This window comes from Lagopus muta, chromosome 1, assembly GCF_023343835.1.
Source record: "Lagopus muta isolate bLagMut1 chromosome 1, bLagMut1 primary, whole genome shotgun sequence".
NCBI lineage: Eukaryota > Metazoa > Chordata > Aves > Galliformes > Phasianidae > Lagopus > Lagopus muta.
Genome location: NC_064433.1, coordinates 170,479,238 through 170,587,730, shown reverse-complemented (window position 1 = coordinate 170,587,730; position 108,493 = coordinate 170,479,238). Strand labels below are relative to the sequence as shown.

The following is a 108,493-nucleotide window of genomic DNA, read 5'->3' as shown; positions in this document are numbered from 1 at the left end:
CAAATTCTAGTGTACTGTATTAGCTGTAATAAGGACAGGTTGAAAGGGAAATATCAGGGAACCCTGATGCAGGCCCTGGTACCAGAGGACACTAGAAGTAAGAGGTATCTGGGAATGTAGGGCTCGAGGCAATGCGAGGAATAGGTACTGGCTGAGCCCGACTGATTGCATAGACGGTTCCAGTTAAATTGCACCAAGCTTTTGAAATCAATCAATAAGTATGATTAAAGATACCATCCTGCTGACATTTTCGCCAAAATTCTTTTCCTTGTAAAACATGACAGAAAAGCTAATGTTGTTTGTGTAGACATCAGAAAGCCACAATGGAATTACAGCTCCGCAGTACAAATTCATCAAGGCATGTGTGTGAGGGCTGTGAGGGAGAAGGAGGATGTAACGTAACTCCCTGAATTCCTCTCTTTACCACTTTGGTCCAAAACATCTTAAAATATCGCTGCTTCCCCAGTGCCATCTCCTTTCTCCTTGAGGAGGCTTCTTGACAGATGAGTGGCAGAGGAGATACTGTTATTTATAAATCATTGTAAACATTTATGAAGTGCCAATCACACATCAAAACTCAGCATGCCTGGAGATTTTACATCCACAATGATGTTTATTTTTAAGTTAGCCACTTAAAGCATCAATCTGTATAAAGATGATGAGGAAAGTAACATAATTACATGAAATACATCACAGTGATAGCACAGTTGCATATTTAGGTCTAAAAACTATTGGTGAAGCCCGCACCTTAGCCCACTCCATTGAATCCTGCACTTTCACCCTTGCAAGCAGCTGCTGTCCCACGCTGCCTCATACGGATGAGGATGGCCTTCCTCAGCCTGCACGTCACACAGACCCTTTTTCAAAGTAAATAAATAAAATAAAATATCCTTCAGTTTCCACTCCTCTGCCCTGCTTGTCTTAAATATTGCTAAGATGCATTAGCTCATGTTGGCCATTGAGTAAAGCCAGATACATGGCCAGTTATGATGGCTTGGCTGTGGTGTGGGGTAGAACTCTCTGAGACATGATTTCTTCCTTGATCATGAATCTGAGGGCTTTCATACTTGAGTTCCAATTGGTGGTGCCAATTTTAACCGCACCATTTGGAGAACAGTCTAATTAAATGGTCAAGTGAGTATACAGATTTCTAGACTTCGATATGCTACAGGTGATACTATGGGGAACAGAATTGTTTTTCAGGTTATGCTGTCTTATTACAACGTCTGAATATGTGCATGCATTACCTGTCATCTGCTAACCTACTAATGAGGAGAGGGGCTCACATATCACACCTCTTTCCCCTTTCTCCACACATTCATTAAGACCCTTCCCTAAAGTCCAAATCTTTGTCAGTATGGCTTTCAAATCCTGTGCTCTTGTGTACAGGATTCATTTCTGCTGGTGTGACCACCTGTCAGTCCCTGCACCACTTAGGATCTGCTAATTCCTAACGCTGTTATCCCTGATGACAGCCTGGTTTCCTATCCTACCCCTTGTAAGAGAAAATGCCCTATTCCGGCCTACACACAATACAACTTTCCTTCTCAGATCCCATCCTGTAAAACATGGACCAGCTTTCTTTACTCATGAACCAAAACCTGATCTGAGAATGTTCTCCTTTCTTTGGTCTGCATTTTGTCTTTCTGTGCTGGATAGCTCTGTAAACAAAATTGTGAGTAAAAGGATATGTAGAAAATAGTAGACTGGATGTAGCTATGAAAAGGAAAGGATAGGATCTAATTTTTATTTTCATTTTTTTTCAGCAGAGGCGCTCTATAAAATGCATAGAATAACATGAATTTTCCACTTGGAAGGGACTGCAAGTTCCTAAGAGCTGTAAATATATCTGTTCTGTGTATGCGCTGTTGCAGGGCTCCAGTGAAGTACTGGCACTGTCCACTACCCACCAAGAAATAACTACTATAACAGCAGTGTCATGAACTGTGCAAGGGAGATACCTCAACCCTCCCAGTGTGTTCTGGCATGGGCAGCATCGTGGTTTTACTGTGTGAGTTACATTTTCCTCGTGGGCTCTCTCTAGGCAAAGACAAAGCAGACACTTGCCTCTGGCAGCAGATTCTTGGGAACAGCAAAATAGCTGTGGTTGTGCTGCCTGCTTCTTCTGTGCCAGAGCCCTGGAAAGCAAGGGCTGTTCTGTAACTGGGAATGTAGCCTGGTGTGCACTGCTGTGAAAAGGAAGGATGCTACTTTAAGTAGCAGCAATCACTATTCCTAACTGGGTACATGAACAAAACCAAACCCTGCTAGGATGTTCACTCCACAACTTTTGTTCCCCTTCCCCACATGAGACTGGATCAACCCCATCCTTGCATGCTTGGATTTAGTTTAATGTTGCTTGCGATGTCTAGGAGCTTGGAGTTTGCTCAGTTTACCCTCTTATTTACAGGTTGTTTGGGTATCTTGCTATCCAGACATAGCTCTGAGCAGCTTGAGCACATCTGCACCAGCTTTTACAATAGACAACTTGAACAATCAGTGAGTCCTCTGCCACACATCTTTTTCAGCACAGGCAGAATAAAGCATTTGTTTCATACAGGCATGTTTCATGCTGCTCACATCAATTTTCTGCATGTTTGTAGCATAAGATACAAGTTCTCAGAAGAAAAATGGTTGGAAAAAACAGCTGCTATCTTATGCAACACGTTGGTCAATACGGAATCACAGAGACTGTGCTGGGCAGCTGGTTTCTTTGTCCACTCACAGCAAATTAGAGTTTCTCTTATCTCACGACTCTTTGCTTCAGACTCTAGAAGTAAAGCTATAAATTCAGAGAATCATAGAAGCAGAAGATGGAGGCAGCAGAGAGGTATGGAGATGCATGACTAAAGGGAGAGATGGGGAAAAGGGTATCTTCAGTAGAGTGAGCATGTAACAAGAAGCACCTGAGAAAACAGTATAACAGTAGTACAGAAATGCTAGGAGACACTGGGTTGAGCATGCTGAGTGTTTCAAGTACTGCCACTACGATATGGATTCTGTCACTTTTGGGGTGAGACAACTAGTAAGATCCAAAATTTATTGTTTTATCTTCATGGCATTTTTCATCCAGGTTAAAAAAAGGTGTCAAGAGGCAAATGAGCACAGTGATAGTGAAGAACGAATATTAACTTTCAGTTGCCAAACAAAAATATCTCAGAAAAGCGTTTAAAATGGTTGCAACTAAACTTACTACCATTTTTAGAACTAGGAAGAATGATTTCTCCAGCCAGTGTTGTAACTGAGCTAAAGATATTTGTTCCTGTGTGTATGTAAGTACCTGCTGAAACAGCTGCATAAGAATGAAGTCATATTATCTACGATTAAAGATTTCAGGGGCAAATTCTACCCTGATCTACAAGAACATAAATTTGAAGTAACTCCAGTGAAAGTCGTCATCATCTTATTATATCAAAGCACCATATATTCTCTCATTTTTTTCTTTTTTTCCTTCTTTTTTTTTTTTTTAAATAAATCCTGACTTTAGACCACCAAAGTTTTTAATGAATTTAGATCCAGCTATCTGTCTTGCTATTTGTGCTGAATTTGTTCTCTGCTGCAGAGAGTACAACTCTGAGATGCTTAGAAAAATGTGATCATTGGGATACCTTTTTATTCCAAAAGATGTGGCTAGACCCAACTAGCTGACAGTACTTGGAAGTACAGGATCATCCTGTCGGCAGATTTCTTCTTCCTCCTCAAAACTATGAGATCAGATGGACAGAGACAACCTACTTTTGCATCTGTTGTACTTTCTGAATAACAATATTGATGACTGACTAGACCTTAGAAGTTAAACTACAGAAGGGTTTTGTTTCCATTCTGTTTCCATTTAGCCAGCACTGGCTGAAATGTGTCACTTCCCTGCAATTTGTCTGTCCTGGCTGAAATATTTATGTGTCTCAGTCTCTGCTGGTTCAAGAACCAGTGTTATTCCTTGCCTTTTCTTCACCTTCTGAACTTTATGCCTGACGTTAGGAAGGATCGGATGAATTTCAGCCATTCTAGCTGATTCCATTCTTTATCCTATTAGTCTGAACAATTTTCTTGTTGAAAATTTGCTTGGATGAAAAGAAACAGCATGTAAAGATTCACAAACATTCAGAGGCAGAGTGAACCACTGTCCATACACATCCAGAAGTTCTAGAATTTTGGTTTCAAAGCCAATAGCAGTGGTTGATCTAGAGCAATTCTTCTGGAAAATGTGAAGATTTTGAAGCCTTTGGTGATGGAAAATTCATTACAAACCTTGCTGTTGTACAACTGTTCCATGGTTAGGTTTATCCTTCCTGTAAAGTAAAATGGCTACCACAAAATCACAGAATTTATCTTGGAGACAGATGCTCAAGACCTCGTTAGAGGTTAGTCAGAGTCTCCATTTTCTCACGTGTCTGCCAACATTCCTTGTTTCTGTACGTCAGCTTACTTTCAAGCATGTAGACACATGCGTCGTTTTCTAGCACTAGGCTCACAAGCAGGTATTGGAATAAATTCCCTATCGATGGGCAGGATTCCTCTCACTGACAAGCATATTAGCTAACTATCATCTGGGCCTTCCTTGAAGATGAAGTGGTCCTGAAGTCCTCACCTGCCCTATCTGCAATCTGACTGTATTGTCCTGAATTTTTTTCTCTTCCCTTTTTACCAGTGCCATGATTTATGTCATTGGCAAAATTCTCAGAAACAACTTCATAGTTTGTTCTGGGTCACTGTTAAAACCATAGTTAAATACTGTAAGGTCAAGGAATGATCTCTTTGGGCCCTCATTAAAAACCCATCAGCTTGATAAAATTTTCCCCATTTACGATGACATTTTCAGATGTAGGAACTAGCCAGTTTTTAATCAGTTTAGAATAACACAAATTCAATACAGCTTACATTAATTTCCTAATTAAAATGTCAGGTAGTATGAAGCTGAATACCTCTAAAAAGTCTGTAATATCAGACCCACTTCCTTTACCAGCCAAACTTTTAATTCAGTTTTAATTTCAGCAGATATTTTTTGTTGACTGGTGTTAACCCACATAGTCCTCCCTTAATTCTTTATTGACTTAGACCTGTATGGTCTGTCCACTGTTCTACCTGAAATTGTTTTTAGCTCTGAGAGGCTGCTAATTACACCATTCATGCTATATATCTTCCTTTATACGCTGACATTGTATTTGCTGTCTTCTGATTTAATGTTAGCAGCCTTCCAAAATCCGCTGAAACAACGTGCACGGGTCAGAGAGCTCCTCAGCACACACCTTTAAAATTCCTGAGATCAAGGTATCAGGACCTGATGATTTCACAATGTCTTAAGTCGTACTTTGCCTTTTAACATCATCTTCAATACTGTTAAAATAGAAAATATGTTTCTAGCTTGTAGCATAGATAATGTATCATTGCACTTTTTTTCCAGATACTTTTTGAAGAGTCTGCTTCATTGCTCACAGTTCTATCATTTCCACCTAGCAATGTAATTTCCACCAGTGATACGAATTGTTGCTTAAAGTACTCTAATTTATGGGATGCTTAGCTCCTTTCTTACTTTTAATTCTAATAGCCATGGATGTCTTTTCTTTTGTTCCTCCTTGTTTGGTTTTTAATATCTACTTCTTTTTTGCCTCCTGTGTTTTATAGAAAGCATTTGCATTCATACCCCTTCTGAGTCTGTCTGTTCTCTTTTAACTAGAACTGCCTCCATTCTCAGCTGGACGGTAGTTTTCAAAGCATCTTTTAGAATGTTTTAAGCAGTTCCTAATTATTATTCCATTTTCTATTTATGTTCTTTCTTTTCAGCTGATTTAGCTTTTAACTGCTTTCAGATTTGTTCCAGACTGGCTTTTTGCTTTTTATTTTGTTTGTGTCTTTGTTAAATTACAAAGTACATGTATAGCTGCCTGGACTGTCTTACGGTTACACATCACAAATACAACCAAGTCATGACACCTTGCACTTCAGCAATTTCTTTAGCTTAACGACAGATTTCTCTAATAATCAAGACTAAGTCTAATCATACTCTTTTCATGTTAGATGCAAAGATTCTGGGGCTAGAAATGTCATCTTTAGTTAGCAGAACTTTTGAAAGAAATTACTGACCTTAGAGTATATCCTTCCCCCCCTGGAATTACATTTAAAAGTGAGGCTGTAGAGGCATTTTTAATGCATTGCATTTAGCCACATTTTGAATGAAGATTAGTTATGAGGACTGTCAACATGTTTTGAAAGATATTTTAAGAGTGTGATCAGCATAACCTACCAATTCCTGTTCTTGTTTTTTTTTGTTTTTTGTTTTGTTTGTTTTTGTTTTTTGTTTTGTTTTCATTTGAAACTCATCTGAACCAGTTCTACCTACATAGCTTTGCTACAAAATAGATGCGAAATACTTTTGTCTTTATAATTGTAAAAGAAAGACATATGGAAATATTACCTCAGTAGCCTGTGAACTTCCTGATAGGTCTCACCGTATTCTATCTTCATAAACCAGCATTGTGGAGCAGTGATCCCTAAAAAGTCCTTGCGTGTTGTGTTTACTTAGAAGGTAAGGTTATTTGGATCCTCAGAAGCTCATGTGGTTTCTTAATACTCTTGCTGTAGAAACGGAAAAACAAGAGTCAAGTCAACAGGTTGGTGACATTCTTCTCTTTTTTCCTGTCTTCCTTTTTCATGGACTTACTACCTCATTAAAAAATGTCTCAAAATAGAAAGGATAATCTCTGTACAGACATGCTACATTTTCTATGAAAGACCATCTTGGAATTGTTATTTGGAACTCTCCTCACTGAATTGTGTCCTCAGATTTCCCTCTCCAGATGAAAACATGAAAAGATGTTCACAATTAATGTTGATGGCAAACATCTCCTTAATAATGTTTTATTTTAAAACACTCCCACATTTTAAACAAAGATAGAATATATGCCTTCCAGAGGGGAAGAAGACATCTCTACAAACTAGACTATTTGAAACTCAAAATATAATGAGAGGAAAAAAAAAAAACTTAGTGATATTTGACAGACAAAAACACTGCACTGATAAGCACAGCTTATTTGTTCAGTGTTGGTATTAAAGCAGGATACAGTGAATAGAAGGAAAAATGCCATTTGTGTTAGCAAGCCCACTGTATTTTAATTAAAAACTTGATTTATATGGATCAGACCTATCTGTATTTTCACTATCTGGCAGAAGTAAAAAAAAAACAAAACTCATAAACTTACAGTTGCTTCAGGCAACGGGGTCAAGCAATGCACCATTTTACAACGTAGTTGCTTTAAAACAAGCCGAGGACTGACTGAATATTTTGGCTAGAGGCTTCAAGAAGAAAACTGTTGAGCTGCAACCCGCCCCTTGAAAATACATCAACAGCAATTCAGCTGGAGATCACAAAATTATTTCTAATTCCATAGGACCAGTAGCAAAGGTCTGTTTTGAGGTCTATGCCTCTCAAAGGGAAATGCATTTGATAATTTATACTCTGATTTAAAGTTGACTGCTGTTTATGGGAACTATCACCATTCTCCAATAAGTTATAGATTAAGCAGTTATTAAGTAAAGATTGCAAGACTAAGCATGTGATAAATTCAATTCTCTGGGAATCACCTGGCACCAAATAGCAAGCCTCATATTTAATCAAGTTATCAGAGAAGCTGAGCTATATGAAAAATCTGTTTTACTGAATATCATTTCAGCTGATATTTGTTAGACATCCAAAATATACGAATCATAATGAATGTTTTACACTTACAAAGGTTTTTTAACCCACTCATTTCCTAAGACAAAATACTTTGAGATAGCTCATTAGTCTCACTGCTGTAAGACTTCTGATGTTACTATCGAATAAACGGTTCTCCTATGTAGAAAAAGAGATCAGCATTTAAAGATGCTCCACTGAAAGAAACTTCCACGTATATCACTGTATGAAGGCGGGACAAAAGGTATCTATATGTCAATTTGTGGAATAGTTAGTTATTCTCTGGAATCTTACTGCTTTTGTATCACACTGGTGCACAGAGGTGTGTACAATGTTGCCTTTTTATGTTTTTTCATCTTTTTCCATCTCCCACTCTGCATTCTAGAACATTTTCTCACTCCTTCCACAGGGACTTTTGCTCAAATGTGTGTAAAATGAAGATTTCTCTTTTGTTTGTTTTGTGGCTTTTGAAGTTTTACTTCCCTCCCTCCCAAGACTTAAAGGCACCATGTTCTACAAACTATCACATTTAGATGCAGTGAAACCCCATGTTACTGCACACTAATGCAATAATGAGAAATGTAATTAAAGTCACTACTATAATAACATCTTATCGGAATGCACAATGAAGATAAACTCGCGTATTCCAGAGACAGAGGGCTTATTGCATAGGAAGCAGTGTGTTCTGATGGATTCTTTGATCTACAACCAGTATCTTTGTTAGCTGCAAGGGTGGGGAAGGGCTTGGTGTATATTGCTACATTTTCCTTCAGCTGCCAAGGGAAGAATAATTAAAAATAAGGGGGGACTTCAGGATCAAAGAAATGGAAAAAGTTAGGCTGCCTAGCGAGCAGGCTGAGGGGAAAAGTTTTTTAAAAGTCCTTCATTAGTAAATATTTAGAGAGAACAGATGCTGAATAAACACCTAATTTAGCTGGACAACTGCTTTATGAAGAAAATCAAAAGGTTTAAAAATAAAAAAGGTTGGTGGCGAGTATGTAAACTGTATAGAAATACCACAACTATGCACAGGGTATCAGGTTTTTCTCATAAAGGACAAGAAATTACCCTCATTCATCTCTCCACATTTTGTATTCAAATAAGACTGAATGGCAGCTCACGGCCTCAGAGACATTTCAGAAGTCATTCCTGGGAATGGGGTGAGATGGTGTCAGCATGCGTGGCACTGCCTATCTCCAATGGGTAGAGTCAACTAGCTCCAGTCTTTCCCAAAGGAGCCACTAATCAGCTGGGGGAAATAAAGAAGAATAGGACTGACTTCTTTTCCTCTGCTTAAGGCTTGCCAAAGCTAGAGTTTATTCAAAAAGCTTAAACACTCAGTGCATGGTTCCATGTTTGCAGAGTCCAAGTGGAAATGACTCAGCATGAAAAAAAAAAAAAAGAAAAAAGCAGGCTGCCCTGTTGTAATTCACATAATTAAAATATTCTGCCTAAATGCATGACATCTCCCCCCACACACATCAAAGGCTTGTGTTTCCTCAGACTCTCCATTTACATTTGGGGAAGGCAGCGTTCTTAAGAGCTCTTAAGAGAAAGTAAATGTGGTGCGGCCTGGGCATCTTTGCCTGGGTGTGGATAACAAATCACAGCTCTGTGTGAAAACATAAGGTCTCAGGCAAACGCCTCGTGCTTAATAGGGCTACAGCAGTGCCACAACTCTGTTACCCTTTGCTGTGCTAATGGCTGCATGGCTAAGTCAGTTTGCATGTTAGCCTGCGTGGACACGGGCCTGCCATAGGGCATCTAATGATCTACATCACCATCAGCCCAGCTGTGTAGGAAAGCTAAGTTGCAAGTGTTGAGGAATCACCATGGGAATTTATATGCTAGCTGGAAGTGAGTGAGTTTTGTTGCATTTGGCATTTCTGTTATGGATGGGTCAAAGGCCTGCTGTGCTACTGTTGGTATTTGAGTAGCGATGGGATAAAATGAAGTGTTTCTGCGCCAGCATGTGTGAGGTATTCACTGTCTTGCCTAGCAGCCTCTCAGCCTTCATTCTAGGAGAATAAAGACTTGGAGATCCTGGTAGCGGAAGAGCAACAGCTGTGAGTTTTGGACCAGAAATGAGAGTTACAGATCCACTGAAAGCAATGCAGAGCCAGAAGTACTTCATATTTGGATTGTTTGAACTGAGTGACAGCTGTGGGGCAGGTGTGGATTTGTGGGGTTTTGCTGGAGAGAGAGGTGGGTAGGGAAGGTGAAAGGAAGGCACTTAGTGCTCTTCCTGCCCTCATATCAGGTCCGAGAGGCCAAACCATATAAATAAAGAGAACAGGTCAAAAGGTAGCAGCCTTGGGAAAGGAGCTGGATGCTGCCCTCCCCTTCAATAGTTAGCTGGGCTTAGTCTGGAGTGGCACCAGGCCAGGGATGCTGGGGCACAAAAGAAGTGAGGGCAGGGGCCAGGCTGTGTTGGAGATACCCCTGCAACGAGGTGTCAGGTGAGATCTTTGCCTTAGGAGACTGTGTTCTGGCTCACTGACAATATCAGGAGACTGATACTGTGGAGTGGAGTCAGCCACCCCGTGAGCTGGAATCTGCCACCCAGCCCTTGGCTGATGCCATTCCTCACTTCAGGTTGCCTCAGTGTTATTTGGTAGTTCCAATGGACTGGCATCATGTCCCTGGGGTATCGCATTGTGTGTCTTGCTAAGGCAAGACCTAACAGCGTGTATTACTGACTGATAAAAACTGCCCCACAGTGGTTCTTCAGGGCATGTAGAAATGAGATCATGTTTGGGAAAAATTTTCCCAATCAACTTGTTTGCTTTTTTCTTGAACCTTCTAATCTAGTTTTCTCTAGCAGAAATAACTGAATGGTCTGTTGCTTACAAAACAGTGGTTTCCCAATTAATTATGCCTTAATGAAGAGTTTGGGAATGGGGCTCATCTCTACAACAGGAATGTATGATCCGCTTCTGGTAAAGTTTTGATGGCAACTAACATAATTTTTCCTGCATGCCCTAGCCCTTCTGATGAGAGCTGTTGACTGTGGTCACAGATAGGGCAATTTCGCCATTTGGATGTGATGCTTGAGGCCATGATTTAGTGGAGGGTTGTAAGAGTTAGGGTAGTATGATTAGTTTGTAGTTGGACTTGATGATCTTGAAGGTCTTTTCCAACCTAAGCAATTTGGATTCTATGATTCACAGCTTGAGGTAGGTGGCTGGGCTCTTCGCAATGAAGATGACAGGGTGCTCCCATAATGGAGTTAGTGTGATGTGTGTGCAGTTCCATGATGGTCTTTAGCTGATCAAAACAGGGCTGCTATCAGCAGGGACCGTCCTACCTTCCCTGGCTATGCCTTCCCTTGTGCAGGCATTTATAACTGGGTCTGAATGTGGGGAGGTTGATGGATAACAGGAACAGCTGAAAACACAGCACTCTTCAGATGCATTAGTGTTCAGCTGGATAACATGCTGATGTATGTGTGGTTGTTCAGTAGTGACATGAGGGAAGACATGAGGATGTACAAGAAGATCAAGATCACACCTTTTAGACTAGGGCAGTCTTACAGTGATGTGTTTGTACTGATGGTAGAGAAGTTATGTACGCTTTTATATGGCAATTTCTGTTTCCATTTTTATATCGGGGGAGCAAAGCCATTTGGAATCAGCTGCTAGAAATCAACATAAAGAGGTGTGTTGTAAAAGGCATTTGACAAGAGGGCTTCACAAAGGACTTGCAGCTCTCTTTTGGAGAGTGAGTACCACGCTATCTAAGGAGGAAAGCAGGAAGTGAGGGCTGTGTTAGCACAGTAATATAATGATTGTAGCAAAATGAAGCAGAGGGGCTCTGGGTCCTCCTTAGCTTAAAGTTTTAAACCGTGGTACTTCGTTCTTAAAACACTATGAAAAGCTATGGGAAGCTATAGCATCAGGCCCCTGAACTCTTGTTGAAATTGGGCTGCTGTCCAGCAAAGGGTTCAAGACTCTTGAGGACACAGACTAATTGGAGAAGTACACAGCTCCTTTTTTACAGAGGGACGTGTCTGAGAATGGGAATTCTTGGTTCTCGTCCATGTGCTGGGAACTGCTTCACAACTCTTGCCTGTCAAGTCATTGAATAAAATGAATCTGCGGCACTGGAAACAAGACCCAGGACTCCTTCCCAAGAGGATATTTAAACTTTTCATTGGAAAAGATTTAAACTTTTCATTGGACATATTTTGTCAGCAATGATTTTATTACTCAGTGGCTATTAATCATATGCCTTACTGTGGCATTCATATTTCACGTCATTAGCCTTTTACTTTCTGGCAAAAATGCAGTAGATCTGTAAGACTGACTGTTCCCTGCTGTTGAAAAATCCATGGCATCATAAAACTTGAGAAGCCTTACACTAATACAATCAATCTGCTAAATGATGTCTGTATCTGAAGTGTAGTGTGCATGCATAATGCTTCACAACAGAAACCAAAATAGTCGTGGCAGTACCTGTTCTGGCATTTGGAGACTTTCATGCAGGTGAAGATCTGTACACTCTGATTTAGTGGCAATTAGCAAACACAGTGCTGTGTTGTCACATAATGTTTTGATGTCAGGTTTGTGTCTTATTAAAATAATGGTTACATCTTCCATTTTTTTCCCTGTTATTTATTTATTTGTTGGCTATGAAAGATAATGCTTGCCACTGACTTTACATCCAGTGAATGTTTCCTATAAGCATTTTTGCTGTGCAAAGCAAAGCCCTCAGAACTGTGAGCCAGTTTATTTAGTTCTTAACTGTCTTACTGTCTGCAGAGGTAACAACCACCATAGGTGCATTGCTCATCTTGATCTGATCTCTTCCTTGAGAATGAAGAATTCATTTATACTGGATATGGTCTTACCTGGAAGGACTGTATGGGATTAAACTGTAAGTGAATATAAATGCAGATCAAATTATGGGCAAAACGTTTACAGGTCCGCAGCAGAACATGGAATATTATATGAAAAAAAGAAGCTTTTGCAGAGCTAGGAATGTGTGGTTCCTGAGAAACTTTTTGGTTCCTTGTGCATTACTGTCTAGGTACAGCTGAGAATGCCAATCTGCGTGCTTGCTAACTTTTCCTAAATCTGAGGTTATCGGATTGACTGAGATAGCTTTATGAATGATCACTCTGCAAATGTTTTCCCAAAACATCTTGCTTGATGGAAAAAATAAAAGCTCTTGCTCATTGCTCATTCAAGTACAACTTTAGTATGCATTAGATTTGCACTTAGTAGCAGAAGTATTCTCCCCAAAGTAATCACCACATAATAATATGTCCTTAAAGTGGGGAATATAATTGATTGATGTTGACTGTACACCTACAGCGCTATATGCACAATGCTTATATTAATAGAGAAGAAAGGAGCTAAACCCCCAGGATTTTTAGTGCAGCCTGCTGAAAGGGTAAACAGGGTCAATGAAATCACTTCACATCCCCCTGTGAATGCTTGATATTCACTGTGAGGAGCTTTTATTCCAACATATTAAAATCTTTTGCCCTCACAATGGAAAATTTAGTAGTTGGGTGGTTTTTTTTGGAGTGTAAATAAATTATCATGCCCATCTTCCAGATTAGGGATAGATGGATGTACTGTATAATCTTACATAAATCACAAGTTGCCAGGAATAGAAAGAATGCTTCATTATTTTAGAACCCAGAGAAATCAGTACATGTAAAATTAGATTCCTTTAAACCTGCAGGTCTGTTCAAGCCACTCCTGAAACAATTCCTTCATAGGGAGGGCGATGCAGCAAGATCAACCTTCTCTCATTATGTTATCTGAAACTCCTTCAGAATTGGAGGTGCAACATCCATGATTTTGGGGAATGGAGTGGTCCTTGTACTGGATTTTTCTTCCTTCCAGTCTTTCCAGTTTTCTGAATGTAAGACACAGCCATGTTCACTCTCCTTTGAATAGCTCTTCAGGTGTAACTCATTCCTAGGATACCTGAGCAGTGACCCTGTATTTGGGATTTTATCATGATCCTCTTCACTTATCTAGAGAAGGCAGTATACAGGATATGAAGTTAGCTCTTCCTTGGTTAGCATGAAGCTTAGAATGGCACTGGTGAAAGACATCACACACAGGCAAAATGCTGGGTTACATCTCCATTCTGCATTATTTGTGTAGGGTCTGACAGGTCATAATATTGCCTATTTTTTGTTTACCACTAGAGAATAGAATAGAATAGAATAGAATAGAATAGAATAGAATAGAATAGAATAGAATAGAATAGAATGGTTATAGTAAGTAATGGCTAGTAAAACAGTAAGCAATGGCTATAGCAAGTAATAGCAAAGCCTATAGATGAGTGGCTGTAATATGTAGTCTAGCTGTATATACTAATTCTGGTAAACAATTTCCCAGTAATTGATTCCTTCGATAAATTAAATGAAAACGTCCATATTTTTTTGCCATGGGATCGCTTGCCCTACATGCAGGTAGGGGTGTGGATAAAGGAATTTCAGATGTATCATAGAAGTTCAGGAAATACATGAATAGATGAATAGTGCACACTGAAGTTACTTAAATCTAATATATTCCTGTGTAGTCAACCATTCCTTCTGTAGCTTCTTGCAAATACTTGAATGAAATCACTTGCTGTCTCCCTTATGAGAGTAACTGGTACTTTTTGTAGTCCCATTGCAGCACTTCTGCTGAAAACTGGTGATTTTTAATTCTGTTCCTATTCTTATGAAGCATTTTATTGAGAAAATAAATCATTGAGAGCAATAGAATTAGACAGAATGTTTTTTTTTTTTTTTTTTCTGAGACCAGAATTTTATTGTTTGATTAAAAAACAGTAAAGTCTGTCCGGGCCTCATCTGTTCTTCAGCTTTCATTATCACGAAAGCTTCTACCAGGCAGAATCTAGCCAGACTTGTAAAACTACCAAAGGAAGAGCTGACACAGTGGATTAGCACTTCCAAAACTTATGACTTGGCTTAAAGATTGGAAGATGGCCATGGATATGGTGTTGGTTTCTTGTTTTTTTTGGCAACAAGATAGAAAAGTTATCAGCAGTTCTGTTGTTGAGACCTCAAATGGCATCAGACACAGTCAACCAAAAAGAGTTGGAAATTCCTTGTGGTTTTGACCTAGTTCCTGGTTTGACAGCAGATGATTTAGAGTATGCAGCAGGATAGCTCATGACAGTCCGTGCAACTGAGTTTGCAATGTGGCTACAGGATGAAGCCTGTCCTTGACATAATTGAATGACTTCCACGGCTAAACCTCTCACTGCTTAACAAAGATAGGAAGATAAAGATTTGTCCCACATGTGGAAGGCTGCTTTCCAGAGACCATGCAAAGTGGATTTGCCAAAACTGTTTGCAGAACTGAATGACTCTTCATCATTCTGTGGTTCAAACGGCTCTTCTGATCTCCAGTCCAAAAGCTGACACTCAGTATTTCTCTTTGTTTTGTAGCGGGATCCTTATACGGATTCAGAAATACCCAGATGAAACATTAGAACATGGCAAAAAACAGATGGGAATTCCAGAGTTAATGTCACCTCATTCTTAAAGAATATTGCATAGAACACGCCAGCAGCAAATGCTTGGATTTAATCTAGATTTTGAAGCTCACTCTACTAAAACAATAAACTATTGATAGTTCAAAGGAGGGCAGTGATCTCAATAGCAGAACATGAAGACACAAGGAAAGCAGAGCCTGGCTGGTGGAACCATGGACCTAAGAGGGACTTAAGGCCGAGCAGGTAAGAAGGACCACCTGTGGCTAAGCCATTTCTGGAAGATGTTTGTCCGGTCTGCTGCTGTTTCTTAATTCTGAACAAACACATGGAAAGAGGATGTGAGCTTGAGGAAGTTGTTTGTACAATTTGCTGCTTGTATGGCAGTGCTGGGAAGTGTGGCAGAGTGCATGTAGATGAAGATAACCACTGGCAGCCTGTTAGAGAGATGATGACTGAGTTACTGTTCAGTGATGGTAAAACGTGTCCTTGGAAAAGGTATGAGCGAGGAGGGCCTGATGCAATACCTGGCAGCTGCAAGGAGTCCCAGGAGGAGCACCCCCAATTAGTGGCTTTCTTCATGGGCAGTTTGAAGGGTTCCCTGTGGGCCTGCTGTAGGAGTGCTTACACTGCAGTTGGCAACATACTGTACTACTGCAAACCCTGTGCTGCTGCAGCTTGGCTGCTCCCATTTGCCTGAAGTACGTCAAATTATTTCTAATGACTGCCATCATGCATTCACAGAACTTCTGTGCTGACCAGGCTGCTGATTTGAAATGGTCTGACTGCTTCTTTCTTCTAAAATTGGTGTCCCATGTTTGCCAGCTATGGAGTGCTCCTACCAGTGGATTACATCCAGCATGAGTTCACCTCCTTCTGCAGAAAGGGAGACGTGGAACATATTGCTTTTGCAAAATAAGGTTTATCCATGGCACTAATGAATTTGCACATACTAAGGCTGCATGTGTATTATGTATCTAGTATAAGAATCTGGCAGATAGACAACTTACAAATTGATTGACTGTTACCTGCAAAAGTGTGCTGGTACCTGGAAGACTTCTCCAAAAAAGAGGGAACTGGAAAAAATGTTCTTTGTTTTCTTTAGGCCAGGGAAATACCTATTTAAGCAGTTAGAACAGTTGAACAGGTTTGTGAAATGGATGGATCTATGAAAATCTTAACAATTATCCAGGAAAATGGAGGCTAGTTAGCTCTTTCTCTACTGACAGATCTTTCAAATGAAATCATATTTAACCCACTCCTCCCAGCTATGATCTCACAACTATCATTTAAGCACAGTCATATAAAAATACCAGCTCTTTCTCCAGCAAGAAACAAAAGGTTTGTCTGTAGCTTCTCCCCTGAGTCTTGGTGACCCTGTGGGCTACTGTGGTTGAGACTCCCTTATGTGCTGTTGGCTAACGCAACAGGCACGACATAGCAGCCTCCAATTCCTAACCTCTGAATCCCTATCCCGAAGAGGTAGATAACTTATGGTTCAGTTGGCAGGGTGCAGTCTTCGACAGTGCTTGAACACTACTTTAATTCATGCCCCTTGAGCTATAACAGACGTGCCACTGCATCCCTAAGAAACGTACATGGATCATAAATAAGGTTAGATGCTATTTTGAGTAATAAACATTGAGATACAGAAACTTCATTGCAGCATCCTAGCTTTGCCTGTCTCTTCATTTAGACTATTTTTAGCTTGCAGTCAGCATGATGGCTGTGAACCTAAAGAACACTTGGACAATAGGTACATAAATAATTATGGATAGGTCTCCAGAGTCATGAACAGTGGCGGAGGGATTCAAGTTATGTACTGGCTGGGACTATCCAGTGCCTTCTAGTTACTGCTATGTATGTTTATACATATGAATACAACTTCACTCTCTGTGGTGAAACACTTACCTGGACTTCTCTGCGTTACTGGTGGTTGAAAGGTCTGCACAGGAGCTCTGAGAGTTGTAAACTGATACACTGCTATTGACACGGAATGAACTGGAGCTGTCTTTTGCACTTGGCTGCTTATGCTTCACAGTAGAGATTTCTGATTACTTTATATGGCTGAAAACTGCTCACAGCTGCGTTACTATTCATTTCAGAGTTACCCTGCTTTGTGATAATGCTGGAGAGTTACCAAATCTAGTTAATCATAGAATCATAGAACGTCTTGGGTTGGAAAGGACCTCAAGGATCATCAAGTTCCAACCTCCCTGCCATAGGCAGGGTTGCCAACTGCTGTATCAAGTAGTTAATCAGGTTGCCCAGGCCCCCATCCATCCTGGCCTTGAACACCTCCAGGAATGGGGCATCCATAGTCTCTGTGGGCAGGCTGTCTCAGTGTCTCACCGTCTTCACAGTGAAAAACTTTCCTCTGACATCTAATGTAAATCTTCCCTCCTTTAGTTAAAACTCTTGCCCTATCACTCGTGTAAAAAGTTCATTTCCCTCCTGTTTATGATCATAGCCACGGAATCCTTAAAGTTGGATGGGACCTTTAAAAGTCATCATAATCTGCCTTTAAGTATTGGAAGGCTACAATGAGGTCTCCTCACAGCCCTGTCTTCTTCAGACTGAATAAGCCCAGCTCCCTCAGCCTAGAGAGGTGCTCCAGCCCTCTGTGCATCTTCATGGCCCTCCTCTGGATCCTCTCCAAAAGCTCAACATGTCTCTTGTGATGGGGGCTCCAGACCTGGACACAGTACTCCACATGGGGCCTCACAAAGGCAGAGTAGAGAGGGATGATTCCTTCCCTCTCCCCACTGGCTGCCCCTATTCTCATGTAGCCAAGGATATTGTTGGCCTTCTGTGCTGCAAGCACACACTGCTGGCTCATGTTAAGTTTTTCATCTACCAGGATACCTAAGTCCTTCTCAGCAGGGCTACTCTCAAGTAATTCTTCTTCCAGTCTGTATACATATACGAGATTATTGTGATTCAAGTGTAAAACCTTGCACTTCGCTTGGTTGATCATAGAATCATACAATGGCCTGGGTTGAAAAGGACCACAATGATCATCTCGTTTCAACCCCCCTGCTATGTGCGGGGCTGTCAATCACCAGACCAGGCTGCCCAGAGCCACATCCAGCCTGGCCTTGAATGCCTCCAGGGATGGGGCATCCACAGCCTCCTTGGGCAACCTGTTCCAGTGCGTCACCACCCTCTGTGTGAAAAACTTTCTCTTAATATCTGTCTTAAACTTCCCCTACGGAGAGGAACGAAGAAAAGCTAGGCATAGTCCTTGTTTGGACAAGAGGCTTTGTGATCAGGGAAGCAATCTACTTACAATTCAGCTCCCTGTAGAATCTCTGCAGTTAAGTAGGACTACATCTAACTTGAATCAATCAGTGTTTTGCCTGCTAGAGCCTCCCATTCTGTGTTGTGGAACTGCATAAAACTGAGTGTTGGCTTTGGAATACATAAAGAGACAGCACCAGGACTCACCTGCTGGAAGTTTGTGCCTTCAGCTCCTGTCTCCTGTCTCAGCTTGAAAGAGGAAAGAAAAAAATTAAATTTGCATTTCCTACTGTCGGAAAGTGGCTCAGTCCATAGATGAGAAGTCATTCTATGAGCTTGTGGTGAGTTCATGACTGTCAAAAGGGGAAGTCCTCCTTTTGCTGCTTTTTAATGCATGCTTGTTGGAGCATTCAGTGAGTAATTTAAAATCACTGAAAGGACAGAAAATTATCTCAGAAGAAAAGAAAAAACAAAAATGGAAAATGGCATCCTGCCATTGTATTAAGCAGAACTGGTGAAGAAACTCCAAGCAGCCTGAGAACAGGTGTAGAGGGAATGCTCCTTGTTATGGTTGTGTGCAATTAAACTAGCACAGCTGCTTCTGAAATGGTACTTAGGAGCATCCTCTGCCACTTCTGGGATTGCTGTGCAACAATTCCAACTATGTTATGCTGGAAAGAACACAAAGGAGAGTAGTACTTTGAAGAAATCTATCCTGGATTTTGATGCAAAAAAGTAAATACCCCAAAGAGAAGGGCTGGCATCTAAGTTTCCTCACCCTCAGCTAAGTGCTATGATAAATGAGGTATTTAGAGAACATCTCATGGGACAGGTGGGTTTGATCTCCTTCCAGTATGGGAGTTTGCTCTTGGTCTCCCATTTCTTGGGTACCGGTCTGAATTGTAAGCAGACTCCTGCTCTGTTGAGGGAAAGCTCAGACCTGTTTTTCTGAAAGGTTTCTATTCTGGACCGTGCAGTGAGCAGCTCTCTGCCTGCTGAAGGGGCTGATGTCACACAGCGCTGACTGAAGCCAACAGACTGGTCTGGGACAAGTAGTACTTCACACGGGTAAAAGGTGCCTCGTTCAGGATTCTGGATTCCAATAAGCACAAGGTCAGGGACCCAGGAACCTGATGGTTAACATCTGAAGTCACGTACTGGATCCGGTCCAAAAGCTGTCATCTGATGTGATCTTCATGGGAAGATCAAGATACATGATTCCAAACTTCCCATTGGCTCAGATGATAGTTGCATACAGATATTGGAAGTACACTAAGCTGAGTCATCAGTTAGTATCTAAAAATGTACAGATTTCACAAGAAAAGCTCCTCCTTTTAAGGTAAAAGCTTGGAGATGATCAGGCTATGGATGACTTAGTACATGTATTTCATGCAAAGACACAGCATCTCTGACTGCTCCAGATTTTTATAAGACATCATTAACTTCTAAAGGATCTGAATTCTGACAGTTTCAAACAAATTAATTATGTTCCCTTCAGTTTGCCTCTGACATTTCTATATAATTCTTTGGTTTGTGTAAAATGTTTTGGTGTCAGAGACTACTGCTTGCTTGGGCATCAGAACTGTTAGATGCTGTAATTTGGGTCTCTTCCACATAGTCATCTCATGTAAGTAATTCATAGCCACTGTGTGCCTCAAAACATCTTCTTATCCTTTATATTTGCTTAATAGTTTTCAGTCTGTACTTGCCAGCGTGCTTCTTTTTCTCTCCGTTCAGTAAATACATGGATTAAGTTACTAACACATTGTTATGTACTGATGTGGGTCTCAAGACACAAATGCACTTAAGACTTCTGACCCAAATCTGGAATTTATCGGTGTTCAGAATCTTTGCTCTGCACTGGATGGATCTGGATAAGCCATGATGTGTAGAATCTTTTGAAGTTCCTCATACACACTATATTTCACTGTGGACAAGCTCCTTTGCACTTTAGTTTTCATAGCATAAAGTCACTTTCTGCTAATCCTTGTTCTCCTTGTTGGGTTCTATAAAGTAAGCACACCTTTGCCTCCAGACTATGATGTTTATGTACGGCTGCCCAACATAGTTAGAAGAACGCTGGTGACTGAGTAAAAGCCTCAAGCCAAGCACGAGCTTAACCTTCTGTTAGAGCCTGTGCCTGATGGAGCCCTGCTCACCTGTGAGCCTATGCTTCTTTCATAATCTGCAAATACAAGAAGAAGTTGAAGATGCTACCCAGGAGACTTCTGAGCACTAAGTATGACAGCCCCGTTGCACTACTGAGTGCTGCTCTCTATAGAGATATTGCCTCATCTATATCACTGAACAGTGCACATACCCCCTTGAAATGACTTTCAGAATGGTTTGGGAATCCTTTCACCATTTCTTAAAATGTGGGCTTGGATTCTCTTAAACATCCCTTTGAGTGTGTTGAACATTTCACCAAGAGGGAATAAGAACCATCTGCCTGTCTTGCTGTGACCTTAGGCTGATGAAGGAGAGTGCACTGCCCCTCTTTTATCCTTGTCTCATGAACACGCTATCCAAGCTTCCAATTTATAAACAAGTCAATCAATCCAGATGCCTTTGCCATACAAGTTATAATTCTCAAATCAGTCCAAACTACTAGAAATACGACTACATGAAAAGCTTTCCTAAAGCAAACATTTCCTCTCACAGCACATAAAACACAATGTGGGAAAATGTCAGAAAGGCTACTTCTGTTTCCTGCGTTCTTCATACCTGGATTTCTAATTCGGAAAAGCCATCTTTTACTGAAGTTTGGTTTGTATAGTCTCCTGCATCTTTGTTAAAGATTCCATTGCTCCTTAATGCTGTTCAGAACTGGAGCAGACTGCAGTGACCAGGGCTGGAAGAATAACTGATACTGGCAGCCAGTTAAGGACTGGCACACAAAGATGAGATATAATTTGCCAAAGGATTTTGTGAAGGTTAAATAACAACAGAGAAACACTTAGAAAGGGATCCTGGGTTCCAGCCCAGACTCTGAATATTGCTGTATCCTATCCACAGTCCCAACTTGCTTTAAACCGTGAAGTTTCTGTCCTAACCTTATTCTTGTGGAGGACTTGGCTTAGTGAACCCCTTCAGCTTCCCCTTCCCTCATTAGCAACGTTTCTTTTTCTGTCCTTAATTGATCTGTCTTCTTAGCCATTCCCTTGATCTTGTATTTTTTTGCTGAGTCCAATGCTGTTCCACCCCATTCCTCATGCAGTCTCAGTGCTCTGTCTCCCATTTCACTCACTGCCCTCCAATCTCAGTCCCAGATCAGCCTCCTTTTCAGCTTCTCCCCATGCTCTTTTTGTCCCAGTTTACTCTTTTTTTTTTTCATCCCAGTTCAACTTTATCCTCTCTGCAAGGGAATGTGTCAGGCTACACCTACACAAGTAACCTAAATTGTGCCAGGTGTCCCACAGCTGCCTACGTCTGTCACATGCTCTTAAAATATTTTTCAGGCCCACTTTGGCAATGAGTGGAGGTTCAGGACTACCTCCAACAGAGCGTGGATATGGCAAACCTGCTCTGAAAGACAGCTGAGAAGGACACAGATGTTTGGCTGTGACCTGCGCCATGCCTACAGACCTCAGAGACACTGAACAGATTCTGGACCATTTAGACATGAAGTGACCTTTATCCAGGGCTCAAATTTTCTGAGAAAATCCCCATTCATCCCAGAAGAGAAATTTCTGCCAACAAGTCCCATTGTCCAATCCCCAGAAGCTCAAAAATGGTAAATCCAGCCTTACCTCTGCACCTCTGAGGTGGAAGATTAAGTTTTTTTTTGTTGGAATGACCTATGCACAGCTGTTAAAGGAGACAGCTCAATAGTGAGACTTACTGGAGAGTCTTATCTGCAAGGTTTTAAAAGATCTTTGTAGAAAATTAAAAAATAATATATATATATATATAAACTCATAAGCAGCACCCCTCTTTCCAAGCTTTGACATCCAATACAGAAGAATTTCTTGAAGAAGAGGTCACCAGATTTTTACAGATCATGCAGAGAACAACGCATGACCTAAGTCTCATCGTTTGAAAAAGATGAACTATGTTGGTTAGATTTAAAATAAATTCCATTTTAAGGTAAGGCACGAGGAACATTTTAGGAATCTGCATTTGAGGGTGGGCTAGCAAGCTTAATTAATCACAGCCAGAGTTACAATTATCCAGGTTTGATCAGGGCAATCTCTCTCACCAAAACTGGGAAGCTGGTTCTTTACTTAAGTAGTGTCAGCAGTCAATCATGTGATTGGTTTTGCAGAAATGAGAGATATATGTGAAATCAACAGGAGAACGAAATCTGCAAAATCAAAGATATTTCTGAGAATTTATTCCAGCAGTTTATTATACAGAAAACTGAGGTAACCCTTACAGAAGCAAAACTCAACATTGCAGTATAGCACTGCAGAAGGAACAAGAAAAATCATCAGTTGAAAAGTATGTGAAAGCACAGATCATATACCCTTCATTCTTTAAATCTGTTTATATCTGTATTTGGCTTCATTTGTTGGCAGTCCACAACTGTTCTGACAACACTAAAGCTGCGTACTGTAATAAGGTGTGGCTTTATAAGAAAGACTCAAGGTCCTTCCACTCTCCTCTGATCACATTCAAAGAGTGAGAACTTCATATTGGCATGGCTAATGCACAGCCCCCCAAGTGTGGACTGGGTCTCATTTCTGCATTAGTTTTCCATACCCTTTTTACTACAGACTCAGTGATGCCAAGGACTACTAGCCTTGAGCACACAGTATTAATTACTATGTATGAACAAAACATTTATCAGGGACAACATTTTGAAATGAAATGTGCTTTCTCTTGGAACTTCTGCAGCCTGGAGGCGATCTGCAGTTTGATCTCAAACGAACTGTTTGAGCTTCAGACAGCTTTAGAACATTTGGAATGTCAAGAGACTACTGAAAGTTCTTAGAACAGCCTTATGAACATTGCTTTTATAAATCAGTAAAACGCACTGTTTCCCATAACACTGAATCTAAACACACATTAGTGTGAATCAATTTTGATCATTCAAGTTGTAAGATGGCCATATATTTCCAGGTATTATAGAGAAAAGTGGTTGTGGCCATTCACAGCCCAATACTGCACCTTGTAGAAAAGAGTGCCTCCTTTAATTTGTATAAATGTTACTAGTGTAAATTCTGAATGTACAATGAGACAAAGGCAGATATATTTATGTGAGTTTACATGACATGGTCATGCAACTATTTCATACAAGGAAGACCCAACAACCAGACAAGAAAATGTTCTTTGGAAATGCTTTCTCTTTACAAAACATTGTACAAATTCCTTGTTGAGAATCTTACAAAACACACACATGCTGCAAAAATGAAACATACAGCAGGAGCAATAAAGAATTACCTCAGCTTTCAACACCATTTCACTTGATTGAAACTGTTCTCATGTTCCATTAAGTATAATAATACATTTGAAAAATGTAAATAACCTAATTACATTTTCTTGTTTCAAGCTGCCAGGCACCAGTCATATATCGCAGTCGTATAAAAAGAAGATCCCTGCCCATCTGCAGCCAGCTCCAAAAGGGAACTAACTTAGAACCTGTGATTAATGAAGAAGAAAATCAGAAGGACATTGTTAGAAAAAATGAGGAATAGCAAAGCATACTTTTACTAGTCGTGAAGCTCTGCATTCTCAGCACGTTCAGCCTTAGTACACAGACTTTAATTTTAATTAAGGAATCTTACAAATACTGTAAAAATATGTATTGAAATGTATTGCCTTACAGCCATTACATTATACTATAAGCAGGGAGATACAGTTTGGAAGCAGCACAGTAGTTCAGCATATGCCACAGGATACACAGACTGCTTTGCAGTAGGGCTTTGTTCAAGTGAATAGGAACCTGAACACCAACAGTTAAGTAAAGGATTTCTGAGTGACTTTGTACAAGATGATCATCTCCTGCTCTTTTAAAGCAATATGAACGTGCCAATGTCCAGGCAATGTAAGGAATGCACATCATAACTCCTCTTCCATCTCTGCTAACATTTATAGTAGATGCAATACACCTGAAATTGCACTGAAAGAAAACATTCTCTTTTAACAGTGAAGTTGGCTTAGGATGTTCTCTGCTTGCCTGCATCCTTTATCACCATCACAACTCATCACTCTTTTTGATGTTCAGGGTTGTGCCGAGGAGAAAAGATTCAGGTTAAAAAACAAAAAAACATCAGAGCAAAAGAAAGGAAGGAAATGTATTTGATAGGAGGAAAGCAAGGAAGTGGAAACAAGCAGTACCTCTTGGTACATATATGGAGCTATTCCTCCTAGCACCCCAATAAGAGAAACCTCTGTACATATCTGAAAGAGTCAAACCAAATCTTAACAGAGGGTGCTCTAAAGAAGGTCTTGATAGGTAGGATGAGAATTTTGGAAGAAAAGATACAGAAGAACAGAGCTGAATAAATCAAAAATGACAGTTAGGCTTTCTGCATAGCATTTTACAAGAGCAACATTTTTATTATCACATTATAGCAAGAGGATGTGCTGAAGTAGTGCTTCACCACTACTTCGGTAGCCCTAGCAGTATAATTACCTACTTTGTCTCCAGTGAGAGTTTCTCTCCCTTGCCCTCTGTTCACCTGTTCTTCCTGTGTCTGTATTACCCTGCCATGACAGAATCTGCAAGGATTCTGAATTTGTATGGAAAGAAGGCTGCGTGCTATCAGAATTGGATAAAATATGATTCACTTTGAGCAAATCCTCAGCTATTTTATTCTGGATTGATACTTAAGGAATCTTAACAAAAAAGAAAGTGCTTCCTTACCTTCAATTTCAGTCCAGTTGACAGCAACTTCTGCTATAGGTATTCTCAAGTGCTGAGCTATATAAAGGAGTTCCACATCAAACGCCCTGCAATAGAACAGCAAATAGCAAATTCAGTGATATTTATTTCCAGGAGGAATATGGTGGCACTGTAAATTTAAAAGAGGTTGGTATTCAGTTACAAAATTGATACCAATTCTCTACAGATCCAATGCACATGAAAGGAAAACCAATTTCCTGACTGAATGACTAAGAAAACAGTCAACATACAGATAACAACACTTCACTGCACTCTGTTTCTGAAGGTGTATTTCATGCTGTGTCCACACCACTGCTCACTTTCCATTCTGTCACAATCATGATTTAGAACATTTTGAAGACCAAGGAGTCGAACTGGCAATGTCAATCTGCAATAGCAAATGGTCACAGAGCCCAGTGACCATTTACTGTGCACCTCCAAAACCCTCTTGAGACTGGTCTTTTTCTTTGCTGGCATGATTCTCTGCAGGCTGTGCAACAGAATGAATTTGGGAGGAGATCCTACCCTAATTCAGTTGCCCTCCACCCAGTTTGTCCAAAACATGCTTTAATCCTCTTTGTTCTCTGCATAGAAAATTGTGCATTTCTTTCTTGCAAGTGAATGCTTAGGTAGGACCTCTGAATCAAGGCTTCTGGTGTTGTTTGAATTCAAAGTATTAGTAACCTCATTTGACACTACAGCTGTGGGACAGAAAGATGCAAGCAAGCAAAAAGGCATATTGAAGGTGTTGGCCAGCCACATTCAGGCATCACTTCCTTGTACTATTAATGAATGCAACAATAGGAGTGACTTTAAAATATGTTCTCAGGTGTGACACATGTGTATGTTCCATTGAAGTACAGACCGCAGCACGCTGCCTGAAGCTGAGGTCATTCTCACACACACATCAACCTGGACTTGCACTGTACGTGTGTGTGAAGGAACCACTGACACAGCACAGCAGCAAAACATGCAGAGGTGGTATAAACAGAAGTTATCAACAGAGACTACAGTTATTCTGTTGAGAGGATTTAGAAACGGTCTGTAAATCTGATTTGGATTAGAATACAGGCCTTTTAATTGCCATGAAAACAGTTACAGGAATAAATTGATGTTTTTTCCCCCTGTCAACTTAATCTGAGCCAAGCAGCCTTGACACTTTACTGTTGTTTTTTTTTAAATTAGGGTTGAATATTATTTTATTAATTATACCATGGTCTCTTACTGAAATCGTATTATTTGGCATTTTGCTGACATTTTACATTTGTAAGCCAAAAAAAAACATGTATTCACCTCTGGATGTTTATGAGTCATGTGTATTAACAGTAAATCTAATTTTGTAATATTTACTACTTAACTGACTAAAAAACTTAAGAGACAGAATAATTGTCTGATGAATTACACCATATGAACTGTTCTAAAAATATTACTCCATAAAGTATTAGCCCAGCAAACGAATGGTGATTTGCAACAATTCCTATGGACAACCAATTACCCGAATGTCAGCAATATACATCAGAGCACAGCAACATTAAATAGTTTGGAGAACTACTGTGCTCAAAGTAAAAGACTAAAAGGATGGGAATTAATCAGGTTGAACACTAACATTGTTACATGTGGTTGCCATTAGTGCAGCAGTGAACGTATCCTGAAATATACAAAATGCCTTTCAAGGCTGGAAGGAGAACGACTTCTGTCGTACACTGCCTGTGCACAGTTCTTCCTCTGCTCCCCACGACCTTTTCATAGAATCAGGGAATCACAAGGTTGGAAACGACCTGCAAGATCATCTAGTCCAACCACCCTCCCATCACCAACGCTACCACGACTCCACCACCTCCCTGGGCAGCCATTCCAGTGCCTGATCACTCTGAGAGAAATTGTTCTTCCTTATGTCTAACCTAAACCTCCTCTGGTACAACTTGCGGCCATTTCCTCAGGTCCTGTTTGCTGCCTGGGAGAAGAGGCCTCACCAGTGCTGAGTACAGATGCATGCTACAATAATTAATGAGGGAATATAGCTTGCAGTATATTCCATACGTGATAATATGACCCTCACACTGCAGAGCACCAAATCCAGGTGGTACAAAGTTTTAGGACGTAAGTGTGGGTATTTTAGCTGGAGCCAACTCCAGAGATCAAAGCAATGCCAGCGGATGAGTTGGTGAATGCAATACATGTGTTTTGACATGAAGCAGCACGTCAGCCATTTGCAATTAGTTACAGCGTGACAGAAGCACTGCTAGGAATTGCAGGGTATTATTCACATCATATACTTCAGAGGATCCTGCTGCAGAGAGTGGAACTAAGAGCCTCTGGGCAGGGGAACACAGAGCACCTGAGTGTGGCTCTAGCTTGAATAAGTTCCTAGAAAAGCTTAACACTGCCTTGATCACATAGGAACTTCAGCCTCTAATTTAAGTACCTCAAGTTAGACACCCAAAAATATATGGTGTGAAGCTTGCCTACCTATTTCTAATAGTGGCTCCATTATGTGTTAATTAACACAAACATGAAGTATAAAATACTGGACAACTTTTCCGTGTGGCTCTACTTACACTAAATGCTTTTGTCTAAGTTGCTGGCTTAAACTTGACGTAACACAAAGCTGCTGGGTGCCCAACTGAAATTAAAACCCTTTTAAACTGAACTTGTTTCAGCCTGTAAAGTACTATGAGGGCTGCTCCAAAAGTAATGCCTTCTGGTTTATTATGTCATCCCACAATTTCAGAGGTGGATGGTGGTGGTATAGCAGTAGAAATTGAACCTTTCCACCAATAATCACATTACATTTTGTTGCTGTGTAACAGACAGAAGCAGAGGGGTAGTCTGGCTTCTGAAGTGGAAGTGTGCCTGAAGCAAAGGTGCTTTGAATTCCTCCATGTGGAAAACATGGCACCCATTTGACATTCAGGGACACTTGCTGAGCTCCCATGGAGACAAAACAGTGGATGTGAGCACAGTGAGGCAGTGGGTGGTGTGCTTCAGCAGGTCACATGCAGGCTCTTGTTCACTGCAGGTGAAAATGCATTGCTAACGGGGTGACTATGTTGAAAAAAATAGTGTTTTGTAGCTGAGAATTTTCTCTATCAAACAGCATTCTTGTACTCTTTCTATCTGTTACAGCTTCCATGAAAATAAATGAGACATGACTTTTGGAGCAACTGACATATCTTGAGAATTTAATAGCTATTTTGAAATTGCCATTAGGCTCTTTTTCGCTTGTCTAATATTAAATATATCAAATATCCAACATTTGGCCTTCTGTTATATCATTATGACTGGAATTTATAACTTTTCTTTGATAACATGTTGTTCTAGTGAACTCTTAACAGGGCAGATGTAACTTTCAGTGGCCAAAGAATGAAATACGGTGACAAGCTCCAGCTGTAACAAGGCTTTTGAAAGCCCACGTGCACCTGCCAGGATCAGAATATTTTAATTCTACAAGACAAAACAGAGATAGTTTTAACAGCAAAATATTTTTGTGTTGATTTTGGAGATGAGAAGGCTCTGAGAAGACCTCATTGTGGCCTTCCAGTACTTGAAGGGAGCATATAAACAGGAGGGGGAACGAGGCTGGATAGTGATAGGGGGAATGGTTTTAAACTGAGACACGGGAGGTTTAGATTAGATTAGGAGGAAGTTTTTCACTCAGAGGGTGGTGACGCACTGGAACAGGCTGCCCAAGGAGGCTGTGGATGCCCCATCCCTGGAGGCATTCAAGGCCAGGCTGGATGTGGCTCTGGGCAGCCTGGTCTGCTGGTTGGTGACCCTGCACATAGCAGGGGGTTGAAACTGGATGAGCATTGTGGTCCTTTTCAACCCAGGTCATTCTGTGATTCTATGATTAGACATTCATAAACAATTCTACTTGTCCTGCACAAAAACAGGAAAAAACAATTCATTCCACTGCTTGTGTTGGCCTATGATGCCCAAAGCAGTGGAAAAATATCCCTGTAACAAATATTTATATGTTTTTCTAAGCAATACTTACTTATTTTCCTGTAATTTTTAGAGATTCACATTTACAACTTAGTGACAGAAGAAACAATCATGGGATGTCTTTTATGCTGAACGTGTGAGTTTTAAATGTGAAAAAAGTGGCTTGTTCAGTGCACAAGGCAATTTTTATAGACTAAAATAATTCAATTTGTTCTATCAATTTTACTCTACAAACATTTTAAGCTAACCAATCTATCTAACCAGTGATCTGCTAAGTTGCTTAATATCATTACAAATTGCTGCTTTACAAACTGTCAATCAAGCCAGGGCATGAACTACGCTCTGAATTTCCACTCATTTTATCAATATGCCAGGTAGAAAAGTAACTGCTGCCACGTCTAGTTCTTCTGGGTGAGGAAACGAATATTCTGTCTGGAACAATTGTTATGATTTTTCTGTAGTCAGAAGAAAAAGAAAAAAAATCAATGATCAAATTTTGCACAGAAAAATTCTGTCAGTTAGGCAATCTAATTTTCCAGTTTTCTTCCTGTGCATTACAATTTCACATAAAAATTACACTTCTCCAGCACAGACTGGATGCAGAAATGGAGCTTCTTTTGGGGTCTGAAAGTGAGTAATTCCAACTGTCATCATTTTGTTTTGAAAATACCTCTTTTAATTTTCTTTTAAGTCTTAATTTAAAAAACGTGCTCCATCCATTTCTGAAAAATAGATTAGTGCTGTAATCAGATTCAGAACCTAAAACACGAAGCATATGCTCTCTGTTCAAAAGGTTGCTCTTATTTCAAACTAATGTCAAAGCTTTGCTATGTAGAAAGTAAATTTCAAGAATGTTTGGGTTTTGTTCGTGTATATACAGCCAGCTCTCTGAGGAACAGTTACACCAAAAAGTAAATAAGAACATTAACGGGAAAAGAAAAACTTGCTTAGGATCTGAGCGTGACTTTTTAGTATCAAAAACATAAACAATATCCAGTATCTATTAATTTTATGCTTTCTAAACTTCAGCATAATAAGATATTCTGGGAAGTCTCTCAGCCTCTCTTGAAAAACTGTTGTATGATTCTCATCCCCCTAAAGATAAAAACATTATCTTTCTCTGTATATTTCAGTTTGCTTTTAAGATTTCATAAAAATAAGCATCTATAAATCAAACTGCACAGCAAGATGATAACTGTGATTTCAGTTTTCCAGGGTTTGCAACATTAAAGAGATGATATTCAAGTCAGTGTTGGCTGGAAGAGAAGCATGATAAAACAAAAAAAAACCCTGCACTTCTGAGCAACTACTGCTTTATTTCTACTACAGCTGAAATTGAGTTATTTCCCTCTCTTTAAACTAATATTAGAAACTGCCAAAACCAGACAGAGGATCATACAGAGGAAGATCTTGATGCTGTGTCCCATTGCTCCCCATTCCCACTTCCGTCTACAGAAAGTGAATATGGAAACGCAAGGCTGCATGGTATAGATGGTGTTAATGAAATATTAAAAACACCTTAAGTATTTAATTGTGGTCTTTCTGATAATAATACAAGTATGGAAACTTACTTAACAGTCTTTTGTTCTCTCTGACCTAGCAGCTGGATAGCTATGTTGCTTACATGGACATATCTATTGCCAGAACATGAGACGTTCAGCTTCCAAGAATGCAACTGTGCTCCTAACACTGCTTAAGTGAGGTATGTTATCATCCTGCTGAGAGACACACAGACAAAACCTGTATTATTTACTGGGTAAGTACTGCTCTGCATTTGATAACATCCAGCACTTCAGTGCAGCCTCCAACTACTCAGCGCTAATTTAACACTTGTGCTGTCTGCTGTACAGACATTGTTGGATTCATTTAGCAAAAGGGAAGAACTGTCTTGGCTTTTTGTCTATTAAGACCACTGACATTGCCTATATGGACCAGAAACTGAGCTGCCTTAGATACAAGTTTGGGTTAGTAGTCCAAATGGCTTTTACTGAATGGTTTTATCCTTCGGATGCAATTAAGGCACAAGCCTCTGACACAGTTTGTTCCTACATATTACTACACTGAGCAGAATGTACCCTGCTGAACTTCAGCCACCTACAGTAGAGATAACTCCTGTACAAGTTGTCCAGGGTCTTTCTGTAGTTGATGGCAGGAAATGAGACTTGTTGGCCATGCTTCACTTGGCATACTTTAGAGCCCTGCATTAGGATGAAATTAATTACATCCTGAAATTATCCCTTCTTCTGTCACCCAAGAAAACAAGCAGAAACACTCCAGATGTTATGGAAGGAAATCTTTGCATGTGCATATTTATATTCTGAATAAAAAGCTTATGAATTCAGGGCAGGGATTATTAGACAACTGATTTTATAGGCATTTTATATTAACATCAAGAGTAAATGTATGTTGGTGTTTAGTCTAAATATTATCATAGAATGCCTTGGATTGGAAGGGACCTCAAGGATCATCCAGTTCCAAACCCCCTGCCACAGGCAGGGCCACCAACTTCCAGATCTGGTACTAGGCCAGGCTGCCCAGGGACCCATCCAACCTGGTCTTGAACACACTGTTTCATAGTGGTTGCAATGCTGAAATTACTTTACTAAAATCATGCTAATCAAGAAAGAAAAGCAACAACAACAAAGAAAATTTACCAGCGTTCTACGTGGAGGGTTGAGAATGTCCGCAATGCAGCTTCTCTGGTTAGAAGTTTAAATCCACACTGTGTATCCCTGATCTTTTTGACACAGAGAAACCACACAAGGAAATGGAAGCCATACATAAGGAGAGTTCGAAAGTAAGAGCGCTGTGAACACAAGGGAAGAAGTTAGATGGTTTCCTTTAGATGATGAGCGCAGTGTTTAAACAGAGCTGGCTCTCAGGACAAGAGCCCTGTTTCAAGACAGCTTTCAAAGTTCGTAAACTATTTTCTTTAGTGCAGGAAACAAACCAGAACTTTTCAGTTGTTACAATGAAACAAAATTATAGCAGAAAAGGAGAGACTTGCCAGTCAAGTCCATGATTAGGATACACACAGACTTTTAACATCTCTATGTTCTTGCTGCTGTTTTCCCTAATCCATGGCAGCTTTTTTGGACAGTACCATATTACATGCAGCAGAAGCCCAAACCTGGATTTCAACTCAAGATTGCGAGTCTGTGATTCTCCCAGTCTACTCTTTGGTTACATTTGTGCTCTTGACATCATGTCATGTGGATATATTTGCCAGTGGAATCCAGAGGCTGATTCTGTGTTTGCAGAATCACTGCCAGTCTTGTATTTGAGGCAACTCCTAAACAACTGCAGCTCAGATCCATCACTTCTGAACTCAATCCTGAATTTGGTGAATTAAGTTGAATTTAAGATGATTGTATCTAAGACCATGAGCTAAATACCATGCAAAAAAGGAGACAGCAATTTAACTGTTAAACATCTCCGGGTGATAAGAGATGCCTTGAAAGCAAATAATTTCAAACCTTGATTGCAAAATGAGATGATGTTCAGCTTACTATGTAACAGCTTATGGCTTAAGGAAATTAACACCTCTAAAAAAGTGCTCTAGCCCCAGGTTAATGGGGGATCTGGTGTGGATTCTTCATTATTCCGGTGAAGGTGAGCTACTGCGTGACAGGGAACACAAGGCTACTTGTGCATGACTGTCATTCATTAACACCATGTACCATCAAAAGTAAGAAACAGGGAGAAACTGAAAGCAAAGAAGGAATACTCTCATCTGCAAACTGTATTTCTGCAGTTTGCACCCAGTCACTTAGTGAGATCCTTCAAAGATGGTAAGAAATATGAATGCACTGAAGAAAACGTAGGTATACTCTGTGTTTCCACACAGCATGAAGGATTTTTGTGGGCTACAGTTTATCAGCTACATGGCCTACACCCAGCCCTATGGAGACAGTGTTGTTACAAAAGCCCCAGGACTCATTGGCTGCACAGTTAACAAGTACCAGCAAATGGTACTCAGTCACACCAGCACATGAATTCAATGTCAAAGATTTATCCCTATTTCTGAACATTATGTGAGCTTTCTTTTTGTTTGTTTGAGGATATTAACATATACCCACAAGTATTTATAACAACTCTTCCCAGAGAGCTGTTCAAATACCATCTGATAAACCAGAAAAAAAAACCCTGAATGTCTACCAGAGGCTGAGCATTACCAACACAGCTTCCTTTGGTCTTCCGTAACTATTTGATAATTCACATATATATATATATGAGAACATTTTCAACATCATTCAACATATTTAACATCAGTATTAAAAAAAGCTCATTCTTGAGAACATTCAAAATGATGAACACATCCAACGATGCTGGAAAAATTAGTCCAGCAACATGTCTGTTGCAATACAAGTTCAATGCCTGCATTTTGTCAACTACTGACTGCCAAGACATCAGAAAACCAGATGCAAGATAAGACCGTGCCTATGCAGCACTGTTTATTCCACAAGAGCCACGGACTGAACAGTACCCATCTGTGTGTTCAAAACTCAAAAATTTCACTATGAGTAATACAGAAAAATTACAGTACTTTCCCACTGATTAAGACACCCTTCAAACAGCTTAGTGCTAATTATCCTAACTCATTTTGAGCAGATCTCAAGATCTGTAGATCAATAAGATCCTGCACTGGAAGAGAATCAATAAAAATGAGCTCATCAGTCGCCCTGCACTCCAGCACCAGTACTGGCAGAAGATGTACATTCACACAGAGACTACTCCCATAGAAGCTTTAACTCATCAGTCACAAAACGTTGCCTTCTACAGACCTGCCTCTAAAACTTCAGCTCCTAATAACAGCAAACTTAAATGGTCTCTAGCTATTAATTGTCAGGAATTTAAATTCTGCTTCTAAGATGCTCTCAACTAGGAAACTGAAATCCTTCAACTGGAACACTAACTGAAACCAGTTCCAAATTGGTGGTGCCTGACACGCAGAACACATCCTTTGTAATGTGATGGAGCACAAGATCTGCTCACAGCATTTATTTTTAAGCTCCCACTCTCTTACAGATGTTTATTTAACTGTAAAATCTGTATAACAGAATCAAATAAAGGCAATATTTTGAGTAACAGTATACAGGAGGAACGGGAAACAAACCTTTGCTATTGAGTCCTTTTCCAGATGAGCTCTAGAACCACAGGAAATAGCCATCTGGTTCTGCACAAGAATACACAGTAAAGACTTATTAGTTAAACTATCATTTTCCGAGTCACTGGAATCTCCTGACTCTACATGAAACCTTTAAGAGTGATAAGGACTGTACAATAAAAACTTCAAAGCCATACACTTTTCTGCTTTCTGTAGCTACACTTTATCTACTGTTGGTTTCCAAGGTTAAAATAAATCTCCTCTACAGTTAACAGATGATCTAAAGGCTAATACACTTTGTATATGGTGCATACAAGTTGCTGCAGTTTATTCATACCTATCAACTATAAACAATTTAGTTTACACTGTTCCTCTCAAGTACAAATACAATAAAAGTGCAAGGTACTGCACCTGGGTGGGGGCAATCCCAAGCACAGACACAATTTGGGTGGAGAATGGCTTGAGAGCAGCCCTGAGGAGAAGGATCCGGGAGTACTGGTTGATGAAAGACTCAACATGAGCCAACAGTGTGATCTTGCTGCCCAGAAGATTGATCATATTCTGGGTTACACCAAGAGAAGCATGACCAGTAGGTCGAGGGAGGTGATTCTGTCCCTCTACTCCACTCATGTGAGACCCCAGCTGGAGTACTGCATCCAGCTCTGGGGCTGCCAGCACAAGAAGGACATGGAGCTGTTGGAGTGGGTCTAGAGGGCTGGAGCACCTCTTATGAGGACAGGCTAAGAGCTGGGGCTCTTCAGCCTAGAGAAGAGAAGGCACCGAGGAAATCTTATAGTGGCTTTCCAGTACCTGAAGGGAACCTACAGGAAAGCTGGGGAGGGACTTTAAATAAGAGCATGTAGCAACAGGACAAGGGGAAATAGTTTTAAACTGGAAGAGGGCAGATTGAAACTAGATATTAGGAAGAAATTATTTATTGTGAGGATGGTGAGACACTGGCACAGTTCCCCAGCAAGGCTGTGGATGCCCCCTCCCTGGAAGCATTCAAAGGCCAGGCTGGATGGGACTTTGAGCAACCCGGTCTAGAGGGAGGTGTCCCAGCCAACAGCAGGGGTTTGGAACTAGATGATCTTAAAGGTCCCTTCTAACTCAAACCATTCTATGAAATGTAGTGAGCAGCACTGATAAACATTTAGCATTACAGGGCACCTAAAGTTATAATATATGTTTTCCCTTTAATTTGCATTGTGAACAGGATAACAATACTTGTTCCATGGAAGCACCTTCAAATAAATTAATTACCATGGTATCACTCACAAATATAATCTCAAATTAAACCAAAAGAGGCAATCAAAACAGAATTTTTACATTTATTCTCAGACGACTCCTATAAAACTCCCAAACCTGCTGTATTTGAGCATGGGATTGATGCTGGAGACCCAGCAGCAGCCGTGGTAGTGAGGAGCATGAGAGAAACACTGCCACCCGGCGGCCCCTGCATGCTTACACTCACAGATGGACAGTGGGAGCTGCCACCTGTCGCACAGATGCAGCCAGAAGAGCTCCCACTGGCAAGCTGAGCACCACTTCTTGCTTTTTGGGAACCTCACCAGACATATATACCTCTGTTCTGGGTTAAGCACTGGGCTTAAACCTCAATTCTTTCAGGTCACGGCAAGACAATGGCTATCCAGGGAGGAGATCTTGTTTCACAGTTTTTGAATTTATAATAAAAGGCATTCCAAATACCTTCATTAAACTAACAACTCTGAAAAAGAGTTAAAAAGTAGGGTGAAATTAAGATGCGTCCTTAGCTATACAAGATGGCATCAGATAAGAATAAAATACTACACTTACTAAGCAAAATAAAGGTTATTTAAGTGAGTAGGAACACATGCTTTTTATAGTGACTGTAACAACTTCACACGAAGAATGATGAGTAGAACAGAACGTGCTGCATATTTCATAGGCACAGTGAATGCAAAGGAGCCCCATGCAAGCTACCTCCTGACAGCCCATTCTCACAACTTCAAAGCATAACGTTTTCAGACTTACAGCTAGAACTTCATTCAGCTGGACTCCAAACAACTCAAAGTGAATTATAAGAATCCACCTGTATGTGTATGTATTAAACTGAAAAAACAGAATTTATACTCACAGGCCACGGTTGGAGATTTGTAAGACCTTCTTCCACTTTTTCAATATCTGCAAATTTTGTAGCTCCATCTGCATCAGCCATAAGAATTTTCTTCCCCCGAGAACTAAGAACACCCTGCAATCACAACAGTCAAGAAAAGTCTACACCTCCCAATTCAGTGTTTGCATTTATGTTGCAGTAACATCTAGAAACTTCACGTACTGCACACCATCCCATAACAACTGACAATGCATGAAAATGGGACCTTAAGGATCCCTCTTATCTACAGAAGGCTACAGGCTAAAAGCTTTACAACTAAAATCGTGAGACACGTTGCTACAGTCAGCTACACAGGGGAGCACAGAGCAGTGCTCTGTGGTTACCAGTGCACTGGACAGCTTTCCTTTGTCATCTGAGCTATGGAAAGGAGGATGCAGTGCTATATGTTCTTCTAACTTACTTTCAAAAGAATTCAAGAGATAATCTCAAATTAGTTCTGAGAAGTGTCACTGCAAAACATCCATGATGCAGCAGGTTTTGTAGCCTATTTTGACACATTCTTGACAATGAGATCTTTGATGCTTATTGAAGGGCAAGAAAAACAGGAGAGGGTTTGCCAAATGTATTGTCACAAACGGGCATGTGGGACTTAAATAATGAAAGGACCCCACTCAACACTGAACAGCAAAACTGTATCACATACACAATCAGCCTCCTTCTGAAATAACTAAAAAATAACTCAATGACTCAACATCATGATTTCTCCATTTGCTATATATAAAATACTAATGTTCCCTAAAAAACAAAAAACAAAAAACCCCAAAACTGGACGTGATAAAGATACAGCTTAAAATTTGCATACATGGTATGCATGAGTAAAAGTATTTGTTGAATCATAACTAACTTGACATTTTACAGTTTCTCATTAGGCTAATAAAGGCTCTGATAGCTCACAAATGATACCATCCTTTTCTATATGAGTACAGTGTCATTTATCATAGGAAAAAAGTGTTCCCCCCAAATGTGTAGCAGCTATTTTAGGTTTAAGGATAGGGTGATTTTATGACAAGATCTACGTGCAAGTATTAGTACGTGGAAGCACAAATTCTTCCTGTTCTACTATGAAATACAGGTGATAAGCAGTGGGCTTAAAGTACAAACTTCACTGTACTTTTTTTTTTTTTTTTTTTTTTTTTTTAAATAAAAAGAATGATCATAGAATCACAAAATGGCCTGGGTTGAAAAGGACCACAATGATCTTTCAGTTTCAACCTCCCTGCTATGTGCAGGGTCACCAACCACCAGACCAGGCTGCCCAGAGCCACATCCAGCCTGGCCTTGAATGCCTCCAGGGATGGGGCATCCACAGCCTCCATGAGCAACCTGGAAAACAATACTTGCAAACTTTGTATTTCCTCTATAAAATCTGTGAGGGTATTTTTGCTGTTGTTTTCTTTTTCCCTCACACTGCAAAGTCATTTCTGAACAGAACAAGAATATGAACATTACATTCCCAGAATCTAAAATAAGTTAATTTTGTAAAGAGTTTTTGCTTCAGTTCATGGAATTTGTATTCAGCTTTCTAGGAGTCATTTTGTTACTATATTGAATTCAAAACGTGCATCAGCACGGCTGTATTTTCTGCGTATTTGGGTACAGGAAGTTCAGACAGAGAAGGAGATGAAAGTATCAATTACCATCCTGACTGCTCCTCCTTTCCCTCGATTTTTTACCAAAGAAAGCACTCGCACTTTGTCGCTTCCGTATTTCTCGCAGTACTTCATTGCAACCTGAGAGACATACAAAAAGAACAGCATAAAACAAAAAAGACTCAAGGCAGAAGTTTACCATTGCTCACCCTTTCCTTTTTTTCATTTAATAGCACAGAGCTATAATCACTTCAGTCTCAACAAATACACTGCCAGTGTTTGCTGGAGTCTGTTTGGGAAAATAAGAAGTAGTTCACAGTCAACACAAGAAGTGTGAAGGAGGTATTCCTATTTAGGAAGCCCAGGATATTCCTCCAAGCAATTCTAAACCCCATTCACTGAAGACCAGGAGACTCCCAGTCCTAATATCATTTATAGCACACTGTTTCAGACTTTTATACTAACACAAACATTCAAAGGTAAAATAATTTTCTACTACTACTACCTACTTCTCACTCGTCTTGCTGCTCTCTGTGGTCTTAAACAAAAATTCAGTGATGTAAAATCCCATTCACACTGCAGAGATGTGCAGGTTTTGTTCCATGCTACGGGGGAAAGAAAGCATGAGCTTTTCCCTCTCATCTTCTCTAACAGTTGTTGCAAGTCAACATTCATCGAAGTAGAAGAACACAGAACTGTGTGGGAAACACTGCTACTGCCATTGGGGTTTTTAAATGAACAACGTCATGAAAGATAAGGCAAAGAGACAGACAAAATGTCAGCTCTCCTGTCAATCACAGTATGAACCAGGTACTTTAAAAGGCGTCTTGTGCTTCCTCAAGATCACATTCACATCACTTTGCATGTGAAGAATACATTAGAAGTTGTTAACTGAAGCTAGGATTAGAACTTCTAGAGTTTCAGCTGCAGGAAAGACCATTAAGAGTAATAAGCATTTGAAAAATAATTATATGTGTATATTTATGTATATGTGATATTCATACTGCATGTAGGACCATAACAGAAAACGTTCAGAAATATGAATTTGAATCAATTACTTCAAGTGCCAAAATACATCATCATTATATTTCACAACTGCAATATAAAAACCCATACCTCTGATTGTTTCCTTACCTCTGTGGTCCGATCTTTACTACCATCATCAACCACTATTACTTCATAAGTGAAGGAAGGGTCTCGTTTCTTAAAAAGAAGAACACAAATAGTGCACTGCATGCCATTTCTGAAGTTCACAGCAGGCCTTTTAAGCATCAGCATTCTTTCTGTCTGGCAGCTTTCAGCTCATTCCCATGTGCAGACAGGCTCCAATATTATGCAGTAAATTTGCTAACATAGTTACTTTATTGAAATAATTTTGCCATATTTGATGCCTCTTCCATTACACTGGTTGCCATATTTTTCCTCAACTACTTTTAGAACTGAAAAATCAATTAAATTCATAAAAACAAGGAAGCCCAAAGCAACATTACTGCTAAAACAGATAAACAAAACCAAACACCTTCTTAATTCAAATAAGCAACCCTGAAGAAGAACAAATGTTTAAAAACTGGTTGGGACCAACCAATATGTAGTTTAGAATGTTAAATGTATTGTTTATCCTCATCTCTGTCTTGGAGAAATCATACATCATACAGTAGCACATTCAATTTAATTAAATAAAAAAAAAAAGCCTTACAGCATACTATCCAAAAGAAAGTGAACTGATAAGACACGTTGCACTTCCAAGAGGCTGTTATACTGCTTTAACATACACCAAAATAACAAAGTTAATAGAACACATCCTTCTTATACATAACACATAGAAAGACAGCATTTTTTGAATGCAAAATTAAAATACCTGTCTTTTTTCTAGGTAATCCAAAGCTTCATCCATCATAAGAGGCACTAGAGGGAAAAAAAAAATAAAAAAAAATCAGTAGATTGTAGTAGATCAGTAGACCAGGCTGAACAACAAAGGCACCAAAAAGCATCAGCACAACCAAGCTGACCACAACCAGAAGGGGAACATGAGTGAATTGCCTCAACCATACAACACTAGTGAACAAGTTCAGGACCTGCGATTCAAAGCCCTGTCCTTTCTGAATGCAGAAAAGGCGGTGAAAAAAATCATACATGCAGGACAACATAAAATCATTTCTTTTAAAGATAAGAACCAACATTCCATTTTGAATTAGGTAATGATATCAAGTACTAAAAAAAATAAAAAAAAAAATAATAAAAAAATAAAAAGAAATTCTCCAAGACAGATCCTATAAATCAGCACTGATTTCTCCTGTTCAAGCAAAGCGACAAACATCAAGAGAAGCTCCCAATGACAGTCAGTATTATGTCCTCTCTTACTAAGGCTGTTAGCCACAATGATGCCAAAGAGTAGGCACTGATTTATCTGCATGTTAGAAAAATATTCAGCCTCATGGCTGCCTTTGGTTCAAGTATTATTCTGCCTCCAAAGAGAGAGATAACTAAGTGAAAAGCACAAGGAACATGTGAAGTCTTTGCTTACTGGAAGTATGTATGGAGAAGCAGGACTGAGGAATGCACTCTTCTCTATAAAGGGTCAAATTCTTTACTATGAAAGTAGTGAGGTGCTGGAACAGGCTGCCCAAAGAAGTTGTGCATGCCCTGTCCCCAGAGGTGTTCGAGGCCAGATTGGATGGGGCCCTGGGCAGCCTGGTCTAGCATTAAGTGGGGAGGCTGGTGGCCCTGCATGTGGCAGGGGGGTTGGAGATTCATGATCTTTGAGGTCCCTTCCAACCCAGCCATTCTGTGATTCTGTGAAAGGGTCAGGTGTTCTTCCTGTCCATGTCTCTCTCAGTGGAATCCTGAACAGCTCACTACTTTCACTCACCAAGAACAGGAATAACGTCAGCTACCACACATCAACAAGAACAGCTCTAGAGCTTAATGATTTCTATCAGATATGAAAGCACTCACTTTTTAGTATTTTGTCCTCATAAATAAGGCCAACCACACAGCAGAATGAGAGACAAGAGATCACCCTTTTCCTTGCTTGTCTGAGACTGCAGCTGTTGCTTACAGAGTAGGAAGCTCTCTAGTTTCAGAAGTCTGTTTCTGCGTCTTGCCTTATAGCAACTACTGGGGCAGTAAGCAGCTTTCTGCTGCAATTTATTAAAATAAAGCAGATTGCTACAAGTGCCCCATGCTATTTTTAGCATAAGAAATCAAATTACACAATGTTTTAATTCTGAAACTCAACCTAGTTGGTCAGTTTTCTGGAAACTACGTACAGGCCTGTTAAAGACTACCGCCACCAGAAAGAAAACCTCCGCATTATCACAGTCACAACAGACTTCACTTTTTTTTTTCTTTTCCTCAAAACAAGACAAATCTTACACCGGTCTTCCTCGTTGTAAGAAGGCACAACTACAGAGAGTTCCTTTGTAGGGGGGTCATGGATACTCGGTACAGGTTCTTTCCTGCCTTCAGCACAGGTGAAGAATTTTTCTTCAGCGTGTCGGTGGAGGGTTGGCATTTTTACTGCGGTTACGTGAGCAATTATACAGACCTGTAATGAAAAAGAAGAGAAAACCTTTGAGCTCTGTTTATAGAATCATAGAATAGAATCACAGAATGTCCTGGGTTGAAAGGGACCACAATGATCATCCAGTTTCAACCCCCTGCTATGTTCTGGGTCGCCAACCAGCAGACCAGGCTGCCCAGAGCCACATCCAGCCTGGTCTTGAATGCCTCCAGGGATGGGGCATCCACAACCTCCTTGGGCAACCTGTTTCACAGTGTCACCACCCTCTGAATGAAAAATTTCCTCCTAAGTTTACCTACCAGCACCCTGTTAAAGGTTTATCTAACACCTGAATGCACTACAAGGGGCAACCAAAGACATAACAAGATAGAGCAACAGTAGTGCATTTTATCACTGAGCTGTAGAGTGCTTGGGTTGAAAGGGTCATCCAGGTCAACCTCCTGCAACGACCAGCCAGGTCAAGGTGCTCAGAGCTTGAACAAGCCCGACCAGGGATGCTTCCAAGAATAAGGAATCCACCACCTCTCTGGTATCCTGTTCCAGTGCACAGCCTGCACCAGAGGGCCAGAACCCTCTCGTGTAGTGGCTGCCACTACATTGCACGGTTCACCAGTCCTGGCCACAGAGGCAGGTATTCCCACAGGCGCGGTGAGAACCCCTTTTCTCCAACGCACCTCGGACGAATACAGCCAGCGGGAGCCCCAGCCAGCGGGAGCCCCAGCCAGCGGGAGCCCCAGCCCCGAGCGGCCCTCGCCCCCACGCGGGATGCCCGCAGCTCTCACCAGGAGCAGGAGGAGGGCGGCCAGGACCGCCAGCACCGCGCTGAGCTCGGGCAGGGATAGGGGCAGCGGCAACGCCATAGCCGGGGGGCGGCAAGGAGCCGCTGCTCCAGCGATGCGGAAGCCGCCGTTTCCCCGCCCCACCGTACCGTGCCGCCAGCTTGGGCTTCCGGGCCGGGCCGCTGCGCAGGTCCGGAACTACGGCCGCAAAGGACGGCGGTGCCGCCATGGCGACGGCTTTCAAGTGAGTCGGGGCGTCGCGGCCCCTGCGATCCCCGCGCTGTAAGGGAGCGGGTCTGTTCGGGCCGCGCCGCTTTGGGGATGCGACGTGGCGAGGGCGGGGCTTCTCCTGTGGAAGCCGCCGTTGCGGGGTTACTCGGTGACGGGGCTTCGCGAGGGTCCGTGGGTGGCTGCGTTAAAAGCAGTAGCGCTCCGGGGGACCGGGAGCTCCCGGGTCCTTCAGGGACCGCGCTGCTGAGCGGTTTCGCTGCCCGCCTTCGCTCTCAAGTGTTGCCGAAGGCTCCCAGCTCGCTTTTCCCTCCTGCGCTCTTGGTGGGAGCTTGCACGTGAACCCCCCCTTTTCTGTCTGTTTTAGAACAGTGGAACCGCTGGAATATTACAGGAGATTTTTGGTGAGTAAAAGATGGTGTGCGTGCATACCTCGGTGTTTGCAGCTTTCTTTTGAGTGCATACGGTTTTTAAACTTGGAATCATACAATCATTAAGGTTAGGAAGACCTCTAAGATCATCCAGTCCAACTGCCCACCTGCTACCAACGCTGCCCACTGCGCCACGTCCCTCAGTGCCTTGAATGCCTCCCTGCATTTCTTGAGCACCTCTGGGGACGGTGACTGCAGCACTCTGAGAAAAGATTTCCTGCTACCCAACCTGAACCTCCTCTGGAACAGTGTAAGGCCATCCCTTCTCATGCTATCACTGCTATCCATAAGAAGAGGCTGACCCCCACCTCGCCACAACCTCATTTCAGGCAGCTGTGGGGAGCGATGAGGTCTCCCCTGAGCCTTCTCTTTCCATACTGAACAATCCCAGCTGCTTCAGCTGCTCCCCATCAGACTTGTGCTCCAACCCTTCATAGCTTTGTTGCCCTTCTCTGGCCTCGGTGTCTTTCTTGTCCATCTGGAAACCTGAAGCTGTGAGGGAAAGGCATAAACCTTGTCAAATTGGGGAAAAATGGTCATGAATCTTTCAGAAGTTGTTTTTTCTCCTACTTGTGGCATTGGTACCACCACAGGTTGTGTTCCTATTTAACTGCAGGTGAGTAAATGCTTTCATTGGCTTTGTGTCTCTTTTATAAAGGCAGGGCTCTCAGATGCTGCTAAATGCTAATAGAAAATATTGCTACTGACTGCTCATCATAACTGTGAAGGAAATCTGCTAGCTTTCTGTCATGCAATCTGCATGTTACTGAAACAGCCTCGGCTTGGAAATGAGTACAGTATTACTGCAGTTCTTGTAATTGAACCAAAAGTCTCTGATTTTTGAGAAGCTTGAACTTGTGATGAACAGTAGACCAGCTCTAACATGAAAATGAATTGATGCTGCTTTTAATTTAAGATTCAGGTTTTGTTGTACAGTGTCTGACTTGGCAGTATTTAGAGGTGTTATGTTTGGTCTGATTCACTCTGACCTTCATTGTCAGAGTTCTGCTGGGTGAGAGTAAGGAAGGGAGCTGTACACAGGTAAAAACTGTCATTTTAAGTCATCAATAAGTATCCATTTCTGGGTGGTTTTCTGAATCTAGCCTGCGGTACTTATCCTTGAGACAGACAGTCAATCTGTTATATTAATCTTCTAAATAAGTTAAATTAAAAAAAAATTGTGATCTACAAGCCTAAACTGGGTATCACTTGATAGAAAAACAAGTTGGAATAAGACTGAGCTTGCGCTAGCAATTTTGTAACTATATTCGTACTACAAGAAAAACAATGCTTTATTTTTCCCTTTAATAAACACATTGTTCTGTTTGATATAATATGCTATGTTTGGTGTGTTCTTTAATCAAATGTTTTCTAATTTGACCTCTGTAAATTTTGTTTAGAAAGAGAACTGTCGACCTGATGGGAGGGAGTTGGGTGAATTCCGAGCAACCACTGTCAACATAGGTAAATACTTTTTTGGAATGTCTTTAATGATTCTACAGTTCTATTTAGGAACATGGCTTAGTGGTGATGAGTTGACAGTTGGACTAGATGATCTTAGTCATCTTCTCCAACTTTTAACGATTGTATGCATAATAATAATGGGAGTAGTATTAATCTCTTAATAGCTAGTTAATGATTTGCTTTGACTTGTCAGTCTTCATGGTGCTCACATTTTGAAACAAGAGAGCATTTTTATTTGTAGTTCCAACAAGCATTAAAGATAACAGCATGCTCACATCTATTCAGTGCTTCTCCTGGGCTGGTGTGCAAAGCATTATTTAGGAGGTCTTGGAAGCTTGTCTGTTGCAAAGATGAGCAGCTCACGCTGTAGATGCTGAAAGCAGCATCTGTGTCAGCACTGACCAGTGAACAGTCAGTGCCTATCACCTTGAAAGAGTTGGGCTCTCCCTGCTCCTGTTTTATTCAAAGTCTGATGAGCAACTGTCTCAAGCAGAGGCAAGATAACTCTAGGCAGTGAGCAGAGACCTTACCTGCCTTTCTTGGCCATCACTTTCTAAAAGCACTGTGCAGGTTAGCATTAAACTGCCATGGCATCGCTGCTGATCATTGCTCAAACTGACACTGCAGGTTTTTTCCTTTGTCTAATGTTGCCTTTTCATGAGGTCTTGCTGTAAGCCAGTCAGAAGGTGATCTTGTCATTGCCATCCTTGATTAGTGGTTTGTAAGTTTCCCACCAGTAGGATTGTGGCATTTAGAGCTGGGTTTTTTGCTGTTTTACCTGTTTGTGTGGTAACACTTTCTTGTAGTAGAACACTGAGTGCTTTTAATTTAAGGGATATTTTTAGTTCAGATTTGTATTAATCGGCCAAAAATAATATGGTGATCATGGGAAAGCTGGATCAAGATAATGAAGCAGACTTATTTGGTAACATTCTGGGGGAAAACACTAGAAATACATTTTGGGTAATGGATTCAGTGATTCTTAGCTTCAATTTTAGGATTGCTAGTAATCCAGTATTTTGACTGCTTGCTAGAAAGGGAAGCTCAGCTCCCATCTTGGGTCATCAAGACTTTGCTGAGACTGGTTTAGAATAATGGAGAATAAACACTGTAAAGGTGGGTGTTAAGGATGAAAGAGAACAGATTTTACTAAACAGCACTTTCTCTCTTCAGGTTCAATTACAACTGCAGATGGTTCTGCCTTGGTGAAGTTGGGAAATACTACAGTAATTTGTGGAGTGAAAGCGGTATGGTTGGTTTTGATTTTAACTTGTCTGTTAGCTGAGTTTGTACCTTCATTTGTAGAATGCCTCTCCCACAGATAAGATACCAATAAGATACCAGTCAGGCAGAATTACAGTCTTTCACTTGAGTTATTTAGTTGTCCAGTGCAACTTGTACATTCAGAGCATGTGTGTGTTTGTGATGTGTGCTGTGCGCAGGGGAGGACGTGCACAAGGATATAGGAGCTTTTCTCCAGAAATAACAGAGTAATTGATGAGTTCCTTCAGATTGATCCATAAGTGGGTTGGTGAAGAGCTGGCTGAGCTGTTGTGTGCCTTGTTAGCTCAGCTCTGGTGGCCTGCCATGAACCATGAGACAAATCACTTCACACCCCTGCAGCAAGAAGTTTTCCCATAGGTGAATTAGAGACAGTTTGCTACCTATTAACTTGCAATCAACTCATTAAAAATAGCTCTTTTAACTCTTAACTGTAATAGTAACTGGCAAGAAAATGATACTTCATAAACGAAATAGCAGGAAAATCATTTTGAACAGAACTCAGCTCTTCATTTTTACCTTTTTTATTCCAGGAGCTTGCTGCACCTGCAGTAGATTCTGCTAATAAGGGATATATTGGTAAGATTTTTGGTATCGTTCTTATGCAGATCTTTTCCCTTCAGCTAAAGGGCTGCAATCATGGGACAGATTGAGTGTGCTGTGAAGGCCTCTTAAAAGAAAGAAAATGGTTAGCACTGTATTATCTTCCTTGAAATCAGTTTCCAAATTGGCATTCAGGAAGTGGTGCTTCAGAAATTTCAGAACTCCCCTGCTCTGCTGTGAGTTTTCCATGCAAAGATGTTCTTTTTCATTCCTGGTTCCAGCCCAGGTTGAAAATAAACCTCCTCTGGGGGATAAGTGTGTATGTTAGGAGGAGGAAGGTAGTTCATCTCTGAAATACAGCGCTGTGAAAGGCTGTGCAAAGGCATGCATCTTTATTGAAGTCTGAACAGACAAAAAGTGCTTCTTGTGAAAAGAGTGAACTAAAATCTACTTATTTCTCAGGGAACTGTAGAAATCAAAGTACATCTGCATTCCTGTGTGATTGTTAACTCTGTGGAACTGAGATCTTCTGCAAAATATGTTGTTTGCAGTGAACTTGATACTGGTCTCAGATTTTCTTCTACCCCCCATGAATGTTTATGCATGTTTTTGCTTTCAGTTGAAAGCATCAAGTTTTGACAGTTGAAGAGCAGAGAGCATACCAGTAAAGCCAGGCAGTGGGATGAATGTGGTGTTTCATGATTTAATCAAGAATGCTTATGGACACTTATGAACACTTATGAAGAACACTTATGGAAGAGTTTGCATGTGGTCATGATATTCATAGCAGGAATACAAGTGGAAAATGGTACATATCAGTATTGGCTTTCCAGTGGAATATGCATTTCCAACTACAGACTTGTACAAGTCCTTTACTACAAAGTCACATTGAATTTCTTTTTTGAGGGGAGAGGTAGAAAGGCTTGACTGAAAAAGTCTTGGTTTTACCTTTCGTTTCAAGTATATAAAATGGTATTAGAAGTACATATTGTCCTATTTCTATTTCTGAGTTCCCATTAGTTTATAACTAACAACCTTTGCTCCCCAGTTCCAAATGTAGAATTGCCATCTCTCTGCTCAACGAGGTTTCGCTCCGGACCTCCTGGTGAAGAGGCTCAAGCAGCAAGCCAGTTCATTGCAGATGTGATTGAAAAGTAAGATCCATTGTGCTGCATTTAAAATACAAAAAAACTGCAGGATGGGTTTCTGTTCCCTGGTTTACACTCATTTTATTTTAGTTCACAGATAATAGCAAAAGAAGATCTGTGTATTGCAGATGGCAAGGTAAGTTCTGTCTCCAAATGAAGAGGGTCATAGTAGCAAGATCAGAGTGTTACAACTTTAAAGAAAATAAGGGGGGGGTATAGATTTTGATGAGTTTGTTTTTCAGTCAGCATAGATTTATGTTTGAAGAGTAAAAATTTCTTTCTCATGTGAGAAATAAGTATATTTATTCAGGTGGCCCGTGTTTGCTTAGATATTGCACTATTTATTTAGCTGCTGTAATACATCACATGTGCAAACCTTTTTTGGTAGCTTGCTTGGGTGTTATACTGTGATATCATATGTCTGGACTACGATGGAAACATCTTGGATGCCAGTACCTTTGCTTTGTTAGCAGCACTGAAAAATGGTAAGTGGAGTAAAACACACTGACTACTGCTGCTGGCAGAAATGGCCACTAACTTAAATATCTTACCTTGTTCATCTTCCCTTGCTCATTGATTTTGTGTAGGCAGAATAAGTTGGGGGCTTTCTTGTTTGGCAGAACAGAATATTCCAAGCTCTTAATGTATTATAGTCTGAAATAAGTGTTTTCATGCATGCAATACATTGATCGATCCCCACAAGATGTGGGTTAAACACACATGTAGGAAAGCTTAAGGAGAAGGTTACAGTAAGGCTTCCTTTCTTAGTGTGACCTGCATGCCTTTAAATTCCTGTGGCTACTTTGCTCTTGATTTCCCTGTCTCCAACACTGTATGGGTTGACAAAGAGTTATCTGATGATTAGATTGTGGTTTTTTTCTAGATTTATGAAACATCTGTATGTCCTGTAGGCTTTTTGGGTGGGGAAAAATGCTTTTTGTTAAAGATATTGTAAGTGTATGGTATTTTGGAAGCAGAAAATGCTTCTGTGTAAGGAAGAATGTTATATACTTACTTGAACAGGTACTTCTAAGTTAAACACTTTCCTTGAATTTAAAAAATGCTTTGTACAGGAGCACCAGTAATGTAGCCACGACTCTATTCTCATCTGTTTTCAGTGGCTTATCAATATGGTAGTAGAACAGCTGAACTGTTTCAATAGCCTTGGATATCTCTATGCCTACTGAGAACAGCAATGCTTAATATCGTACCAATGCAATGCTTTCATTTCTTCAGTGCAGCTGCCGTCTGTGACTATAAATGAAGAAACTGGTTTGTCCGAAGTTGATTTCAAGCAGAAGAATCCCTTGGTTATCAGAAAGCATCCAGTTGCCACGTCGTTTGCTATATTTGATGAGTAAGTCTGTAACTGTTTTGTACTTAAAAAACTGCTGAGTGTGTAAAATCACAGAGTCACAGAATGGTCAGGGTTGGAAGGGACCTCAAGGATCATGAATCTCCAGCCCACGTGCAGGGCCACCAACCTCCCCAGCTAATGCTAGACCAGGCTGCCCAGGGCCCCATCCAATCTGGCCTTGAACACTTCCAGGGATGGGGCATCCACAACCTCTCTGAGCAGCCTGTTTTCCAGCACCTCAGCATTCTGTAAAGAATTTCCCCCTGAAATCCAACCTAAATCTTCCCTCCCTCAACTTAAAACCATTTCCCCTTGTTCTGCTGTTATCTACCATTTCAAAGAGTTGATTCCTCTCCTGTTTGTCAGTCACCCCGCAGCCTTCTTTTCTCCAGGCTGAACAAGCCCAGCTCCCTCAGCCTGTCTTCATAGGGGAGGTGCTCCAGTCCCCTATTATCTTTGTGGCCCTCCTCTGGACCCTCTCCAACAGCTCTGTCTTAAAAGAAGTAGCGAAAACCAGAAGGTGCTTAGGATGACAATTCTGCATGTCTCATCCACTTCTAGTGAAGAACCTAGTGAAGGCCTGTTCCTTTTGCTCTTGCTACCAAGGCCTGTCCTGCTGATCTGTAGTTCTGTTATGAAAGAGTATGCAGCAGAATGAAACAAAGTCTGTCCAACTTCTTCCTGTGACTTAAAGCATAATGGTTTCCCTGCCTAAGACAAGCTTGAAAAGTAGTCTAGGATTGAAGTTTCTGGAATAGGTATTGTGTGTTTATGCAGTATTTTTGAGACAAAAGAATGCTAAGAACAGATAATCTTTTAAAAGTGTGTATACATAACTGATATAAAAGACGGTAATTTTTGAACAGCTTATATCAAGTATTTGTCAACAGAGGAAATAAAAAATACCGGTCCAGCTAGAATAAAATCTCTTGATAATGGAAACATATTTACCCAACTTGAAATATGACCAGCACTCCTACGTCCTTGTTTCTGTAGGTAGGGAATCTGAGAGTTCAGGGTAATCACATCTGATAACTTGGTGATATTTATGGTACATCACAAACTAATGCCTGCATATGTTTCTCTTTCAAAAGCACATTACTCATTGTTGACCCAACTGCTGAAGAAGAAGACTTAGCAACTGGAACAGTGACTGTTGTCACAGATGAAGATGACAGACTTTGTTCTGTCCACAAACCAGGTACTTCCAAGCTTACCACACAAGAGCTAAAGAAGAGGATGGTCTTTTCTTGACCTACATGTTATGTACCTGCATTTCTTTGTAAAATGTGGGCCCTTTATGACGACAGATTGCTTAAGTACTGATTAAACCACTTACTGTTAAAATCCATCTTGAAGGAGGCAGCATGACTGTTAAAAAGTCATAACTGGTCCTTTGTATAGCAAAAGGCAGATTTTGAGCATGTCTGCATTTTAGCCCTAATGTTTCTTTCCTGTGCTTGAGGTTATAGTTGGGGAAGCTGTATAACTTCCCAGGTGAAAACTGCTGGTTGGGAGAATTACTGTATCACTACTTTGATGTGGAAAATACAATTAGGGATACGTAACTGAAGTACAACTGGAAAACCATTTTCCTCTTTTTTCCTCCCAATTCTTAGGTGGAAGTCCTCTGACAGGAGCCAAGCTTCAGGACTGTATCAGCAGAGCCATTACGAGACACAAAGAAGTAAAGAAGCTGATAGACAAAGTAATAAAAAGTATAAAGCCCAAGTGAACAAAAAGATCTTTTCAAAAGTGGATTTATAAAAATTGTATTTGTTACGGTGTTCACAAACCTTTTTATACTAAATAAACAAATACTAATACTACATTTACAAAGTTCATTTTCTTCTAAAACGTTTTTCACCCTTTTGCTATGTACAGTGCTGCTGAATGGTAAAAAATACAAGATAAAACATTCTGTTAAAAAATTAAGTGACTTACGGAAGCCAGACCCCAGCTGCTTTATTGATGAAGTCATTACATTATGTAGGAATGGCTTCCAAGGAGTTCATCTTTTTTCAGTGTCATGTCAAAAGTTCAGTTTCCCAACAACACTATAAAATACTGATTTGTTTTTAAGCTTTATCCTTTTTAAACAGGGAAAAAAAAAAAACAACCCACGCCTTTAAATCATTTTTATACTAAGGAAAAAAAAGAGAAAGTCTCAGGATTTTGGAGGGGCAGGTGTGCCTCTTTTCCTTTTACTTTTTGAGTGGCTGCCTGAATGCTGCTGATGTCGTAGATGAGCTGCTTGTGCTGCTGCTGCTGCCATAGCCATTTGATGCTGCAAGAATCGCAACTGCTGCCACAAAGGAGGAGGAGAAAAAGCTTGTTAGTGTTAGCTACAAAACTATGGGTCACATCAGAAAGAACGACAGTAAGGTGGTGGTGGGGGGGGAAACAAAAATGGAAGTGCTAGGTGAACAAAAGAAACATATCATGTGCAGGGGGGCAGTGAGTACAGTCAAGCAGCACCAGTGGCACAGAAGCCTGAGGGCGTCTCGTGTTTTGCACACATTCTCTAACAGCTACTTCTTCGCCCTTTCTGTCCATTGCAGTAACTCAGCAACTTCAGGAAACATTTGGTGACGCTCTTTTAGCATGATGCATTTTCCATGCACGTATTATTTTCTATGTACCTAACAAGGAGACTGTGCAGAAGTATTTGCATCGACCATATGAATGACAATACTGAAGGAATGCTTTGCCAGAGCTGTTTCTGCATGCTGCCTGTAGCTGCACTACATTTGAACTTGCAGGTGCTTACAGTTTTGTTGTTTTGGAATCCTAATGGCACCTGGCAGTTTATTTAGTAATGTGCCACAAGCACTCCTTGAATGTTACCAAATCGGGAAGGTGGATGGCTTAAATGAATAAAAATAAATTCAGTGCTCCAAGCTGAGAGAATCACAGATTTCAAGTCTTATCACAATCATTTGCCAAAATTGAGAGGTTTGTTTCTTTGTAAGACCATAGTGACAGTTAAAAAAAAAACAGAAAACAAGATTTTCGAATTTGGAGCTAAGAACTGTATTACTGTGTTCTTTTTTTAAACGGAGTGAAGTTGCTGGATTACTTGTATCTGTTGCTGCTGCTGCTGCAAGGCTTGTTGTTGTTGCTGTTGTAAGGCAGAAGAGAGCTGGAGTCTCTGCTGAGGAAGGCTTTGCCCAGGTCTGTTCATGGCAGAGCCAAGCTGAGACAACACTAAGAAAGGAGAAGGGGAAAGCAGGCAGGTCAAAGAGGTCAGGTCAAGTTTATCAGGGTAGGGAAAGGAAGGCATAGGAAGAACGTAACAGAAAAGGAGAGTCACAGAATTAGTCTGAGTAAAACTGGAAACAGTACAGAATAAAATATACGTGATATACATACTTGGTTAGTTAGAACATAATTAGATTATGAAGTGCTTGTGGAGACACAAAGAGGTTTATTATACTAGATGTTCAGCACACAGTTGAGCATTCCTCAATGAAGTCTGGCATGGAATTTCCCTGTATTTTGTTTTCAGATCAGATGTGACAGCAAAATAATAAACTGATTACACTTAACTGCCAAACAAAGCAGAGAAGTGCATGCTTGGAAAGTCAAATATTTCTTGTACAGTTCATATGCTGATAATACACAGTGGGTTGTTCTGATCGTCTTAAATCAGAAAGACCAAACTTCATTTCAGTGTGAATTTATCAACGTACACTGATACAAAGGGAGGCTCAGCAAGCACGTACCTGTGGCTTGAGGTTGCATGAAATTCCCTACTCCGGTCAGGTTAATGACAGCAGCTTGCTGGGCAGACAATGCCTGATCTTGATTTGATGGACCTTGGTCAGACCCCTAGCAAAAATGAAAAGCTTGATCCTTATTACCAAACTTTAGTACAGGTAAGTAAATAAAGCCAGCGTGAAGACAATCTTTTAAAGTGCTATTTGAAAACATTTAATTCTACCTATCACAGTGCATTTACATACAAACTATTCTGGAGTTGCTACTGAAGCATAACCAACAGATGCTAATGCCCCCAAACAGCTGTGTGGGAGAAATGGTATTATGTTCATTGCCCAGCAGAAGTCCCATGCAGATAGCAGCTTCCCTGCTGTCAGGCAGCAGAGATGACAGTTTATGGTTGTAATGGCATCATGTCTTTTCTCTAGCCCAAAGCCTTCAGGTGACACCTGAAGCCATCTATATGCAAAAGATCCTAACCAGAATCAAAACAGGGTAAGCATAAAAACATTAAACTGTGTGACATGTGCCTCAACTTCATGATAAATACAAATACTGCTTTTAAAGTTTTGTTTTCTAAACAAAGCAGCTCTGATCTTAATCACACACATGGACTTCCTGGAACCTGATCCAGTGTCTACTGATGTGAAAGGGTGCTGCATCACGCACTCTTCTAGAACTTAAATTATGCATTTATTCAAGAGGTAGGAAAATAAAGTATGTGTTACACATATGACTTCCAGAAACAGCATGGCTAGTGTCTTAAGGAGGGAAAAAAACCCACCAGTTTTTGAGCTGGTACCTTTCCAGCAATTGCAACACTTCTTTTGAATGACCATATGAAATAATGCCAATAAGATTCGGGTAAATTGGACTAAGAGACTGAACACTCAGACACGCATCATCATCTCACTGAAGACCACAGAGAAGACTTACAAAGTCACAGAACCGACACCAGGAAGAAAAAACTTAAGTAAGAAGCACCTATGTATTCTGTTGGCAGCACAGGGAATTTTTGGTCTTTTTGGGCCAAAGTTTTTTTCCCACTAAGCAATTGCTTCACAGCCCTGTGAACACATACTTTCCTGCCCTTAGTAAAAACTATGGGATTTAGTATACAAAGTAGCTCATTCTAGCTTTATGACCCCTAGCCCTAAACTGTAAGGAGTAGTAAAAAAAAACCAGTTCCTTGGGGCAAGTTAGCCAATGCAGAGAGATGGATTTTCTCCAAAAGAACTTTCTGCCATAGGAAGGTCTAGGCTCAAACCAGCCTTTGTATGAATGCCCTTAATGATCAATATCTAGAAAAGAAAATCACAGAATCACAGAATCACCCGGGTTGGAAGGGACCTCAAGGATCATGTAGTTCCAACCCCCCTGCCTAGCAGGGCCACCAAACATACACATTCAGATCAGGTTGCCCAGGACCCCGTCCAACCTGGCCTTAAACACGTCCAAGGACGGGGCATCCACAACCTCCCTGGGCAGCCCGTTCCAGGGCCTAACCACTCTCCTAGTAAAGAACTTCCCCCTAACATCCAACCTAAATCTTCCCAAGAGAACTTGCATGACTTTTTAGTAACTCAAAAAGTAACTGATGTTTGGATTCTAAGAATAAATCTCATGGGGTTGTACACTGTGAAACCATAGCGAATTCTGTGTGCAGAAGTCCTGCATATCTGGGAAGAGAAATGTAATTCTCAGAAGCATAAAAGCAGAGCAGCTAGTTTTCCCAAATTGCTGTACTGGTGCTTGTAAGAGTTTTAGACACAGGCAGTACCAACCACTCAAAATCTGTCACTTTGAAGACAGATCAGATTTCCACTGCAATTTCAGACCTACACAATTCAACCAAACTGCTGAGTTTCCTCCTGTCCTACGATGGACACGACATTGATAATGATGTACTCCCTGGAGAATTAAAAAAGTAATAATCCTTTAAAATTGACTGGTTTACAATTGTTGTTTGTGAGGAAGTCTCATAGAATCATAGAACCACTAGGTTGGAAAAGACCTTAAAGATCATCGAGTCCAACCACAACCTAACCATCCTACCCTAACTCCAATAACACTCTGCTAAATCATGTCCCTGAGCACCACATCCAAATGGTTTTTAAACACATTCAGGGATGGTGACTCAATGGGGAGCCTATTCCAGTGCTTCACAACCCAGTTTTTCCTGATATTCTACCTAAGCTTCCCTGGTGCAACTTGAGGCCATTTCCCCTCATCCTGTCACCAGTGAGAAGAGATCAACCCTGCTCTCACTGTAGCCAGATAATTTTAAGATAATTAAAATACATTTTAATGTATTCTACTTAATATAGTAAATTACACCAATATCAGAAATTTTTTAGTAACTCAAAAAGTCTTCAAAAGCACTGCAAATTAATTTCACATTCTAAATATTCCACTGAATTTTAGCATATTCCTCTAAGAACCTGCAAGGTCTGATGCAAAAACTGTTAAAACAATCTTGATTCCACTTCCTTAACCCATTTTAAATGCACTCATTTTCAGCCAGATTATTTTTGGCTTACCAGCAACAGACGTAGTGTGAAAGGGGATACTTCAATTTGGAATCACATAAATAGAAGCACTCAATTTCATACAAGTGCTTTATTCTGGCATATCTGCCTCCTGTGCTGTCCCCTTCCCACAGCTCTGGAGTGTGTATGGGAGTGGCAGAATGAAGTAGGTAATGAAGCTGCCCATGATCTCCTGCTGGTATCCATTTTTTGAAGCATGGTGCAACATTTCACAGAATCACAGAATGGCCTGGGTTGAAAAGGTCCACAATGATCATCCAGTTTCAACCCCCCTGCTGTGTGTGCAGGCCTGCCAACCATCAGACCAGGCTGCCCAGAGCCACATCCAGCCTTTGTGGCATTTCGGAGCTGCCACCTCTGCAGTAAATTAGAATATCTAGAAATTACACCCTGTTCTGCCCTGAAATGGAGGTCAGACATAATAAGCACCTTTTGCTCATGTTTCTACCTGTATGTATGCTTAAAGAAAATAAAATATTTACAGACCTTTCGAACAGCCTATCCCACATCAAATCTTACTTTCACTGCCAGCAGCAATTTAAAGTCAACACTGCACCCACCTGTGCATGTTCATGTCCACTTTTAGGCCCTACATGCTGATTTTACTGCACTGTTTTTTGCTTCTCATGTAAACATAACATTAGTTTAAAGAAAAAATTCAATAAAAACTCAAACACAGTATTTTGGGATGAATCTCTTGATTTCAAATGTCAGCATTTCTACACTGACACTGAAAACTAGCTGCTTTGTTGTGAGTTGAGAACGTAATTTTCACCTGACATCTTTATGGAAATAACTTTTTCCTCCCATTTTGAATGTCTTAAAAATCAATTAACAACCGCAGGACATGCTTTATCCAATCAACTGGCTTCAAAGATTCGTGTGGGCTAAATATAGTAAACAGCACTAAGCATGGGTCTATAGCAATGTAAGAAAGGATTGTGTCCACGTGTATCAATTACCTGTAGAAGATTTAAGGGCCGAAGATTTGATGCATTTTTCAAACCAAAAGGGCTGCCTGTTGAAGAAAACATCTTTTTATTAGTAGAAAGTCTTTACTTATTTATACATGTGTATTGCAATCAATACACCCTTCCACTGGGATTATTTGTAAACATTTTGAAGCTGGAAAACTGGCAAACTTAAATTTTGTTTTTAAACATGAACAACGCTACATTTTCCTTTAAGTTGAAATGTTCACAGTTATCCAGATTTAAAGACAATTGGCTGCACAGAAAAACTACTGAACATTGTACACTGTAACCTGCAACCTCTGTATGCTTTCAGGACAAAGATGAATGTGAATATTAAAGCAGTTCTTTTTCAGTGATTCTCCTTCTGGCTTTGAAACATTTTACTGTTTGCACAATAAAGTAATGGCCAAGAACTGAATGAAGTAGCAAGTCTGCTGGTTCTCAATCATTAAAACCACAAAACCCTGATCATAAACCTTAGCAGCTGCCCTCCCTCCCCTCCTAATGCCCCTGTGAAGATTCATCTGACTCATAAGGCTTTTGGCATCACTCCACATGGAACTCTTCCAAGCTATGCTAGAAAGGTTTATATGTAGTTATCTGAGGTGGGTACCAAACTGATCTGAACGCTCCAGTAAAACAGTAGCTGTCAAACAGAATCCCCACTGAGGTCTGCCATGGACTTAGATAACCTCTACTGTCATTCGTTATGTGAATGGCAGTGCAGAGTGTAAAAATCTGTGACAAAACTGGCAAGGGTTGACGATGCCTAAAAGGACAGGATTAGAATTAGAAGTGATCCTAATGAGTTGGAAAATAAAGTCCAAAATCAGTGACACTGAATTCAAAAGGGACAAACGAACAAGTACAAAACTGAGTAACCAGCTTTGCATCTATACACAAAGAAATGAGAAATTACAGAAGTTACAGGTATATCTGAATAATCCGTATCACAAATTATAGAACACAAAGAAGAAAAGAACTTCTTCACACAGTTTACATTTATAAAACTGTCACAAAATGCTGCAGGTAACAAAATTATGAATGGGTTTCAAAAACCAATCAAGTAAGATCCCAGAATTAAATCTGCCACTGGTTATTAAGCAGTCTGCAGCTGGGAAAGCCCCACAGCTGGAGATTGCCAGAAGATGTACAGTCATAGACCAAAGGATGCATCGCTTTACATCTGCCTCAACTTAAACTCTTCCCTAAGCATCCTCTAATGGCCACTGTCAGAACCAGTGAGAACATAAACTGGGTGGATTTTTGGCCTAAGCCACTACAGCCAATCGTAGGTTAATGCAAAAAAAAGAAACGCAAATAAAAACAGGCAGACCTCACTTGGGGAAATGTTAACAGGAATGTTGTGGAAGAGATGAGATGCAGTTATTCTGCTGTGCTCCACAGTGGTAAATCAGCCAAGCTCAAGCTTGTGTCCAGTTTTGGGTATCACATTTTAAGGATCTGAGCAAATTGGACAGTCTAGAAAAGAGTGACAGGATTATGAAAGGTTTGAAAAATACAACCTATCAGAAAGACAAGACAAATGTGGGACACAACAGCATGTTTCTGACAGAAGGTAAAGAGAAATGGTGAACAACTATATTCTATGTCTGCAAGGAATAGGAGAAAAAGTAATTCAACTTGCAATTAAGGAGATGAGCTGTGGTTAGAAGAAAACATTTTATACAGATCATGAACTACTCTTAACAGCTACTGAAGGAGACTGGAATCTTTGTCAGCAAAAGTATTTATGGAGAGTTTAGATACGGACAGCTCAGTACGAGCTTAGACAGATCCAACATTGTCAGTGTAAGAGATGCATATTTTGATGTCCCTTCTATCCTCTCGATTCAGTAATCATACTTTCAGGTTCTTTGTCTTAGTTTATTTTTTTGAAAACAATAAATACTGCTTTAATAAATACTGAAGCATACTGATTTATTTATATAGTCATATTTGAAAGTGATAAGAAACAAATTCGTTGTCCATCTAGAAATAAGTAGATAGATAGACAGAATAGAATAAAATACCCTGCACATTTAAAAAGGGAGGCCTCTTTCTACATTCAGTCATGTCTATTTCCACACAGTTATTACCAGTACCTGAATTTGGATTCGACCTTAAACATCCAGCTGGGCATGTCAAGTATAATCTGGATGTAGAGTATATTTCCCCAGCCTAGCTTTTAATAGTCAAATAATCTGTCATTTGCCTACACTTAGAATGTGAAAAATTCTTATGCTCTTCTGAGATGCAGAGCTGAAGTCATCAGATAACCATCCATCCACAAACAGCCACTTTGGCCCACTGTTCTCACAAGACGTTCTCACACTGTCCCTCTCTGAAGGGTGGCTTTCCATGTTATTCACACTAACCTGCTTGAGAGGCAGACTGCATTGCAGCGGGCAGTGCACTTGGTACCAGACCTCCTGATGGTAAAATGCCACTCAGATTTATACCTGCAGGGGCTATGGCACCAGTGTTGCACCCCAACATAGGGTTTGAACCACTCATCAATGTCTGTGCTCCACTGTAGAAGAGGAAAGACAACACATCAAATCCAAGTGGTACAAGCAAAGCCAAGTAACTGAGGTTTTGCCCTCTGTCTTGTGGAAAGTAATTCAATTGTTTGCCAGAAATAAGATTATGGATAAAGCATCAAAGCAGCGTAAAAAAAAAAAAATCATTATGCCTAGGGTATAACAAACATGTAAATCCATATTCCAGCAAACAATTTTCTATTTAGTTTAGTCCATAGAAAAAGTAAGTGGTTCTTTTATTTTAGAAAAACTGAAAAGGTCAGTCCTCAGAGTGGTTGGAGTACTGCACCAAAAAGCTGAGGAACGGCCCATGTTTTCCTCTAGCACCATACTGAAGTCTCCTCAGCTGATCAGCACTGATCAACTGCCAACACCTCAGATAAGAAACTGCAGTGCCTGATAACTGCACTGAAGAGCACCGTGTATCTTACACAGTCCATCCTATACTGACCGTGGTATTTCCATCCAGTCTAAAAGCAGTTCACTTTATACCATATAACCTTCTCTCACCAGCAGCATTATTTCCTAATACTGCCAAATGAGCTTTACAGATCAAAGGACTTTTTACCTCAGTATTTGATTAAACTGTCAGAAAACGTACTCGCTCTTTTCTTAAGTTTTACACACTTTTCATTCATAGACATGTTAAAAATGAAAATCTTTCCATTTCTCATGTAGAGAGGTCTTAAACTTATGGCACAGCTTATGGAATTCAATTATATGCATCTGGAAAAGCTGAAAGTAAAATTTTTCTAATGGAATTCTTTCAATATTTTGATAGTAAAGGCCTTAAATTTCAGAAATATAAATAGTTTCTAGGGGGTTTTCACTTCAAAGTTACAAAGTCAGTGATCTTTTTGTATCACAGATATTGAGAAACACCTATCCTCCTAAAGGACGCTGAACAGCTTTGTGCAAAAGGACAAAAAACCAAAAATGAAACAAAGAAAAATGAAAAAAAAAAAACCCAACCCCATCCACCACCAACCAACCCACCCAGGACAAACTAAGAAATCATGATAACAAAGAACTTACCACACAGAGCCCACTACATTGATGAAGTTAAGTCCTGCAGGGTTTGCCATGACCTGGGTGGAGGCTGTTCCTGTAGTAATGGATGTTACCATGGTGGAAAGAGGAATGGTCATTACAGGCAGTGCCTGGCTCAGAGACATCTGCTGCTGAGCAAACGGGGTTAACAAAGTGGGCTGAGGGGTGAAGCCTGATTCTTGGGGAGTAGGGGTGGCAGAAGGGGTAATAGGAGTTGAGCTCTGAGCATCAGAAGGGTGTGGGGTCGATGAAGGGGTGTTGGTTGGAGTAGGAGTAGATGGTTTAGGAGTTCCAGACCCTGCTCATTGAGAAAAATAAAAAGTGCTAGTTTGTTATGAAAGGCCTGCTGGTTTTCTTTTCTTTTTTTTTTTTTTTTTTGTATAATAAGGTTAATGGACTCTTATTTAGCACTGAAATTTGTCCCATTTTTTAAATGGCAAGTGTTAATTTCTACATGACACGAGTGTTGCAGCACGCACTCAGTGTTAAGGATGCAGTATAATCACACAGAAAGCCCAATCTCCGTCCTTTAAGCCAAACACTGTTTTTTATCCTGCATTAAGAACCTTCCATAGCTTACCACACATTAAGTCATAACTCTATTTAGAAATACTTGAACCAAACCAAAACAATTTCTTAGCGACCGGCTTAACCTAATTAATGTTTTCTGTCCTAAAATGTTAAACACACAGTCTGTATGCGCTGCCTGCACAATAGCACCATGCTAAGAACGTACCATGGAAAACAACAGATTCAACAAAGAACAGATACTGCCACTAAATCATCACGGGGGTCACTCTGAATTTCATCAGATAGCTAAACTCCCATTTGCCAACTTCTGATCAAATAAAATGAACAACTTCTTTTAAAACAGGAACCAGATGATAATACTGCATCTTTACAAGTTACTGTTTGGTGTCTTTACTTGAATGTAGTTTGTACGTAGCAATATTTGTTGTGGATGCTGTTAGCATAATTTATGAATAGAAAAAGGAAACAAAAAAAAAAAACAACCAAAAAGCTCAGTGTTTTTCTCTCTCTCTCTCTCAAAAAAAAAAAGCTTTCATGTCCTGCAGAAAGAAAGGAAAGAAGTGTGAATGTCCAGCTGTTGTGATCAGGGCCTTACTTCTTAAAGTAACAACTGTGAGCAGTAGATTTACACAATCCATAGCACTAAAATAAGCACTGAGTAAATCTGGTAGAAGAAAACTTGTCTAAGTTTTCTAGTTTTTCTTTGTGCAAAACAAGAAGGCAGAAAAGTTACACCTTTTGAGCTACAGAGATTTTAAATTATTTAATGAAAAAAATGCATATTATAACACTGTGCAGGATACTGGAATGTGCAGTACATGATTATTCATTAAAACTGAAACTGCAGCTATGGTTTCTTTGTACAGATCTTTTCACAAGATGTCTCAAGACACATACATATTTTAAAAATGGAGTTTGATCTATTGCTATGATTACAACGATCCTGTCAGTGTTAATGAAAATAATTAAGCTAGGATGTCATTTATTACTGAAATTTACATTTTAACACCTGAGAATACGGTGCTATCATCATCAGCATCACCACCACACTTGCAATCAGCAATGATTTGTAAAACAGTGTAGGAGTGTTTTAAAAAATCATCTTATAGTTTATTGTATCACCACCTTGGGACTGATCAGATTATATACATACACAGAGATACAACTGCATCAGCTCCTGTAACATTTAAAAAATCAGATGCTTAAATTATGTCAAGGCAAACTGATCTAACATACTGTTTTTACACGGGAGGAAAAATCTACACTTTGGAATTTCATCTCATCACATCATCTACCAGCCTTTCATAGAAGAGGAGATCATACTAATTGCATAAAAGGTATTAAAACGTATACACAAAGGGTGCATACATATATACAGAAAAAACGAACACAGTTACAATAAACATAAAAATACATACAGTGAACAAGAGACCTGCCTAAGGCTGCATAACTTATACAATTTAGGGTACACTGTACACTTAACTTTCATCATTCCACAGGTTAAGAAGTTTTATCTCAGGAAGCATTTATGCAAAAGCCTAAGATTTAATGGAGAATTTAGGTCGTGACTCACTTTGTGAAGAGCTCGCAGGAGACATGGCAGCTGGAGAGAGCATGCTAACTTGGTTAAGATCCATAGATTGTTTCCGAGAAAGACCAGGTGGCTTAGAAGAAGGTGGAGGAGGTGGAGGAGTTGGGGATTTTAGATGGCCACTTGACTGCTGTGGACTAAAGATATTACCTGAAAACAAGCGAACAAACAAAATTAAGATACCTTTTTGTTCTACAAGTACAAAATAACTCAAGTATCTTTTAGGATATGCGTTTGTGAATGACACAATCAGAAGTTAACAAAGTGCTACATAAAAATCTCGTTTCACAGAGAAGATACTGACTTCTACAATGCAAAACTTTACTAAAGGGTCAGCATATCACTTTACAATAAGCAGAACGCATGGAAAGGAAATGCTCAAGTGGATAAATAATTACCTGAAGAGCTACTTCCTGAACTTGAAGGTAATTTGATGGGAGGAGGTCGGTGTTTTACACCTTTCCCCAATACTGAAGACTGAACAGAGCCTGATATACTTTCGGGCTGCTAGGAGGGAAAGAGAAATTAACACTACCAGAGCAATAACGTGAGCTTTCATGTATTTGAGAGATAACATAAATCAGTTAACTGGCATCAGAATTCTCAAAATGATGACAGGATATCCTTAAAACATTTCAGGATTGTAGTTAGTCAGAAAATAAGCTACTAAAAATCCTTTTTAGACAAAGTGCTTACCATCAAGAAGAAACTCTGTACTTCCAGAAAAAATTAAACTGAGAAAAAAAAAAAATTAAGGTCTTTGTTTTTCCCAAATCTTTCTTTGTAACTTTTTAAAAAAGCAAGTGACAGATGCACTTGAATAAAAAAGACAGTTTACTCTTACTTGAAAAATTACGCTATTTCATTCATTCACCAGCTGCAAACATCTGCTATTCCAATCAATGAAGATCTCTGCTCCTAGGAATAGGAATCTGAATACATTCAGGAAAATCCTGAATGCGTACAAATCAATACTTTTTCTCACTGACTTCAGTGGAATCAGAATTTCCCTAGCCTGTTTATATTAAATGTGCCAGGTTTCTGTTTTTTTCTGTTAACATGCTTATCAGGGTGTTTAAAACAATTCAACTTCAGCAAATCAAATCTATAGTTCTTAGCCACCCACAAGAGACCATAAATCCATAATTTCAATAGCTGACATCACCAAAAGACTCAGTGAAACACATTTACATACATAGACTATATATAAAACATGTATCCAATAAATGAAAATGGTGTCTAAACAAGCCTACTATCCACAAACAATCTGCAACTAGAAAAATCAAGCTCTCAGTAAAGCAAACAGAGTATTTCAGTGCTGGAGGCCTAACTTAGATTAACACAGGCTAAGAAATCAGAGCAACCACTGCTGTGCAGAATTAACTTTTCTGGAGAAAATACACACTTGCAGCAAAAAGAGACACTGCCCCATTTCTAACTGCTAACAAAAAGAGTACTTTGAGGGAAATTCTGAGCATTAGTTTCTCTTCTGCTATCAAAGACTCCTTTCTCCATTTTGAAAACAAAGACTAAAGCTCCATTCAAAATAAAACAGATCATCAAATAAAGCAAAATAAGTAACTTTGGTCCACCTTTCAGCGGAGGCTTGTACAGCTGGACTCTTCCAACCTAAGTTATTCTATGACTTTGCACGTGTGAGCTGTGTGTAGATGTGTACACACACACACACACACACACACACACACACACACACGTGTAGATCACAGATCACAGAATCACAGAATCACAGAATCACCCGGGTTGGAAGGGACCCCAAGGATCATGTAGTTCCAACCCCCCTGCCTAGCAGGGCCACCAACATACATATTCAGATCAGGTTGCCCAGGACCCCGTCCAACCTGGCCTTAAACACGTCCAAGGACGGGGCATATACAAACTAAAACACACTCATATTTTTTTCTGTAACTGCTGCAGCTTTTCTGGCTGACAGAAAGAACTCCCAGAGCATGGTTATGGCACTTCAGAGGAGTTATTTAGTAGAAAGATGTAGCAACGCCAATAGCCACATGAGACACAAATTCATTTACTAGCCGAAGTTACACTACTGAATCTCACCAAGAAAGCCAGCATAAGTAAGGCACAGAGCAATGTCAACAAGAATGAAAGTTCAGGAATGTAGGAAATTTCTAACAGCTGCATACATAGGAATATATGCACGTCCAGTTTTATTTGAAAATTATTCTCTTTAAATTAAGAGGAAAATAAGTTTTAAAGAAAAAAAAAAGTTCAGCGACTATATCTACTTTTATGTTTACTGATGCATTTTATATGACATACAGGTGCACTGTACCATACTGCTCTGGGAAAGGTTAATCTGAATAGAGAAAAAAGCTGCATCAAAACACTGGAGCTAACTCTAATACAGATTACTGTAAAAAAAAGTCATGCCTAAAATACATAATTACTGAATAGTAGAAACAAAAGTACTTTTCTCTAACTTGCTCAATATATTCACCATAAATGATTATGGCAATGCGTTTAAAATTAATTCAGCTTGAATTTTTACATGATTTCACTTATAAATGTGAAAGACGAGAATTCTAATAATTCAGTAATCAAGCATGAGTAAAAAATATTCAGCTCAATAAACTCACTTCCATTTCCTTCCCTGGAGAAAGATGACTAAGATTGATTGATCCACCTGAATTATGGAACATTTTCACAGGACATTTAGCTTCACTTTTTACCAACTCGTGATACTGGTTCACCACTCTGAAACAAACAAATACATAAAAACATGTTAAAAGACTAATAATTTGAAGATGATACAAACACAGCTGATACCTAAACATATAACTACGCATAAAAGGGACTTTAAATACATATCCATGTAAAACACACATACATAAAGACATATGCTCCTGGGTTCTGTTCTTATTCTTCTTTCTAATGCCAACTACAGCTCCTCAGATAAAGCAGTTTCCCACAAGAAACTTGAGTTTCTATAAGACCCATCTTACCAGAGAAACATATCCCACCCTTCTCAGTCATGCCTTATTCACTTATTCACTGTGTTTTGGCAGTACAGACATTTGTAAACAACTGTTTTCAAGGATGAAGCAGAGGAAAATTTCAAAGGTCTCTGATGAACACCTTGAGAACTCACTAAGAATGGCAACTGCTTACAATGAACCAGACTGACACATTACTTTTACAAATATCCCACTAGTTTTGTGCTTCTTGCTCTTTCTGTAATGTTATATATATATATATAAACATTAAAATAGGTTTTGTTGCTTACATACGTTAACTATCTTATAAATTTTACAAGGGCTGCTCTGAAAGTAACACTTCTACTGTTAGCCCATGACATCAGAGGCAGATGTTGGTGGTAGGGCAGTAGAGGCTGAACCTTCTCATCAATATTCCATTACATTTTGTTGCTGTGTGACAGATGGCAGAAGAAGGGCAAGTCTGACCGAATGGTGTCTGACATGGAAGTACATATGAAGCAAAGGTGTGGAACTGAATGCTTCCATGCAAAAAACAATTTCAGCCATTAACATTCATCAGTGTTTGCTGAGCGTTTATGGAGACCAAACAGCAGATGTGAACACAATGAGGTGATGGGTGGTGTGTTTCAGCAGTGGCAATAGCAGGTCATCTCCACTGGTACAGATTTTCATACATGTTTACAAGCAGGCTCTTGTTCAAGGCTGGCAAAATGCACAGCTAATGGTGGTGATTCTGCTGAAAAACAGAATGCGTTTTGTAGCTGATAATTTGCTTTGTTAAATACTGTTACATTGCTCTCTGTATCTGTTGTAGTTTCCATGAAAATAAACAGGAGGCATTACCTTCAGAGCAACCTGTGTTTATGGGCCCCCAAGACAATTTCTTTTCACTTAGAGCAGCCAAGGCAAGCCAAAAGGTTGGAGACACATGAACTGCATTTTAATTTGGTATAATATTGATGTAATATCTTGCCATAAGCAGTGGCCCAAGGCTTAACAACATAGAAAAGGAGATAGAGTACCTTTTCTGCAATTAGAACCTAGACAATTCAAAATTGAAGTGGGAAAAGTAATGAAAAGCTATGTACCCAAACACTGGCCCTGCCCTCTTCCACCTCTAATATTTCCTGTTCTACCCCTGAAACCCAACTGCTTATTCTGATAGAAGGATTTGGACAGAGCAGTAAATGTGATCAGGAAATCAATCACAAGACTGATCAAAACTAAACCCCTGTATTATTACTATTGTGCTGGTTTTCAGCCAACAATTCCTCAATTCAGCTTGCAGCACCAGCAATGAAAGCCTCAATCAGCACAAGGAACTAGGAAAGCAAATAGGTATTTTTGATCAATAAATTACTAAAACAAAGAGTATTATTTATGATTTTTTATGAACTCTGGGTTTCATCTCCTGCCAGGCATACAAGAATGGGGAACAGTTAGGGCACGTGCACCACATCAAAGTCTCCTAAGAGTGCACAAATGTGCAATCAGCATTGTGAGAAACTGCTTTTTAAAGGCTCTGCTTTCATATGCAAGAAGGTACAACACACACATCCAATAACATCAGGCATGTTGATAAATATTCAAAGAAATCCTTATTTTGCTACCACACAGTTATGACAGACAGCATTGCTATGCCAACCATTCTACCACCTAAGTATATTGGAGAGCTGTTTTGGTATTTGCTTCTCTAAGAAAGCTGAAACAAACAATGAGCAGCATTAAAAAAACATAAATAAATGAAGTCCTAAACCACTCTTTGAGCTGAAATTAACAACTTCCATGACTGCTAACTTGCCACATAAAATCTCAAGACAAAATTCCTTGTAGGAGCTCTCAGAATTGTATCATTACTTGTATGATCAAGAATAACCATGCAAACAGTGAACAACATGCTTGGAATTTAGGTTTTGGAACAAGCCATATTACACACTTGTTTTCCTCTATATTTCCTTGCTCATTAAATGTGGGAGCTGCAGGCTATCTCCTACCTATTATAATAGCAATTTATTCCTCTTATTTTGCTTATCTGCTCTGCACATTTCCAGAAATACAACATAAACAGTCACAATAGCAAAAAGGAACAAAATTAAGCATCAAGTCAGCTGGCCATATACACAATATCTGTTGCATATACAATTTACCTTTCAGCATCAGTCTTGGAACCAATAAGGAACCTGAAATGTAAAACAGTGAAAAACATCTTCAGTGATGAACTGCATTAAAATAGTACGATCTTTATAATTATGAACCTTGAAAAAATAAATATCAATGCTATTCTCTTCTTAGACTCTCTCAGAGACAAGAGATACTTTTACTCGTTTTATGGACTGGGTATTATTTAGTACCTAAAGTAACAACTTAGCTTCATTACCATGGGTACAATACACACGTTATCTAATACAGGTGCCTTTAAATTACAAAGTAAAAGGTAGAATACGGAATTCTTTTTCTTTAAAAGAAATGGAAGCAAGTAACTACTATAGCATGGCTTCTGCTAAACGAATAAATCAACATACCAACCCAGAAACACAGAAATACCCATATAGCACTTATGTATGTGTGTCAAAACCAGCTCTATATGTAGGACTTCAACATTTGTTTCCACTGTTTGATTTCACATGTCCAAATTCCAGTTTCCCACCATTTTCCAAAATCAAGCATTTTTCTTTTGTTTAATGCTCCTGGTTTGCAAACTATCTTATTACTTCTCTTAATGTTTTAAGAAAAAAAAACAACTCCTCCTCACTCCCAGTGTTATTACACAACTGTAAACTAGATCTGTTGTAAAGTAGATCAGTATTAAGTACAGAAAGAGAAGAGCCTTAGATTTTAACAAAAAAAAGCAGTATATACAGCAATTATATGCCAAACAATGATAAAAATTCTTTTTTTTTTTTTTTTTTTTTAATTGACCTAAAGTTTGCTCAATCTAACTGCTCCCTGCCTGCTCTGCTGCACAGGTTTCTCCATGCAAAGCAGTGTCACATACAACAAGAAGAGCTAAGAATTGAGAACCTTTGTAAAAACTGAAGCTAACAATAGCAGACTCAAACCAGTATTACAAACAGGACTAAACTTCTTTGGGAGCCCATGTTTACTGCCTTCATTTGTTTAGCCTTAAATTCTCTATATAAAGGTAAATGTGCTATAATCAAGTCTTATGTTTTCACAGCATCTGGCAGATTTCATCAGAATGATTACAGTTGTGAGAACCATTGTGAAACTGAAGCTAAGTTGTTACTTCAGGTATTTCATGCTAACCATGTCTGGCAGGATGAGGCATAACATTTTCACAACTGGAGATTTTTTCTTAAAACGTAGTTTTAACATACAAGAGCATTCAGATTCTGTATAAAACAACACGCTCTACCAACATCATATCTTAAATATATTTTTTCTCATCAGAATTATTTTAATGAGGTTTATTAGCTGAAATTTTCAAAACAAAAAAACCTCTTGAATCAGATTTCCAGCTCCTGAATGCTCTCATGCCAGAAAATGTTAAGTAGTGCCTTTCATTTGTTGGATCACAGCAAAGATTAAAGGAACACAACTTACTGTGGTGGAACTAATAAGCTGTCACTCTCATCATCACCTTTGAGTGTCTGAATTTTACCATAGTACAGCGGATTGCCAAGAGACTGAAAAATGGTCAGCTTTGTTTTTTGCAGCTGATTACCAACTTCACATTCAAACACATAATCATCTTTTACTTCCTGGAAGACAGAAAAAAAATGATCAAATAAATCTTACAAAAACAGTAGCAAAAAAGAGCTGGTAAAATAAGCCAGTCCTATGCAATACAAGACATAAATAAACACATTGTAAGAAGGGATGTAGTTGCTACTACAAAAACTAGGAGGAAAAAGGGGGAAAAAAAAGTTTACCATCTCTTAATAAATACCATAACATTGCAATTCTTAAAGCAATTATGTTAGAAGTCAAAAGGAAGTCCAGGTAAACATATGTACAAAGTGTTATAAAAATAGTGGCAGTGCAAAAGAAAAAAAAAAGTTCTAAATAAAATGCCAGGCATGAAAACAATGCTCTATAGGGAAGTTTTACTTTTACCTAATATGAGGCTGAATAGACACTTGGATAGATGCTGTTAATAAAGATGCTGTTAACAATGCTTCAGAAATTAGAAAGAATTAATGAACTGATTTATGTCTAATTATGTTAAAACGACCTTTCTTTGTCAAATCATGCAATTTGCATCAAATCTTAAGGCTTCACTTCAACACCACAGAAAGGGCTTTCTGTAAGAGGCATTTAACATTACATAATCTCTTTTGAAGCAGCATCTGCATGAATAAAGCAATTTGTTGATCTGAGTACTGTTCCCTGTAAATTCTTATATTTATTTACTATACAGTAACAGCACTTACTTTGGAGATTGAAATTGCTTTCTGTTGTGTTTCTGGCAAACCTGAGGAAATTATAACACTAATCGTATGTATGAGGTTATGTATGAAATTACAAGTTTCTGTAATAATGTTTCCAAACACATGTAGCACATGTAAGGTTAATTACATTGGAAAAGGGAAGATTATTCCCACACTGGTTTAGATTTTATTGAAATAAGGGATATTTTAACTAGGGACAGAACAGCTTGGTCAAAGGTCTGAATTACTCACATGTGCTGGCCAAACAGTTGGTTGTGAGTCATCAGGCTTGATAGAACTCTCCACTTTGGCATATTTTTCCACCTTAAAATGGAGATAGGAAAAAAAAAAAACAGAAACAAAAGAAATCCCCAAGCTAATGATCATATTGGCCCAGTTAATGTCAGCCTAGCACAGCTTCTTCTTTTGAAGTGGATAATGCTAAACCCTTCAAAAAGTGAGTACAATCCTCTGTATTTAGCATTCTGAAAAGTTAAATTGGAGATCCTTACATTTATTGTTATACCATAGTTGTTATGTTAAACTTAACAAAAGAGTGGCTTAAAACTGTAGCATCACATGAGGAGTGACATGCATTGACAACCTTACTAAAAGCTACAATCCTGGCTACTCTACCAACCCCTTCTGTATGCTAGTAGTATACAGTCCCAAAAGCCAAGAATAGGCCTGTCCTCGAGATCAGAATGCATACAGACTTATGAGAAGAATTTCCAATGAATATTTTCAATATCATTTTCAATTTTTTTTGTAACAAATAGTTCTACTTCCTAAAGTATACATTACAAAGAAAAATTCTACCAGGCTGAGAAGCAACTCCTTTTAAAATACTTTCCTTATTTTTTTAACATAAGACAACTTAAAATAGACACTTGAAGATAGTCTCTCAGATGAACAATATTAAAGATCAGTTTGCACTGTTGATCTTATCCAAACTATCACACTGCAGTTGTAACGTATTCCAATGTAGCTTGTTTTTATCCTAAACTAAAGAAAATTCCACTTGAACTCTCAATTTCTTTTAAAATTTGATATTGGATAATATTTAGTCACTTCCTTTTCCTCATATAATACAACTGACTACAATTGCTAGTAAGTGCAAAAGGTAACAACCAAACTTACATCCACTTCAGAAGGTGCAGTCAAATAGCAAGGGTTCTGTTTCCACATATCTACACACTAGAAGATGAGCAAAATGGTATTAGTATGCTAATCCTTAAAATAAATAGCTAAGAAGTTCACCCACCTACATCTTAAAACACTCACGTTTCCAGCTTTAGAAATTTTGAGGTCATACTGCTGGGTTCCTTTCTTCTCCTTCTTTTTCTGTAAGTAGTCAACTAATCTGAGCTGAGGTGGAGTTGAGTAGTGAGCTACTTCCTGCTGCCTATTCAGAGATGACTTTGAGTACCTTTTGAAACACCTATGGTAAGACGACAAATAGGTCTGTAAATCCATCATGTGAAATTCCCCACTGTCAATGTATGAGCACAAAAACATGCAGTGAAACGCTAATTGAGACTAGAAAACAGGTTTTGAAATACTCATTTGGTTGATTATACAGCATAATGCAAACTCAATCTCAAATTCTTAAGAATGCCAGTATTCTGTTCATGTAATTTGGAGCTAAGAATGGGGTTATTTCTGAAACACATAATTAAAATGTCAAAACGAGTATCAAACCTACAAGATTAGTACATTATCAAAGATTTCAATTTTGCCAAAATATTTATGTGCAGCTTGTGCATTCAGAAATTTATAGGCACAGGAACTATTCTTCATTCTTTGTGTCACACCCAGTCTTTCAGCACATATTCAGGTATCCTGGACACTCATTTAACACCTGTGTACTCTTCTGATGGAATGCTTGTTGACCATCATGCTCTAATTTTAACAGCAGCCTGGCTTATTTCTCTGTTTACACTTAATCAGCACCACTGGTTGTTTTTAATATACTTCAGCAAACTGAAAGGATCGTTAGTAGTTTTTAGTTCTACAAAGTGAATACATCCCTTTTACTAAAAAGTAACAATTTATTTCAAGCTTTTGTGGAAAGCAGCGAATCACCAGCACAAAAGTGAAACAATATCAAGATTTTGTATGCAGTGGACATTATTTACAATGAGCTATGTCAAAATGGTGTAACACTTGTTTTCAGGTACAAGAAAAGCATATTGCAGTACCTATTACTGAAACACACTACAAAATTGAACAGTTCAAAATAAGATTCAATTTCACAACTGTTCTCTATACTCCAGATTTTTAAGTAGATATTAATTTGAGCACCGCATAACAGAAGGCCAAGTTTTTGTGCAAAGCACAGCTTGTGTTTCTTCCAAACACCCCATAAAAACTTGAAACATGCTTCATAATGAAAATATACCGTTTCATGGGGCGAGTATTCATTTTCTGCTTGTTGTACAGGAGTCTGTTTGTAGTACAGGTCACTGCTATTGACGGATCAAGACACAAAGGCTCGGCTGTAGCCAAAATAAGTTGGCTCTCAAGTAGGAGTTTGTCCTCCTGTAATACACACAGTATTAATAAACGTAAAAATCAAGTCAATACAGACCTATACTCAAGGAGAGAAAATACCTAACATTTAAGTCTGCAGTCATTAAGAGTTACAGAGCTTTGGTTAGGGTTTCTAAAAGGAAAATAGAACCTACTGTAAAACATAGCGTGGTTTCTTTTCTTTCCCTTTTTATTTTTACATCACAGTAGTGGGAATGAAATCAACTTTCTCTTATCTTGATGGACAGGCAATCAGTGACATAAAGATTACAGAATCACAGAATGTTTTGGGTTGGAAGGGACCTTTAAGGTCATCTAGTTCCAACCTCCTGCTATTGGCAGGGACACTTCCCTCTAGATGAGGTTGCTCAAAGTCCCATCCAGCCTGGACTTGAAGGCTTCCAGGGAGGAGGCATCCACAACCACACTGGACTGCATGGGACTTCGGATTACAGTTTGAAATGTAGTTTAGTAAGATCGTGGTCCTAAAAAACAGGTGAGTGGTTGCTTGCTTCACAACGTTTAACTAACTTTAACTGTACAATCAGAATTATTTAAGATTCTCTTTACTGTAATAACATCAATAACAATGTGCTGCTGAAGGAGAAATCGTATTAAAAGACTATAATTACTGCTCCAGAGTTGTATGTTGAAGATTACTGAAGTAAGGTAAACTAGTTAGAGTAATTCCAGTAATGTCATTTTGCATTATCAAAAGACAAGATCAGTTTCTATTACAATTCCTACCATTTTCTGTGACATCTTAGGGGAAGATACTATGAACAAGTTAATTCAACAGCTCTCAGGAGCACATAGCATGCATCACTATGCACATCATAATCAGTTTGAGTAAATCCACAATTTTGTGAGTTATGCTTATCAGATTTTTTTAAGCTAAGCATATTCACCACATCACTGCAAAGTTTTAAAATAACTGCTGACTTACCTGTGTCCATTTGTGGTTGTCACTTGTTATAGAGTGAACATCACAAATTAAGGTCTGATGGGAAAGGCATAATTATAGTTAGCTTTGTGAGTTATTAATATACGTTCAGCAAGAGCTGTAACTACTGTAACAGTGAGAAATAGATGAAACACTTCTTACCTGCATTGTAGGACGCAAAAGAATGTGCTTGCTTTGGTATGTTGGAGATTTCATGTTACCAGACTGCCTATAGTCACGTATTTCTGCTATGACACATCCACAGTGAAAAATATTAACCTGGTAGAAACAAAGAGCAACTTGTAAATATCCAAATATTTGCTTATGTGCCTCAACCCCAGCCTCAAAAATCAGTATCACTGATACTACAGATAAAAATACCAATTTTGTCAACATCACTGATGTTACCAAAAGAGTCATGTATGAGCTTCAAATGTTTTATTTCACATGTGAACAATGTAGATTCAAGAAATTCTCATGTCAAATATTTCATTACAATAAAAAACAGAGAACGTTTTGCTGAGCACAGTCTAAGTTGCCTGTCATCCTAAATAACAGCAAAGCCTTCTATCCCATTCTCCCTCATTGCTATGAATTTTTTTTTTAGTTATCAACAAATTATTTGAGGCATTCAGTATTTTGGCTTCAAATGCACAAGCATTTTACACCTTTTTGGAATCACCTATGTGAAGCATTCACAATTCAAAGTCTATGTAGGTACAAAGCAATTTATTTTTGAAAACAAAACTTTCAAACCTGAGATTTTTCTAAGAGATCAACCAAAATAGGCGGTAACTCCTCTGCATCCAAATATTCAAGCAGCTCTCCTTCCTCATAAGGCAGTCGAATGGTCTCAGAATCTGAATTTAAACAGAACATTGCTTTTATTTTGCCATTCATGTTCAGACTTTAAAAAAATGAAATCTAAAACAGGGTTGGTGGAAGCTTATCAAAATCACCAATTTTTTTAATATAAAAATGTTAGTTTTTATATGCATTTCTGTTCCCAGAGCATGATTTTATTCTTACTGTGCTAGAAAACAATGTTCCTTTGTATCTCACTGGACACTGCACATTCTTACTGCATGCCACAGTACCAGGTGGCACAAAGGTGCGATCCAAATGGAAAGCAGCTGACTTTTAGTAGGTGCAGATATAGGAGCTAGTGAAACAAATTATTTAGGAGAAGGAACCCAAAGTGAGAAAACTTAAATAAGGGAACCAGGAAGGAAAGGGAACAGTTATGAAGCCGCGGGGAAATAAGAGAGTGAAAAGCTGTTGAAAGATCATTATCTACTTATTTACGTCATGCTATTAGAGAAAATGAAGATTTGAAATACAGTTTTTTTTATGTTAGAAGCAAAACAGTTAAATATAAGCAATAGAAACACATTCTAACTATTTATAGAGCATTCTGAATAGTTTTAAAGATTAAGTAGCAAAAATATTACCTGAACCATTTTTTCCCCTGAGCATAAGTGAATAACCCTCATTTCCCGGATAGAGGTTCACTACCAGACATGACAACGTCTCCTGCATAACCAGCTTCTCAAGTAAATTCACATTTCGCCTCAGCTTCTGCTTTAAAAGTAAACATTGCTCATGAACATAATACTATCAAGTAATTAGTAGCATTAAAAACAATTGCCAGAATCGGAATACTATTAAGATACATGCTTCGACATTAATCTAAATAAGCCCAGTTAAATTTAATTTGAATGTATTCAGGAGATTATATTCATTATGTATTATTTTACATACTTGCACACATATTTTTTAATCACTCATTTCAATAACAAAACAAAAATAACAACAATCTCAAGTCCACAGTTAGCAAGAATGGCCTTAGGCTACAACTTACTGTCTTAAATCTGTGGCATGCCTTTCTTTGGTAACATTACTGTGTGCACTTTTAAAATACAATTTACACTGTTTGATACCAACAATGAAGTATTTACTAGTCTGAAAGAACATACATTACCCAGATTAAAATACTGAATTACAGCATTTGGAAGCTTTGTTAATTGCACTGACTTGCCTGCATTTGCTGAAATCTGATGTAACACCTACAGAGACTATTTCCCTATTAAGTGTAAGAAAGATCTTTTTTCTGAAAAACTGTATTATATATATACATATATACATATAAATGAATGGATATTTCAAAGACCCCAGGTGTATCTTAAATGTAAACATATTTAACAGCCGTTTAAAAATTAAAACTGTGATCTCTAAACTTGAAGTCATTTTATGTCTTGTGATTGGAGGCTAGAACTCATAGCTGAATACTAGTAGCAGGTGAAGGTATTCACTGAAGGGTAATCTTAATGCTCTGGTAAGTCTGCCCAACTGCTTATTTCGTATACACCCACTAAATAGTAGTGGGATGGCTCCTTCTGAACAGATTTTGTTTTCCAGATAATGAGGAGACAGAAAACAGAATTATCACTTCTACAGAAACCACTACTAAGAGAAAACAATTAAAACAACAACAAAAAAGCAACGAACGTAAGTAAGCACAGCAATATAATCCAACAGACCATTTAACAGGTATATATAAGGAAAAAGAGAAGCAAAATCTTTCATCTCTTTCTAAGTAGTTTTGGAATGACAGCACAAAGTTAACTCCCTCCACGCATCATGAATGATGGTGGCTTCATTCTACTTCCTTTTACAGTTTAGAAATTGTGGAAGCTAACACAAAGGAAAGAATGAAGTAGCACAAGTTCTGAAAAACAGATGTGGACAGAACTGGAGGAATGGAACAGAAGAAGAGAAAATACATCTTGGCAACAAGTAAGACAGATAAAGAATGCCATTGTTCTGGAGGTGTAGCTCATTAGGTAAAATCTTCAACTAAGATTCCTATTAGACTCCTGGAAGCCATCTACCCAAAAGAAGAGAGTGCACATACACAGCTTCAATTCCCAACACATCACTGTGTATTGCCTGCCAGCCATTACCTTCACTTAGACACAGTATGAAGTACTCAGGGGTACAGTAATTACCATTTGAAAAGAAGGTCAGCACTCAACTGCTCTGACATCTTTTAACAGTTCATAAGGTCATTTTTTCACAGAAGAGGGGGGTTGGAATCACAGAATCTTGAAGATTGGAAAAGACCTCCAAGATCACCCCATCCAACAGCCCACCTGTCACCAATATTTCCCCAATCACCACATCCCTCAGTACAACATCTAAACGTTCCTTGAACACCTCCAGGGTCGGTGACTCCATTGCCTGCCTGGGCAGCCCATTCCACTGCCTGACCACTTTTTTGGAGAAGAAATTTTTCCTATCGTCCAACCTGAATCTGCCTGGAGCAACTTGACACCATTCCCTTCAGTCCTAAAGGAAGGACCTGCGGAGATCATCAAGTCCAAGCCTCTGCTAAAGCAGGTTGCCTACAGTAGGTTGCACAGGAAGGGCTCAGGTGGGTCTTGATTACATCTAAAGACAACGACTGCACCACCTCTCTGGGCAGCCTGCTGCAGTGCTCTGCCACCCTCAAAAGGTGCTCTTTCTCACATTGAGGTGGAACTTCCTGTGTTCCAGTTTGTACTTGCTGTCTCTTGTCCTGTCACTGGGCACCATCAAAAAGACCCTGCCACGCACTCTCTACATCAACATTTTCATATTCAGTTGTAAAACAGCATTAGGAAGATAGAAAGGAATATGTGAATCACCAAAAAACTAAAATAAGATCAGAATATGCAAGACAGTTTTAAGAAGAAAATGATTTAGTAAAGTTATATGTAAAATTTAAAAAAAAGGCTGGTTAAACCTTTTATTTTCATGAGCTTAAGAGAAACGATTATTCAACTCTGCACATTATTTCATGAAAATTATAAGCACAGAATAATTTTAACTGACCAGTAATCACCAAAAAATTCTAAATAAACAGGTCCTTTTTTTTTTTCCTACCCCAGAAATTTGTCCATGCATACAAGAAGATTTATTTTTATAAGGGGACTATGCTCTTCAAATATCTGACAAGTAACATATACAGTGGCAATTCAATTGTAAAAGTAATTAAATTGAGTTAATCACATTACTCTGACAAATTTATTCAGGGAAAGACATTAGGTTTACCTTTCAGTTTTTATTTTCTATTCAATAACTGTTAACCAATTACAGCTCAGCAGGTATTTTTGTTTGTTTTTGAGGAATATGAGAAAGGATGCAAAGGAAAGAGCAGACAGCAAACAAACAAACAAACACACCTGGGAACTTTCTGGCACTTCATCCATATGAGCTAAATTTCATCAGATGGATGCTAAGTACATTTTAAAATAAAAAACCTCCCCACGTCATTGGAGTAAACTGGCATTTAAGCACAGAAGTTTCAGTAAGCAGATAGTTACCTTTCACTAAGATGAAAATGTCTGTAACCACAGAATCAGCTTTCTCCTTTGAGCTGGCTATTGCAGGTGGTAGCTTTGAACTGATATTAAGCTCGGATGTATGGACACATTTCAAAGATTAAGAAGTGGATTGAGGTGGATTACGTTTCTCAAATGTTCATCACAGTATAACACAAGAATTCAGACACAAAACAACCAAGTCAGTTATACTGCTGTTATACCAGCTAAAACTCCCAACTCTCTCTGACATCACCTGCAGAAAAGTGGCACCCTTGTCTCCCTGAAAACACCCTGAGCACACAAATACTGAATATTCCTGCCTAATAAGACTTACATATTGGCTCTATGCTATGTTTGTTACTTCTTCATTCTCAGCTATAATTAAAATGTTAACTTTAATATCTTAGTCTTCCCCACAATGCATCACTGTTGAACAAAAATTGATTTTATCATTACTATGACTGTTTTTCTTGCCCCTCCTATAACACCTTAAATCAATTTTCCCAATTGCCTTTACAATTGAAAAATAAAATAAAATAAAATAAAATAAAATAAAATAAAATAAAATAAAATAAAGAGAATATCTACATAAAAGTAAATTAAAAAAAGGTCTTGTAGCTATTTACTATCTGTGAAATGAAAATCTAAGAAAAGAATGACAAAATGGCTTGCATTGGAAGGGACTTTAAAAGACGACCCAGCAACAACCCCCCTGCCATGGGCAAGGTTTCCACCCAGCAGTTCCTACCCTGACCTCAAATGCCTTCAGAGATGAGGCACCCACATTTTTGGGCACCCTGTGCCAAAGCCTCACTGCCTTCTGAGTATAGAATTTTCTCCTAACATCTACTATAATTCTCTCCTCTTTTAGTTTAAAAGCATATTCCCTTGCCCTATCACCACTAAACCACATAAAAAGTTGATATCCTTTCTGTTTATAAGCTCCCTTCAAGCACTAGAAGGCCAAAATGAGTCTCCCTGGAGCCTTCTCTTCTCTAGGCTGAACAAGCCCAGCTCCCTCCTTCCCTCTCCTTTCTTCACAGGAGAACTACTCCAGCCTCTGAGCATCTTCATGATCGCCTCTGGACGCATTCCAACAGCTCTGCATCTTTACTGTGCTGGGGGCCCTATGCCTAGATGCAGGTGAGTCCTTAACAGAGTTCTTCCCTTGCCTTTACACATATTTCATTAATTCCAACATCACTGTACAAATGCAGAGAAGGTGCACAATCACAGACTGGACAACATCACTAATTCTTTGCAGGTCCTGACAACGGAATAAGTTGTAAATAAAGAAGAGTTTGTCTGTGCTCACCATCATAATCTGCACATAGTTAATAGTATTTTCTAATTTTAAGTTATTAGAAGAAACAAAGTTAAAGTTTTTTTTTGTATCATTTTATTTCTACTGCATAATCTCACTTTCAGGAAATTTCTCTTAACAGCCATCATAATTTCAGTGACATCACTTTCTTGAAATCTTGAAGGTTAACAGATCTCACTGTACGAATCCTGTCTTATTCCACTCCTTTCAACTGCAGTATGGAAAAAGAGACAAAAGACCTGGATTTTTGATTGCTTTAAAAAAAAAAGTGAACAGACAGCATCTCCTATTTTCAGTAAGCCACTGCCTTTTTCAGTGTCTTCTTCTGTTAGATAACTTAGGAAGGAATTTTGAAAGGCCAAGATCTATTCAAAGTGAAATCACAGATCTTACAGTACATTTTTTTCCAGAATACTTCCTGTAGGATAAACAGTTAGGAATTAATTTTCAGATACAATTCTTCATACAGCATACTTATTCTTTTTTAAACTATAAAAAGGGCAGAGGTGAGTATGTTCTGAAATACTCATTCCACAGCCAACCAGTTTTAATTACTCAACACGCCCAAAACAATTAGAATAATTCATATACCAAAATGAGTAATTATTCTTCAAGGGGAAAAAAAAAACCATCTCATATGATGCCCTACCTGGTTGCCTTAGTTTTAAGACTTCCTAAGGTATGACAACAGTGTAGCTAACCACATGCCAACAGTCTCAAAGTAAGAATTATCAAGGAAAATTATATAGCCACTGTTACACACAAAGGAAGATTAAATGTAAGTAGTTGCATGGGAAAAAGCTTTTGATCTAATCTTTTCTAATCACCTAATGAAATGCTTTTAACTTAAAGCAGACTACCACAGCTATCACAGGCAACTGTTTCCTCACTTTCAGACCATTTGCTTCTGAATGGCCAAGTGTTTACAGCTTACATCACTAAAAGGATGCAGTACAGCAACAGAAATTTTGACAGTTCTATACATCAAAATCTCTGAAGTCATTGGTCAATCTCTAGTCAGAATACTGTTTCCTTCTTGTTGTAGTCAATTGAGACCAATAGCAGTCCTGTGTTGATGGATGAAGTCTCAAAAAAAACCCACTGTGCTCTGAACATCACACCTTAATCTTCAAGCTTCTCAATTTCAGCAGTTAGAATCCACAGCACAAGACCAAGATACCAGTTAACACTCCACATCTTAGTCCAGATTTAGCAACAACTACTGTATGTAAACCCTAATTTTATCAAATCTTCTAGTTTAGCAATCCCAACCTTCTCCTTGCTGCTCAAATATCTTCTTATCCATTTGCTACTGATGGCTTAATCTTTTCATCTCTGTATTTTGCTTAACATTTTTACTTGCATTTGTGATATAAATCAGCATCATACACTACATAAAACTAACTACTGCAGAGTCATCTTGTTTCCATATATAGAAAAGCATCTCAGAAGTAAAAACCTTCACAACCCTCTGGTAGCATTCAAGTTCTTTACCTTTAAAAACAGATTTGGGGTTATCACATAGTCAGTGGCACTCATCTTGCTTTTCAAACTGAATTAAGAAAATTCTGTAAGGTTACACAGTTGGTTTAATCCATGCAAGTCATTGTTTCTACTGAAGTCTTAACCTTTAGTAACTTCTACAGCCACCAGTCCTTACTCTTTTCTTTGATAAAAGAATTAAATGAAACACAAAATAATCTACTCTGAACTTGCCAATTCAGACAGCACTGGAAATCTGCTGAGAAGTTTTCACTTACCTTTATCTCAGGCTCTTTTTCACATTCTTCTATATATAAATCATAGAGTTTTTGAAATACAGATTTTCTGAAATTAAAAAAAAAAAACAAAAAAACAACACCTTAAAATGTAACCAAAACTAAATCAAAGAAATGCTATTTAAAAGATACTAAGTCTGAAACTCTCACTACCTTCCGCTGGATAAATATTTTCTTTTGGGAGGTCTTTGACGAGCACTTTCAATGATGTACTGGAAGAGAAAAATAAATCAAATAGTACATATCCTACAAGGAAATAGAATTCTAGTTTACATGTGATTTTAGTCATTAATGGATGTTTTTTTCTACGTATACAGTAAGTTAATAACAGAATAAATGGTTAAAAATGTACTAAAAGTTGTCTACTGTATGCTATATTCATCAACAAGGAGCCATCTCATTTTAGCAGTGAAATACAGCATTACACAGCTATGGCATGAGTTGCATGCAAAGACTTAATTTTACATCCATGTTTTATAATTACAGTAATAAATATTTGCTTAAGTTAACACACTCGCATACTAAGATAACTTTCTCAGATAATCAATTTGATGTGTACTGGCTCAACAGTGTTTTATAAATCATGCATTCTCCAACATAGCCAACTTACAGAAATGTAATTATATCCTTGTCTCTTGCATTTACATTAGGTTTCAATTAGAAAAGAGTATGAATAGAACTACCATCGCACCAAATGTCACCAGTATTCTAACAAACTTTACCCAAATGTCTGTATGTTTCTCCAAAGTACTTCTCCAAACAGTTTAGATTAACAGTATTTCAGCGAAAATGTGTTTCTGTGGGAGAACCTATTGCCATGAGCAATGTTGGAAACCATTATACCAACATGAAATAGCATGAATATAAGGGCACTTGCCTTTTCATTCCAACTGGGCTATTGTTAAACACAACTTTGCCATATATTTCTTCAATCCACAATCATGATTTTAAAACTTTATTTCACTGCTCACAGATTAGTTGCTTTTAAAAGGGGAAAAACTTAAATGTTGCAAAGTCTATAATCATTGCATCAGATGATATTCTCAGTACAATGGATAAGAGACAGATGGCTGGCCTAGCAACTTTAGAATTTTACAAATCCACTGCTAAATGTATGGATCATTATTTATACACACACACACACTTAGATGAACACACTCTCTGCCTCCCACTACTTTCCACAACTGCATTTTTTATATTGGGATTGTACTTAAAATATACTATGCTCCAGCAAGTAATTATTGCTTACCTCTGCTCGATCCAGTGCCTGTTCTAAAGCTTGCTGCTGCAAGATTATAAAGACACTCTTTTTAGAAAACATGTTAATTGTTTGAACAACCTTGTACATAAAAGCCACTATAAAAAACCTTCAATTACTGCTGATATGAATTAATAGAATGTGGTCTCAAATATTCTTTGCTTCCCCCCCCCCCCCCCAAACTTAGTAAGTGAAACCTCAAGTAATTACATTAACAACAATTAATCCTGCTACCAAGTGTCTACATTTGCCAAGTTCTGGCTATATTACAAAGAACAATGAAAGGCAGTTAGAGTTAAAAGTGGGAACAGAAATTATACTTCAGAATGGTAATTACAAATATTAATAAAAACCATTGTAGAAAATCTGTACTCCTTTAAGCTGGCTACTAACTCAATATTAAGCCTAAGTCTTTCTGAACAGCACAGCCTACACAGAAAACATTTAACATTCAGGCACAAATGTCAAAGAATGGTAATTTTTCTACAAAAAGGGAATGTAGATCCTGCACTCAGAACATTATTTCTGTATGCAAGAAAATATGGAAGTTTCTTATGACACACTTTTAAGTGTAGAGGAATCTGGGGGTGTTGGTCAGCGCTTGACTGAACATGAGCCTCCAGTGTACCCAGGTGGCCAAGAAAGCCAACAACATCCTGGCTTGTGTAAGAAACTGTTGTCAGTGGGAGCAGGGCAGTGATGGTTCCCCTATACTCGGCTCTGATGAGGCTGCACCTTGACTATTGTGTTCAGTTTTGAGCCCCTCACCACAAGAAAGACACTGAGACCCTTGTGTGTGTCCAGAGAAGAGCAACAAAGCTGTGAAGGGTCTGGAGTACAAGTCTCACAGGAAGGAGCTGAGATTATTCAGTCTGGAGAAAAGGAGGCTCAGAGGAGACATCATTACTCTCTAGAACTGCCTGAAAGGAGGCAGCATTGAGGAGGACAGCCTCTTCTCTCAGGTGGAAGTGATAGGACAGGAAGGAATGACCTTAAACTGCACCAGGGAGGTTCAGATTGCATTCTCTTCTTTAAAAGAGTGGTCAGGCACAGGATCAGGCTGCCCAGTTAGGTGGCTGAATCACTGTTCCTGGAGGTGCTCAAGAGGCATGTAGATATGGTACTAAGGGACATGGTTTAGTGGGCAATATCACTGGTAGGTAGATGATTGGACTAGATAATCTTAGAGGTGTTTTCCAACCTTAACGATTCTAACCTTCTGATCTGCTTAACAGCAGATAAAATCCATTACAAAATGAAAAAAGAAGAACATTAAAAAAGTGTATGGGAACTGTAGAATCACAGCCTGAACCTCCGATCGATCACCTGAGGCGAGCACTGAGTCAGCCACGGAAGCACAGGTGAAAGCAATTCACCTGTGTGACCAGAAGGGTTGGAGCCTGGCTTCATCTCTCCTAGACACCATTTAAGGGCTGACTGTCACTGAGGAAGGATCTCTCTGTAGATATTGCTCCTCATGGAGTTTCCTGTGAACCTACAACACCAGTGAGCACTTTCCATTTAACTCTGATTATCTTTCCAAACGTGATAATCTTAGTAGCCTAACTTCTTTGTATTCTATACAACTTCATACAAAAAGGTAGAGTGGTAGTACTTGTACTTTGTACTAGTTGTCTAATGTCATACATGACTCAAAACATACTGCAGTCTTTATGTGATTCTCCTGGGATGTGCTGGGCAATGACTAAGCATTTAGGATAAGTTATGAAGAAAACTGAAAAAAAGAAAAAGAGGGGAAAAATAAAAAGAACTCAGGAGCAATAAGCAAGATCAAATTTTTTAAGGAAATCAAATATTAATCACTCTATCTTCATCAGTCAGAGCTAGCAGACTCTAATAAAAAGATCTGAAAATAAATTATCTAAATATATTATTATAACTTACCATTATAGTTGAAGCCAGGTGACCAAGTTGTGAGATAATTAGTTACAAAGTTTGGTGCAGCAGGCAAAGAATCATATTTTATGGTCACACCTGGGGTACTGAAAGATCAAGGAGAAAAAAAAATAATCACTATATGACTAAATAAGCATTCTTTTCAGATACAATGTTTTAAAGCATAGAATGGTTCAGCATGGAAGGGACCTCAAAGATCATCTAGCTCAACCCCCCAGCCCCAGGCAGGGTTGCCAACCTCTAAATCAGGCACCCATTCAAGCTGCCCAACCATTCTGGGATTCTGGGCTCCACCCAACCAGACCTTGAACACCTCCAAGACTGCTGTTCAACATCACTGAGCAACCTGAAAAACAGTTAATTGTACTTAAATCTCATTTCCATTGTATCCTTTCTTTCAAAAGTGGGGAAAAAAAAGCACCACATTCTGTTCAGTTTAAGTGCAGGAGTACATATTCTAATGACTTCACACAATCATATTACTTCCAAAAAAACAGAATAACTATACAATTGAAATTAAACAGCCAAGTATAGTGTTCTATCATAGGCACCCCAACCACCAAAATGAGAGAAGCACAAAAGGTTCCTATATTTAATTACAACTAGCCAGAATATTTAGCATACCCAATTACATGTTTTGTTTTTGTCTCATGAAGTGTAACAAGGCCAAGTGCAAAGTCATGCACCTGAGTCAGGGCAATTCCAAGCACAAATACAATTTGGGCAGAGAATGGCTTGAGGAGAAGGATTTAGGGGTGTCAGCTCATGAAAGACCCAATGTGAGTGGACAATGTGTGCCTGCAACCTAGAAGGCCAACCCTATCCTGGGTTGCATCAATAGAAGCGTGACTAGTAAGCTGAGAAAGGTGATTCCACTCCTCTACTCTATTCCAGACCCCATCTGGAGAACTGTGTCCAGTTCTGGGGCGCCCAACACAAGAAGGACATTGAGCTGTTGGAGCAGGACCAAAAGAGGGCCACGAAAATGGCCATGAACCATTTCCTCCAAGCTCAGAAGCAGTGTATCTTGAGGAAGAGGAAGGCTGGTAAGAATTTGCCAGGAGGCCTCTATGGCTCAACAAGATGGTCCTGGAATTACTTTTGCACAAAAAGAAAGTCTACAGGAAGTGTAAGGATGAACAGGTTACCTCAGAGGACAACCAGGTTAGGAAAGCTAAAACCCAGATAGAATTGCATCTAGCCCTAGATGCAATTCTAGGGCTAGATTCTATCTATGCACATAAAAGGGAACAAGAAGAAATTCTACAGGTGTAGCAGCGATAAAAAGACAGTCAGGGAAGATGCGGGTCCCTTCCAAAATGAAAAACGAGGTCTGGTCATGAGGGATACAGAGGAAGCTGAAATGCTCAATGACTTCTTTGCCTCAGCCTTCACTTGCAAGGGCTCTAGTTGCACCGCCCAAGCTGCAGAGAGCAAAGTAAGAACTGGGAGAAGGAAGACCTGACCACAGTAAGTGAAGATCAGGTTCAAGACCATCTAAAGAACCTGAAGGTACACAAGTCTACAGAACCCAATGAGACCCATCCACAGCTTCTGAGGGACCCAGTGGATGAAGATGCCAAACCACTATCCATCATTTCTGACAGGTCAGGGAAGTCTGGTGAAGTTCCCGCTGATTGGAAAAGGGGAAACATTACCTTCACTTTCAGGAAGGAAAAGGAAGATCATTCAGGGAACTACAGGCCAGTTAGCCTCACTTCTGTGCCTGATAAGATCACAGAGGAGATCCTTTTAAGTCCCTACTAAGGCACTTGGAAAATAAAAATGAGCTGATTGGTGGTAACCAACATAGCTTCACCACGGGTAAGTCATACCTGACAAACCTGGTGGGCTTTTATGGTGGAGTTACAGAGTCAGTAGATAAAGGAAGAGCAATTAACATCATCTACCTAGACTTGGGCAAAGCATTTGATGCTGTCCTGCATGACATCCTCATCACCAGCTTGGAGAAAAACAGATTTAATGGATGGACTGCACGTTGGATAAGGAATTGCCTGGATGTTTGCATTCAGAGAGTTGCAGTCAACAGCTCAATATCCAAGGGGTGATCAGTGACAAGCGGCATTCCTCAGGGACTCGTGCTGGGATAGGTTCTATTTAACATATCTGTAAGCAACATGGACAGTGAGATTGAGTGTAACCTCAGCAAGTTTGCAGACAACACCAAGCTGAGTTGACACACTAGAGGGAAGGGATGCCATCCACAGGGACCTAGACAGGCTTCAGAAGTGGGCCCATGCCAACCTCATGTAGTTCAACGAGGACAAGTACAAGGTCCTGAACCTGGGTTGGGGAAATCCCAAGCACAGACACAGGTTGGGTGGAGAATGGCTTGAGAGCAGCCCTGAGGGGAAGGATGTGGGGGTGTTGGCTGATGGAAGACTCAATTTCAGGTGGCAACGTGAACTTATAGCCCAGAAGGCCAACTGTATCCTGGGTTGCATCATGAGTGGCATGACCAGAAGGTGAAGGAGGTGATTCTGCCCCTCAACTCTGCTCTTGTGAGACCCCACCTGGAGTACTGCATCTAATTCTAGATTCCCCAAACCAACAACACTATACTGTTTGAGTGAGTCCAAAGAAGGGCCACAAAGATGATCAGAGGGCTGGAGCACCTCCCTTATGAAGATAAGCTGAGAGATTTGGGGCTTTTCAGCCTGGAGAAGAGAAGGCTTTGGGGGAACCTTATAGTAGCTCTCAGGTACCTGAAGGAGGCCTACAAAAAAGCTGGGGAGGGACTTCTTATAAGGGCATGTAGTGACAGGACAAGTGCAAACAGTTTTATACTGGAAGAGGGTAGATTTAGACTAGATATGAGAATGAAGTTCTTTATTGTCAGGGTGGTGAGACACTGGAACAGGTTGCCCAGAGAGTCTGTGGATGCCCCCTTCTTGTAGGCATTCAAGACCAGGCTGGATGGGGCTTTCAGCAACCTGGTGTAGAGGGAGGTGTCCCTGCCTATAGCAGAGGATTGAAACTAGATGATCTTAAAGGTCCCTTCCAACCCAAACCATTGTATGAATTCTGTGAGCGTACTGTTTTGGGTGAATGTTTTCCCGGACTTCAACAGGCATCTGTTAGCTACCACACACAGCTTTGCTCAGCAATTCCAACGTGTCACCAACTTCCACAGAAAACACACAGAGCCTCACACCAGACTGAAAGCTGCTGGCAAGCGGTGGGCAACGAGCGGTCCACAGAGGATGGCCGTGGGCAGCCCAGCCACGCTTATCGCTCGACGGCACCGCCGACTCCGCAGAAAGGGGCCTAAATCCGAGGGGTGGGCAGAAACAGCTCGGAGCCGAAGACCGCAGCAGCCAGGCCGAGCTCAGCTGCCAGGCCGAGCCCTTCGCTCCCAAGACACACCCTATTCCGCCTCGCCCCGCCCCTCCCTTCAGGGCGCAGGGGTCCGCCACGACATCGCCTCCCACATCAGCCACCTCCCTCCCGGCGCAGACAGCCCCGCAGCACCGCGCTCCATTACCTGCCGGCCTCCCGCAGGGCCCTGCCCCCCGCACTGCGGACCCCGCCGCCCGCTCATCCGCCCCCTCCTCTGCCCACCGCGGCGCTCGCAGCCACTTCCGCCCCGCCACTTCCGCTCGCTGCCGGAAGGGGCGGGCGCAGTCACCATGGCGACGACGGGGTTCGGCAGTGGGCGGGAACAGACTGTCGCCGTGGAGACGGCAGGGCGGAACTTATGAGCCCCGCCTCTGTGTGCGGCGAAAAATATGCAGCCGTGCTTTCCATTTTTATAAAACAATTTAAGCATATTTTTATAAAACAATTTAAGCGTAGCTTTCAAGATTGCAGAAAAGACCATCCTTTTTTTTTTTTTTTTTTTTTTTTTTATATTTGTGACTCCATTTTAAGTTGACGTAAATATATGACCTGCACATGTTCAAATGGAATGTGTACGGTTCCAATCAGATATTCACCTCGCAGAAAAGATGTGTCTCTTGGCCAGAGAAACATATACCTCCTTTCACAATCTCATCTTATTCATGTCAACACTTTTCAGCAGTACGTACTGTTGTGAACAACTGTTTTCATAGAATCATAGAATCATAGAATCACCAAGGTTGGAAAAGGCCTAAAAGCTCATCCAGTCCAACCGTTCACCTATTCCCAATAGCTCCCACTAAACCATGTCCCTCAAGGGACATTCAAGGGGACATTCACTTTGTCCTTCAAGGACAAAGCTCAGCACTGCCTCCAAGTTAGTTTATATCTGGACTTAAGAACATTGCCAGAAAAAAAATGAGCATATGTGCAAGTGTTGTACAGTGGTAATAATGTTAGAGTGTTGTAATTACGTAGCAAGAATCCCTTGAGAGATTCTATCTATGTTACAATCCTCTTGGAAATGTTACAGGATTTGTGATGATAGTCTGGGGAGAAGAAAGGGCTTGGTGATGTATGTACAAATCCTGCTGTATGTTTCTGGCATTTGTTATACTTGTTTCTATAAGAGATTTTACATTTCGAAATCTTTTGCAGAGTTCACTGATTAACGCTGAACCACCAGACTTGCTTTGCTTGTCATTTAGCCATTTGTTGTTGAAAATCCTCACCATCATCTTTTATTCTGAACCATTCTGAATATCAGACTGAGATAGTGTGAAATACGAACTTCTGAATAATCTTTTCCTTGTCAGCTTTGCGATGAAGCCTGTTCTCCCCAATTACTCACTCTTTTGGAAATCATAGAGTAAGATGCCTTACAGCAAATCATATTTTCTTCCATCTTTTCATTCAGCTTATTCCAGTTGTCTTTGTGTTCTCTCTGTGCTTTCTACAATCTATGTTGAAAAGCCTAAAGATCTTGAACCTAGGTGTTCAAAGAAAGCTGGAAGTATAGAATCGATCTGCTTTTCTGTGAGAAAACTGGAAAATCAGTCCTGGGGGTTGATAGTCTATCTGTCTTTAAATTTATTCATCTTATTTACTTCTTCGAACCATGTGTCACTTTAAAAGTCATCATTTAGAACTCCTCAATTGCCATTTCTCTTACTCATCCAGAGCATCTGACGACGGATGCTATCTAAGAAATTATGTTATGAGTTATATTATGGTTTACTGAGTTTCATCATAGAATCATAGAATGGCCTGAGTTGGAAAGGACCATAATGATCATCTAGTTTCAGACCCCCTGCCACAAGCAGGGTCACCAACAGGGTCACCTAGACCAGGATGCCCAGAGCCACATCCAGCCTGGCCGTCATCAAAGGTTCATGCTACCAAATAATGAGTTTTCTTTCTCCTTCAGAATAGGGAATGTGGATACTTAAAACAGTTTCTCTGCATCCTTTGTGTGCTTAAATTCAGCTCTCTCACTCCCATTTTTTTAAATATGTGTTTTTGTGTAATTTTTCTCTGGAACCTGTTAACTGAGAACAGATCCAATACTGTATTTCAGGATGGGTCATTTCAAATGCAATTTGAAATGCATATTGTTTGCAGATTTGCTTCTGGCTTCGATTTGCTGTTTTCACACTTTAAATGGAAGGCCTTGAGGAAAACAAACATTCTACATTTTCTTTCTTATAAACCCTTTCAGCACTGATTTGTCTGTATTCTCACACCTGCATCCCACCATTTAGTATATTGCTGGCTTCTTAGCACTAACAAGGCCCATATGAAAATTTTGGAAGTTAGTAGACAGCATCTGAAATTAAAAGCCAGATTTCCCAGAGTATTCATGTGTGACATCTTCAGCTTCTGAAAAACCATGGCAAGATTCTCCTCCAGATTCAGATTCTGCAAGTTGGGATTTAATGTGACCTTTATTTATATTGGATTTCACCTACTGTTTTACTTCTCAGCTGCTTTTGAGAGTGAGTTCATCCTTACTACTCTGAACAATCTGATATTACAGAATTTTTTGCCAACATTCCTAGCAATGTATTGAACAACACATATTTGTGTAGATCCCTACTGGTTCACTGTGGAAACTGGCTATTCATTTCTTCCTTTTGACTCTTATTTACTCTTAAAAGTCCATGTTAAAGCAGTCTATCTTTGAGTCTGTAGATGGGCCTCAGCAAATGCAGCTTCTACAAGCTCATCATTTACTCCTAGCCTCTAGACAGCACAGCAACTTGAATTCTGTCATCCAACATAATGAGAGTTGTAGTCCATCCAAAACTTGGTCTCCCAGTTTCCTTCATCTTACGGCAACATCTCCCTTTCAGACCTCAGACTTTCATTTGTTTGAATCAAATATTCTGTCTGGAGTAACAGAAAAGATGAACTGATTTGGCTTCATCTGCTTTGTGCTGCTACAGGCCAATTTGCTTTGTTACATAAAAGACTGCAGTGCAGATCCATCACCCAAATTGACTTCTGGAATCCAGAAAGATAATACAGTATTGTTGCTTTTGAGTTTCCATATTTAAACAGACTTCCCTTTAAGGTCTATTCCTCCCACATCCCTTTCTACTGTAGTGTAGTATGGATTTTCTGCTTTGGGTCTGCAAAATGAGTTTTGTTCTGTTCTACTGACAGAACTTGACATTTGACACCTAACACTTGACGCTCAACACTTCTAAATTCTCTTAGCATTGCCTTCTCTGCTGAATTTTGCTTTGAAATCAACTGGTCCTATTCCTGTAACCCCCAGAAGGAGTAGGGAATGACCGTGCTGCTGCAAGGTTGTATTGGAGAGTGAACTTTAAAAGAGGTATTTGCAATGCACCTTTTGCTGCCTTCTGAGTCTGAAGGAAAGGTAATCCATTTACTCAGAAAGGTACTTTTCTGCACATGCAACTTCAGATTCCTTCCTGGAGCAAGAGCTTTAAACATGTATATGTAGCTGAGAAGTCAGTCTCATTATTCATCTGTCTTAACTGGATTATTCTTTAATAAGAATAATAATAAGCTTTCATTAATAATGTTTATCTGTCTACAAACAGATTTGCTTGTTTACCATGTATGATGCATTCATGGGAATGGAGTCTCAGACTTCTGTAGCCATGGTGATGCTTTTGTCCCAGCACAAAATTGCAAACCTGTTTTTCATTTCCCTGTGCTGTTTCAAAATGAAATGACATGCAGGCATACTGATCTGAGACAGATTTATGTGCCCTGAGACAGAGCTGAGACAGTGATTCAAGTATGGCCCGTCTCATTTGAGTACAGATGAAAAGAGAAATGACAGCATGCTCACGAGTAGAAAACTCTTATTCAAGTCAGCCAGACTGTGGCATGCGAGTTACACTTAGGGCAAAGAGCCATGAACTCCTGAATTGTAAATCAGTTGTGTCACTCTGACTTTCTGTGTGAGCTCTCATAAATCTCTGTGTCTAATATTTCCTATCCTGAGTATGTAAATCCATATTTAGGCCTCAAATGATTTGCAGACGTGCTGAACACCCACAGTTTCTATTTATTTTTAAGGTCAGATACACCTTTTCAAGTACAATAATCTATTATCTTTTGTTGGCACACATTTCTAATATGATCACTGAAACAGAATTTTATAGTTGGAAAAAAAATATGAACAGCCCTGATTTTCAGAATGTTTTAACTTATACTCAATTAATTAAGCATTTTTGTTGGATCTCAAACTTGATAGCTAAAGAAGATTTATTTATGATTTATATCGGAAGAAAATATAACAGCTGATGTCAATCAGTTCCAACTACATGTGTTATTTTGAATTGGCTCTTTTGATGGCAGCTGCAGTAAGGCTGCTTAAAGCTAAATTACTTTGTCTACGTTGCAGGTCAATGGACGAGTAAAAATAGGACGTTCATGCTGCAGATGTATTGGGTCTCTTGGAGGCAACCTTTATGATACCAATCATTTCAAATTCTCCAATGTCATCGCTCTGCTCTATTCTTGCCTTGAGTTATTTGCATCTCTAATATTTTACTTTACAGTCCTATGCAAAAGGCTGTCTCACTCCTAGCAGTGTCTCATAGAAGACAATCAGTCCTGTTCCAGAATATCTAATTATTGTCTCTTCTTCATTGCTTTCCCTTTACTTGAACTTGTGGCTCTCACAGAACACAGCACAAACTTTGATAGGAGTTGAAATCATAGAATAATAGAATCACAGAATAGGTTGGGTTGGAAGGAATCTCTAAGATCAAATAGTTCCACCTCTCTGCCATGGCCGGAGACATCTCCTGCTAGCCAAAGCTGCTCAAAGCCCCATCCAGCCTAGTCTTGAATGCCTCCAGGGATGGAGCATCCACAGCTTCTCTGGACAAACAGTTCCACGCTCTGAATTTCTTCCTAATATCAAATCTAAATCTCCCTTCTTTTAATTTAAAACCGTTGCACCTCATTCTATCACTACACTCTCTGTTAAAGAAATCTGTAAGGACCTGCTGGGATTTCTGAGCACAGGAGGGTGAATAGTAGAGTCTGAATTTAGGAGCTAATATTATTCTTATTTTTCCTTTTTTTTTTTTTTTTTCCTTTTTTTTTAAGAAAAAGAAGGTGAAAGCAGTGGAAAATGGAGATTTGGAGAACAGTCGGAGTAGGTCAGCCCCCTGATCATTTGAAGTTAGGCAGGCAGAGCTAATTGGGGCCAAAGTAAGGAAGTTATGCAGTTCAGATTACATTTTATATAGAAAAGCCACTTCATTAGCTTTTTTCCTCTTTATGCTTACCTAGAAACAGTTACGACTGACAAAGTGTGCTTTTGATAGTTGTTCCAGGATTCTGTCTGCATTCTAGGTCAAAATGTGCTACCTGGCAGCACTTTGCTTGCTGTTGGATCACTGTCTTTCTCCGTCCAAAAGCCATTCACTGGGGTGGAGGTGTGTGGTGCTTTAGAAGTTGTGCTGCAAAGCACTACAGTGCCAATAATGCATTGTAGGACTGAGCCTGCTTGTGCTGTAGAAAGAGCCTTGTGGAGAGATGCAGAGTTTGGCATTGAGGGCACTTTGAAGAGAACTTAGGGCAATGGAGATACAGCCAAATGGTTAAGTATGTGATGTCAACGTTATGTAATAGACTGTGGCATACTAGTACATGAAAGGAAGAATACATTTAAGCCACCTCTTACACTTTGTCTATTTCAGGGGGCAGTACCAGTTGGTGCATCATAACAGGTCATAGTGGTCAGCTTGGATTTACTAAGCGGTGAGATTGCCATGATAAACTGCACTGGGAGAATAAAATGAAACTCTAATTAAGGCTATGGTGTCTGAATACAAGATTGTCAATGTCACAAAATGTAGAGGAAACTTAGGAATCCCTTGAATTTTTTATCAAATCAGTCCTCATTTGTCAATATATATATATATGTGCTTCTGTAATGAACAAACTTGGTATGAATATTGAGATAATTAATTGATAACAATGATAGAAAGCTAACGTTTTCCTTCAAAGATTAAAAAATGCATTATTTATTGAACTGCTTCTGTAATAAATAAGCAAAGAAACGTACTATTCCTACATAACTAACTTTTAGATGAAGTGCTTTGGCTGAGTTTTCTAGAATTCATAAGCAATACATTTGTTGGTCTTCTCTTGAAGTAGTCAGAATCTGGAAAACATATCTGCATATTTAGATTTTGATCACATGCAGATGTGAAAGTGTAGCACTAAGTAACCCTTGGGAAGAGTTTTTTTTTTAATTTTTCATACATGATGCACTTGTTCACTGTCTAGTTTAGTCTGATTCACTTCTGCTTAGTTCATGATAAATCAGAGCAACATTACATTAATCTGGATATGTGACTAAGAGAATTAACTGTATGGATACTTTTATTAGCATTACTGTAATGGAGACTGAAGGATATAGACTGTGGAGCATAGTTTAGTAACTGTAGCTATCCTGTTAAGAAAGTCCATGTATAAAGAATTTCAAAGAGGAATTTCAGTGAGCCTGTTGTAGGCTCATTCCTACAACATTGCTTTTCATTTGGCTTTATTTATGAAAATAGCATATCTTGCATATTTTCTGTCTTCACATGGAAGCCTCCCGTGTTCCATTGGAAAATCATTGCAGCAGTCATTTTGAGCTCTGGATTTAATTTTCACCGTGGGACAGAAATAGCAGGAAATCAAAGATCTAAGATCCCCAATCTGCTGTGTATCATGGAAGTGTTAAGGGCCATCAGTTTTTACCGAATGTCATAGTTGATGATACTTCTTAGCAATCTAAGATATGCTTAGATTATTAAAAAATTGCAATTTTGTTATCCCAAACTTGTCTGTTTCTTTTTCTTTTTTTTTTTTCTCTGAATACAATGATAGATATCTCTTGGTCAAAAAAGATAAGTCAACCAAACTATGCAGATAGCTAAGAGGCTAATAACGGTCTTTATTTAACACAGAGCTCCCAACAGGCATCAACATTCATCTGCTGAGTCTCATAAACACTTCATCAATCAGATGGATTTTGCCATAAAGCAAACACAATACTGCTGTTGGCCTGTGCTTAATTTTCATCTGTTTAATAAAATAATAGCCCTTGGCAGCTTGTATGGCTTTGCTGGAACTCCTACATATTCTAGCTTTAAATTAAAATTAATATGAAACCCAATTAACAATTTATCCTGCCTGCAATAACTGTTTCACTCAACCCACTAGAGGTCAGAGCTGTACTGCTAAGGTGAATAGTTAAAAAGTCAGCTAGCAAGAAATCTCACAAGATGTTTCCAGAAGTGAAAACGCTGTCAGTGGTTTCTGCATTTTGGATATTTATAATGTTATATATATTATTCAGTTAATGTTAAATAATCTCTCATATTTAATATGGGCAAAGTAGGTTCCTTCAGCAGATCTATCATTAATGTGAAGTTACATAGGCTAATTTTGCAATTACACGATATTAATAATATATTTTGTAACCCATATATCCCCAAAATTTTATTTAAATGTAGTTGAATTTTAATTTCTAGCTCTGTGTTTGTGTTCTATACACTGATTATGAAAGCATAGGCTTAAAGAAGATCTGAGGCAGATATACCGAATATTTTTTAGATCAAGGGCTAGATCCAGGAATATAAGCTTCTTAGTGATGTTTTGAAGGAGTGGGTTCCAATAGTAATGATCTGTAATCCAAAGAATAGGCTGGGTTTTTGAAATGACATTTTGGTTTGGCCTCCAGTGTGGTTATAAGAACCTACTTCGTGTTAGTATAAATGAAGATAACATAGCACATGATCACTTTGCTAATATTATTTTCTTCTGCTCTCTAATATTGTCTTTTTGGTAGAATTCATACTTGTTCGTGTGAAAGAGAGCAACTTTATACAAATGGTTAATTATAATGACCACATAACTACTCTCCTGGAACAGAGAATCCTGGAACAGATCCCCCTGAAAGCTGTGCTAAGGCACTGGGACGAAGACAGAGAGATGATGCAAGAGATCCAGCATGACTTCACCAAGGGCAAGTCCTACTTTATCAGCCTAGTGGCCTTCTATGATGGTGGACAAGAGAAGAGCCACTGATGTAATCTATCTGACTTCAGGAAGGCCTTTGACATGGTCCCCATAACATCCTTCTCACAAACTGGAAACATGGATTTGGTGGGTGGACTGTTATTTGGAAGAAGAATTGGTTGCAAGATTGTATCCAGAGAGCGGGGGCCAGTGGTTCAATGCCTGGATGGAGATCACTGACAAATGGTGTCTCTCAGTGATCTGGTGCTCTTTAACATCTTCATCAATGACATCAACAGTGGAATCAAGTGCACCCTTAGCAAGTCTGCTGATAACAACAAGCTGTGCAGTGGGGTCAACACAACTGAGGGATAGGATGCATTTCAGGGAGACCTAGATAGGCTTGAGCAGTGCACCCAGGAGAACCTCATAAGGTACAGCACCAGAGTCATGGCAACCCCAATTATCAGTACAAACTAGGGGATTAAAGTACAGAGCACAGCCCTGCCAAAAAGAACCTGAGGGTACTGGTGGATGGGAAGCTGGATACGAGCCAGCAATGTGCCTTTGCAGCTTGGAAAGACAACTATATCCTGGACTGCATCTAAAGAAGCGTGGCCAACAGGGTGAGAGAGGTGATCCTGCCCCTCTGTTCCGTGCTGTGAGACCCCACTTGGAGAACTGCATCCAGATGCGGAGTCCTCAGGACAGGAGAGACCTGTCGGAGCGCATCCAGAGGAGGGTCACAGAAATGATCCGAGAGATGGAACACCTCTGCTATGCAGTCAGGGTGTTCAGCCAGGATAAGAGAAGGCTCCATGAGAGCAGTCTTTCATTATCTAAAGGGGAGCTATAAGAAAGAAGGGGAACAGACTCTTTAGCATGCTGTTGTGATGGGGCAAGGGGAAATGATTTCAAACTGAAAGAGAGGAGACTTAGATTAGATGTAAGAAAAAATACTTTTACAGTAAGGGTGGTGCTGTTGTTACCCAATAGTTGCCAAGAGTTGGGTTAACAATGCTGCAAAGAGGGAAGAATGACAATCTTTTTCTCCACCAGGATGGGCTAATGTTGTGATGGTGTCAGGCCATCCAGAGCTGATTTTCTGCAGACAGCTGCAGAGAGATGGTCCTCTCTATGAGGAAGTACTTCACCCAATGCCGGTCATCCCAATCACTACATAATGTGACTTTAGGTGTTAGTCTTTCAGACCTTAGATCTCCTGATAATTGGTAATATGTAGCAGCCTTGGACCATCTTTGTTGCTATTGGCCTTGACAGGGAGGCCTGGGCCTCAATATCCATTTTGTTTTGGGCACTGCCAACCCCAGAACCAGATATGAGAGGCTGGTGTTACGGAGCCTATGCTGAGTAACACTTCTGTTGGCCTCAGTCAAGAAGGCAATCTTCAAACAGCCTGAGAAAGCATAAGAGGCTGTCTAGTATAAGTAACAAAAACTCAAAGCAGTTGGAGCTTTGGGAGCACATGTATCTGAAGGTTTAATGAAAGCTGCCAAAGGCAGTATGTTAAGACACACTGTGCTTGCTTAATAACTGCCCATGGGAGAGCAGCTGTAGTGAAGCTGTCTGCAGTGTGCAGCAAATGAAGAGGTGTGTGTCCTATAGGACATGCTAGAAAGATTTGTAGACAACTTCAGAGCTCTGTGATTTACGTTCTGCGTGAGGGTTTCTGTCACCTATTTTGTATTTGTCATGAGACCATCCTGTTTAAGAAGATGGTGAGTCCATCATCCTATGCCAGCTTGTTGGAGAGACAGAGCAAGTGCTTTGGCATATTCATTTTACTAGTATAAACATGCTGTTAAGTCCAAATTGAACAGAGCTAAGTATTAGAGTTACTGAGTAGCTAACGGATGTTTCCTGAATGCTGATATGCTGATTGGGAAATCACATTTGCTCTGCTGTTGGAAATACTGAAAACAATAATTCCGTTAATTGTAACTCTTCCCACTTTTTGTGCAGCAGAATTAATTCCTATAAATTGTTTTGAAGTTGTAGCCCTTGTATCAAAACAGAAGAGAGAGAAGAAATTGGAGAAACACCTATCTGGCTTAGACATGAAATAGGTGCTGAGCTTCTCAGAGCTGTCAGGATTGCATTTCTTCTGAGGATTCCCAGATGGAGCATTCTAGGCATTAGATGAACTCTGGTATCAAAAAGTTGGCCTGCTGTACATTTTCTCCTCCAGACTGAATAGATACTGAATGGTGATTTTGCTGGGCTTCACTTCCAATTAACACATCTAGAAAAGCAGTTGGGACACATCCAGAAGAAGACTCAGGCACTTAAGGAAAATCCGGATTTTTATTATTAATTAATATTAAGTGCAGTAAAATTAATCAATGATCAATGAAATTAATACTTGAAAGCAGGACCCTTTTGTTTTCTCAAGCTCAGAAAGAACCAGTATTTTATTTTTCTCTTTGTGTCCCTCCGAATGCTAATTTTTTTCAAAATGCTTCTGTTCTAAGTCAATTTAAAACTTCATTCAGTAAGATTAATATTGGTGAGCATTGTTTTTTTTTTAAGTAGTTCTGAAAAGAAATCAGATTAAATATTGCTACACTGACATAGCATGGAAAAAATCACCTGTTGAGAAAGCCAAGTATCCTTCTGATGTAGCTTCGTCTTATATACCAGGTCATAATTTTGATTGAGAATATCCTTATTTCCAGCCATTGGAAGCTTCTGCTTTTCAGTTTTATGAGCCTCAAGCGTGTCTATTAAGAAGAAAATTGATTCAAAGCCATTTTCGTTTTGTTGTGTCCCAGCTAAAAACAATCACTGCATCTTTTTGTGTAGATAATCCAGAAAGCTTTCTTATGGGAATTTGCTTCCTGCTCAATTTGGCTTTTTGTCTTCTCTCGTTCATTTGTTATTATTGGTTTACAGTATGCTGCAAATGATAAAGACTCTAAAGCCTTGAGCTGATTCTAAAATCACGAGTATTTGGCCCTTTCTTACATGAACAAAGCCAATTTGTTCCACTGTGATTGATCTGTAATTTCCTTTTACATTTTAAAATAAATGTCTTATCAATACTCACACACACTCTTCATGATTCTAAGGACTTTTTCATAGTGAGTTCAGCTCAGTCTTGGAATGCTGTATGACCAGGCAGGCTAACTGAAGAAACCAGACAGCCTGAGGTCTGCGGCCCTGAAAGAAGCACCATGCACCTTTCACTGACTTGGTCTTCTCCACAATTTGAGGTCTCTGTTATATTTCACAAGAAATGCTAATTACTATGTGTAGGACAAAATGCTGCCCGAGGAGTAGCATATTTTTGCCTCTGCATGCCGTATACATTTGTATTTTCTCAACTGGCTGGTATGTTTAATTATAGTCTAAGCCCTTGATATGTCACGATGCACATTTGATTTTTATTTATTTATTTATTTATTTATTTATTTATTTGTGGTTTTTGTCTTCTGTACTAATAGTATCATGTTTGATATGGAAAATAAGAAGTGTGTTATAGCTTCCAGTGTATATAAGTGTAAGGAATGGATGTTTCTTGCTTAGAACCTGTTGGCCTTTGACTGCATGGAAGTGGATGTGATACAAGAGAACACTACTTCAGTTGCTGTCTTTCACTGCATTTGTAATATCTATGGAGCTCCAGACCACTTGTGCTATTTCTGTTTGAAAATCTTACGTATTTTCACATATCATTTTTCTATTTGTACCTTCAAGATTGGAATCTTGTTTAGACTATAGACACTTAGGTTTCTGTGTCTCAAAAGAAATTTCCACATACACTTGATGTGTTTCAGGTGCTCATACAAAAAACAGATATCAAATTAATAGTGAATGGAGTTGGATTCATTTGCCCAAGTACAGCCCATCAGTCTTAAAAGGTTTTTAAGCTGATCACTTGTAGATGCTTCTTTTGTAATGAGCTGCATCGCTCTCTTGATTGTACAGGCTGGAGGAGGATTTAGTTGTCTAAGCATATGACTTTAGTGTCCATTTTGTTGGGAGAGGTTTGTTCCCAGACTTCAGCTGCTGTTCAGCAACTTTCTTGCTAGTTTCTTGACATAGCTGATATGACTGTGTGAATGTTTTTGATAGTCCATCACAATGCAAAACTCCTTAGGCCACTAAATCTTACCCTAGACCTGGTGCATCCATCACAATGCAAATCTCCTTAGGCCACTAAATCTTACCCTAGACCTGGTGCAGGAGCACCAAAATGTAGTCTTTACAATGTGAAATTGATTCCAGCCTTTACCCTTCACTGTCCTGCTGATCACCTCTCTGTTAATCCACTTCAGATTTTTGTGTCGTGCCCAAAAAGTGGGCACTGGTCCTGCACAGCCTTTTAAACTCTATGTTGTACAAACAATTCTATTTTATGTTAATTATTGTATTCAGACGATATAATGTTAAATATAAAATTTCTAGTTAGAAAGTTGAATTGTATATTCTATAACTCTGTGTTCTTCTTTTCAAAATGCATTATGAACAGTATAACATAATTTATCCAAAGTATCACTCTGTGTTGTATTTCAGTTGTTTGTGAAGTGATTCTTATTTGCAATTTTGGGATCTTTCTAAACTTGTGTAATTAATGTCATTGTTACTTGCTTTCAAGAAGGATTCTACCACCAATGCAATTTGTCTGATGGAGTTATAAATACTGGATGTCCTTTCATTTGACTCTCACCATTTAAGCAACTTGAACAATTCTGATGTAGACAGGAACTAGAGACTCCTGCAGACACTATGAACAGTCTTAATTATATTACCTCACTCTTCTCCTCAGCAAAGAATATTCTGAATTGCTAGACAAAAAATCAGTTGTTGAAGTTGGTCCAGATGTAAGCTGGAAAAGTCTTTGGCACTCTTACTCCTGTATGAAACCAGTGCTTTTTACAGTAAATAAGCTTTATGTCATTTCAATCAGTTACCTCTTTCAAATGCAGAGTTTACTGTGGAATATATGAAGAAGTATGCATTTTATGACAATAATGAGGAGAAAGCCACATAAGGAACTAACAGAAATGCCTCAGTTGGTGCTTATCTGGGTATTAGGGCTGCCTTCCTGGGCTTCACAGACTAGACCTAGGATTATGATTCTTGACAAAAAAAGCCACTTTTATAGATGATTTTTTTTTAATATCATTCTGCTGAAGATTTAGTTCAGTGCTGATTGACCTATATCTGATAACACTCCAATAGTGTCTCAGTGCTGAATCACTCACAGTCCAAGGTGTTGAAAGAAGACTGTTGACAGGACAAACAAGAAGTCTGAAGAGAAACCACTCCTGCAGTGAAAGCCATCTTGTGGCTATGTCATAAGGAGCAAAGGTTTATTCACTAGCTGTCCCACTACTGTCCCAATAGTCTCTATTTAACTAGCTGTCAAGATCTAGTGGGACAGGCTATTCATGCTATATGCCACTATTTTTGCAATGGTTCACCGTCTTATGTAGAAAATAAATTAGGTTTATCTGCAGGAGCGTGAAGGACCCATAACTTGCTACTGAAATTGGAAGGTTTCTCAATAAATATTACCAAGAAGGAAGAGGTTTTTATTGATTGCATATATGACTGCAGTCATAGAGAGTCCTGTATATCTGTCATGGCTGTACTATGCCACTGGCCAAATCATTTTCTGGTGACCAATAAGTGGTCAATATACTGCTGCCCAGATTGAGATCTTATGGATAAATTTGTAGAAGTGCTAAGGACTCATAGCTGGATGGAAATCAAAGGCACTTAATGCTTACTACACCCAGGAGACAGACACAATTTCAGTTACCTGAAATAGCCATGAAAAATTACCCCAAAAAATTCAGTGATGTTTTCAGAATGGTGTTGAATAGCCTACAATAAATAATGCATGAGAGTGAACATGGAGTAAACCAAACTCTGAACAGCTGGACACTGACACAGAAGTCTTGTGCAGAGTGAGCAACAAAGAATTTGACAGACAATGAATGGTAACACGATCTGCTAAATCAGAAATCATGTTGTAGCTGAGGTCTCTTTCACTGCTATACTAACTGGAGTATTTATCTCCAGTTACTATAGTACATTAAGTATATAATTATTATATTATTAAATATATATATATATTATATATATATTATATTATTAAATATATTATATTAATTATATAATACATTAAGTATTGTTCCTGCAGCTATGGCTGAGAAAAGCCCACTGTCCACGTGGTAGCCAGACAGCACCACATTGTGCCAGGTTTCTGTTGTGTGTAAAATGCATTTTTTTTTCACAGCATTTATCTGCAGAAGATTTAAAAAATATTCCTTACTGTATTGTTTGGTGAATATTTGATTTGCTATTTCTGTATTTTCTCAAATTTTCACTAACTTTGTAATTTACTAATTTTATTACTATTATTACTAGAGTTAAGAAAAATTGCCACATAACTGAATGAGAAAAAGTTGTTTAGCTAAAATTAATACTTCTTGACCTATTACCAGGTTTTTTTTGTGGTTTTTGTTTTTTTTTAAGGTATTTTATTTTTAAAGCTAAGCAGGCTGAAATGACTACACTGAAATACAAGGTAAAAGAGATATGATTACTGCAGCTGGTTGATTGTACATACAATATACAATTGACTTGAATCAAGTGGTAATGTTTATCTCTTAATATCATTGCTTTGGAGTTGTTCTAATTAAAAGAAAAAGCAATTCAAAATGTACCCAGTAAGGAACAGTTGTTTCATATTTCTAGTAGATATTTTAGAAAAAAAAATCACTTTCCAATCAATCCCACTTTAAGAACAATAATCACACTGTAAATGTGGAGAAAGATTAAAGTTAGGCAAGCACTTAAATGGAAAGCCCAAAAGTTAATAAAGCAGGGAAGAGGTTTCAGTAAAAAGCAGGTTAAGTTTTTCTCTCATTATATATCTGATTTGCCACTGACAAATTTTCCTTTCCTGGCTCCCAGAAAACAGCACTGTGCAAATAATGTATGGCTTGCATAACAGATGCAGTAGATATGCTTTGGACAGATAAATTTTCCATCTGGAATTATCTTGCAAACTCAGCAAGAGGTGGATCGAATACTTTAGAGCTCTTTTATTCAGAACTATTTTTTTCTTTGTTCCTTTTGGTTTGAGAACAACCATTTTTTTCATACATTTTTTATTTTCCTTCTCCTCCTCCATAAGTTTTAAAACATTTTCATTGGAAAAATGATAAAATGGCAAAAAAGAAGTGGGAAGAAGAAATAAAATATGTCTGTACACTGAGGGAAACTTCTGAACTTTACTAAATCAGTTGTTTACTAAATGCAGTGCTGAAAAGAGGAAAAGGCATTTCCAGTTGTTAACTGCCATGCTTTCTGAATACCACTTGGTAGAGAGGTTGAATAGAGAATGACTTCACACAGTTTAACATTATACAAAAAGAGTTAAAATGAACAGTCCTCATAAGTAAAAGGGATGAAAGATGTCCCGTGTAACTGTTAGAAATGGTGGTCTAACTATAAGCTTTGGTCCAGCTTATCCCTGGACTGATTATTACAGGAACAAAGAAAATATTATTAAAAGAAGATCCCTCTATACTTAAGCTTTGTTTTCCTTAAATTCACTGCAGTAGATATGCTTTGAACAGATACATTTTCCAAGTAGAATTATCTTGTAAACCCAGCAAGGGGTGGATTAAATGCTGATGGAAAAGCTGGAAAGAGGTTAGAAGGTTTTATGAAGTTGCTTTCATAGAATGGCAGATCTTACGATCTTAGGTGCCTACACTGTTCTCATTTTTTAGGTATTTAATGTGTTAGTACCAGCTTTAACCAAGATTACACTTTTAATTCCATGCATATTGTCTTATGAATGAAACGTCATTCTTCATTTTATGTTCTCAGTGTGAGAATAGGATGCATCTGAGCACAATCTTTGACTTATCTGCCCCAGAGAGATGGGGAGAAGTCAACCCTGTCACTAAAGCCTCCGTGTCTGACTCATGTTCATTTGTGTATCGTGTGTTTCCTGCTGAATCACTGTATGACTTTCTCACTGTCTTTTCATCCTCTAGTGATTTCATGCTTGAGTGGGAAGTTATTTTGGCTGCAGGCCAAACTACATCATACATAGTTCTGTGTACTGTGTATGATGAAGAGACACGATGTGAAAAACTAGGAAAAACAGACGAGGGATGATCACAAGAAAATCATTTCTCAACAACACAGGTCATTCCTGCACTTCAATCACAACAACTCCGTGCAACAATACAGACTTGGGGCAGAGTGGCTGGAAAGCTGCCTGGGGCAAAAGGACCTGGGAGTGTTGGTCAGCACTTGGCTGAACATGAGCCAGTGCTGTGCCCAGGTGGCCAAAAAGGCCAAGAACATCCTGGCTTGCATAAGAAATAGCATAGCCAGCAAGAACAGGGAGGTGATCATACCCCTGCACTAAGCTCTGGTGGGACTACACCTTGAGTACTGTGTCCAGTTTTGGGCACTCACTACAAGAAAGATATTAAGGCCCTGGAGAGAAGGGCAACAAAGCTGTGAAGAGTCTGGAGCACAGGTCTTATGGGGAGAGGCTGAGAGAACTGGGATTGTTTAGCCTGGAGAAGAGGAGGCTCAGGGGAGACATTATTGCTCTCTACAAGTGCCTGGAGGGAGGTTGTGATGAAAAAGCTTGTCCTCTGAAAGAGTGGTGATGCACTGGAACAGGCTGCCCAGGGAAGTGGTGGAATCACTGTCCCTGGAAATGTCTAAGTAACATGTAGATGAAACACTGAGGGACATGGTTTAGTGAGCAATGTTGATAGTAGGCAGACGGTTGGACTAGATGATCTTATAGATCTTTTCCAACCTTTATGATTCTAACATTCTAAAGCTGTGAACTAGTCTTCTTACCATTGGCAGGGCATATGTTTTTGTTGCAGATGCCAGCATGCAGAAGACAATACGTAGGTTGTAGTTCGGATGGGAAGATCCCATGCTCTTTCTGTTGATTTATGAAGTATAAAATGAGCTGCCATTCCTGAACTTGCAGTTTTCCAATCCCTGTATGTTCAGAACCGCTTGCAACAAACCTACCAACTAAACAACTAATTAATACAAATACTAATATATAAATAATGAATGTGCAGACTAATAATTAATAAAAGATTGTGTAGATTTAAAACTAAGACCTGGTTTTCTCTTGGTGGAAGCATACTTAGTATGCCTGTGTTGCTGATTTATACACCAATGCATACCCTCTTCCTTTCATGATTAGTTTTTCTACTTCAGTACTTGAGTTCTACTTTTCTTTCTTTTTACATTCTTGTGAAAGTTTCAGTAAATTGACAGGCTTTGTATTTTTAGTGAAGTGTTCAAAAACTGGGGCTTGTTTTAATATATGCAATCCACTATCAAGAATCCTCTTTTCTGCAGTCTACCCAAAGGCATTTTTCCATTTGCTGTGCAGACTGTGTATTTGCATTTCAGTCTGAGTCTATCAGGTTCTAGTTCTGTAAGTGCCTTAAGTTAGAGTTACTATCATGGCTTGATACAGTACTAGACAGGAAAGCAGTGGAGCTGACTTCATGGATGTGGTGCATCAATACTTAGCTTTGTCATTAATTAAGCTGATTCTAGCTCCTTGAATGGGTTGTTCACACAGCAGCCACACACAGCTGTTGGTTCAGTGGCTTGAAGCAGCATGATATGTAAGCAAGGCTGCAAAGCAAGTCACTGTCACAGACTTCTTGCATGTAAATTGATGAGTTTCTTTGATGAGCTACAGAATCAAGAGACATTCCTTGTTGATATAAAGACTGTGTAGCTGTAATGGATCTGTATGAGCCTTGGCTTTTCTGCTGCTTTACTTAACAGAAATTATAGAACCATGATTGATGTTGAGACTGGTATTTCAATACCACAATGTATTAGAAATAATTCTTTGAATCACACCATCAAATGTTTTTTCCTGGTTAATATTCAAGGCAGTTTCTTTTCATCCATTATTTTCTCCAGGCAGTGAGACACACTGATAATGGATGAGCTTGTACCATTTAAGCAAAAAACAAAGATATGCATATAATTTCCATTTTTTTACCCTTCGGTATTTCAGAGACTGGCTGTGATCTGCCTCTCTCTGATCATTGCATAAAAGCAATAACAAGTACTGGGCCTTCTGGGCCCACCTGTGAAAGCTATGGGGTGTTCGTGGTTTGGATCTGTAGGCATTTCTGGGACTGAGAGGTTTATGAAGAGGAATCTGATTGCACCCCTAAGAGTGATCTTTCTGAACACTGTTACAATGGATTACTTGACATGGATCAGGCTTCAGTACAGTCTTTCCCCTCTGACTGTTGAGGGCACCTGGCTGTTCAGATTAGTTCAAATTACATTTTTGAGTAGGTGGAAGACAATGAGATGCATCTCTACTCAATGGTATGAAAAAATCAGTCCTAAAAAACCCAGTCATCTTGGATTGTTCATTGAAGATGATAGATAAGACATGCTGTACAAATATCTTTTTTTTCAACACCTAGTGTTTCCGTATAGAGGCCTGAAGTTAAGGGAGGTGGATCCCATGTCTATATTTTTGATGTTCACATTTTTCACAAAATCAACATTCCATAAAGTAAGCTAGAGTTGACATCATATTGACATACTGATATCAAAGTCCATAGTGACAGAGACTGAGGCATGGCCAAATATTGAGGTGAATCAGCGATTTGAGTATTTGAGAAGATATTGCATACTTCTTCAGCTCTCTTCACTTTTGTGAGTGCAGATGTTTATATTTCTGGCATGGTAAAAAGAAAGTGGTAAAAATTCTGGCAGGATTGTTTTAAGCCTTCTATTTGAACAGAAATGAACTTTGGAGTGTGGAGATGCCTACTGGTTTCCTGTGTCCCTTGCATTAGGTTGTGTGTATGAATTTCTCTAGGGTTTCTGGATGTACAACAGTAGGTAACTGCTTTGAGCAGAAGGATGGCAGGCTGCTGCTATAAACCCTACTATGTGTAATACTGAAAGCAGAGGCTGAGAAGTAGTCTGAACATTCACAAACAGTCTGCTTCTCCATTGAGTCATAGCCCGAGTTGTTCCAGCATTAGCTATGTTGCTTTAATCTGCTCTATGGAACTGTGCAGCTGTTTCTGATGACTGATTCCAAGTAATTCTTTTATAGTATTTGATTTTTTGTGCTACAGAAATTTTGTTATGGAAGAAGCTTAGCAATATTCATTGGCGCTGTCATTCCTTTTCTATGTTTACTAGAATGAAGTCATTGACATATGGAAACATTTAGATGAGTGTATCAGACAAGCTAAACTGAAAGAAACTGACAGATGTCCAATGAGTTAAATATGTAAATCTTAAATGCAATTACAGGTACACTTGTACCTGTAAAGATGAAGTGATTAGAGCAATGAACAGATGAAAAATGACCATATTAAAAATGAATTGAATCTGTTCTTATACCTTCTATGAGAGTTTTTGTGACTCATATTATTGTCATAAACACAGTGTGTAACTGTTTTAGTATAGTTCTTGATAATTTGCACATTCTTTGTTATTCTTATGCTATGTGTTAAGATGTTTTTCTATGCCACAATATCTAACCAAAGTAAAAAAAATTAATTCTACCTTTTCTTTGTGTACATGTTCACCACTGGGACTAAGTGCAGGTACACAAAACTTGATCATAGAATCACAGAATCATAGAATGGCCTCGGTTGAAAAGGACCACAATGATCATCTGGTTTCAATCCCCCTGCTACGTGCAGGGCTGTCAACCAGCAGACCAGGCTGCCCAGAGCCACATCCAGCCTGGCCTTGAATGCTTCCAGGGATGGGGCATCCACAGCCTCCTTGGGCAACCTGTTCCAGTGCGTCACCACCCTCTGTGTGAAAAAGTTCCTCCTAATATCTAATCTGAATCTCTCCTATCTCAGTTTAAAACCATTCCCCCTTGTCCTATCACTATTCATCCTTGTAAACAGTCATTTATTTATGATTTAAAACCACTGAAGGTTGCAGGGTTTTGCCACTGGATGAAGCACAGCTGGATTGATCAGATTTAATATGAAATGCATTTAATTACAGCAGAAGGGATTAATTTCTGCCTCGCAGACAACCTAGTATGAACTAGTTACTTAATTTCCTTGGCAATCAGTGGAGAGAGGTGGTGGAGGTCATGGTAGAATCCTGCTTTAAGCTAATTTACCTTTTGTCTACTGCTGAAGGAGGTGACCCATCATGCTTCGTTTACTCCATTGCTCCTTTTGTGTCTCTTTTAGCAGACATTGAAATGAACATTGAAATGCTGGTCAGGGTCCAGCATCCTTTGTATCCCCATAGAGGTATGCAGGAACTGCTTTTGGTGGCTGTTCAGGTTTCAATTGCATGAAAGCACCTGTTTAGCCACACTTAACAGTGCATGAAGGGAATTATACTGCCTATAGCAGGAACTCACACTACTAATGTACTTACTTACCTAGGGAGATAGAGTTAAATGAGATCATCATTCATCAGTGTTCATAATTCATAATTCTAAACAGAGCAGAACTTAAATTACCACCAACTAATTCATGAGGACACCATGTGCTCTAGAAGGATGCTCTGATTCAAAATTGAGACGTCAGTCTAAAAATCTGGATTCTAAATGTTGCCTCCAACAACTGATGCTGTCCAGCTGTGTCTGCAGGAAAGCTGTCTTCCCTCCCACTGCTTGTCAGTCTGTTCTACTTTGAGCCTCTACTGTTCTACTTTGAGTTCAGAAAGAAAGGAACAGAAAGCAAAATGGGTTATGAGGTTGCCCTCTGTTTCTTCTCGCCCTCTCCAAAGAGAGGAGAGCTGGACTTCTTATTTAACAGCTGCTGAAGTGGCAAAATTTGCAGAGTCATGTTTTAAAGTAAACCATCACTAGCTTTGGTCTGCCTGAAATGCTACAGCCTTTACTGGAGCAGCTCAGAGGGAGATTTGTGAGCTCAGCACTGCTTTTTCCCTCTGCCAGAGACAAAGTAGAATTCCGGGGTGGAAGTTGTGACAGTGGTACTGTTTTGTGATGTATCCCTTCAGGAATCAGAATGCTTTAATTCTAGTTCAGACCTTCAGAGTTGGATTTTTCTCTCATAATGAAAATTAATATATTATGTCCCATAAGAGGCCCTTCATGTTGCCTGGGACTTTCAATCACTATGATAATACAGATAATAACAAGCTAATGAACATCTGTATGTGATTACAGAAAGGCACTACGTAACAGGGTTATCGTGAAGAGATTCCATTAATCTATTTTCAGAACAAGCCAAAATGTGGGGCTTGGGAGTGTCCCTGCTCTGTGGAGCTGACTTATGACTACTTTCACCAGCAGAATTTGGGTTGATTGTATGCCCTAAGGATAGGATGTCTTCCAAATGCTGGTCTTCCGGTTCTTTGTGGTAACCAACAGCATGGACTTTGGACACTTATTTTGATCCAGTTTCGGTCCTTTCTAGAAGACCCACTGGGAGGTGCTAACCTACTTTTTGTGGGGAAAATTACAGATGCAAAGAGTATATGTCCATGTATATGAATCATGCAGCAGAAGCCATATACTGAGTTACTGATCTGTACATAACAAGAGATTTAATTGATGTGCCTCCTTTTCTAGTTTGCTTTTATCATGTGAGCAAAATATGTACATATGCTGTAATGTGTTGTTTTGTTTTTCTGACAGACTAATAGCCTGTGTTTGAAAGATTTATGTTTATTCACTAGAAAGAGAGGAAAATATTAGTTTTATATAAACTTAAGGGCATTTGCAGCAAGTAATTGTTCTCAATTTCAGACTAATTGCAGGCTAAGTAAGTTACAATTAAGAAGTTATTGTGCGTAATACACTGAATTTACTGTGGCAGACAAATATGAAGTATACTACAAAACATTTACCAGTGGGAAGTAATGAGGTTTGATGGCTTTCTAGACTGTTCCAAAGTAAT

At 39.3% G+C, this 108,493-nt stretch overlaps 3 protein-coding genes across 14 annotated transcripts; 1 reads left to right on the top strand and 2 right to left on the bottom strand.

The window, feature by feature from the left end:
* Window positions 1–22,689: 22,689 nt before the first annotated feature.
* On the bottom strand, window positions 22,690–42,496 carry ALG5 (ALG5 dolichyl-phosphate beta-glucosyltransferase). Its single transcript, XM_048948703.1, has 10 exons — window positions 42,304–42,496; window positions 41,374–41,545; window positions 39,857–39,903; window positions 39,133–39,201; window positions 38,047–38,139; window positions 36,371–36,484; window positions 34,261–34,320; window positions 31,799–31,950; window positions 25,182–25,267; window positions 22,690–23,953 (listed from the first exon to the last, which is right to left on the bottom strand). Exons 1-10 carry the CDS (start codon window positions 42,379–42,381, stop codon window positions 23,841–23,843), a joined length of 984 nt encoding a protein of 327 aa, XP_048804660.1. The 5' UTR covers window positions 42,382–42,496; the 3' UTR covers window positions 22,690–23,840.
* EXOSC8 (exosome component 8) lies at window positions 42,442–50,874 on the top strand. The gene is made up of 11 exons (XM_048948728.1): window positions 42,442–42,544; window positions 42,896–42,932; window positions 44,360–44,423; window positions 45,597–45,670; window positions 46,238–46,283; window positions 47,296–47,401; window positions 47,486–47,531; window positions 47,784–47,880; window positions 48,632–48,752; window positions 49,847–49,953; window positions 50,372–50,874. Exons 1-11 carry the CDS (start codon window positions 42,528–42,530, stop codon window positions 50,485–50,487), a joined length of 831 nt encoding a protein of 276 aa, XP_048804685.1. The 5' UTR covers window positions 42,442–42,527; the 3' UTR covers window positions 50,488–50,874.
* Window positions 50,844–86,813, bottom strand: SUPT20H (SPT20 homolog, SAGA complex component). 12 transcript variants are annotated; one of them, XM_048948386.1, is made up of 24 exons: window positions 86,698–86,813; window positions 83,181–83,278; window positions 81,267–81,302; window positions 80,171–80,229; window positions 80,000–80,066; window positions 74,003–74,132; window positions 73,308–73,411; window positions 72,714–72,830; window positions 72,555–72,608; window positions 71,478–71,617; window positions 70,361–70,517; window positions 70,217–70,273; window positions 69,329–69,400; window positions 68,250–68,407; window positions 66,833–66,865; window positions 64,326–64,443; window positions 62,109–62,217; window positions 61,693–61,860; window positions 59,574–59,886; window positions 58,374–58,528; window positions 55,984–56,039; window positions 52,478–52,583; window positions 51,832–51,959; window positions 50,844–51,057 (listed from the first exon to the last, which is right to left on the bottom strand). In XM_048948386.1, exons 2-24 carry the CDS (start codon window positions 83,181–83,183, stop codon window positions 50,920–50,922), a joined length of 2,478 nt encoding a protein of 825 aa, XP_048804343.1. In that variant the 5' UTR covers window positions 83,184–83,278; window positions 86,698–86,813; the 3' UTR covers window positions 50,844–50,919. The 12 variants fall into 12 exon arrangements, 11 of the variants coding, with proteins under 11 accessions (XP_048804343.1, XP_048804397.1, XP_048804361.1 ...); XM_048948440.1 differs by having other exon boundaries at window positions 59,574–59,643; XM_048948404.1 differs by having other exon boundaries at window positions 62,109–62,214.
* Window positions 86,814–108,493: the final 21,680 nt, after the last annotated feature.

Bases quoted from the DNA above. Each gene is read 5' to 3' on its own strand.
- ALG5 (XM_048948703.1), bottom strand. From the start codon at position 42,381: ATGGCGTTGCCGCTGCCCCTATCCCTGCCCGAGCTCAGCGCGGTGCTG. The intron at 39,904-41,373 runs GTAAGATTTGTC...TTTTCCCTCTAG, and splicing joins TTACAACGAGGAAGACCGGT to TGCCTCTTATGATGGATGAA. The intron at 36,485-38,046 runs GTAATTGATACT...TTGTGATTGCAG, and splicing joins AAGGAGGAGCAGTCAGGATG to GGTGTTCTTAGTTCTCGGGG.
- SUPT20H (XM_048948386.1), bottom strand. The intron at 80,230-81,266 runs GTAAGCAATAAT...TTTCTCTTCCAG, and splicing joins AGGCACTGGATCGAGCAGAG to TACATCATTGAAAGTGCTCG. The intron at 56,040-58,373 runs GTTAGTGTGAAT...TTTCTTCAACAG, and splicing joins GCAGTCTGCCTCTCAAGCAG to GCAGCCCTTTTGGTTTGAAA.
- EXOSC8 (XM_048948728.1), top strand. The intron at 42,933-44,359 runs GTGAGTAAAAGA...AATTTTGTTTAG, and splicing joins AATATTACAGGAGATTTTTG to AAAGAGAACTGTCGACCTGA. The intron at 45,671-46,237 runs GTATGGTTGGTT...TTTTTATTCCAG, and splicing joins TAATTTGTGGAGTGAAAGCG to GAGCTTGCTGCACCTGCAGT.